The sequence below is a fragment of the Dunckerocampus dactyliophorus genome, chromosome 10 (assembly GCF_027744805.1).
Source record: "Dunckerocampus dactyliophorus isolate RoL2022-P2 chromosome 10, RoL_Ddac_1.1, whole genome shotgun sequence".
Classification (NCBI taxonomy): Eukaryota; Metazoa; Chordata; class Actinopteri; order Syngnathiformes; family Syngnathidae; genus Dunckerocampus; species Dunckerocampus dactyliophorus.
In genome coordinates, this window is record NC_072828.1 from 11,587,109 (window position 1) to 11,725,433 (window position 138,325).

Sequence of the window (138,325 nt, forward strand, 5' to 3'; positions counted from 1 at the left end):
ATTTTTTTTTTTTTACGAGCAAGCTTGTAAACAATGGCGACCCACTCTCTAAAGATATTAGTGTGGATGATAAGGTAGCAGCACTTTTCCAGCACTGGACAACATGAAAGGTTTGTTTTATGTGCTTGCCCTTTTCCAGACAGTTTCAATCAGCTCTTACCTACTTGGAATTGTGAGCTAAAGGGGTAACCTAATTGGGATGTGGATGTAAGTCCTGATTAACCTCCGTAGAGTACTCAGAGGTGAACTAATGGTGATCCCAAAACACAGAAAGTGTCTCAGTGCTCTTTGGCCAACACAGTTTCCGATCCACTTCCAGCAAAAGTATAGGAAACATGCCAGCATCAGAGGGAAACATGCTTCTCGTGTCCCGTTGGTGTTCCCCGTCTTTGGTGTTCCCGCCATCACACCTCAAAGCTTATCTCCCTGGACCGTCCAAATAACGGCTCGGCTGCTAAGTGCGTGTCGGAGTAGGCGCGTCTCAGGTGTGTCGAGCTGCATGTGGTTTTGATGGCTACTTCATAGGGAGGCGGCGGCCCCAGCCAGGGAGGAAGGTGAGGAGGAGGACTGAAACCTCCCGAGTCCATGGGGGGATAGTCAAACTCCTCGCTGCGAGCTCCGTGTCTTTGGCATTCCAGAGTTCTACAAGGGGAGAGAACAATGAAGGCATCACACTCAAATTGGTATTTTTAAAGGTGCACTAATATGCAAAAGTGACTTTTTAATGACGTTCTAACAGTAATATGTGTCCCTAGACCTTGTTTATGAGCACCAAACATGGGGAAAACTATCATCTCCGTCAGAGGCGCTAAAACGCTCGCTTTTGAACTTGCAGCTTTTCATGACGTTATGAAGGACAAACCTCCTGCCTCATGGACATGACAGCACCTCTTACCTGCCCCTAACTAGATAAGTCCGGCCCATGTATTGTGCCCACCACTTCATGGAGGACAGCTTTGCAATAAATAAAAAAAAAAGTAGGCTTCGCTACACAGCTTAAAATAAAGCTCTGTCAACTATCCGTCAGTCAACTACGGACATGGGAGCTGTAAGTTTGATGTTGTTTTTCTTTAGCAAATAGGCTAACCTAGCATAATGTTGCTGTTAAAATATGACTGGAGACAGGTGCAGACAAACACAACTCGTTAGCATTAAAGCTACAGACACACAAAAGTAGGATTTACTAGAAGCACTTAATATAATATGCTATAATAATATAGGATCTTTCATTGTTAGTATATGAGGTTAAACCATGATTCCAGTGAGGTGCATGGGATATTTTATTTCCGAGGAGTTTTAGTCCATGCAAACAAAGGCTTTTAGTCCAGAAAAGCTGCCTTTTCCTGAGTTTTAACCTTTCATGCCTTTTATGCCTTCACATTAGGTACTGTTACCGCCTTCATTGCTGTTTTGTTCTGCTAGATGGCGCACTAAAATACAGCTGGCTTTTACTTTGGCACACAATTCCCACATTCACAATTGCCTTAAATCAACTGAGATAGGCTGCAGCACCTATGTCATGGCCTTGAAGAGGACGAGAGGGCATTCAAGGGCGACACTAAGGAGTAACACTATCAGCCAATTTATACCGACTTGGAATTGTTCATGAATAAAGACAACTTTAAAAAAGCTATTGGTTCGTTGGTGACTATGCATGAAAATTAACCATGAATCGATTCATTGTATTTTTTGGAATGTTGTTATTAATGTTCTGAACTCCTCTTTCCATGCCAGGGATAGCAAAGTTCTTTGATAATATTGCTCAACGTCCCACAGCTGACGTCATGTTGTTCTACTTTAGTTGCCAGTGAATCAAGAGCACCTCTGCTGGTCTCAGCAGGTAGTGCACGACCATTTGGCCTCAATTGCTTCAAGACAGTTGCAGTTGAAGCTTCATGTCCTGGTGATAAGTAACCACTGGATGGACTAAAGCCTAAAGCCACTTCCTTCCTTTTTAGTCTTAGTATTGATGTAAAAATGACATTTAAAGCTTACAAATGAACATTGCTGTGATCTTTAATTCATCTGTCGTTAAAGAGTACGGAAACTTACCCCGGCAGAAAGACCGACTGGGACTCAGGGAAGCGACTACCGCTGTGCGCAAAGAGGGCATGGCTGCTGTAACCGGCGTACTCGTTGTAAGGATAGTGCGGACACTCGGGATCAAACTCTTGCTGGTTGTAGTTGGCCGTGCTCTTGCTGTTCATGGCCCAGAACAGCCCCAGGATGAGCATGACCACCCCCAGCACCACGCAGCACAGCGAGAAGGGCTGCAGGCGGCTATGGGACGAGGCCAGGAAGGCTGTGGAGCCCCCCGTCACGATGAGGAAGGCGCCGATGAAGATGGCTCCGTGGTGCAGGGAAGGCATCCTCCCGGTTCCGAGGTTGCCGCCGAGGCCTGGTAGATGGTGTCACTCGGGTCCGGCTGGGATGGAGCGCCCCATGTGTACGCAAGGTGATCACACATCCAAAAAATTAGAAATCCTCAAGTGGCACAAAAGACAACTCCTCACTCTTTCCATTCCCATAAGGTCTCTTCCTCCTATAAAGATGCTAAAAGCGACTTTTTTTTAGCTAAAAGAAGAAAAAATGACTTGTTTGAAGAGGATGTCATCTGCTGATGTGGACAAGCTGCGTGTTTATCATCACAGCAGATGGACCAGAAGACTGAAGAGCCCATTAAGAAATCTTTACTGGCGCCCCACCCTCTTCTGTCTAATGTGTCTGAAGGGTACCACTTTAGTGTGTGTGTGTGTGTGTGTGTGCGCGCGTGTGTGTCCACACAGGAAAATGATGACATGAAAACATGACTGGGTTAATGCGTGCGTGTGACATCAATTACAGAAATAAGACCATGTGTAACCATTCGAATAACATGATAATGGGCCTCGTCATGAAATGATAAACATTACATACATTGTCGGCCATACAGTACACAAAACTAGAACCGTTTTTCATTTGAATAGTGGTGAAAATTTGCAAATCATGCACCCGGACAGTGTTGCCTGTGCAATTTTTTTCTGACAAATATACCATAAGGTGCCGCTGCTATTGTCCAGCCATCCATCTTCTATGCTGCTTATCCTCATTAGGGTCGCGGGTATGCTGGAGCCTATCCCAGCTGACTTCGGGCGAGAGGCGGGGTACACCCTGGACTGGTCGCCAGCCAATCGCAGGGCACATATAGACAAACAACCATTCACACTCACATTCATACCTATGGACAATTTAGAGTCACCAATTAACCTAACATGCAAGTTTTTGGAATGTGGGAGGAAACCGGAGTACCCGGAGAAAATCCACACACGCACGGGGAGAACATGTAGAAGCCACACAGAGATTGGAGATTGAAATCTTCTCGATCTCCTGACTGTGTGGCCAACATGCTAACCACTAGGCCACCGTGCGGCCGCGCTGCCATTAAAAGTCCAAAATTTGAATCCCTGTAAATTGGATTGACTTGAAATTTTTCACACAGCTCCACAAAGAGCCGCTGTAACTTTAGGGTGTTTAGTCAAATTGCCACAAAATATGGCACACACCTTTAGGAGACTGACAAGCACATGTGTGTAAAATTTGAGCAAGATTGGTTGAAAAACATGGCCGCCATCAAGCAAAACTTATTCGCAGTGGCACATGCGGGACTCAGGATCAATTGTTCATAACTCAGTGACCAATTGCCTTATGATTATAAAATGTTGAGGATATCTTCATTACCTGTCGCATGCGTATGCGAATGTATGCAAATGTTATTTACAGTCATGACAAGGCACTTTACCCATTGCAAGAACCATGCTCCTCATACTAGTGGTGGAGCCAGAATGTTTTATTGGGGTGGCCTGACCCTGGGGTGGCAATAAATTGATACCTCAAATGTCTAGATGGCCAGGGGGGTGGCTAGGGTGGCTGTGGTCACCCCTGGCCACCACGTAGATCCACCACTGCCTCATACATTTAGAACACAAACTGAACCCCATATTAGCAAGCGCCAGAGACGTTCAGCGACGCTGGGAAGAAACTTCCAGCAGAACCAAGGCTCTGTGGGTGGCTGTCTGCCTCAACCAGTTGAGTTGAGATAGAGAAAAAAATGAGAACACCATGGTAGTTATTTTTTCACATAAATCATAACTTTACTTATGTTGCTTGTTTTCATTTTCAAATATATGCAAATGTCTTTTTTGTTATTATGTGCATTGCTAATGTGTTTATTTCTTAAGCAGCAGTGTGTCAATTAGTTTTAAAAAACATTGATTTTGGACACAGCTAAGGAAAGAGGCTGAATGGTGTGACAGATTTCCTGATTTTTGATTGGTCAAATCTAAGGAAGCCAGCAAAACAACAAGTCACCCCTCTCACAAGGTCCACCAATCAGAGTGACGTATTTTGCAGCTGCTCCCGCCTCTTCAGCTGTATCCCCCAATGGATGTCTACCTTAATGGTAACAACGAGTCCACCTATCCCTGCTCACCTATCAGGAGGAAGAGGTGATCGGCGGTCGCTTTTTGGCATTTTAAGTAACCCAATGCAGACCCTTCACGCTTGTCTGTGGAATTGTGACAACTCCGTGTGTTTGACGTTTGCTTCGTGTGTCAAATAGATAGTTATAGATTTATCCTTAAAATACAGATGGAGACGCTGCTCTATGTGGCCTCCGTGGCTCTGTTGTTGGCGTTTTGGATCAAAATGAAAGGTGTCGACTACGTGCTGATACACCAGCGTTGGATTTTTGTTTGTTTGTTCCTGTTGCCTCTCTCTGTGGTCTTTGACGTGTACTTCTACCTAAGAGCATGGATCATCTTCAAGATGTGCTCGGCGCCCAAAATGCACGAGCAGCGCGTACGGGACATCCAGCGACAGGTGGGTGCAAAGTAGAAAGTAGAGTAATAGTTATGCGCATGTGCAATAGGCGATATCCACTGTGTTGTGTATGTATATATGTCTTCTCGAGAGCTAGAAAATGTTGTCCTAATATCAAATGCATATAACGCTATTATAATAAAAGTGGTTGTGCTGTGGAGAGGACATCGTGGGCTTTGCAGTGATATGTTATTTGATTAGTAGTTTGGTAAGCGAGTCAATGTTAAGATTCTGTTTTGAAAACAACCGATTTTCCATTGTCCTCTGTGGTCATACTCGTACTTCTTTTTCATATAAAATTATGAAAATGATGGAGATGGTTAATGCAACAAATGTTTCAAGATACAAAAATTCACGTGTAGAAACGAAGACGAAGAACCTGCTTCTTGTAGTGTCATTCATAAAAGTGAAAATTACACAAAACTGTCATATCCAACTCATTCACTCAACTGTATGGCTTCGTTACTTTAGATGTATATTTTTCAGTTTTATCTCGCTTTTATATTTGCACTATAGCACAATCAGTATTCCTTTAGTTATGTTATATTGAGGGTACAGTGTTCTCTTATGCATATTTGCACTACCTGAGGCGTTCATTCAGTATTCTGCTGTGTTATATTTGCACTACCTGGGACATTCATTCAGTGTTGTTGGCGGCCTGTTAAGTATATTTGTACTATCTGGGGCATGTGTTCACTCAACAGTTATTTCTGTCCTGCTTTTTTGCACGTATATTGCATCTGGATGTAGGTTGTAGTCTTTTTATGATTTGATAGTTTAGACTTCCTTCTTGGATTCGTACATTTTTATTCTTAATCAGCTCGGCAATGGGAGTCATTTCAAAGACATTTTTTTGTTTCTCTGTCTGGTAAATAACTGTAGAATTGACATGAATAACACTTCTTGAATCTTCAACATAACAAGTAGTGTAAATACCACATAAAAAGTCCACATAAAAGTTTGCATCATAGTGTAAGGTGACACGGAATTAAATTTTAGATAGGACACAATGTGTTTGGGTATGCTGGTTGACCTCTATTTTGTTTGTATTTTGACAGTGTTTTGAAATAATGGAAAGTAATAAAATAATCTGTTCCAGGGTCAACCTGTTGCCATCACATAACCTTTACTAACTGTACCAATGTTTTGAGTAACATTTTAACATTCTTCATGTAATAAGTTACATTATTTACATTTCAGGTGCGTGAGTGGAGGAAGGAGGGCGGCAAGAGCTTCATGTGCACGGGTCGACCCGGCTGGCTCACTGTGTCTCTGCGAGTGGGCAAATACAAGAAAACACACAAGAACATCACTATCAATATGATGGACATTCTGGAGGTGGACACTAACAAGCAGGTGAGAAGAAGCAACGCTAGCACCTAGATGTTGATTACCTCTGCAACATAAAAAAGTTACTGTAGGTATATTTTCTACATACAGTTGTCCCTCCTTTATCACAGTTTAAGTTAATTTTTTTAAGTTAATTGGTAGACCCGACTACGATAATGGAATTTCCGCGAAGCTGAAGTCTATATTCCATCCATCCATCCATTTTCTATGCCGCTTCTCCGCATTAGGGTCGTGGGGGCATGCTGGAGCCTATCCCAGCTGACTTCGGGCAACAGGCGGGGTACACCCTGGACTAGTCGCCAGCCAATCGCAGGTTTTAACATTATTAGAGCCCTCTAGACATAAAATAACACCCATATAGTCACCTTTTATATTTGTATTACCCAATGTAGTCGATATAATCAGAGAATATAAGGCATATTAGACATAAATACGATAACAAAGACTCATACATTAGCAGTTCCTTGTTTTTTCCTGGACATCGTACTTCCTACAGTGGAATAAGTAAGCCATTTAAGATGTAAATAAAACTGCTTGCGTGTGTCACAGTTAATGTGTCCCTTAGGGAGGGTAGACCAGTAGACCGTGTTATTATTAGGATTATTATGTAGTTCTAATAGTATTATTATTATTATTGTGAGATAATTTAAAACTGCAGTCAATGCCTGTTCTGTCAAGCTGGTGCTTGTCTCACCAAATAATTACAGACACCTAGTGGCCAATGTAGAAGATTACACGGTTAGCATGCTTCCTCTGTAGTTAGTCCATTTATGTACTTGAAGGCCAAAAATAAGCGCAATTTGAATCACACTTTAAACCGTGTTATTATGAGCAATGAGGGATTGTGTTCAAGGACATCACGTAATTTAAGGTGAATTTACTTACGTTCAGTGTGTTTTCCTTTCTAGCATACTTAAATGTAGCAAATTGTACATCCGAATTAAGAGTTACAAAGTGAGTGACAACAATATCCACTTCATGTTTTTCTTTATCTTCTTGTTAATTTACACACGCATTATAAGTGTTATTTGTTCGAAGTGTCCCTGAATGTCTGCCACGAATAGACACACAAAAATGTCTCAAAACCTGTGCCTGGCAACGCACAGGAAGTCGGCCATTTTGGTTTGAAGCTGGCATTTTAGGGTCACTTAGAGGGTTTCCAGGGTTCCTTCAAAATCAAACTTGTTATCAAGTTTTTGTCCAATTGCTACCAAACTTGTACCACGTGTACTAGATAGAAGGGTAACGAATGGAATGATTTGAGTTTTCCTCAATGCATGTGAGCGGAGAGTGCCTTTTTAAAGTTTGTCGATCCAGTATGATCAAAAGTGTTGTTTTGTTTGCTTGTTAACTACATAACAATGTTGTGGAGTGGATATGAAAATGGGTGTCAGATTTATGTATGTCTGGGAAAACTGAGCAAACATATCTACATATTCAGTGTAGGCATGTTCGAGTACATCATAACCAAAATAATAATAGCAGACTACAGCAGTGTTGCATTTGTGCTGCTTAATATATGAAAAAATGGATGACATTTCAAAAGCAAAGTATACATTTACTGCCACCAACAGCATTGCATTCCTTACATGCATTCAGTTAAGAATAAACCTGGCCATGTGTATATGAAACCACGCATTTGTTGGTTTGGTTGTTGTTTAGGTGGTGAGAGTGGAGCCCTTGGCCAATATGGGTCAGGTGACTGCCCTCCTCAACTCCATTGGCTGGACCCTGCCAGTGCTCCCCGAGCTGGATGACCTGACCGTAGGTAAGTCATGGCGCACGTTATTTTCTCCGGAATCATCAACGGCAATGGGGGAGGCGGCGAGGGTCTGTGCTCCCATAAATCACTTGTTCCTGTTTGGACGTTCCTAATTCTGTTAGAGAAGGTCCACAGATAAAACTGGGCGGAAATGGACGCAGAGTTGGAGCCACCCGGGGATCGGGTTTCATAATGGATTTCCTGATGCCATAAACTGCGCATCAGCGGCCTAATGTTTTCCCATCAAGCCGCTGTGCGCTCATTTATCCTGACATGTGTGTGTATCCACAGCCTCTGTTGTTGTTGTGCAAGAAATGAAATCACGGCGCGCTTTCCCTTCTCTCCCCCTGTCTCAGGTGGTTTGGTGATGGGCACCGGCATCGAGTCGTCCTCTCATATTTATGGCCTCTTTCAGCACATCTGCGTGGCCTTTGAGCTGGTGTTGGCTGATGGCAGCTTTGTGCGCTGCACTGAGGTGAGCTGGAAGCAAACACCGTCCTTCCTTTCTTAGAAGGGGATGCAGAAAACGTGTCAAATTTTTTTTTTGACTGTGCCTTTTACATTCAAAAAGTAGCAGAGTGTCATTCTTGCAAAATACTGATTAGCAGCAAGAAAATGAATTACAAATGTAAATGTAAGGTAAAAATGTAATGTAAAATGTAAAGTAAATTCTATTTCTGCCTTATACTACACATATTAACTTTTAACTGTAACAGTCTTAACTACCCATGTATAGATAGTAACAATAATACAACTAAATAAATCTGGAATAAAGTAAAACAAGTAGACTCTTTGGAGACACCAGGCAGACTGCAGCTCAATGTTGCCTCCCAGTGGCCTTTTATAGGTATTGCAGGAATTAATAAGCACATTTTTGATTCATCGATTATCGAATCAATTGACAACTATTTTGGTATTTGATTAATGGTGTCTTGATTTAAAAATACTGAAATATCCTCTGATTTCAGCCTCTAAAAACGTGACTATAGTTTAATTTCCTTAGTCATCCATGAAAGCAGACCGATTATCTTTGTGTTTAAGGTAAAAAAAATAAAAAAAACTCACATGCAATACAATACATACAATCTGCCATATTTGCCCCTTTTTACTTTAAACATCACACCACATCAAATAACGAAATAGAATTTTACATTTTTTTTACTGAATAAGACACTCAGAATGTACATGAATAAAAGACCTGTAATATACAATATAAACTAGCAACAATAAAACATTGTATGTGAACATCCCTCCTTTTATACTTACCAGACAGTGCAGTGGGTAGGTTAAGTTGTGCGTCACGTATGTGTTGACTTGTGTTTGTGTGTGTTTGGCATTGTGCGTGAGGTAGTTGTCTGGATCGGTGCATGTGAAAAGCAACTAAAACCATCAAAAGGTTGTCTCAGATTGACTCTAACCTACTTGCAAGTCACGTTGCCAGCTTGTATGTTACAAGTTTATATTAAATACTTTGAAAGCATCTGGCAGGCCTCATTGAAATGCTTGGCGGGCCGGATGTGGACCCTGGGCCCTAGTTTTTTCACCCCTGGTCAAGGGCCTAACCGATTTTTTGATTAATCGAAACAACAAACTTTAGATTAATCGACTAAGAAAATAGTAGTTAGTTGCAGCCTAATATGTTCAACACAGCTTGTTTATCACATTGAATTTTACATTTCAAGTTCTGTGGTTATCATCACACTTTATATTTAACATCATGGGCAACCTGTGGTCGTGTCACCATAAAATACACTAACAAAAAGAAAAAAAGAACACACTTGTGTAGTTAATCCTTGAGATGTTGTGCCGAGATGTAAATATGTGGACAAGAGTATCGGGACATGTAGCTTTTCCTCCTGCAGGAAGTAAACATGAAAGACTTTCTTTGCTGCTATTATTGCTTCCACTATTCTAGGAAAATGTTCTACAAGATTTTGTAGTATTTTGTACATTCATGCAGCAGAGCATTTCTCAGGTCAGAGTTCAGTGCTCTAAACTCCCTCATCCATCCACAACATACAGTACATGCTGGCGTATCTAAATACTTTTGTTGTTCGTATAGTGTGCATTACTGAGTGTTTGATAATAACTCATTCATCTTGATGATGCATCATTATCATTGACCAACAGGAGGAGAACTCGGACCTCTTCCATGCTATCCCGTGGTCTTGCGGCACTCTAGGCTTCCTGGTGGCGGCTGAGATCAAAATCGTGCCGGCTAAACCTTGGGTCAAGCTGCACTATGAGCCGGTGCGAGGCCTGGAGAACATCTGCCGTCGCTTTTCCGAGGCATCCCAGAACAAAAAGAACACGTTTGTCGAGGGCATCCAGTACTCCCTCGACTCTGCCGTCATTATGACGGGAAGCATGAGCGAGCACGCCGAGCCAGATAAGGTACAAGTCGGCCAGGGCTTCACGTAATGTTCTGTCTCGTCACTCTGTTTTGACGTCAGATCAACAGAATCGGCCTGCATTTTAAACCGTGGTTCTTCAAACACGTGGAGGGCTACCTGACAGGTGGCGAGGCCGGAGTGGAGTACATCCCTCTGAGACAATACTACCACAGACACACACGCAGCATCTTTTGGGAGCTTCAGGTACAGAAACTGGACATATGTGCCAGACTTTAGCTAGTCATGGTCTTCTATGTTTGCACCCTCACCTCGTGTTTGTGACACGTGCAGCCCATCAGGCCATTAGCCATCCGTTGTCTTGCGTAGCAGTTAATGGTGTGTTTAATTATGCATGTGTGTTGGTCTGACACACTTCCATCTGCTGACTTTTTGCATGCTGTCTGTTGGTTTTGTAAGAGAGAGGTCTCACTCAGCTAAACTATGAGATGCTCTGAACTTGTCTTTTAGCAACCTAAATTCATGAATCGCACTTTAACCGCATTATTAGGAGCCACGAAGGGTTGCATTCAAAGACACCACGTAACTTAAGTTGAATTTACATTTCCGAGCATATTAAATGCAGCAAATTATACTTCTGCAGTAAGAGTTACGCGAGTGAGAGATAAGAATACCCACTTACTGTGTTTCTTTGTCTTTTTTTTTTATTTAGACCACACATACACACATAATAAAGGCGTTATGATTTTTTGAGTGCCAGTGAATGCACCTCACTGTCGTCTAGTGACAATTAGGAAGTGTCGTTCCCAGGACGAACTGACTACAGACGTGTTTGTGAGTTGGAGATACATACAGTATATGGTGTTGGAATTGTACTGCTGTTGATGTGTTCAGGTCAGAATAAAGTTATTAAAGAACCACAGACTCTGTGTGGGCACGCTATTGTGGTGGCGCCTGCCGCCATAAAAGAGAGATGTGGCTTGATGATGATGTGCATGCGTTAATGACGTTAAAAATTTTAACGTGAGTATATACTCTTGCACACTACAGGATATCATTCCCTTCGGCAACCACCCGGTGTTCCGCTGCCTCTTTGGGTGGATGGTTCCTCCGAAGATCTCCCTGTTGAAGCTAACGCAGGGAGAAACCATCAGACGCCTTTATGAGCAGCACCATGTGGTCCAGGACATGCTGGTACCCATGAGGCACCTTTGCTCTGCCATCATGCGCTTTCACCAGGACATTGAGGTAGGGCTCAGTCAAAAGAACTGACTGTTCAAAAACTACATGCGTGGCATTTTCTATGGTTTCAGGTTTACCCTCTTTGGCTGTGCCCGTTCCTCTTGCCACCTGGCAAAGGGATGGTCCACCCGAAAGGTCAAGACGAGGAGTTGTACGTAGATATTGGTGCATACGGCGAGCCTAAAGTCAAACACTTTGAGGCGACAGCGTCGACGAGGCAGCTGGAGAAGTTTGTTCGAGAAGTGCACGGGTATATTAGCCTCTTCGCTTAAGAAAAACAAAATGATCAAATTTACAGCTCCCACATCTGTAGCTGACTGACAGATAGTTGGCAGAGCTCCAGACTTAATTGTAAGATGTGTAGCAAAAGCCTGCTTCTTTTTAGTTTCATAAATTCAAATGCGAGGATGTAATTTGTCCTCAGATGGTGTTGCTTGATGTCTTATTGTACGACTGCAGGTTCCAGATGCTGTATGCAGACGTCTACATGGACCGGGATGAGTTTTGGGAGATGTTTGACGGCAAACTGTATCACAAACTGAGACAGGAGCTTGGCTGCAAGGAGGCCTTTCCGGAAGTTTATGACAAAATCTGTAAGGCTGCCAGACACTGATCCACAACCACACTTCCTGTCTCAGCAGCAGCAGTTGTATCATGTTTACACCAAGCAAACTGTTTTTGAAAAAATGTGTCTTAATGTTTCCTAATAGAAAACAAAGTTCTCTAATTGCTTGATAGTCTTTTTGATGATTTGTAGTACAGGTGTCCCTTTTTTTCGCAGCTTCACTCTATCACACTTTTTCAAAAATCTATGATTTCATAAATCATGCTGTTTGAATATGGCCTATTCATATGCCACTTAATCCTATTAGGGCATGCTGGAGCTTATCCCAGCTGACTTTGAGCGAGAGGCAGGGTACATACAACCTGGACTGGTCACCAGCCAATCGCAGGCTGGTTTTGACTGATTTTGACTTTATGATTGTAATATTATAACTTTTACCTAACCTAATTTTCCTAAAATTGCAACTTTATTCTTTCGACTCCTCTTTTTTCCCCAATTTTACAGTTTTTTTTTTTTTTTTTTTTTTACAATTTTTTGTGTGTGTGTGCCAATAAAAAAAACAGCCCCGTGCTGCCTTTTGGATACCTTTTGTATTAAACTCATGGCTGTCAAGTAACTTAAAAAATGTTACTTTTTTTTTTTTGCAAATATACACAAATGTTTGAAAAGATGGCCACTTTTAATAAAATGATGACTGCTTGTAATATTTATTACATTTGAAAACTGTAAGTTTTTAAATTTTAATTTGATGAAAAATGCAGCAGTAGCTGACCTCTAGGCGTGAAATGCAGGCCGTGCCCCCCCGTCGTGCTGGGGCAGGCCCACAGGCCGCCAGTACCCAACCAGCTTCAACAGAGGAGGCATTGGCCAGCAACCTCCCAAACACACATGCCTCCTACGTGGAAGTGTGTATGAAGTGTGTATGAGAACGTCTATGGGGCAGTTAAAACTGGGACAGCAGCCCAGGGATGTCCCATGGTTTATTTGACAGTGGGACTGACCCAGATGCCCCCCAGACTCCTTATGAAAGTCATTCAGTATTTAACATGGCATCTTCTTCCATAAGTAATAATAATTCATCAAATTTGTTTAGCGCGTTATAGGACACGCTTTACAAAGAAATACAAATAACCAAAAAACAGATGAGAAAACAGGGCCCCCCCCTGCCCTCAGTGTAGTCAGACTATGGTGCATTTAAAATTGAGTGGGGTGGCAGCCTTTTGAATGACAGAGGTGCTGGGTGCAGGGGCTGTTCCAAGGTGAAGTGGGTGACCCCTCCCCCATCCCTTGAGGTCCTCATGGTGTGTGAGAGGAGAAAGGCGCAGTGACGCTGCCTGGCCACCTCCACGCCTCACCGCCTCTGCAGGCAGAGCCCACTTGACTTGATCCCACCACCGCCATCGAAGGGCAGCCTGGGTTAGGAGCTAGGAGCCTCCATGCCACCAGAGTGAGCTCTGAGCCAAGGATCCAGGCCAGCCCGGAAACGCAGGCCAGCAAAGTCCCCTCCCCCGACCCCTCATCCACCACCACCAGGAGGAGGCCATCATCCCCAGCCCCCATCGCCCGCCCCCTGGGGGGTCGCCCCGACTGGGCCTCATAAGTGGAGACCTTTTCATCCTCTTACAGTTATTATACATACTGAAGTTCAGCACACAAAGTAGAATTAAAAATAAAAAGAACACCAGCTAGGAATGAAAATGTTCTTTTTGTTTTTGTATAAAACATCACAGTAAAAAGCTTAAAAACACTTGATAACAAAAATATATTGATTGCATAGATTCATTAGTGCAAGTATCAGAGTGCAAAGATTTTTTTCACAGTTGATTTCCAATAATTAAAGTGAAAAAAGAAGATCCCACATTTGCCTTTATCTGAGGCACAGTATCAAAACAACTGTCCTCAAAATGTCGGTGTGATACGGTGAATGGCATGTTTTGGAAATGTGTACAAGCTTACTCTGTCTGCTCAAGTGGTCCAGCAAAAGCCTACCGTAAACCAAGCGGAAAATCAACAAAAAATGCACCTCAACAATACGAAACCGATGTATTGCAAGCGTGTTCCCGACGTGACGTTACGTCCTCCTCCAGTCTCTGATCGTTTGATTTTCAGTGGCGAAAAACCCAAAAAAGGGTAAATAAGTCAACATTCGAGCACATGTTACATAGGAAATATGCCTTTCAATGTTGTTTTGCACAGAAAAAAAAATAAAATTAACCCATTTTGGTGTCACGAGCACTTTATGTCAGTTACAAAAACTGACATAATAAATGTAAAAGGTAAAACACATTTTGCTCTCAATGTTTAATAATAAGGTTGCTTTAAAAAAATTAAGACTATCTGAGACGACCTACACCTTGAGGGGGCCCCTTTACAAGGGTTATGTTTGGGGGCCCAGAGTTTGGTGCTACGTCCCTATACAGTGAGCTATGCATAATGAAGCTTGCTAACAAAAGTTTTCAACTGGTATCTCTGCCCAACATCTCTCCTCAGAAGAATGTTTCACACCATGGGGGAAGTGGTCACTGAGAGGGAGGGGGATGGCCTATCTATATGCAAAAACGGCCATTCACCAAAGGCCTCACCGCCGCAGAGGACACACCCACCACACACATACATATAGCAACTGTGCGCCGAAATATTTCGCGCGGAACAAACATTTTGCGTTCAAGGTGAAACGTCTTCAAGCACCAAGAGGCAGTACACTTGATTGGACTTTTAAAATCAGCGTTTAGTCCACGTGTTTGCAAGCTGCAGGGATAGACCAGCGAAGAAGAAACGCCGGAAGTTAGCAACACGCGGGTTTTGTGTGAGGACAAAATGTGTAAAGTTCAAATGCTGAGAGCGTTAATGGAGCAGCGACTAAATGCTGCCGTTGAAGAAATATTTGGACTGTTTGAAAGAACCATAGCAGAGTACGAGGAGGAACTTTCGAGGACAAAAAAGGAGAAAGATCGACAACAACAACTGCTGGACGCTCTTCTCAAAAATCAAGTTTTGCTTCCCAACCCAGGTTTGTTTACATCCTTCTACCTTATCGTGTAACTTTAAATGGTTAAACCGAATCAACAGGTTGCATTTAGTTGAGTAAATTATTATTATTACACAATAGCAATCTGGATGTGCATGGTCCGAAGTACACAACCCATGCCGTCTACGGAGGCTGATATCAGTCAATTCAGCTTTTTTAAAAAGTGAAATTTAAATGAAGATTTTGTAAATTATGCGATGCACCAGTTGTTAGAGTTGTAGTAAATGCACACTTTGCTATAAAATACAAACAAAGGCATTGGCTGTGTCTCAATTCGCGCACTTACACTTAGCATTCTGAAAAGCAAGGATTGTACAGTTAAAGAGGATTGGTAATTAGTCGCAAATGAATGGAACAGAGCGTAGTACGCTGTGGAGGAGAAAGTCCGCCATGATGGTTAGCACGAGAAGTGGGCGGGGCTAAGGCGGACAATCGTGCACGATGTATTCACTAGCTTTGAGCTGATTATAAAATAAAGTTATACGCTGTGCTACACTGATAAAACCAAGACAAGACATGAGAGACAAGAAAAAGAAGAAATCCATCCAATGTCTCCAATCAGAATCCAACCATCTATCCATTTTCTTTCCGCTTCTCCTCTTTAGGGTATGCTGGAGCCTATCCCAGCTGACTTTGGGCGACAGGCGGGGTACGCCAGCCAATCGCAGGGCACATATAGACAAACAACCATTCACCCTCACATTCATACCTATGGACAATTTAGAGTCGCCAATTAACCTAACATGCATGTTTTTGGAATGTGGGAGGAAACCCACGCATGCACGGGGAGAACATGCAAACTCCACACAAGTCCAGTCCTGTGTGTGTGTTTTACTGCTCCCCCTCTGTTGTGATGAAAAGCCGCATGGCGTGGGGGAGGAATGATCTGCTTGGTCTTTTGCTGGAGCATGGCAGTGATAGTAATCAGCCACTGAAACTGCTCTTTTGTCGGGAGATGATGCGGTGCATTGGATGGTTCTGGTTGGCCGTGATGGATAAATCATAATAATTGTAATTCATAAAATAATTAAATAATAATAAATACAAATAAATGTAAAACATTGTTTCATATTTTTCCTTTTATAGAGTCTTACTCAGGCATAACATGTTAATAATACATTTTATTCAGTATGTATATAATTAAACTAACAATATAACGAAATAATAAGTGTGTGCTGGACCACACATGGCATCATTCATTACCATTCCACTAATCCATTAATTAGCATTCCAGTTAATTGATAAAAAAAAAATCTGGTTATTTTTTCATGTCCATAAGGAACAACAGAAATTCGATTTAAAAAAATACTTATATGGATATATAACTGGAAGTACTGTGTTGACACAATGCAACATTTATTTCAGTAATGGCATTAAGACATTTGATAGACTATAACCTAAATCAGGGGTCACCAATGTTTTTTCTTGCGAGAGCTACTTTTAGAAAATGAAAATGGCCACGAGCTACTCATTTTTGTAGAAATGATTTTCATACCTTATTTCAACCCAAACAGATCAAATATGCTTGTTTTACCAAAACATTCACATAATGCTGGTATCCACAACTCACATTTTATGTTTCAGAATACTTTTCTTTCTAGTGTTCTCACATTATTAACTGAAAACCTGAATGAAAAGCAGGCTTGCGGGCGCCTCATGGTCGTGGGAGGCTACCTGGTGCCCACGGGCACTGTGTTGGTGACCCCTGACCTAAATCGTCATCATCACTGACTTGTGATAAATTCAACTAATCACCCGGAGAAACAAAGTAGCTTTAAAGGGTCACTGACATGAATTGTCATCTTTGCTTAAATATGTTCTATATTGTTTGTAATTATGTTATGTACGTTGTTCGTTTTTTAAAAGCGAATCATAAATTTGTAAAAAAAAATTATATTTTTGTCCGTGACGGGCGCCGTTATGGTCCGAACACCTTAGAAAATGGCCATTTCCCAAGTGACGTCGACAAATACGCAGCTCTCATATTTTTTCCGCTTCTGGAGGACCACTTTATTTTCATTTACAGAGACTGGAAAGTCAGACAACATAAGAACGAAAAACAATGTAACAGAAATGAAGTATTTACATCGTGACAAACCAGATGGTTTGGTAATAGATACGTCAGGGGAGGGTTACTATATGAGCATACTTATCTCAACCAACAGACAGAAACTAACACATGGAGAGGGAGTGTGTGTGTGTGTGTGTGTGTGCGTGCACAGTGTTTACAGGTACTTGTATATATGTGCAAATATTACAACACAAAAAAAGGATTTTGAGGAATAAATTCTGTGGAATTGAGATCAAGCATTTGTAGATGTCAATTTTTGAATAAACGTAGACCATGTTTTGTTGAAATGGGGTGTGCTGTGATCGATTGAAGCTGACATTTTTTCCATTGAAAGTTGATCTGTTAACAAGTTCTTCCAGTGTGTTATGGTCAGTTGGTTTCTTGTTTAGGAGGACGTTTTTATGACATTTTTATGACACATACCTGTCTTTGTTTTGGGGGAACTTGAAAAATGGCAAATCTTAATGGCTGAGCAGTGTGCTGAGGACATGTTTACAATGCAATGATTCTGGATTCTGCTCACCATCATGGCAGCCAAACCCGCGCAGGGAGTACTACGGAAGTGGATGGTGAGTTGGTGAACCTGGTTTAACGCTAGAGTCCTTGCTGAAAAGTATGGTGAATGCAACATCAATACCCGGATGTTCTTGGGCATTGAATCGATCGCAACTGGACTGATCAGGTTGTCTTTGAAGACATTTTCGCATCCACCACTCTCATCCGGGTAGGTTAAAAGCAGGGGCACCGCCAGGAATTCTGGACCCCATGAAAAAAATCACCTTACCCCTCCCCCGGCAGCTGTTGTCACATCTCTGGAACCTTAACCAACCCAACAAGAGCTTTACATACAGTAACTCCAACTCTGAAGGTTTGCAAATGTGTTGCTTCTTATTGTTCAAGACTAGCAGTGTAATATTTACTGCTAGTGAGTTGTACATGTGGGGCCGCACGGTGGTCTGGTGGTTAGCATGTTGGCCAACACAGTAACAGTCTGGAGATCTGGGTTTGATTCTCCCTTGGGCATTTCTGTGTGGAGTTTGCATGTTCTCCCCGTGCGTGCGTGTGTTTTCTCCAGGTACTCCGGTTTCCTCCCACATTCCAAAAACATGCATGTTAGGTTAATTGGAGACTCTAAATTGTCCATAGGAATGAATGTGAGTGTGAATGATTGTTTGTCTATATGTGCTGGCGACCAGTCCAGGGTGTACCCCACCTGTCGCCCGAAGTCAGCTGGGATAGGCTCCAGCATGCCCCCGCGACCCTAAAGAGGAGAAGCGGTATAGAAAATGGATGGATGGAGTTGTCCATATGCTGTAGTATGCAGTTCACTATTTGATGCAAGAGAACATAACAAATGTGCTAAAGCCCATCTTTTACAGTCTCACTGTAATTTGAATTGTAAATTTCCAAAATGTTTTTAACATTTATGAAAGACCTACATATACAGTACATTAACATTTAAATTTGCCAACAAGAAACGAAGGTTGAAATGGAAACATTATGTGGAAAATGTATTGGTTTGAATTTGTTGTCACAAAAATAATGTTTCTTTTTTGTAATTCCCACAGAAAAAATATTGTTTTAGGGCAACCAGGGCACCGTTTCTGTGTGATACTAAGTGACATGTCCTTGAACACAGTGATGCTCACCTTCTTCACTGGGACAGGGAGGGGTACAGTTATGGGGAGACAGGTCTGTTGCTGACTCGTTTGTTAAATCTGGTAAATGGGGGAGGGGCAACTGATTTAATAATACATGGTACAAATTTAGCTGTGCTGATTAAATGTCTGCTAAAAAAGGAGTGACATTTAGGCTAACACAACATGCTAACACTCTGCTAGCTTATTTGATTGTGGATATTAAGCTAACAGGTTCATTTCCACGACACACAGACTGGCTCGGCTACAAAAAAAAACGAGTCACATATTGACACCCTTTTCGCTTGCCTTTCTTCTCTCCTCTCCTCTTTCTCTCTTTCCTTTTTTCACTCCCAGACATTATTTTATTAGTAACAGGCAACATAGTTTCACTCTGCTCTGCCGCAAATGCAGACTGACAGGCAACACGCTGCAGCTACAGCGCAGTGAAGGTAGGGGGGGGTCAGTCAATATGGAAGATTACTTTTGGTCACTGTAGCTATTGAACTGTTACTGCCAAATACAAGAGATTAATTTAATCGTTTTCTGACGTATATTTAAAAAAAAAGCACAAGCAGACAGCAAAACACCTATTTACTGGGGTCCCTGTCAGTCAGGGGCCCTCGGAATTGTCCTAACTTTCCCCCCTTTATGGGGCCCCTTGCCTAAAAACTAGATAGGACTAGTGTGTGTGTATGATGTGAGTTCCAAGTATTTATCCTCTAAAGTAGAACTTGGTATCACATGGCATATCAACAGTTAACCCATTCTTGGTTGGGGGTTGTGTCCACACCGCCCTGTCCACACAGGAACGCTCCTGAGAATTTTTTTTTGTGGGCTGCTGAAAAAATTTGCATCCACACTGTTGTCGGATTATTAAATAATTGCATCCAGACGGGAACGGATCACTGAGTGAAAAGGATGTAATACACAAGGCACACCTACGTGTGGTGCTGTGAGCGGACGTGCTCTCCAAGGCTCATCTAGGTTTATGAGAAGTGGAATGACTTCATTATGGAGCATAAGACAACAAAATATCAGGAGAATGTCGACTGGAGTGATTCATGTCGGTCGGAATATTCAGATACTATGTTGGTTTGTCATCAAAGCTCACTTCTGGTCACATGATGGCGACGGGGTGGCGGTGGGTCGGTGACGTTTTCGTGTAGAAAGCTGACGCGAAAACGGCAAGCCAGTGTTTTCAGATTTTTTTTCTTTTATTTATTTATTATTTGCACATCATAAACAGCGTAAAAAAGGGAAACAACACAATTTATAAACATGTTAAATCTTTGTGCAGGAGAGGACGGAAGCCAAAAGAGGCTTTCCCACTCTGGAAGCTGTTTTAAAAAAATATCGTTTTAGGGCAACCAGAACGCCGTTTCTGTGTGGATGAGAGGCTGAAACGATAAACTACTTTGCTGTTTTGACCTGAACACGTTCAGGGTGGATAGCCCCTAAGACAGCCTGAATCGCCCAGTTGCGATTGATTTAATGTCGTGAGTGGCCTGTTTGTTCGAAATAGAGAAGCAAGAGAAAAACAATACTGCCGATTCCGATACTGATCATCCATGAGTGAAATCGTCTGATAACGATCACATGGATTAATTACACATTTTAAATTAATTTATGACGAGTACTGGTGGCCTGGGGTGCAAAGGGGAAAAGTCAGGACAATTCCAAGGTCTGCTGACTACCACGGGGCCCCAAAAGTATGTAATTACTAATAATCTCAAGGCATTCAATCGATCGCAATTGGACTGTTCAGGTTGTCTTAGAAGACATTTCGCCTCTCACCCGAGCAGGCTTCATCAGTTCATGCTCAAAGACGAGATGAGACACACACCAGTCAGACTAGATAGGACAGCTCTAGTGTGAGAGCTTGGTGCAAGATCCAGACTATTTCTCATCTAAAGGGGGAGGCAGGTCCAGACAGGAATGTTTGGCTCTTCAGTGATGTCAAGTGACGATCGTTAGGATACAATGGAGTGAGGCCTCTGCCCGCCAATGATGGTGGTTTGGCTGGTATCACCTTCATTAGCATCCCATACAGATATAATACAGGGCACCTGACTACCTTTTTTTTACTAGGAGCACAACGGACCCTAACTTAAAATTTTAGGAACGCAAGCAGAAAATTTAGGGGTAAACACCAAAATCTACTTACTGTAAATATTCACATTTCCTCTCTAAGTGGCCAATCGATCTGGGCATCCCTCACATCCCAAAGTTTTTACCTTTGTGTACGCCTTCAGACATCTGACCCGCAGCCATGTATCCCCTGCTCCTGCACACATAACCTTTTTTTTATCTTATCCTATCTTCAAATATTGAACATAATTAATTTGTTACTTAATTTTATGGTAATTCCAGGTCAAAAATGTGTATTTTGCATGGTCACATTTTGATCAAGTTTGACATGAGCACTGATAAATAGATAAGTATTCATCCTACTTATCTTTTATTGCAGTCTGATGTTGGCATCCTTCCGTTTGAATGGGTTGAATTTGAGCTGCACTTGTTTTGTCCACTCACGATGGCTATGGTTTAAATCGGCGTATTAATTTAATCCCAAATTGAAGGGAAAAGTTTATCAATCAAGATAAAGCAGTGTCCGAAATACAAAAATCCAGACAGCCAACGATATAGCCTCATTTTCAGGGGAGTCCCCACTCACAGTGACAGTTTTTCATCACTACGCCATGCAGGGATTGGAACACCAAACTAAATCTTCAAGATTAAACACTCTTAATGCACAAAATAATAATCAGACTTACGTACTTACTTGTTCATATGATGCACACAGAGCAATGAACATCTTCGTGCCCTGTCTCCTTTCCGCTCCGTTCTCCTCTCTCTGTGAGGCTTTAAGGCGCACTCGTAATTGTGTTAGGCGCTAATCGTTTTTCATTTTTATTCACGTACCCCCCTACCACAATTTGGCGTACCCCTGGGCGTACGGTATGCGTACCCCAACTTTGGGAACCTAGGCTGTAGATAGTTTGAGTAAGAACTGCAAACTAAAATGACCCATTTGTATTCTATGTTGTTTGCAGACATCCAGCAGGTGTCAGTGGACAGTCAAGAGGTTCCCTCTGAACAGCAGGAGTCAGAGCTGCCCCACATTAAAGAGGAAGAGGAAGAGGAGGAACAGTCAAGTGAGGCAAACGAAGGGGCGAAGCCTCTAACTCAACACATGACAGCAGAAGCTGATGGAGGTCATTGCGGAGATATCCAGTCAGAACCAGACAGCATCTTTGCTCCACTGTCAGACATGGGCGACATGATCTCAGACTCTTCTGAAACCGATGACAGTGACGACACCCACCAGCCTTTGGAGAGTAACAAGGACTCGAAAGGTGGTATGAGACTTCACACTAACAAGAGGGGAAGTCTGTATAGACGCGTGAGAATGCTCGCTGGAGAGAAACCTTTTGCTTGCTCAGTTTGTGCTAAAACCTTCTATTCAAAGGATCACCTGAAAAGACACATGATGATTCACGCAGGGGTGAACCAATTTTCCTGTTCAGTTTGTGGTAAACGATTCAGAGATCAAAAACCCATGATATTACACATGAGAACACACACCGGAGAGAAACCTTACGCTTGCTTTATTTGTGCGAGAAGGTTCTCTTCAAACGATTACTTGAAAAGACACATGATGATACACACAGGGGGTAATTCCTTTCCTTGTTCAATTTGTGCTAAAAGATTCAGACATAAATATGATATGATATCACACATGAGAGTACACACTGATGAGAAACCTTTTACTTGCTCCGTTTGCAGGAAGAGTTTTTCCAGCGAGTACTGTATGACCACACACATGAGAACACACACGGAGGGGAAGCAGTTTACCTGCTCGCTTTGCCCTAAAAGATTCACTAGTAAACATTATGTCATGATACACATGAGAACGCACACTGGGGAGAAACCGTTCAGTTGCAACGTGTGCAATAAAAGGTTCACTTATAAGTATCAGGTCAGCAAGCACAAGTGTGCAACAGTCATGGAAGCTGCAGGGACTTAAATACACTCAAACTGATGGTGCTAAATGTACATTCAAAACACAGCTTGTTTAAAAATATTTTAGACTTCATGTGGTGCTGTTATGTGGTTTTAGCCTCGAATTACTTGCAAACTTGTGTGCAAAATGAAGCCACTCTTGTATTATTTGTAAATGACTGCGCCCACCATTAATACAGTCACGTTAATGGAGGAAATCACATTGGATTGTCATTTGGTGTTTTTGTCAAAATTAAAGTTTCACATTTTTTCATTGGATTTGATTGATTTTGTTATCCCATTAAAAGTATGCATGATTAAAATGTCACGCAAAAGTGAGCTCTTGTCCCCCATACCAACCACACCGGAGAGAGAGTGTGGCCTGTTACAGACCTCTTAGGTACGTATTATATATTCAATATACTCAAGTTCGGCACACAAAGTAGAATAAATAAAAAGAATACCAGCTACTGTATGAATGAGAACGTTTTTATGAGAATGTTTTTATTTTTTTTTAGAAATGTAGTGCCTCTATGTTAAAGGTGCTTCAAAATGCCTGACAAAAATATGTACCCTCAAGGACCCTGGTGAGAGTGTAGAGTTGGGCCACAGTACCACGACCAGGACCAGAGATTCAACTAGTGTTAGTGGCGGATCCTCCTCTCCAGAACCCCTGAATAGACCTTACCAGGAAGACTGAGAAGTATGAATCCACAATAGCTGGACCACCACCACCCTGTCTGCCAATCCGAGGCACTGCCCCTGGTGCCACGTGATGCTGCAGAGTCGTGTCAACCAAGACGAGTCCACAGCGTCCAGGGCCTGAAGGAACTCAGGGCAGATCTCATCTGCTTCTGGGTCTGCTGGTGGAGTAGGAAGAAAATAGTAGGTACTGTAGGTGCCAACTCATACAGGGGCTGCCCATAGCTGCACTAACGCACATAGACACACACACACACGTTAGACCACAGGTAGCAAACGCATATAAAATGGCTAAAGATAACAATACATGTACAGGTATGTATGTGTCTTACGTTATTCAAGAGCTCTGGACAATTTGCACTAGCGCATCATTGACCTGTAAACACACACGACACAACACACACGTGAGCTACAAAGTTTATCCACTAGATGGCAGCAGTGCTACAAGAGATGACAACCACTTCCACGTATGACATGCTTGCTGTTGTAAATCAGTGCTTCCCAAACTTTTTACCCCTTTAGACTTTTGACCTGAAGCCATGTACCCCCTACTCCACTCTACACTTAAAAAACATAAACCTTTTTATCATAATTAACGTGAAATATTGAACATCATTAATTGGTTAAATCATTTTATTGTAAGTCCGGGTCAAAAATGTGTATTTTGCATGGTGAACATTTTGACAAAGTTTGACATGTAATCATCCTGCATATCCTTTATTCCAGTGTGATGCTGGCATCCTTCCTTTTGGTATGGTTTGGTATTGGTATGGCTATGGTTTAGCTCTGCACATTAATTTAATACCAAATTTAAAGGGAATGTTTAACAATCATGATAAAGCAGTGTCTGAAGTACAAAATACAGACAACCAATGATAAAGCCTCCTTTTCGGGGGACTCCCCACTCACAGTGATTGGTTTTCACAACACCAATATAAATTAAATCTTCAAGATTAAACACTCTTAATGCACAAAATAACAATCAAACTTCCTTATTTGTTCATGTAATAATGCACAAAGAGCAATGAACTTCATGCACCTTTCTGTTCCTTTCGCCTCTCGCCGTGAGACATTCAGGTGCACTCGTAATTGTGAGAGTTCAGAGCAAATTGTTTTTCATTTTTATTCACGTACCTCCATGACAACTAGTGCACCCCTGGGAGTACACATACCCCACTTTGGGAGCCTATGTTTTAAATAACAACTCATATCATATACAAGTCAGCTCAGACCAGGCTGCTCAGAACAACAATCCGAAGATAATTCTGTTTAAATTATTCGCAATAATAGTGTTCATTATTCAAATTCATAAAAAGCATTGTTTGCTATAGTTTATGCTCATTTGGAGTTTGTGCGTGTATGTGAAAAAGCCTCCAACCTTTCTCAAGTTACTTTACGGCCTGACTGGTGCTGGTTTTTCCTGTTATTTATATTAAATATAATACTGTTATTATATTAAATATTTATATTATATTATTTAAATTGTCTCCAACCATAAACATGGGAGCAAAACCAGCCAAAAGTTTGCTTTTTCAATTTTTTATAGAACAAGGAAGTTTGCCGTGCTCCAGAACTCCACTGATTGGTCAAAGGCTGCAATGACACATTCTCTAACGACAGTGATCCATCCGCCCTGATTGGCTGGGTGATAATCACCTGGTTCTCCAACTTCTTGGTAGGGGTGAGTAGTATTGCCCACTTGGCAATTTTGTTGCTAGATCTGGCGACATTCCAACCCCCTTGACGACATATTTTCTCAAAAGCGACTAGCGACCAATCTAGCGACTTTTTCTGACGTCGTTGGGGAGTTTTCTAATATGGGGAAAGCACTTATTGTTCTGCATTTTGTGTTCTCACTGAGCAGCAGCAGGTGTCATGTCTGCCCCGCCCAAAGGCAGTCACAAGCCATGATGTGGAGCTCGATGCAGCCAAAGTGCAAATGAATTGCTATTACATATATTCACCACAAGAGTGTGCTACTCATGAACCACATCTGTCATGCTAATGTGAGCCAGAGAATAAACGCAGCAGTTACCTGCTGTTGTTGCGCTAATTTTGAAAGGTTCTCAATTGCCAACGTGTGATGGGAGAACTTTGAGAGGCGCTGGCCGAGATATCTTATTTTGATGAAATTTGAAATGAGCAAGTAGTTATAAACATAGTTAAGGTGTTTTTACTCACTTTTTTGTCCTCTCCTATGAGATTATGTTTTTTTCCTACAGCATAGGCAAGTGATATACAAACTTCCTGTTTCCTGAGCGATGTGGTGCAGGGGCTTTAATGCACACAACGATCTAAAGCAGGACAAAAGTATTCCTTTTTAGGTCAGTTCAGGGGTGGGGGGTTCCATGCGGCCACGACATTAAACAATGGATACTGTGGTGAAAGTAAGTAACGAAATAGAGAAGACATTTAAAAATGAAAGAATTGATGAATATTGTGTCTTTTTATATTGAAAAGACTTATGACTCCATGTGACGGGAAGGTTTACTAATTAAAGTGACTACAATGGGAATGAGAGGCAGGTTCTATAATTGGTCCTTCTTCTTTCATACAGGAAATTCAAAGTTAAAGTTAAATTAGAACTGTCAGATGAATGTGTAATTGTGTTTACACAGGAGATTGTTTTTAGTCCATACTATTAGAAATTTGCCAGTGCGTGAGTGAGCACCCCACACATTTCAGCAAACATTTTCTAGGTTTTATCTTTTCAATGAACAATAGTCTTGAAACTTGAAATGAAACTTGCTATTCAAGTTTTACACTGACTACTCTAAAGTATATACAAGTCCATTTTAAGAGTACTGTCCCATGAGAGGTAACGTCCCGTGTACTAAGAAGCAGATTTAGCCGCCGAAGATCATGTTGCCCTCGACCACCACCCCACAGGTGGCTGGACTCACTCTAAGAGATGGGGTGAGGAGCACAGAGTAAAGTCGCTGCTCCTTTACATCAAGAGGAGCCAATTGAGGTAGTCCAGATGCCTCCTGGATGCCTCCCTTGTGAGGTGTTCCAGGAGTGCCCAGCCGGGAGGAAGCCCCAGGGTAGACCAAGGACGCGCTAGTGGGACTACGTCTGACAGCTGGCCTGGAAACACCTTGGTGTCCTCCCAGGTGGAACTGCAAGAGGTGGCTGGGGACCTGGAATACCCCAAATAAGCACAAGACACTGGACGGATGCTCCTACCATTGACTGTGACGAAATGTTTGCTGAACTGTGAGGTGTAGAGTCGCTTTTCTGACTGACAGTACAGCATGTGCTTTTTATAAAAATCACAATATCTAACAGTTGACTAATTTAGTTTGAAACACACTGGCAATCTTTATACAAACTGCAACAAAATATGACATTGTTCCAATGAGCAAAGGCTCTCAAAAATGCCAGAAATGATAACAATAACATTGCAATCAACACATTGTTGACCAGAACATAACAGATTAAGAAAGTGCTAACAGTGTTTTCAGTTAGTGTTTGCAGGCCTCTGAAGTCTGACTTCTTAGATTAAGTTCCAGTGAAAATCCGTGAATCGCCTCTGCAAAGTGTCTACACGTGAATTTACAGTCACGCCGACATCTGCCGTCCAAACTTGGTGCCCCACACAGAGTTTATTCCGATGAGGTGCCTGAAAAATGTTGCGATGTTGTGTCCAATGGCATGTCCTTGAAAAGATAAGACAAAGAATCTTAGCTTTGGATGAATTCAAGTGTGCACGCTGCCTCTTTTTGGTACGGTAAGTTGAAGACGTAAAAGGTAGAAAACGATGTAGCGAGGTCTGAAGCCTGCTTCCTGCGATTTCATTTGAAGCTTAAATGAAAAGAAATTATGAAAATGGCTTATAGCGAACCAGTTTCTCTAAATGTGTCTCGACGTGCGTCGTTTCAGATCATTTCATTCGGAAACACTCACTGGTAAGTCGGCAGTATTGACTTTCATATCATGTCATCCATCTATAGATGTAAACACACTACGACGTATGTGTGTATGTGTGTTTTTACAAACGGAAACTTATATTTGCATGAAGGCTCAGCCATCAGAGAGCTGAATGACTAAATAGGACCGAGAGTGAACTTCCTTGACCTTGGATGTCATTCAGCAGATGCTGTTGTGAACAGCGCTATGGCGAAATGTGCAGTGTTGGAACTGAGCAGCACTACTGTTGGTGCACCAAGGTCGGCAATAAGGGTTTTTTTCTGTGTTAAAAGTCGCACTGTGCTGCCTTTGGTTGCAATTTCCAGGCAAAATGTGACAGTTGGCCAATGCAAACAAATTGAAAACATTGCTTATTAACTTTGCACCAAGTTATTAATAAAATACTCACCAAATAATAAGCAGTTGTCAATGGATGCAGAGGAGCTGGTCTCGCATGTGCATGAGTTCTGGTGGAATTTCCCACAATGCAACAAACACTGTATGGTGATCAAATTCACAGTACTATACATGTTATCATTCTGTTAAAAAAAGACCACTAGAGGGTAATTTGTTCATATGAATAGCCAATTATCCATCCATCTTCTATGCCGCCTTCTATCCCAGCTGACTTTGGGCGAGAGGCGGGGTACACCCTGGACTGGTGGCCAGCCAATGGCAGGGCACATATAGACAAACAACCATTCACACTCACATTCATACCTATGGACAATTTAGAGTGTGAACAGTAAATTACTGTTTTTAAAAATAACAGTTACTGTAAATAATGTTGAAAGCCTGCTGTAAAGTGACAGCGATTCTTTCCAGTGCAGTTGTAGCATCCACGGCTGAATTACGATTAGACTCTTGTGCACTGATGATGCAGTCATCCTGCAGCCTTACAGCGATAAAGACAAACAATATAAATGCAAACTTGTGTTCAAAGGTGAAATCTTACTGTATATTATTTATCCATATTATGTAAGCAAATGTATATTTACACCCTCTTGTACTTTTAACCTAAATTGTATGTGTATCCACTCAAAACCCATGAAATATGCACTTTTAACCACTTAAATGAAAAACAATCTCCTTGAGTGTGCAATACCAAAAAATACTGTACTGTATGTTACATAACAAAGTGTTAAGTTGTTATGCAGTAAACATACATTGCAACAGTATAAATGTCCAAAAGATTGCTGCTTTATAACCTTAATTAACAATGAATCTGCACCATTTAAGGCTATATAGATATACAGAACGTGGGGCTTGACGGAACATTTACATGAAAGAGAACATCAACAGTATAGTAGACAACATAACGACCAATACTATATATGAACCTTTATGGTCCAACTACATCTTTGGGCCTTTTCTATGACGAAGTATTAGGGCCACGTTGAAAAAAAAAATCGGAGAAAGTCGTACATTTACGAGAAAAAAGTTGTACATTCACAAGAATAAAATCGCAAATTTACGAGCCTGTTTTGCTGCCACGTTATAAATAAAAGCTTGTCTGAAGCAAGAGGAAAGTTTCCTTCCTTTCTGAAAAGCGATGACGATGATGTAATATTACGACTTTATTCTTGTAATATTATGACTTTTTTTCCCCGTAAATTCATGACTTTATTCTCCTAAATTTCCAACTTTATTTTTGTAAATTTATGTTTTTGCAGCTTTATTTAGCACTTTTAAAAGGCAGGTGCAAAGTGGCACACGGCTGCACACAAATGGCTGCGGCCATTGTGACGAGGAGGAGGCATAGGTGCGATGACAGACGATGGAGAGACACAATTTTTGCTGTGCTGTCAACATATTTGGACTGTCAGAAACAAAAATAGTAGAGACTCGGGGTGTCACAAGATCTAAAAGATCACAAGATTTAAAATGTGACAAGAAAAAAAAAAGATCTCGTGGGCACTAGGCCTGGGATAATAATAAATGAATGAATGAATCAGAAAATACATGAAAATGAACGTGACAATTTGGCCGTCCTCAACATATCGCCATGTGCATGCGTGTCTGTTTTTGTCGTCTCTTGCCTCCAAACAGGCATGAAGAGAGTTCACTCTGTGCATTGGTTTCAGAACTTTGGCACATTTGTTTCAGAGAACAGCGGCATGAATGGAGTGAGCAACATATTGTCATGTATTTTAAATATTCTTTTCATTGTACTTTTCTTGAAAGTAATGTTAAAATCTCGTCTCGTCTTGTTCTTGTAAACCCAATCTTGTGTTTTGGCTCGTCTTGCGAGCAGGTCTTTCTTGTCAAAAATAGTTGACCTACATGCAGATTAGGTAACAATTAAACATGCAGTAGTCCTCGAACGATTCGATCTGGTTTTGTATGATGCAGGCAAAAACAAATGTGGCGGTTGCGGTTTTCCTGATATAAAACACAAGACAGAAGAAACAGCTTTGCAAGACAAGACAGTAATGTACAGTAAAATGTAGCTATTGGAACGTCTGTCTGGTGGGTTTTTTAGTCAATAAACAGTTCACAGCCTCTGTTTGTGGCTAATTAATTAGCACCAGAACCCAGCTAAAATTGGCCTCACTGCTGCAGATATTCTAATACAGTACCCAAACTCCAAACTCGTACAAAGAACCCTTTGGATTTTTTTGCGTTCCTCAACAAAATGTCACAATGACATTGATTATAATTTGAATGTTTGGCCCAAATTGTCATAAAGCTTCATAAACCTTTTAAATTGTATGGACAGGGAATCTTTTAGGTAACATTTGATTATTGTTAACTGTCATAAAAGTGGACAAAGAAGCGAACCGTTCTCCCGTTTAACACTATCTTGATGTTAACGATGAATGAAGTGGCCAAATATTCGTTCATGCATCTAATTTTTTTCCCCAGCCTTAACTGTCCCGAGTATCAACCGATAGCAACCATTTTTGGAATGTAAAATGTTTAAACATAAAACACACTTGCTCGTATGGCACCTGCTTAGCTAGAAGCGAGTGCGGCAGTCAACATCTTCTCAGTCAGTGCTCCTTCTTGTCAAGCAGGACAAACAGATGTCACAGAAGATGGAAATCAGAGTCCTTGATGCACAAAAGGCTGCTTCCTACTGGCTGGGAAGCTCAGCTCTTACGGGAATGGGAACTAAAAAACAGGAAGGAGAACAGTACAGTTCAGTGTCCAAAATTTGTGTGACATTTACGACATATTTTCCCAACGATTTGGGCAAATTTGTACGAACTTTGAGGTGTTCAAGGGTCGAGGTCCAAAGTGATGACGCTAATGAACAGCGAGGTTCCATTCTTCCAGGAACAGATGCTCGTGTTTACCTTTCTTGGAAGTTCCAGCCAACGGGTGGGCATGCTCATGAATGAACTTCCAAGATATGCACGTGTGTGTGTGTGTGTGTGTGTGTGTGTGTGAGTGTGTGTGTGTGCGTGAGTGTGTGTGTGTGTGTGTGTGTGTGTGTGTGTGTGTGTGTGTGTGTTCTCTTCTCATATTCCGGCCATGCTGTGGGAGGCTGACGGTGACCTAGATGTTCTGATTCACTAATGTGAGCATACTCAGCTCCCTCACTTTTTTTTGTTAATGTAGCCTTTTACTTCTTGTCTTTTATTAGAGGAAGACTTCGAGACGAGATCTTGACGGCACGCTGAGCTGCAGCGACGTGAGGCGTTTGAGGTTCAGCCCTCGCTAGGAGGTCAAAGGTAAGACATGGCCTTTAGTGTTGCGTCAGCTTGAATGAATGGACTCTCTTAATGGTTATTACAGTCATTGTTAACACGTGGGTCAGTGTCCTCTTGCTCATCTATGCTTGTTACCATGGAGACGAGGTGAAGCCCCCACATTACAGAATAGTTTCCGGCAGACATATTACGCTTCATCCCCATTCATGCATTATTTTTCTGTACCTTTAGACGCACAATGAACTGATGTTCATTTTACTGCAGATTATCAAAGATTCTTTCTTATAGTTTTTTTTCACAAATTTCAAATAAGACTTGAAGGTGCCACAATAGTGTACTGGAAGTGTATTGTTGCCTTGATGCTGCAATTTATACGCTTTAAACACGCTTGTGTGTGTCTGTCGCTTGAATGCTAATGAGCTGTGTTTGTCCCTGACAGAGTGTGTGTATCCAAGAAGAAGCGCTATTTTGCGCTTTTTCCGCTTTTTACATATACTGTAGATGTCCGCTTTCCGTGGGCGTTACGTTCTGGGACCACCAGCGAATGGCAAAAAAATGCGAGTAATTGTTATGGCCATAAAAATATTTTGACACACAACTCGCCCCACTCCCTCTCCAAAAACCCTCCTGCAAGCTTGACATTGACAACCTCCTCTGATTTCGCACCAACATATGCAATAAAAGTGACTGTTGTAATTACTCTATTGGATTCAGCCCCACAACCCTCCCCTTCGCTCTTCAGTTGCCACTGTTCACTTGCAACACAATTCAGGTTTAAGCTCTGAATATGCCTCTCACACCCTTATTGTGGTACTCACAACTCCCCAAGAATAAATAATAATGCAAGATGATCAATTGCTGCTGAAGAAAGTGCTTCCGTAGCGGACTTTTGTGTTTCAGCAGACAACTGTGGTGCGTTCAAGGACAGCCGAGCAAAGTGCGAAATCTCAGTGCTTGACAACAAAACATTACTGAAGCATAAAGACATAAACATGGAAAAACTGGGCTTCCCAACAGCGTACATGTATGTTGTACATTTTACCTGGATGTTCATCGTAACTCTGTACTTGCCCAGCATGATAGATGTTTGGTGATGCTAAACAGGCTCTAGGGACACATGTTACTGTTAGAACACCATTAAAAAGTCACTTTTGCTAACAGAGGACCTTTAAGAATTCTTGCCTTTGTGCTGCAAAGTTTCCAACTCGGCTGTTTTCTGAGTGTGTGGTTTGCGGGGGTAGCGAAATAGCCCTCGGTGGCCACACATGGGTCAAATTGTGATCCACAAAGTGTGGTCTTTTACGTGGCCGGGCTCCACAGTCATTCACAGTGGGTACTCTCTGGCTGCTGGTCGTCCCTCTCAATTGCAGTGACCCACTTGGCACCAGTACGAGGCCTCTGGCAGGATTCCTGCCCAGCTGAGGCTAGAAGGCGTCGTGGGGCGAATGCCAGCCATCACCACCAAACATTCCTGTCTGCTGCCTGGGGAGGGAAAAGGTGAAACAAAAGAGTCTTTTTGTGCTCAAGAGTGGAATCCTGTCTCGGAGTACAGGGAAGATTTTGGTTTGGTTTGTGGGTCATTTTGACAAAATCATAGATTTGATCAATTTTGAACACATTTCAGTGCATCTTTTGTACTGATCGGTGGGAATATCTTTGTCTGAAGCTTTGCTTCGACCAATTAGTGTTGTTTGGTACAATACACATTTTAGCGCATTGCCTTTATGAAGGCGATCATGTGTTTTTGCACTTGGTCCTTAAAAACAGTCGAGGGCATCTAGGGTATTCAAATTGTTCTGCTTTAGGAACAAAATGGGCCAAGATCCCACCAAGACCAGAAGGACTTCTCAGGATGAGCTAAATGTAAACATCTGTTGTGTAACTCGCCTAATCTTCCGTCTTTGCTCTGACAGCAGGGATTAAAAATGTCCCGGTTTCGGGTGTCAGGGTGTAAAGCAGGTGAGGAAGCCAAAAAAAAGGGTTGCTATGACACCTGATTTTACCTAATCTTCTCATAGATTGCTGCTTTCAGGAAAATGTCTTCTTGGAGAAATGCAGTGAGTGTCATGTTCCACATGACAGGTTGGACTTCAGTTATGGTTTTCCTTTGTTATTACATTGTTTCCTGTTTTGGTGCTCTTAATTTGGTTTTCTGTTTCCTGTTTCGGGATCATGTGCAGCAACTTTGCTTCTGCTGGTAAGGGCTGGCAGAAGCACCTGCTGGTTATTGATAATCAGGCTACTATTTAGTTTAGTTGGGACCGAGGACACTAGAATTGAATAGGACTACTGCAAATGAATGAACAGAGTGTAGTACGCCATGGAGCAGAAAGTCGGCCGTGGTGGTGAGCAAGATTGGTGGGCAGGGCTAGGCGGACAACAGTGTACATGTATTCACTAGCACTAAGCTGAGTATAAAATAAAGTCATACGCTGTGCGTACACGTTGATGAAATGGAATAATATTTCCTGGACACAATGAATATATATGTATATACTGTACTTTATATACGTAAATGTGTAAAAATCCATTATAGTGCAAAATTATGACCTACATGTAGAGCAGCAGTACGAAAGAAACTTTTTCCTTCTTTATTTGACTTTTTTTCCTTCCTTATAGTGTTACAAGCACTTAACAATCAACATACAAAATAATAATACTCTAATCATCATCACTGACTTGTCATGAATTCAACTGATCACCCAAAGAAAATAATTAGTTTTAAGCTATATTGTGTGGGAGTCTCATACTATATATACTTTAAGCCTTGTCCAATGTCCTGTTTATTTACAACAACCAGTGTTATAAATCTACAACATACCTGTCTCTTTTTTTGGAGGAACTGGAAATTTAACAAATTTGGTCTTTTGGAGCATTCATTAGAACAATTAATGGCTGAGCAGTGTTCCAAGGGCATGTTTACAATGCAATGTTCCTGGATTCTGCTCACCATCACATATGTTTTACTGATGTGTTGATGACTAGCTAGTGCTCTGCTAATGCTAGGTAATGCTAGCGCTGCTAGCTCTTCAGCCATGGTCACATTGACATAAGCCCCCAAATAGCTGTCCTCGCCCATGCCTACCATTAACTAGCAGCTCGTACCCAAATTTTAGCTCGCAAATCAAAGCAAAAAATCAGCCGAGAGACTTCCGTTAACGCATTGTTGACGTTAACGTTATTAGCATTACTAACTTTGGACTTGTGTAAATTGTCTTTACATGTTAGTTACTGTTGTGGTAAATGCACAGTCGACAGAGTAATGATATGGTGCCATGATACGAGAGATACATGATATCACATGATCGATATTTGGGTAGTCACCACAATGAATTATGAAAATTATTGAAAAAATACCTATTAAAAAAATCCTATATTGTAATCAGGAAGTTGCACACACAAGGCTCGGCTTGCTTATGATTGGCTGCATCTTAATTAAGGCTATTATGTTCCACTGTGTTTACATCCTCATCGGGTCTTCTGACAATTGGTGTTGCTTTCAGAGGACACTCGGCGTTGCTGAGGACTATTTTTGTACCGTTGCTATGGCGCGCCACGGTTGGCGCTGGTGCCAGCTTTCAGGCGTGGCGGGGTGCGTGACGAGCGGCGCGGCGGATCCACCTCGCAGTGACTCATATCCTGAGAGATTCGCTGGCCTACATCTTGGGCGTGCTGTGTGATGATTATGTTAGTTTGTCTCTGTTCTTGTCACAGTTGCCAAGCAGAGGAAAGCCTTTCCAGATTCAAGCTACGGGACCAGCCTGTGCTGAAGGGGACTTCCTGTGCAAGGTGGTTGGCTTCTGAGAGACTGAAGTTGTCAGGGGAGGGTGGGTGGCATTGTTGGTTGGAGCGGGTGCGGTGGTGCCCATGGAGCTGAGATTAAGTTTGGAGGAGGAGGAGGAAGTAGGTCATTGGGCCAGCAGGTCAGTGAAGCACAGATGACATCACAGTTACACAACCTCTGCTCTCCTGCTTACAAAACGCTCACTCTGCAGCTTCTGGTTCCGCTGATTGGTTGTAAATTGGTGCTGTTTTATGCACAATTCTATCTGTGAAAGTCATTCCGGTGTTGCTACCGCTATTGTAGACGAGAAGCGCAGCCTGGGGGAGGAGGGACCTGTTTGGGTCAGAAGTCCAAAGAGTCCCATGCAGGGAGTGGTAAAAGACTGCATATCCTGCTTTTCAGCCGTGATGACTACCTACTTGTTTGGTGACTATTAGTCATATGCAAGAGGTTAATCCGTTTGGTGTTAATCCAGTTGAAATTTTGTAATAATTTAAAGGTTCCATGTTATACTATTTTTCACCTATTTTGTACAGGTCTCAGAGTCCCACAAAAGTGTATTGAAAGTGTGTTGTCCAGTTTAAAAGTGTGTCAAGAGTGTCAAGAGATCTTGCTGCGAGATTAAAACGTGATGAGATTTCTAGTGTGGAAAAAAGCTGTCTGTGGCAGCCAGAAGCCAATTAGACTGTCAACTAACTATGAATAATAATACAGTAATATGGAAGTGGCAGTACGAGAGGCATTATTGGAACTGCACATGAGGTGCTTTATGCACACCTAGCAGTCCAACCTACGTCAGTTTTCCCAGCGTTAGCAAGTGATGTCTGGCTGTTTTTGACCAATGGAGTTGAACAGCTGCTGCCATCTTAATGTCCCAGCAGAAGCTGTAGAAATTCTCCATTTGATCAAAGTTACTTAAGACTTGTCAGATCAAAAGCACGTAGATGTTTGGACTTGTTTGCACCCTTAATCACCGACAGGTTGTACTTACCCTGATTACATTTGGCTGATCAGTGTTGATAATTTACCAACATGGTTGCTATATTTAGCGAGCAGGGGTGCACTTTCAAAGTGAAAGACAGGAAGTGTTTGTTGTGTCATGCATTTGGTAATGAACTCATTCAATCCCAGCCATTTCAACCCCTTCAGTACCGGCCATTTTAGATGATTTTGACTGATTTTTCAAGGCACACAATATATTGTGTCCTATGGCTATATCAACATGGAACCTACCAAAAGAAAGATTACACTCTCGTCTTTCATCTTTGACCTTTTTCCATTCTTTAGGAATCAGCAGTACAGTAGAACATAAGTAAGTTTCATGAAAATACCAGTTCCCACCAAAAAAAGGAAGGAAAAACATCTTTTGTGAAAAGATAAATTTCAAGCATAACTTTCACTTTGACGCAAATGTTTTGCTTTTGTGACCACAACATAAACAACACAAAAAAGGTTGTTTTACATCAAAATAACAATTTATTTACAAACATAACACCATGAACTATTTGCAATTTTCACATTTGGAACTAAACTGTGTGTATGCGTTAAAATGTCCCTACAATGCGTAACCTTCTGCACACTACACTCCTCCATGCTCTCTCACTTCCTCCTTGCTGTCGAGCATGTTCATACATGGAAAAGATCCATGCAGATGCACTTCTGCCACCTTGTGGCCCGTTTTTATGGCTTAAAACTGCATGAAACGTGACTTGCGTCATCACCTCTTTTTGCCTCTCGCACAAAAAAGTAAACGATATATAAACGATGTCTTTGGGAGTGAGCGTTCTGGTTTTAAAAAACCTATAAATACGTCTTTGGTATTGAGTGAGTTAAATACAAGCGGTCAACAAAGGTGAAGTATCCGCTGTGCAGGCAAGCAGGAGTTGATCTGCACCTTTGTGCCGCTGTGTAATGCGGGTCTGAAAGCTGCATAAACACCTCCACAATGCAACCCAACCCCTGAGCAAGGACAAATTCAAGAAGACAGAGCTTGGACACACTCCTCCATCGCCTAGCAACACCTCGCCTTGTGAAACCCGCATGGGTATCCAAGTATGGCGCAGGGACCATCTGTGGAACATGTCCTACTGCAGAAATAAACAAACCAAAAAAATAGAGAAAAATAGAGCAAAAAGGTGTAAATGTAACTAGAAAAGGCTAAAATGTTGATACTAAGAACTAATAATTTGTCTTTAAATATACAGTATGTATAATGTTTTTTAAAGTATAATTAATTTTTTTTTATAAATATCAAAGCATTGTTCAACCACAAGCAGGAACTATTAATGGTGATATCTTATTGACACGTCGGCATTTCATGAAATGCTGCAAACGTTAGAGAGCACGAATTGCCTGTGAAGAAATACATGTCACAAACGCCAATTCCACAACTTTACAGAGTGAATTTTGACATAATAACGAACATACTGTGTTATTATATTTTATTATTGTGACAGAATGACTTGTTTGGTCTCAAAAAATGATGATAATAATAACAATAATAATGAATTTGTGTGACAATAAACATATAAAAACACACCTTAATGTTAAAATCTCGTCTCGTCTCATTCTCACGGACCCAATCTTGTGCATCTTGTTGTCTCTTGTTGTGAGTTCGATGTCTTGTGACACCCCTAGTTTTAGTATCGCATTTTCTGGACTATAAATCCCACCTTTTTTCCTAGTTTGGCTGGTCCTGTGACTAACAGTCAGGTGCGACTTGTATATCAATATATAATTTAATGTTTGTAAATGTTAATTCATACTGATTGACATACCCTACCGTTAAGAAGGTGCTCTAGGCTTGTGACAATGGATTCGTCAATAGATTCAGTGATGTGGAATGAGATCGAGAGCTTGATGAACTTACTTACCGGCAACATGCTTCTTGGACTTCCTGGTTTGTTATGTTAATTACCTTTCAGGTAAGTTCTTTATGTGTACCTGAACTTTCAATGTGTTAACATACTGGACACGTATTCAGCCTGTTCTTCTGTGTTTCCAGATTAAATGCCTGTTCTTGGTCTTGAATTTTGTGAAATAAATTTCCAGTGCGACCTATATGTTTTTTTACTCTTCATGACGCATTTTTTGACTGATGCAATTTATAATCCGAAGCAATATATAGTCTGGATAAAACAGTAAGCACTATGTTATGTCCAACTAAGACTTGGTGCGGTGTTACCCCAGGACATGGTGGCAGTTTGGTTCAATAGTCTTTAATAAACAAGAGACAACATACCAAAATGACATAGAAAGCCAGGCGGTAGAGCTAAAGCAAACATAAAACTCACCCTGGGAGGTGGAAACAGGAAAACAGCTAACGTAGATGCAACGGAATCTACAGTATCTAACACACAGGTAACTATAGTCCAAGGTAAACAAAAACAAAATCTTTCTAAATAGAACCTTACTTATAAATCAGAGACAGGTGCGCTCCCTCAAACCAAAGATAATGCATTCACTCATAACAGAAAACAGATGTAAATACATAAAAGCAGCGAACAGGAAATAACAGAAAGAGAGAGATAACCCAACCAAATGTCCAAACTGTCATGGCCAACATGACACCCAATTAACACGTCCTCTTGTGTGTCTGTAGCTGTCTTGCTAATGAGCTGTGTTTGTCCACACCTGTCTTCAACAGAGTATATAGGAATGTTATAAAATTTTGAAATACGTCAAATCAGGTCTGTGATTAATTCTGTCTGATAAAACATGAACTTTAAATTGATACCTCATTCACTTTTCTACACCAAGTATTAAAGAAGTTAGAGCAGATTTCATAGCGGTAAATAGTGCCTTTGGTTCCCATTGCTTTAACATCGAGTCAAGACAAAAGCTGTGACCGACCCACCACCCATATATAATAACTTAGGCTGTGAAATTCGTGATAAAAGTCAACAGAGTAGCCATTTACATTTTTTTGATCATCAAAAAGTCCAGGGACGAAAATACAGCACGCTGTATTCGTTTCCACGCCGAACTACAAATTGCATAAACACAGTAATTCCGGGGCAAAATTTGTATATTTCGCATCATCAGATTTATATCATATTTATATAAGTAAATTTCTATCCTACATATCTTTTATCTTGTCCTGCAGCGTCGATCCATGAGTTTGAAAGGCTTTAAGTTGGACTTCACTTTTGAAGCAGTCGTATGATTCTATGTGGTTCAAGAAATAATCTAAAATAATAATGAAAATACATCCCAATATCCTATGAAAGAGCTGCGTTTTCAGGGATGTCCCTGCTCTCCTAAACGAGCGGGTATGGACCGTCACTGAGATACAGGGATTGTAACATTCCTAGAGTTTGTGTCTCCAAGAACACTTTATCCACTTTTTACATATACACTGTAACTCTGCACTTGTCCAATGTAATAGATGCTTTATATCACATACAACAACATGACATTTAGTAGTGGGACGTAAACATTAACAACACTAGCATAGCTATATGAGCTACAGTGCTAACATTACACTCACATTTTAACAGCAACATCATGCTAGGTTAGCCTGTTGACTGAAGAAAAACAGCTCCCACATCTGCAGCTGACTGGCGGATACTTGGCAGAGCTCCAGGCTGCATTTTAAGATTTGTAGTGAATCCTGATTTTTTATTTTTTACACAGCTGCCCTCCGTTTGAGTGCCGCTAGTTGCAAAGGTTGCACTAACAAGTGAGGGAGATGGTCGATTTTTCTCGTGTTTGGTGTTCAACAGGCTATACTGATCCACATTACTGCTAGAACATCAATAAAAAGTCACTTTTGCATTATAGAGGACCTTTTAAGACACGATCAAACTAATTTTGAAGCGTGACGACAAGGGGATTTTCGAGCTCCCACACAGATACTGACAGTACGTGGTTCACAAAATAAGCGGGTCAGATATTTTGGCTACAGACACAGCGGGCTTCTGCTTTTTAATTGGTCAGTCTATTGAGGCCGGCTCACCTGCACAAATGAATACGTTTTCAGAGCAATTTCAGTCCAAAAAAGTTGAAAAAGTGAGTTTTATGATGAGTGCAGTTTTACACCAAAGTACAATCCCAATAATGTTAAAAAAGGAATGCTTCCAAAATGTTTGTATTATCATAGGCAGAATGTGTCATGCGGTTCTTGCTTTGGCTGTAGTTTGATTACACGGGTGGATCTAATGTGAAGCACTGATGACATTGTTTCGGGTTGGGACGTGTCTAATGACGTGCAAATGTTTCTTTAATCCGGTAGATTCCGATGTTGCTGCCATGTGTGAGGTTCCCACGCCAATTCTCAACACTCTAAACCATCCACTTCCACCCCACCTTTATCCGTTCTTCTTTTCCTTGTCATCCTCTCACCGGGCCAGCTGGACTGTCCGTAAGGTAAGACGACATATAGTCACGAAATTTATCCTCTGTTTTTTCCTCTCTCTGTCTCTTTTTCTTTCTCAAAGGTTCGATCACAAATGTCTTCCTCACGCTGGAAAGAGCCCTACCTGCCATGGTAACCCTCACCAGGATCAAAATGACCTCAAGCGTTCATCAGTGAGTCAAACTGTGGGCGTTTCTAAATATGCCTTTCCTTAAATGATGGCCTCTGCTTTAATAGAAATCATGGAGAAATCATGCAGAACCCACATGGCGTCTGTAAAGCTGAAATTTACTGTGGAGTTTAAAAAGTAAGAGCTGGAGCAAAAGCTGCTGAACCTGAAAGCATCACAGTTCGGAAATCTATTTAAAGTTTGTTTGTTTACAAATGTATCCATCCATCCGTTTTCTATGCTGCTTGTCCTTACTGTGGTCGCGGGGGTATGCTGGAGCCTATCCCAGCTGACTTATTGGCAAAAGGCGGGGTACACCCTGGTTGCCAGCCAATCGCACTTTCCAAAATTAAATTTATTATAATTATATTCAATTTTTTTATTTAGTGCCATTACTTGTGGGGAAATATGTAAAAGCATATAGTGTTATCAAATGTTATTATTCAAATACATTTACAAATAATAGCCTTGCCTCTAATAGATAGATGCCTGCAGTTATGTAAATATTCCACTATATGAGGAAACACAGTGCCTGTGAATATTCTCATTCATCAGGCCATCGTATTCTGTCCCACGTAGGACTATCTTGTCCAACTAGAGATGTCCTACCTAGACGTTGAGCATGGTTTGATGAAGCCTGCTCGGATGAGAGGCGAAGCTTCTGTTAAGACAACCTGAACAGTCCAGCTGCAATTGATTCAATGCCCTGAGAAGAGGAAATACAGTACAGTAATCCCTCGCCAATTCACATTAGAATTTTGTGGCTTTACTCTATCATGATTTTAAAAAATATATGAATTAATAAATCATGCTGTTTCGTGGTTGAATATAGCCTATTATTAGTAAAAAAAATATATGCATATTTAAGCACATTTGACCTATTTTTGCCTAGATTAAGCGTTTTCAAGCATTCAGAAGACACATTCAAAGATGCTGTGATGATATGTAGTATTCTACACTGGTGACGCGGTGTCAGCAATGTTACCCTAATGTTAACCTCCTTAACATCCAACAATGCAAAATGTAAATTCTTGCAATTTTTCAATTTGTCTTAACATTTTTGTCAGGCGTGTATATATTACACTCGTGAGGAGGTTCAAAGTACAGTTTCAAAATGCAAAAAGAAGAAATTGGAGTGAGCCAAAAACATTTTTGAATAAGCAATTTATTACAAACAACAATTAAACTGAAATAGGCCGTTCATCAGTTTACCAAAAGTTTAAGACCATAGGTCAAAAAACCCTGAAACCCTTCTCATATAGAAATACAATTTTCAAAAAAGGAGTCAGTAACGAGTAGCTGTGCCATTCTTGTTAATCACCTTAAAAGTTGGTTTGGGCATACTTGATGCCAGTGTTTCCAGGAGGCTGGAGGGAATAAGATGGCTTCACGGAAGGCATCCACTGTCTGGAACTGATGTCCACTTTTGTAAACTTCCCTTCCCATCCATCCCCAAATGTTCTCAATTGGAATTAGATCAGGGCAACACGCAGGATGGTCTAAAAGAGTGAGGTTATTCCTCTGAAAGAAGGTCTTTGTCAGGTGGGCATTGTGAACTGCAGCGTTGTCAGGTTGAAAAACCTACTAATTACCACACAGATAAGGGACCAGATAAGGCACAACCTGAAGCTCCATTGTTCCATTGAAGGAAAAAGCCCCCCAGATCATGACGGCGCCCCCTCCACTGTGCCATGTGGAAAACGTTAGGCTCTCCTTGTCATGCCAGTATCGTTGGAAGCCGTCAGGACCGTCAGGGTAAAATTTTTCTCATTAGAGAATAAAACTTTCCTCCACCTTTCAGTGTCCCATGTTTGGTGCTTTCATACAAATTCCAAACAGGCAATTTTGTGGCATTGAAAAAGACAAGGACTTTGAAGACGTGTTTTGTCCTTAAAAACCTTATCTCGCAGATGCCGTCTGATGGCTATTGGACTGCACTCTGCACCAGGAACAACTTTCATTTGGACTGAAGTTCATCCCGTGTCTTGACGGACAGCTAATCGAATCCTCCGGCTTATGGCTGGTGACATTTTTTGGATCTACCACTTTTGTGTTCCATAACCCTTTTAAGAAGATTAAAATTACTGTCTTACTGCGTCCAACCTCAGCATCAATGGCACGCTGCAAGACGCCTTGCTTATGCATCTCAACAATCCAATCGTGTTCAAGGAGAGAAAGCTTTTTTGCCTTTGCCATCAAGACATCATGACAGTGTGAATACCTGACAGAAAATGACATTGAATCCACATTTATGCCAAGATTTTGGCTTTTAAAGGCTGTGGTCTCAAACTTTTGATCAGCTGATGAGCTCAAAACTCAAAATGTTTTTTGTCTCACTCTCATTTACTTCTTTCTGCATTTTGAAGCTTTACTTAGCACTTCGAACTGTCACAGTTGGGTGGGCTGGATCCCCAGGATACAGAGACATTAGACTGGAGTGAATGCTCAGATGATCTTTTATTCACAACACTAGGCAGGCAAAAAATAGAAGGAGTACTCAACAAGCAGGAGCAAAAAACAATCACCAGCAAAAGATGACAAAACGACGGAGTAGCAATGCCAGCCTCCGAGGAAGGAAAGGCGGGTGACTGGAAACCGTATGCAGCACAAAACGGGGACAAGCCCATGGCGGAGCTAACTAGGCAGTTGTGGGCATACTTGATCCAGGGGAGGAGGAACATGGACCAAGAAGCTGGTTGTTGGTGGCAAACGCACCGGATAGCTGCCTCTAGGTCTTGATTGGCCCGCTTCCTCTGGCCATGAGTTTGAGGGTGGTATCCGGATGATAAGCTCCTGGCAGCTACCAAGGCCTTGCAGAATGACTTCCAGACGACTGATGAAAACTGTGGTCCCCGGTCCGAGACGATGTCAAAGGGTATCCCATGCAGCCAGAAGATGTGGAGAACTAAAAGCTTGACTGTCTCCATAGCGGAGTTTAGGGTTAGGCAAGGTGATGAAGTGAGCCATCTTAGAAAAACGGTCCACAATCGTGAGAATGACGAAGTAGTTCTTTGAGAAGGGCAGCCCCGTCACAAAATCCAAAGCAATGTGAGACCATGGACAAGGAGGTACAGGGAGGGAACGAAGGAGGCCCGAGGGTGCTTGGTGGCTAGACTTGTCTCATGCACAATCAGGACAAGCTGCCACAAACTACTTGGAGTCTGCCCTGACCATCGGCCACCAGAAGCGCTGGGAAACATGGTGCGGTTGAGCTCGGGATGGCAACCATCTCGAGCTATAGGCCCAGCAGAGTACATCAGAACGGAAATCAGGGACCACATAGAGGCGGCCTAGAGTACAGTTCTCGGGGGGTGGTGTCCTCAAGAGACTTTGATACCCTCTCTTCCACCTCCCACTGGAGGGCGCCTACAACCAGTGCAGGATGGATGATGGTGTCCACTTTGGGGACTGCAGGAGTGGGGGAGTTAATGCTACAGAGCTGTTCTGGGCACCAGGTTGGTAAGTTATGGAGAAGTTGAACCTGGTACTCCAGATTATTATGGTCTGTAAAAACAACAAACGGGTGAACAAAGCCCTCCAGCCAGTGTCTCCACTCCCAAAGCGCCATAACGGGCGCCAAAAGTTCCCTGTTACTGATGTCATACTTGCGTTCGGCGGGGGTAAGGTGTCATGAAAAAAAAAAGCACAGGGACGGAGCATAAGGTCAGCGAGGGATCATTGGGAGAGAATGGCCCCCACACCTAAGTCAGATGAGTCAAATAAACTGGCATGACGGGGTCAGAATGGGCAAGTACAGGTAAGGAGATTTAAGTTTATTGAAAGCCGAGTCCACCTGTGTATTCCACGTGAACTGAAACTTAGGGGATGTTAGCTTAGTCAGAGGTTCTGAGGCTCCTCTAAAGATACGGATAAAGCGTCTGTAAAAATTTACAAAGCCTAGAAACCTCTGAAGGTGCTGTTTTGTTGTCGGAGTGGGCCAATCCATAGCCTGGATCTTGGCTGGATCCGCTCTGAGCTACCCTTTCTCCACGATAAAGCCAAGAAAAGCGACAGAAGGGGGAATAGAAAACACTTTTCAGCCTTAACAAATAGGCGGTTCTCAAGCAGCCTTTGCAACGCCAGTCGGAAATTGACCTTATGCTCTTCTAGGGAAGAGGAAAATATGAGGATGCCGTTGAGGTAAACAAACATGAAACGTCTCAGCATGTCACATAGGACATCGTTAATGAGGTTTTGGAACATTAGTGAGGCCAAACTACTCACCAAATATTGTGTGGCCTAATGGAGTGTTAAAGGGTGCGACGTCAAACTCCCCTGGGGTAATGGACCGACCAAGCTGATTACATATCTGGTTCCAATTTGTGGTCAGGGTCGACAGAGAGATCTCTCAACGCCTCCTCATGGTCACTGACACTTCTACCGCGAGCGGAGAGAGAGTGTCTGACTGGGACTCTGCGGGGTCCATCGTTGGGTGGTAGTTGGGTGAGCTGGATCCCCAGGATGCAGACACAGTAGATTGAAGTGGATGCTCAGATGATCTTCTATTCACAACACCAGGCAGGCAAAAAACAGAAGGTGCGCTCAACGAGCAGGAACAAAAAAACAATCACGGGCAAAAGATGAAAAAACGATAGCCAGGAGAACAATACAAGCGAGGATGGCACCATGAGGCAAAGGGCAAAATAAGAACGTAATTTAATACTTAACGAGACAGGCTTGGGCTTAGTAGCAGTAGACACTGGAAGATCTCAGGAGGAACACAAGTATGAACTTGCGCCTCACACTAGTGGACACTCGATATAAGTAGTGGAGATACTGACGATCAGGTGTAGTGTGGTGCCGCCCAAGACCGGAAACTCATAGATCTACAAAAAGGGAAACAGGTAGATACAATAGCACAAAATGTCAATTCTTGCAATTTTTCAACTGGTCTTAAAATTTGGATCAGGAGCGTATCAAGTATATACAAAACAATATCAACACTTTAACAATATGAACACAACAAAAATGACACACATTATATTTGTGAAAATATACATAGAAGAGAACTGAAAAGTAGCAGTCTCATCTTGCTAATATCAATCAGATACTGATACTACGCTCGGTATCGATAGTGTTGCAATTTGGATCGAGCCTGCCACATCTACTACAGTACTTACAGTACCTCTAATTACCTTTACAATGGTATTGATACTTCTATTCCTTGCAGTAGACGACAGAGCTTCTTGAGTGCAAACATGGAATCTGTAAAGCTTTGAAAACCTTTAATTTTGGCATCGTTACACAAATTGCATTTTTTTGTCTTTGTCCTGCAGGGATGACAGCAACATTTTTGGGTTAATGGACGAAGATGACAAGGACAAAGCAAAACGGTGAGGAATGTGTTTATTTTGTTAGGCGGTTGCTTTTTTTAATCTGGATCAGTCTTTTCATGGCGTGCCAATGTTTGTGTCTTGCAGTGTGTCCCGCAACAAGTCAGAGAAGAAGCGCAGAGATCACTTCAACGTGCTCATCAAGGAGCTGGGCACCATGTTGCCAGGCAACGCCCGCAAGATGGACAAGACCACTATTTTGCAGAAGAGCATCAACTTCCTACAAAAGCACAAGGGTAAAAAAAAAAAAAGGCAGCCGAGGTGTTGCTGCTTACAACTCATCTTTTACATCTTCTCCATCATCAGAAGTCGCCGCCCAGTCCGAGTCGATGGAGATCAGACAGGATTGGAAACCTGCGTTTCTGAGCAATGAGGAGTTCACCCAGCTGATGTTGGAGGTGAGCTGCTTAGAGATGTCTTTAAAGCTGTGACTAAAGTGGAAATTGATCATCTTCTGTCAGGCCTTAGACGGATTCTTCTTGGCCATCACAACAGATGGGAACATCATCTACGCCTCTGAGAGCGTCACGTCGCTTCTGGAGCACCTTCCTGTGAGTCCCTTTAGAAATACAAGTTTTCATCAGTGGTGGCGGCAGCATTAAATATTTACACGTGATGTGTTTCAGTCGGATCTTGTGGATCAGAACCTGTTGAACTTCCTGCCCAGAGGGGAGCACTCAGATGTCTACAAGATGCTGTCCTCTCATGTCACGGAGGGGGAGACACTGACGCCTGAGTATCTGAAGAGTAAGTCCTTGTCCATACCGTTACGCATACCATATGTGTGCCAGGTCTCCTCATATAAATATAATATTCAGTTGGTGACAAATATTCAAATATATTATATACAGTGGTGTGAAAAAGTGTTTCTGATGACTTATTTTTTGCATGATTTTCACACTTGCACTTTTCAGATTATCAAACAAATCTAAATATTAGTCAATGACAACATAACTTAACACAAACTGCAGTTTTTAAATTAAAGTTTTTATTATGAATTATTATTATTAATTATTATTTTATGATACATATATATATATTCCTAATTTTTCTTCCACCAATTGTAGCAAAAAACCAGCTAGAGTTCTGTTGCCACATGCTCAGAGGGACGATGGACCCCAAAGAGCCACCTGTGTATGAATATGTCAAGTTCATTGGAAACTTCAAGTCCCTCAACAATGGTAAGTAGAGATTCCACCTTCAAGCCATAATTATGTAAGTTACTGCTTGGAGTTTTAACTAGAAACATATTGTTTTTATCCTATTTTTAACCTCTCAGTGCCTAAATGCACCCACATTGGAGTCACAAAGATGGTCATTCAGCAATCGATCCACTCGGCCTTTGAGGAGCAAGTGTGTCTCGTGGCCACCGTGAGGCTCACCAAACCCAAATTCATTAAGGTGAGCATCATGAGCAACACCCTTGACTATTTCAGTAAAATATGTTGCAATTAGTACGAAACTCCCACTGTGTACTTTTTACTCAAGAACAAATAAGTACAGTATTTGATACTATTGATTATCTAAGCTACCTTGCATGCTTGCTCCACAGGAGATGTGCACTGTAGAGGAGCCCAGTGACGAATTTACCTCCAGACATAGTTTAGAATGGAAGTTCCTTTTCTTGGACGACAGGTACACTTGTATAATTCAATGTGCTACAATAGACGTATTAACAATTGTGCTTTAAAATAAAAATACTCGTAACTATTTGTGGCGTTCAGAGCTCCGCCCATTATTGGCTACCTGCCTTTTGAAGTGCTGGGCACGTCTGGCTATGACTACTACCATGTGGACGACCTGGACACGCTGGCCAAATGTCACGAACACCGTGAGCACCACGCCTTCGTTAAAAAAACGGAGTAGATGATGCTTGAGTTTATCCCCTCCTTTATGTTATTGTGTGTCTGCAGTGTTGCAATACGGCAAAGGAAAGTCCTGCTATTACCGATTCCTCACCAAAGGGCAGCAGTGGATTTGGCTCCAGACGCACTACTACATCACCTACCACCAGTGGAACTCCCGACCTGAGTTTATTGTCTGCACTCACACTGTGGTCAGGTACAGGAACCAAATGTGTTAACAACAAAAATGCTGCCATTTTGTGGTGTTAATTAAAAAATACATCAGGTGGTTGCCTACAGCCACAGTTGTTAATGTCAGTGTTTTTTACTCAAGCAGTTATTTTCTCTTTTAGATCATGCACTGGGTGGCTATAGGAGACTCAATGGCTAATTGGATAGAGGTGTTACTTGGAGTGTTTATTCATTAGTATTAATATTAGTATTAGCATTAGTATTAGTATTAGTGGAAACTCAAAAAGGTAAAATAATGTAAATAGAAATAATCAAGCTGTCATAAAAACTTTATTAACTGTACAGGCAATGAACAAAGTGCCATACTAGTGTAGGAAGAAGTGATTCACTGTTAGTATGAAAACATAAAACAATGTTAAAAATCTTAACTTTTAGTCAAGTCTTAAATGCGCCATTCACATTGTCATTATTTGGTCTTTTGTACCTGTCATACAAGTGTAAAAAGAAGTTATCCACATGGAGGACTTAGCTGTGGCTATCTTGGATTGGAATGGTGTGTTTGTCTCAGCTACAGTGAAGTGAGAACAGAACAGCGGCGAGAGCGGGGACTGGAAGCGTCGCCAACTGAGGTGACGCCAGACAAGGTGAGCGCCAGCAAAGAGGTAGAGCCTTATGTGATGTCACAAAGCGAGGTGACGAGCGCTTTCTTCCGCACGCCCTTGCAGTTGCAGGACTCCAGCTTAGAGTCGCAACCCAACGTGTCCAGCCTCAAGGAGGCGCTGGACCGATTCACCTGCAGCCGGACGCCATCGGCATCGTCTCGGAGTTCACGTAAATCCTCTCACACGGCAGTGTCAGACCCCTGCAGGCGCGACTCTCGCACGCAAGGTGAGGTGAGCACACCAGGGCGCCAGTCTGGGTCCAACGTGGGCGTCACATCGCAAAGAAGATCATCAGTTGGCAGTCAGGTGGGTAATACTGAGAGGGGAACATAGTTGGAACATACTAGAAGTGTCAAAAATCCTGTCCCCTTTATCAAGTCTCATTAAGTTTTAACTACAGTAGAGTACTGGGGGATCACATCCAGCCATACACAGTAAATCCCCGTCTATTCCATCGGCATTCATTGGCCTGCATATTTTTGGATTCCCTTTCTCTGTTTAAAATTGTAAATAATTAGTATTTTTTGGCAACTTAAATATGACGGCACTATCTGCAGGGGAAAAACTTCAGCTATGAATCCTGCAAAAGGCCCTGTTTACAAGGTATGAGCCGGATACTCGTCTAAAACGAATATCCGTCGTTACGGATAATGCATTTTTGCAGAGTGCGAGCATGAAACGAGTACAGCTCGTCATTATCTGTAATCGTGATGAAGGAAAATCCCCATTGGGTAACTACTTATGTATTCACTCTTCATGCTCTTTGATTGGCCAGTCAAATGCAGCGACCACCCCTCCCTAGACAGACTGCAGCCAATTTGTTTTGTTATGTACGTGGTGCATTTGACAAGACAGAGCTGTAAATGGCTTGTGTTGCATCATTGCGGGGTTTTTTTTCTGGCTTCTAATTTGGCTGGTGATATAAAGTCAGTTGGAAAACTTTGCTCTTAGTACTGAACTCGGCGCTTTTGGGAAAACTATAGTGAACAAGGCTGACAGATTATTTCCCTGTTTGCCATCACTGGATGTTTGCATAAATAACCAACTTTGCACAGATCATTAAAAAATAATTATATAATAAAGTCTTACAGACCACTTACACACATACACAGTACACATACAGCTGAATAAGAAACAAGAAATATAGCAACTTCTGATGAATCGCTACGCCCACTTCTGGTTTATGCCCTGCCTGCTCCAAGTAAAGATACAGATCATTTAGGTGGGTGAACAGATACAGATACAGATACAGATACAGATACAGATACAGATACAGATACAGATACAGATACAGATACAGATACAGATACAGATACAGATCATTTAGATGGCTGAACAGATACAGATACAGATACAGATACAGATACAGATACAGATACAGATACAGATCATTTAGATGGGTGAACAAATACAGATACAGATACAGATACAGATACGGATCATTTAGATGGCTGAACAGATACAGATACAGATACAGATACAGATACAGATACAGATACAGATACAGATACAGATACAGATCATTTAGATGGCTGAACAGATACAGATACAGATACAGATACAGATACAGATACAGATACAGATACAGATACAGATACAGATACAGATACAGATCATTTAGATGGCTGAACAGATACAGATACAGATACAGATACAGATACAGATACAGATACAGATACAGATACAGATCCTTTAGATGGCTGAACAGATACAGATACAGATACAGATACAGATACAGATACAGATACAGATCATTTAGATGGGTGAACAGATACAGATACAGATACAGATACAAATAATTTAGATGGGTGAACAGATACAGATACAGATACAGATACAGATACAGATACAGATACAGATACAGATACAGATACAGATACAGATACAGATACAGATACAGATAATTTAGATGGGTGAACAGATACAGATACAGATACAGATACAGATACAGATACAGATACAGATACAGATCCTTTAGATGGCTGAACAGATACAGATACAGATACAGATACAGATACAGATACAGATACAGATACAGATACAGATCATTTAGATGGGTGAACAGATACAGATACAGATACAGATACAAATAATTTAGATGGGTGAACAGATACAGATACAGATACAGATACAGATACAGATACAGATACAGATAATTTAGATGGGTGAACAGATACAGATACAGATACAGATACAGATACAGATAGTGGTGTACTCGCCCATCCCTACTATCTACCAGTTTAATTCATTCAACACTTTCCTGCAGGAAGATGCTTTGACAAGACGTGATGTGTAACAATAAGTACAATACTGTTTGCCTGCAATTGTTTATTAATGTGACAATTTTAAATTAATTTAAAATCTCATAACAGTGAGAGGGGTCTGTGTAGGCTCTCAGTCGTACAGGAGTTGTCCATCGAGGAAAAGGCTTCTTGAGACGTCATCTGTACTTCTGTGAAGAATGTGTCGGACGTTTCGCTCCTCATCCGAAGAGCTTTGTCAGCGAACTAATAAGTGCTGGTAGCCTAGGCCTTAAATACAGTAAGAGTGGGCGGAATTGGTGTGCCAACACCCTCTTCCTATTGGTTCGTTACACTAAGCCTGGGCGGAGTAGTGGTATAATCCTATCCTGTTATTAACACCTCCGATAAAAGGGAAGTGTCGCTCCCTGAATAGGGTATGAACGACTCTGATACTGGCTTGTTAGCATCTATTGTTCTGGCTCGGCCCTGCCTTCACCTCATTTGCAAGACTAAGAGCTGTGGGTTTTGGTCTCAGTAACCTGCTGAACACAGGGTCCAAATTGAACCTCAAACCACCATTCCGATTCAATGATGGGTTCTGTTGTTTGACAAAAATAGCTTCCTTTACTCCTCTTTCAAACCATCTGTTTTCTTTGGCCAAAATCTTGACCTTGCTGTCCTGAAAAGAGTGATTGGTAGCTTTAAGGTGTAGATGTACTGCTGATTGAGGACCACTAGAATTGTCCCTGCGATGTTGATAAAGCCTTTTTTGGAGCATTTGCTTAGTTTCCCCAATGTAGTGCTCTTTGCATTCCTCATCTTTACAGTGGATGGAATAGACCACATTGCTCTGTTTCTGGTTTGGAGCCTCCTAAAGACAAGGCTCCAAACCAGAAACAGAGCTCTCCTAAAGACAAGGCTCCAAACCAGAAACAGAGCAATGTGGTCTATTCCATCCACTGTAAAGATGAGGAATGCAAAGAGCACTACATTGGGGAAACTAAGCAAATGCTCCAAAAAAGGCTTTATCAACATCGCAGGGACAATTCTAGTGGTCCTCAATCAGCAGTACATCTACACCTTAAAGCTACCAATCACTCTTTTCAGGACAGCAAGGTCAAGATTTTGGCCAAAGAAAACAGATGGTTTGAAAGAGGAGTAAAGGAAGCTATTTTTGTCAAACAACAGAACCCATCATTGAATCGGAATGGTGGTTTGAGGTTTAATTTGGACCCTGTGTTCAGCAGGTTACTGAGACCAAAACCCACAGCTCTTAGTCTTGCAAATGAGGTGAAGGCAGGGCCGAGCCAGAACAATAGATGCTAACAAGCCAGTATCAGAGTCGTTCATACCCTATTCAGGGAGCGACACTTCCCTTTTATCGGAGGTGTTAATAACAGGATAGGATTATACCACTACTCCGCCCAGGCTTAGTGTAACGAACCAATAGGAGGAGGGTGTTGGCACACCAATTCCGCCCACTCTTACTGTATTTAAGGCCTAGGCTACCAGCACTTATTAGTTCGCTGACGAAGCTCTTCGGATGAGGAGCGAAACGTCCGACACATTCTTCACAGAAGTACAGATGACGTCTCAAGAAGCCTTTTCCTCGATAACAGTGAGAGGTATATTGTAAGCTTTAGCACACAGGAGTCAAACACACAGGAGTCGGCACATTGTTTCATGTGCCTGAAAATAATGTATGTCAAAAAGACACTTACACTCGGCTCAAAAGGTGACCAAATGTAGTGCGATCCCCTTGGCTGAAAGGGATCAGTGTGTTCTCAAAGAAGCAGCTTCCTTCGTAGTGCTGCCCAAATTATTCTTGCTCCCAGGTCCATCAGGTTCTCTTTAAATGGTGACGCCATATCCGAATGAGTTACACAGCGAAAGAGTGGTGCTTTCATAGCCGATTTTAAGCTGAAACTCTGGACATACGTAACCTCGTTGAGAGCATGAGTTACCATTGGCGAGCTCGACGTGTTAAAAGAGAGCCACCTTTGTAGTACAGGCAAGCCTGGCTTTTGACTCTACAGACCTCGCTAACCCACTAAACTAGCTCCGCAGTACACCCCTGAAAACGAGTGTGATGCCCGTGCTTTTTAAGAGTATCAAAATGGGCATTTTTAGGGTTTTTATGGGTGCGTCCATTATTTGTGTTTTTCACGCTGGTGTTATTCATGTTGATCAGCTCGTCTCTTCTTCATGGGATAATTGATGTTTATTTTCTGTGGTTATCTCCTTCAGTCAATTAGCTCCCAAAACACAGCACAGACGTCATCAATGGTTTCACAGCAACAACAACAGCAAGTAAGACATTTGGCTTGTCCCAGGTATTCTTTATAACTGTAGCTGTAGTTTGCAGTGGGCTAATCGAAATATCAGAAACAGCTCTAAGGTCAAACCACACTAACAAACAAATGAATGGCTGTCAAAACTGAGCATCTGACATCAGGTTTTTTCTTCATTTGTCCTCCAGTTCGCCGGCCAGCTAGAAGCCATGCAGCAAATGAAGAAGGAGCTGGAGCAGCGCACCCAGATGATTGAGGCCAACATCCAGCAGCAGCTCCACGAGCTGTGGGGGATCCAGCAGGAGCTGCAGAGGGTGCAAGAGCAGGGTTTGCAAGTAGGGGGTGTTCAGGACTCTTAGGGAGTTTTTATGCATATTATTAACTGAGCGCATTATTTGGTCCACACTAGACCACACTAAAGCGACAATCTTCTTTCCAATTTTTATGTCTGGACTACAAGTGTTTAAATATTTAATATTTTATTACTTAAAATATAAATATTTTTAGAAAAGGTCTGTAGACACACTTTATTCATAACTGTCCAGGGGAAATATATTACATGTATGTATTGTACATAAATGTACATACAGTGCATCTTATATATATACTGTATATCTTAAAAATACAGTTTTTCATTGGCAAGTGATGTTATTTTTCCACAAGAAAATACTTATTATATATACACATATAAGAATATATACTGTAAATAGAATTTTGTGGGTAAGAAAACTAAAAAAAACCTCAATGTGGATATTTTGAGTTTTTCATTGAACAGCGGTGTTGTGTTGTGTTGTGTTGTGTTCTTGTTAAGAGACTTGAAAGATAATCTCTTCTTGGAAAAGAGATTTTACTGTTGACATTTTTTTTATACATTTTTTGTATACTTTTTTTGTAGAATTCATTTTGATTTTTGAATGCATTTTAGTTAAATATTTGTATTCTAATTACTTTTTTTTGTCACTTAAAATTTTATTGAACATTTTTCATGAAATACAACAACACTATGAAGACACAAAGTGCCAACATGTAGTTCTTTTCATAGCAGCACATCAGTAGTTCCATTTTTGTTGCTGATTAGATGCAGATATTGTCCATCTCGTCCATCCTTGAATTGGGCCTCCTGCAGCCATAGGCGATGTGTCAGCCTTTCCGTTATGTAGATTTCCTCCACCATCGCAGTCCAATGATCCTATGTAGGGGCGTCTTCCTTTCCCAATTTCCTCACTATGGCTTTTTTTTTGCCAAATATCTGTCTTTCACGCTTAACTTATATAGATTTCCTAAATATGTAATCATGCAGGACATAGGGATCTTGTATCCAAGTATTTCCATTAGCACACCATTCAACGTGATCTAAAATTGTACAGTAAATGCTGTGTGTTCCAGATGCTGGTGCAGAAAGGAGCTCTAGGACTTAACATGAGCATGGTGCACATGGCCTCGGGGACTGTGCAGCAGGGTCCTGCGCTCGGCATGCAGGGCCAGGTGGTCTCTGCAGGGCCTTTGCAGACCACCATCCAACAACAGCAACATGCTGTCCAACCCCAACAGAGCACAGCACTGGTACAGGTCTGACACACTCAACGAGCTGTCATGTGCAGATCTGCCAACGTGTTCGCATTTTGAGAAAATACACTTGTACGCAGCCTCCACAGAATACGCTGGCGGCTTCTCTTTACAACACTGTGGTGATCCCGCAGCAAAACCCGACAAACGTTGTGCAGATTGCGCCCAACGCAGGGACAAACACCCCCGCTGTGTTCACACCGGACGCCCAAATTAGGTTTGCATATTCTTCCTTTTTGGGCTATTGTCAACATCTAAGGTCAACTACGACAGAGGATAACGATAGATAATCATATTTTCCCTCCTTCATTCACCCCACCTCGTACAAGGTTTCCTGCTGCTCGACAGCTGCTCACCAAGTTGGTCACGGGACAAATGGCATGTGGCGCCGTCATGGTCCCTTCCACCATGTTCATGGGACAAGTGGTGACGGCGTTCGCTCCCCAGCCAGGACAGACACCAACCATCAGCATTTCCCAGCAGCCGCCGCCACCACAGCAGCCTCAGGAGCAGGTACAAATGAAGAGAAGTCCTTTTTTAACCTCTGTTGCAATCTCACGTTCCACTTTTTTCTCTTTTTTTCTAAAGGCACGTGTTGTCACTGTTCAATTGAACAAGTGCATCTACTAATTTGTGACTTTTTTTCTTAGTATCTGAAACACAAAAGCAAAAAAAAAAACAAGTCACAACAAGAACTGAAGTTTTTTTTTCTTGGCTAGTGACCATTTATTTTTCAAACAGTAGAAAAGCAGGTTTTTAAAATAAATAAATAAAATGTTGTATCGTTTCAATAAGTTGTAATCAATCGATAATAAAAGCAATTTAAAAAATATATAAATCCCTCCATCGATCCATTTTCTTCTGCTTGTCCGGGTCCGGGTCGCCGGGCAAGCAGCCTCAGTAGAGAAGCCCAGAATTTCCGGTCCTCCTCCAGTTCCACTGTGAGGACACCAAGGCGTTCCCAGGCCAGCTGTGAGACATAATCCCCCTAGCGCAGGGGTGTCAAACCCGTGCCATGGAGGGCCGAGACACTGCAGGTTTTCTTTCCAGCCAGTCACTAAAGCAGGTGATGTTAATGATCAACACCTTCAGTTTGAGGGAAGGAGCTCATCAATTAAATCACCTGCTGAAGAAACTGGTTGGAGAGAAAATCTGCAGCGTCTCGGCCCTCCATGGCACGAGCTTGACACATGTGCCCTAGCGTGTCTTAGGTCTGCCCCGGGGCGTTCTCCCGGCCGGATGACTGAGTTCCTCACCCTGTCTCTTAGGGTGAGTCCAGCCACCCTACGGAGGAAACTCATTTCAGCCGCTTGTATCTCGTTCTTTCTCGTTCTTTCGGTCACACCCCAAAGCTCATGACCATAGGTGAGGGTGGAAACATAGATCGACCAGTAAATTGAGAGTTTTGCCTTCCGGCTCAGCTCTCTCTTCACCACGGCGGTCCGGTATAGCGGCTGCATTACCGCAGACGCTGCGCCGATCGGCCTGTCGACCTCATGCTCCAACCTTCCCTCACTCGTGAATAAGACCACGAGATACTTGAACTCCTCCACCTGGGACAGGACCTCATTCCCAACCAGATATACAAATATATAAATAAATGTACAATTAACAGTTAGTACTGTGCTTCAACCAATCAATCAATCAAAATATTTGAGGACAGACATAGCATGACAAAAAACATTAATAATCAGAAAATATTATTTTTTTACAAATATTTTTTTTTAAGTAATTTAAATGTCCATTCTTATTTTTAAGATTATTATTCACAAATTATTTTGGAAAAAAATATCTGTGATTGTCTTTAAAAAAAATCCATGTGGTGATGTTAAAGTAAACAAATTCAAATGTCTCCCCTGTTGCTCAAGGCTCCGCGGATGCTCCATGGAAGCCATCCCACACAGCTCATCCTGCCGGCGGCGTTCACCGCCACGACCAACAACAACACGTCCATCAAGCAGCATCAACAACACATAACACAACACCAACAACAGCAACAGCCGTCCCACAGGAGGGACACTTTGCCCAATCAGTCTGTGTCGCAGCTGCAGTAGCCGCTTACAGCCACCAGGGGGCAGGCTGGAAAGTTTTCTTGACTCGAGAGGCTACGAAGGCGATCTCGTGCGACAGGAAGAGGATTGCAGCGAGGCAACACTGCCACGCCCCCTTTTAAGTTTGCGTGTTTACTTTCACTGCATCACTTTATGCAAAAAACAGCCTCAGTATCTTGAAGAATACTATATAATGAGACCTAAACTATTTTTATGGTCCAGATTTACTGTACATAATGTATAATGTAAATATATATTGAAGAAAATATATTATTTTATATGAGATGATTACGCTCTTTTTCTAGTATTGGAAGATTATAAAAAGATGTTTGGTTTTCACTAGATTGCCGATATGTAGTCTGAAAGATAAATAAAATAAAAGCATTTCCACATATTTATGCTCAACTCATACTCTGGTTCTCCATTATGCTTCAAAATAAGATCTCAAATAAACTCTCAAATATTGTATGAAGGTTGTTTTTTGTGAACTCCACTTCACTTTTTCAGTTCTTTTCTGTGCCAAAATTAAATAGATATTGAATGAATACATAAAATGTGAAATGATAAATTGGCCATTAATTGTGAAATATAATCGGAAATGTTGAAATACACTTGACATAAATGCTGTACTGTACTTCATTCATGAAATAAAAACATATGTTTAAGGTTTCATTTTTTCCAAGTCCTTTGGGTTTTGGTCAAATAAATTCTCAAATTCTCAAAAATAATGTATCAGTGTTGTTCTTTGTAAACTCCAGTTCACTTTTTTAGTTAGTTTTCTGTGCAAAAATTAAATAGATATTGAATGAATACATAAAATTTAAAATAATAAATCGCCCATTGTGTAATATAATCGGAAATATTGAAATACCCGTCACATAAACGCTGCATTGTACATCATTCATGAAATAAAAGCATAGGTTTAATGTTTCATTTTTATTCCAAGTCCTTTAGATTTTGGTCAAACAAGCCAGCTTTAACTCAGCGTAGACTCCAACGCAGCGTCGTCACTACTGCCCCCTACCGTTCATATGTGGTAAATATCCATGCGGACAACTGCACACAAATGCTGATTTTGCACATTTTAATCCTGGTAAAGCAAGACAAGCATGTACAGTCATGTAAAAATGTTTACTTATTTGTTTATTGGCCTTTCAATAAAAGACCTGAAGTCATTTCAAGTTATTCAATAAGTAAGTGAGTTTATTTTGCAATAAAATCTGTCTGTTTTTAAATGTCAATGTAAATGATTAGGTTGACAAAGCACAAGAAAACATTTTTTATTGAGCATTTCCACTTAAAGGCATTCAATCTGGTCAATCATTAGTTATTGCAAACAGAGCTGTGAACCTTTCCCAGCTGAGCGCACACAGTAAAACATTTAGAAAAATATTTCCTCATGACCTCTCACCCTCCAATCTCTGAAACTCTTTGGGCTTAAAAACAATGGGAAATGACACTAAATAAATAGATCATTTTAAATTAAAACTGGAGTGAAGTGAGCGCTATGTACAGTATCAGCAAACAGTAACAGAAATAAAGGAAACAGGTTCAATCGTACATCGACAGGAAAGCATGAATTAAAAGATCACCAAAGAAGCTACTGTTGAGTAACACGTTTAAAATGAAGAGAAAAAAGGCTGTGAGGAAAGGACTGTGCCTCTAACATGTGGGTCCAAGCGTTTAGTAACCAAAAAAACAACATGTACCTGTGTGGTTGCATCTCCATTTCCCATGATGCTTTGAGCTCCAAGAGGTAGCAGAAAGGAAGGACGATACTTTCTGTTCTGTCTCCACAGCAGTTGGCAATCTCTCTACAGCAACTAACATACACTTGAACACGTATGTACACGCTAAAGAGTCTTTTCAGGATGCCGTCTCTCACAGTCCAGCGTCTGGTTTGATGAAGAGGGCGGAGAAGGCGAAGGCCAGGAACACGATCCCTCCGATGATTGTGACTATGTCAGGAAAAGACAATAAGATAGATTCTGTTCATTTTTATGCTGTATCGTCCATCCGTGTGTGTGTGTGTGTGAATGTGGTTAGAGAGAAAGGAAAAACACATCTACTTACATGTGTTTAGTTATTGACTGTTAGCAGTGATACATAAATATGTTCACTCATTATAAATGAATGATAATGAATTAATCGCTTAATCTCTGTCTACTGTATATGTCATTAATTCAATAAAAAAAACGTCATTTCTGGTTGAACATCAGCTATTTTTAAAAATGTATTTGTATCAATTTAATTAAAATCAACGCATTTCTGGTTTAATGTAGACTTTAAAAAATGAAGTCAATCCCTGGTTCAGTAGGCTACTTAAATTAATTTACAATGAATACATTTCTGGTTATTTTTTAATTAATTTAATTAAATGAATTAGTCTATTTTTACATTTATCAACTCAATTAGAATGCTTTAATACGAGTTTTGGTTTGCTGTATGTGTCTTAATGTATATTTTAACTTAATTTATATCTAATTCAATACAACAGTCGTTTCTGATTTAAAGCTTTTAGAAAATGTAATTACAATAATCTGATTCAAGATGACGATTTTTTTAAATTCATTAATTTTAAATTAATTTTTTTTAATTAATTAATATTTTAAATTCATTTCTATCTAATTTAATTAATAAAAAAGAAATAGCCATCCATCCATTCCCTATATTGCTTTTCCTCATTAGGGTCACCGGTAAGCTGGAACCTTTAAAGCAACGGTTCCTTATTATTTTCTGTCATGCCCGCACCGGGGAACAAATATAGACTTTTTTTAATCTGTTCTTTTAAACCACTAATGATAACATATGATAGCCAGAGGGGGTGTTCTTATATTTTTTGGTTTAAACATTTTTTTATTTTGAGCCAGTGGCAAACAGTTCCTTTATATTTTACATAGGCTAGTTTTTGTTAATTTATTAACTGCATCAACATTTGTTCATTTTTGGTTATTATTGGCTATTTTAAAAATACATTTCATAAAATTAACTTCTAGTTTAATGAAGCTATTTTCTATTAAGTACATTAAAATAAAAACACCATATCTTTAAAAATAATTGTATTTAATTTCTGGTTCATAAACTGTTTTTTTAATTACAATTCATCTGTCATGACTTTGGTCCATTGTTGTAAAGGTGGCTTCCATTAACATACTGTATATTAACAGAGGGAGGACATCTGAAACGCCAAGAGTGACTCTCTTTCTCGAGTATCTCAGAGGACCCCCGTTTGTTCTCTTGTGGTGGTCTCACCTGTCCTGACAGAGATCTTCTGTGCAATCATCCTCCCTCCAATCACAGCCAGGCCTGTACACAAGCAATGACCCAGCGTGCCTCCTACAGCCACTCCGAACGGATCCTGGTTTGGATTTGTAAAATCAAAAAATCAAAAAGCTTTAAAAACGAAAAACAAAATAATGAAACACTGTGTCATGTGACGTACCTCTCGGGCAGCCAGGATGATGGTGGTCAGCTGTGAGCGATCCCCCCACTCTGCGAGGAAAGTGAGGGTGAGCGCCTGGATGAAGATAGGTGAGATGACGCTGTGCCACTTGGACGACGGGGGCGAGGTGGCGCCGGTCCCCGCCTCCACGTCTGGAGCCCCGTTGACCAGCTTGGAGCGCTGCAGCTGAGAGGACAACACGAGACAATTTAAAGGACTATCGGTGAAAGCATGTCTCATCGCTAGGTATGTCTCCATCCGACCTCCAGGTTCAGAATCGGCTGCCGAGCCTCTGTATTTTCAAGATCGCATATCGGCCTCCGCCACGAGATTGGGCCGATACGGTTGCCGTATCACGTTCTTATATGTGGGCCACACTCCGACATGGTAGGTCCGGTAATGCACCTAAGCGCTGGTTGCCACTCAACTCCCGCCACCCGCAAGAAGAAAAAAAAGGCAACACTACCATGCAGACATGTCCGTGGTGTACCGTGATGAAGTTAGTTTCACCTTGGATGTCGGATATTTCGGCTCCGTAGCTACAGTGGTAGTTTCCCCTCACTGTGCCCGGACTGCTGTGCCATTGTGCGGGAAGCTTACTCGCTGTGACGGAGCTACGTGGTGGCCGTAGCCACCCTTGGTCACTCTCCGGCCACCCCACTGACATTTCAGGTATCAACTTATTGCCACCCCTATGTGGGTCATGGTCTCACCTTGGCCACCCCAATAACCGCTGCTTGTTTACACTAGGGACCGTCAAGAAATTACTATTGCGCTGAAGAGAATATGTGGAAAAAAAGTCATATATTCTAAATCACACCACAAATTGATCTACAACCATGTCAGATGATTAGTCCTACCCTTAAAAGTATTTTGCACAGCCATTTTTTCCAATTTGATCTTTTATTGGATTAGGGACCTGACTCACAGAGGTTTGTTCCAAAAGCCAAACAATATTGTTGGTCATGCTGTGTAATAAAGTAAATTCAGCAATACTTTGGTTGCATTATTTGTAATGCTTTGAAGAGCAATTCACAAATTCATGTTTGGAACAAAAGCTTACTAGAAAAAAGAAAAAGATCTGCACCGGATTGTATCGCATCGGCAAGAATATTAAAAAAAATCGGATTGGATCAGAAGCCAAAAATGTGGATGAAGACATCCCTACTCATCGCCTTCATGTGTTTTGTCACCTACCTCTTCGTCCTTCTTCTTGATCTCTGCCTGCACCTCCTCCAGCTCCTCCTGGCCCTCATCGGGACTCATCCGGAGCCCCTCCCTCAGCATGCGTATGCCGAAGATGGCGAAAAGGGCGGTGGACACGTAGTAGGTGTAGATCCTGGGGATGATGGTGGTGGCGTACCCAAACAGTACTGGAGCGGACAAGGACAAGGGGAAGGGAAGTTTTCAAAGGCCACAGTTTGACAGTTTAACTATTTTAAATTTCATTCAGGTCAGCGAGCATCAGAGGATTAGTTCTTGGTGTTCTGCTTCATCAAAGTGTTCTAAATGACTACATTTTACACATGTATGATAGTGAAGCATGTCAAACGTTACTTAACAGTCGCTAGAAATTCATGATACTAATGTGATTATCTTATCTTAGCTAACACTGTCTGTACATTGATGATGGTTTTATGGGGCCACAGTTTGACCCTGGAACAGACTCTCTACTTTCATGACTTTCCATTGGGTCTTAGAGGTAGGGTTGGGCATTGTTTAAATTTGATTGATTTGGTTTAAATGAGTGCGCTAACCAGAGTTCTTTTTGGATTAAATGTCTGAACTTCTCCATGAATTGTTTAATGATACGAACTGTACTATGACTTTCTTACAGGGCTATTTTCAACCAGTATATAAATATCCAACCATTCAACTTGACAATAAATGTAAATAAATAATACATTTTTACAGGAGTACACTTTCACAAAAGATGTTTACTTTTGAAAAGTTGCTAACTTTGTTTGCTGCCTCAATGTTGGTCTAAGCCATTTTTATGATACCCTTATTTTGTTAACACAAGTAAACATGATATAGCCCAAAGCACTCTTATTTTGAAGGTCGGATGTATGTTGTGTGAGTTGAGCAGGTCCCTTAACTGATGCTAACAGAGACGAACTGAGCAAATGAAAAAACTTGCCTCGCCATAGCTCTCGTCCTTTATTTACACCAAACTTCCACATCTGCTAGCATCCTGAAACTCTCGGTTACGTTGGCCTGAGACAGACGTCATTTATTGTTTGATTTTGCCAATTCGGATTGCTCTGATGAAGTCCGACGTAGCACATCAAAGATGAGGAACTATTTCTTTATTATTTCCACACCATAAATGTGTGAACATTAATCATGTTGATCGTGCACCCTCCTTTGCATGATATCATTGCTTTTTTTATGAAGACAAACTTTTCAGATGCTTCTTCTTTGCTGCTGCTTGCAGACTTCTAATATGTCCTCAGTGGTCCGTTGCTTGCTTTTCTTTGGACAATTTATATAAAAAAAATAAGACAGTTCTTTGATGCATATGTCATAAATAGCAACATTTGTTTGTCTTACCACAGACTTTATTAGTGTGAAATAGAGGCGTAGCTTGAGGTGGAGTGGCACACTTCTACTAAAGACGAGATGTTTAAACCACAAATTGCGTGAATTTGGGCGCATACCACTTTTTACAACTGAATATTTTTGCCTGTGTGCACATTTTGGGTTTCTGGCGTACAGAGACTTTTAGTCTGAGAATTCCACGCACATTTTTACAAATGGCACCGCAGGCCCGCTATATCTTTCCTATATACCACTCACCAGACAGGCAGGTCATGAGCCCCAGGGCCAGCATGGCACCTGCCAGCACGGTGAGCCGGTTGTACCGCATGGCCATGATGGCAGCGATGAAGAAAGTCTTATCTCCCAACTCTGACACAATGATGACGGAGATGGAGGCCACAAAGGCATGGATAAACCCCAGGTTTGCTTTGCTGGAGTCATCTTCTCTCACCACCGGGACCGCAAGGTTAGAACTGGAGGTCTTCTGTAAGTACAGAAGGCAATATTATCTTTGATTGTTTTATATTGGACGTCATTCGATGGTGTACCCAAAGTTATGGCCAGTGAGTGTGTTAGCATGTACAACAGGGCTATTCAACTGGCGGCGTGTGGGCCAAGTCCAACCTGGGAATGACCAGACCAGCCTGCAAGTTCATTTCAAAACTTTGGAGTGATTTTGTAGGAGATTTCTAAAAACACCAGAGCACTGTCATATATAGAACATAATTGACATTTGTTTTTTTGTTGCGGTGTGTTCTAGAAGATTTTTGCAGTTGGTCCTTAAAAACAACTGAGCGCTCCTGACAGAGGTCCTTAACAACAGCACAGTCCTCCTGAGACATAGGGGATCTTTTACTCATGGTTTTTGCAGTAAATCCTTAAAACAGCAGTGTGCTCCTGACATATAGAGGATCTTTGACTGTTTTTGGAGTAGGTTCTAAAAAAACATCAAGGCACTCTTGATATATACAGTCCTTAGACCACCCTTGTTTCTTGTTCATTTTAATGCCTGGTAGAACTAAAAGTACATTTGTTTGGCCAAACATAATGACAACAATAATAGCTCTTAAGAGTTTAGCTTAAGAGCTGATATCTAGCCATATCCATAGCTTTCTGGACAATAAACAAAATCACTCAAGTTCTTAAATCAATAGCCATGGCATTGTACTGCCAAAAATTTCAACTCTTGTGAGCTATTTTTGTCGCCATCGTTATACGGGTATTTGTCAAAACAAATACACCTTTAGTTGTACCAGGCATTAAAATGAACAAGAAAATGTAGATACAAGAGTGGTCTAATATTTTTTCCCATGACTAGATGAATAGCCCCGATGACGACCCTTTTCTTCAATGAAATGTTAGTTTTGTTATGAACATGAATGAATGGAAAAAGTAACTTTACATGCTTGGCTAGCAAGCCGAATGTGGTGACGCGTCTCAGGTAGCGTGTAGCGGCTAGCTTGAATGCTAAAACAGGAAGCGTGGATGAAAAACAGATTCGCCCTGATAATTAAGCGGTTAATGGGTGATCGTAAGACAGTCACACATACCAAAATCGTGGCCTGCTCTTGCACAGGCTTTTGCTCCTCCGGAATAGCAGTAACTCCGACCGACAACACGAAGGAGACGGCGAGCAGAAGAAAGAGGCTCGTTACGTTTCTACCAGCAAGCCTTCCCCCTACAGTGAGAGGCATGATTATGGTTAGCTTCTTAGCCGCCTATGGAGCACTTTCCCATCCAGCGAATCACTTCAGGCCACCGGCAGCAGCAATAAAAGCTAGCTTCATGTTCACAGTCGTTTATTTAAGAACTACCACACACACAAACATACAACACGCCACGAAATGACGGAAAAAGAGAATGAACTCCAGAGGAAGTCGCAGTGGGTACTGACAACCGTTCTGATTGGGCAGAATGACTTTGATGTGTCAGTTAAAACCTCACCGATTGGACGGGACTGATGCCAATAACAAATATAATTCCAAACATGTGGAGGGTGAAGAGGATCAAAGTTTTTCGGTTGTTAGGTAAGTTCTGAAATACACATTCAAGTGAAACTTCATTAGGCACACACGCACATTATCTGAGGAAATAACCCCGAAACCAAGAGTATGTATATTAATACATGTATCATACACTGCCCATATTTATTTACGATAAACCTCTTAAATTGCACAGTTTGTAAAAACCTCACCATATCCATACTATATTTACTACCATATAATATACTATATTAAACTTTACTAACTTTTTAAGCCGTCAATGTTTTCTTTTTGCTCATATGTAGCTTTCACATACTGTATTTAAAAAGGTACAGTATACAAGTGTGTGTGAATTTTAGGATACTTTTTAAGACATGTCACGGGATTAAAACAGTATATTGATTTATCTATATCAGGGGTGTCCAAACCCAGGCCACTCTCCGGCCACCCCACTCGCCATCTATAGATGGCCTTCAGGTATCAACTTATTGCCACCCCTATGTGAGTAATGGTCTCACCTTGGCCAACCCAATGAAAAATTTCTGGCTTCGCCACTGGTTTGTCCCCTTCCTGATTTATTATTTTTTGCATGTTTGTCACACTTAAATGTTTCAGATCATCAAACAAATTGAAATAGTCAATGACAACACAACTGAACGCAAAATGCAGTTTTTAAATGAAACTTTTTATTAAGGGAGGAAAAAAAATCCAAACCTACATGGCCCTGTGTGAAAAAGTGATTGGCCCCCTGTTAACATAACTTAATTGAGATTAATTGAGATCTATCAGTCTGGAAAACGTTTACAAAGCCATTTCTAAGTCTTTGGGACTACAGAGAACCACAGTGAGAGCCATTATTCACAAATGGCGAAAACAGTGGTGAACCTTCCCAGCAGTGGCCGGCCAACCAAAATTACGACTCATCCAAGAGGTCACAAAAGACCCCACAACAACATCCAAAGAACTGCAGTCCTCACTTGCCTCAGTTAAGGTCAGTGCTGGAAGGCAGAGTTCCAAGACCAAAACCACTGCCAAACAAAAAGAACATTAAGGTTTGTCTCAATTTAGCCAGAAAACATACCGGTATTGATGATCCCAAAGACCTTTGGAAAATACTCTGTGGTCTGACGAGACAAAAGTTGAACTTTTTGGAAGGTGTGTGTCCCATTACATCTGGCATAAAAGTAACACCGCATTTCAGAACAAGAACATCATACCAGCAGTAAAATATGGTGGTGGTAGTGTGATGGTCTGGGGCTGGTTTGCTGCTTCAGAACCTGGAAGACATCCTGTGATAAATGGAACCATGAATTCTGCTGTCTACCAAAAAATCCTGAAGGAGAATGTCCGGTCATCTGTTCGTGACCTCAAGCCGAAACAAACTTGGATTCTTCAGCAGGACAATGATCCAAAACCCTCCATTGTGGCTGAATTACAACAAAATTCCTCCACAGCCCAGTAAGAGACTCATTGCAAGTTATTGCATATGCTTGATTGCAGTGGTTGCTGCTAAGGGTGGCCCAACCAGTTATTAGGTTTAGGGGCCAATCGCTTTTTCCACACAGGGCCATGTAAGTTTGGATTTCTTTCCCTCCCTTAATAATAAAAAGTAAATAATAAAAAGTTGCATTTAAAAACTGCATTTTGTGTTGTGTTGTGATTGACTAATATTTCAATTTGCTTGATGATCTGAAACATTTAAGTGTGACAAAAAAAAAAAGAAATCAGGAAGCACTCTTCCACACCACTGTATATAGTAACTATAAATTGCAGGTATGTTTGTTATGTTTTTCTGATGATAATTAGTGATAATGACAGTAGAAAAAAATGTTTGAAAGGGGAAAAAAAGCAGTCATATCCCTCTTCACAGAATAATTCAATGATGCAGGACCCACTTTGACAGTTTACTCACTTAAAAAAATGGATCCAATCCAAAGTAGGTTGAGATATGCAAAGCTGTAAAATAAATACATATACATATATATATATATATATACATATATATACGTTTTTTTTTTTTTCGCTCTCCACGGTTACACAGAGGCTGACATAACATAACAGTAAAATGGGCATATTTAACACATAGTTGCAAATGGTAATTAATCATGATTAATTAATTTGAAAACTGATTATGTGATTAAAATTTTCAATCATTTGTCAGCCCCAATATATATATATATATAAATGTAATTGATAAAAACCTCCAACAGTTTTTGAAGAACAGAACACATCATTTTACTTAACACTTTACATCACAAAAGGTATAAAAGCTTTTCTCTGCCTAGGGTAGGACTCATATTTACTGACGTAGAGCTCATGACAAAGCTGGGCGGCCAGCGCCTGGTTGAAGAGCACGTACAGGACCACGAGCCACCAAGTGAGAGACTGCCCTCCCAAAACTAAACACAGGGAGACGTAGATGAGCAACTCTGCTAAGTAATGAGGGCATGACACCAGTTCAAAGCAGCCCCCCTTTGGCAGCCTGTGAGCCAGAGTCTCCACCTTTCCTGCAGCATAAAAGACAAGAAAGACACATTAACTATTATTCAGCAATATGCTTACCCAGTTTTAGTAATACCCAGCCTTCAAGCACATAATTTGGGGAGGAACTGTGTGTGTGTTTTTTTTTAAGATGTAAACATAACAAAACGATGTGAAGGTGTTGGCCTTTTACATATTTTAGGCCTCCAGCAACTTGACTCCATGTTAGTGGTGTCCAGTGTCTGCAGATTGCTGACATTCCACTCATCTATAAATCACCATTGGCAATGGAACCAGTGACAACGTGCAAGATAGTTAAACACATGCAGATAGTCAATAGTATAATTGGGGTCATGTTTGACATGAATAATCTACACGTTCTGGCCACCTGCACAATCTAATGAGACCCCATACAAAAATTCCCCTTAACAAGGGTAATAATACACAGGTTTGATTGAGAGTGTCAATTTAAAAATTTGTTTATTATTGTTTGTACTTTAAAGACTCATTAACTCAGAATGCTTTTTCTTTAGCTTTTGACATAAAGCGATGAACAAGAGGAATAACACAGGAAGTAACCATAAAGTAAGACTCCAGAACCAATACTTTTGACAAATATCATTACTGAAGTGAAGACTGACTGGTGTTGTTTTCATGTCTTACCAGCAACAGCAGTTAACTTTGTTTTACACTTAAGCGACAGTTAAAATGTTGCCTGTACAGTTGATAAAGGTCTTACAATGGCAACAGTGTGACCCTGGAACAGATTATTTCTATTTCTATTATTTCCATTTAGAAAAAATACAAACTGGAGGCAGACTAGCATCTTGGAATCCATGAGCCTTTTTATATTTACATGAGAGAGGCAATCATCTCGGGATGATCTGTTATTGGATCTCGTTAGATTGTTGAGGTGTACCTAATGTTGTGGAGCCACAAGCCGCTCACCTGACTTTCCTGTGCGGAGTCCAGCCAGAAGGACCATGGACTGATGTTGCAGCACAGAAGCCAGAATAAAAAGCACAATTCCTGCAAAGTGAAACCACTCCAGCTGGGATAAGAGAGTTCCATTCCCTTAAAAACAACATCCTACATGAACATCTTGCAGTGCAAAGAGCAGGACATTAATTGCAGAGGGTCCTAACCTTTCTTTAGGCGGTCCGAGCAGAGCACAGTCACCCCCAGCAGGAAGTAGTAGCCCAGTCCGAAGATGTACTGCGCCACATGGATGACACCATCAGAGAAGATGCTGACATAGAGACACTCCAGAAGCCTCCTGAGAGAATGCAACCACAGCAGCAGCTGCACCAGGACTGTGCAAAGATGAGGAGCTATGCAAAATGGCAAGAGACAAGAACACTCATTATTTTTGTCCAGAGACAAAGTGCAATAAGACCCTACATAAACACAACAAATTACAAGCACTGGGATATGTTGAAATTTTATATACACCTTGTCAGTACACTAATATTACCCTCAGTTCATTACACCTAATACAATTGTATTCTGAATACAACTTATCTGTTTAATGTGTATTATGGTGGTGTACCTGGCATTGAGGTTGTGTGGACATACCATTTACCTTCATTTCCTAAGACCTTTGATCCAGATAGGACATTTATTAAGCTCGTGAGCCATTGTGGACATAACTGTTGCCGTAAAGTGATGTTCAGGCTGAATGCCAACAGAAGACCACCATTCCAAACAAGGGAAGTGGCGTAAAAGTGCCAGAACCACCTAGGAAAAAGCATGGCACTACATTAGCATATGCGTACATTTTACGATAATGTACTGTTTTGCGGATGTTCACCTCTTTGGGACGTCAAACACACACAACCAGTCGTCGCGTCTTAGATTCTGTTTAGTCTTTCCGTATCGAATCAGATCCTGGAACAACACGTAAACACGACACGTTTCGTATTTTTGGGGCAAACGTTTTAAGATTACGTGAGTTCCAAGTGCCACAAAGAACGAAAAAGACAAAACTAACCACACAAAATCAATGAGGCGGAAACTAACATAACTCCAAGTCATTTTTCATCTGTGGTGTGGTGTGCAACCCTGAATAGATTCGGTCGAGAACAGATGCGAATAAATGGTTCCGGTGTAAAGTAAGTGGGGGAAGTATAGTTTAAGGCAGGGGTCACCAAGGTTTTTTCTTGCGAGAGCTACTTTTAGAAAATGAAAATGACCACGAGCTACTCATTTTTGTAGAAATGATTTTCATACCTTATTTCAACCCAAACAGATCAAATGTGCTTGTTTTACCAAAACATTCACATAATGCTGGTATCCACAACTCACATTTTATGTTTCAGAATACTTTTCTTTCTAGTGTTCTCACATTATTAACTGAAAACCTGAATGAAAAGCAGGCTTGCGGCACCTCATGAATGGAATCACAGGAGTGCCAAAATTAAAAGGCAATACTTGTGGAAATACAATGAGAATCAATAATAAAAAATATACAAATGTGGAAATACAAAGAGAATCAATCATAAAAAAATATACAAATGTAGTCATAATTTTTTTTTTACTATTTTGTCTTTGTTTTTTCTGTATTGTCTTTGTTTTTTCCAATTTGCCTTTGTTTTTCCTGTTTTGTATTTGTCTTTTCCACTTGCGTTTTGTCATTGCATTTTGTCATTGCATTTGGTAATACCAAAGGCTGTGGGCGGGTCATTCTGCCAGGATGATGACTACTCCATACGTGATTACACAATTTCTTCTTGCAGTGGCTATGTCGTTAAGGAAACTCGGAAGCCCGGAAAAATTGTCACGGACAGAAAGTAGACGCACATACATGTTTATCAAAAGTAAACGGGGAAATTTAAATATGGTGGACTTGGACGAATTGAGAAGGGGGGTGTTCAACGAGAATTATGAGCAATTTCTCGGTTGGTGGAAAATGTCATGGAAAGTTTTGATTAAAAAAAAGTCTTTAAGTTTAAAGTCTTTAAAGGCTATATCGGAATGCAGATATGGATGAAGCTGTGTGGCGCAATCTGTAAGAGGTAAATGCCTTATTTTATGTTATTTAAATTTCCCCGTTTACTTTTGAATGAGTCATTCTTCTGCATTTGCATGGTATTATTATTTTACTTTATTTAAATTTCCCCCGTTTACTTTTGAAAGGGGCGGGTCATTCTTCTGCATTTGCATGGTATTATCAAATGCAATGACAAAATGCAAGTTGAGAAGACAAATACAAAACAGGAAAAACAAAAACAATACAGTAAAAAATACGACTACATTTGAATAGTTTTTTTAAATTATTGATTCTCTTTTTATTTCCGCACGTATTCCCTTTTAATTTTGGCACTCCTGTGATTCTATACTCATGTGGTCGTGGGGGGCTACCTGGTGCCTGTTGGCACCAAGTTGGTGACCCCTGGTTTAAGGTAATGGAAGGTTAAAAGTGTTTGCGAGCGATGTTAATTTATTTCATCGGTGACAATTCGCAGGCGACGTTTTGATTGGTGGGGATTTACAAAAGTGTACTGTAAAATAATACAACTATCCCACTTATTCTCGTTTATTGCAGACTAGCACTACTATTGGCTCATTCATATCCTTTAACTTTGCGCCCCCAAAACCATTGTGTGTCCATATATATATATATATATATATATATATATATATATATACAATATATATATATATATATACAATATATATACTATATATATATATATATATATATATATATATATATGAAGAACACAAAAAGCACAGATATTTGCGAAAATTAACATAGAAGAGAACTGAAATGTGATTATGAACTAGTGAAATATTGATCTCATTACTGTACACAAGTATTGATCCGATACCGATACTAGCCTGGTATTGATAATATTGATATTTAGATTAGTCCGCCTCCTCTAGTACAAAGGTCCCAGGTCAAAACAAATGTTAAGGAAATGTAATTGTACACATGTTTGTGGGTCATGTTTGTTTATTTCAACAATGATAATACTTATCAAAAGGTAGAGTTTTAATTTGTAAGGGTTTACAAAAGTGTACTGCAGGGGGCAGTAGTGGAACCTCTGGCGTGCCAAAAACACGCGTATGTCAGATTTAATGCAAAGGCCTTCATACTTCATCATGTCACCATGCTTCCTTTCTGCTGAGTTTGCCTACTCACTGTCACAAAAATGTGTCAACTTGTAAAACCACTGCATGTTTGTGTAAAAAAAAGTCAGCAAGGCCTTTGAGATTATGGATTCCAGGATGCCTCCTAGCGCCAGCATCCTGTCTGTCATTCTGAGGAAGTGTGGACTGCTTCCTGTTTCCTGCTTCCCGGTATGTCCTCGTCTCTCTGACTGTGCCAAGAGCTGGAGTCTGGACCCTCACTCATTGGACACTGGGGGTGGGGGCATTACTGCAAATTTTATATAATGTTCCGATGCCAGGTATATACAGGCCCAGTATTGTAGATACCGATACTGACACCAATGCTTTTTACTTGAAATTTTACAAGATCCTTTAATGAATTTAGAAAAATGTGATTTTGCCTTTAATTTGTTGATCAAGATTATAATCAGAATAGAAACAAAAGACACAGATTTTAGGCACCCCAAATTATCAAAAGTAAAAATGTAACACTATATAAATACAACAATATAAGACCATGTAAATTATTCCCTTTTATTGCATACAAATTGTTGAAGCAAAATAAAGGCAATAGTGCAAAATAAATGCACAAAAGCAAAAACTACTACTGGCTCTCATTGAAAATTCTTTGGTTATCGCAGTAGCCTGTCAACCAGGCTAAAGGCTAGACCGTGACTCTAATTTGATCTGTTCTCCAGTTGATCAGCTTTCATTATCGTTCATTACTGGTAAGTACCTATACACTTTACAATTTAAAATATGCTTAAAAAGTGTGAGAGGCACATTGTAGGGTTAAAAAAAATAAGCATTTTAAGGACTTTTTTTTTGGGTGTTCATTTATGTCTCAGAATTTTATTTTATCCCTAAGAATACTGGGGATCTACTGTAGATGTGTTGGCTTTAACTCAAAAACATGCATTAATCATACAAAATAACATGTGAAAAAAGTCACCTTACAGCTGCAAAGTTGATAGTTTGGTTGGAGTTTGCACTTGCGGGCCCGTATGTTTCCCACCTGAGATCAACTTCATCCTTTAACTAAAGCTCATTAATCAGGTTTTATGATAGTTCCTCTGAGCTGAATGTCAGTTAATGAGTCAGAAGAGTGCAGTCCAGTGTTGGTCAAGCCACCAGGCAGCAAATGGAGGTGTACCCTCACACTAAGATGCTCCTCCCCTTGCAAGCTGTCCAGCTCTGATGCTCCTCTCTGCCCTCAGAACCTCAGATCTGAATCCATGGAGACCTGCTTCACACGCAACTGAGCGCTGTCCGCTGGCGTTCAACATCGCCAAAATTAAAAGAAAAGTGGAATAGATGGATCTGTGTTGAGTGTGCGGGACTGTTCTTACCGTAATCAATTTTTTTAAATTAATCTTTAATGTTTCTGTCTGTGGAATAATGGCTCAGGTGGTTTTTGTGGTTCCGCTGCTTGTTTTTGGTCTGGAACTTGTTGCTGGTAAGGGATGATTTTTACTCATCTGTCTTTGCATCTTTGCACTTGCTCGTATTGTGCCATTTTTTGGCAAAGTGATTTATTGTACTTGACAAAACTCAATCACATTTGAAGCCATTGTTAAAAAACATTTGTTGTGCAGCTGTTACAGTAAGGTTCTTTTGTTTTTTTGTACAACTTGTTTTTTTCCATTCAACATCTGACCAAGTGGGAGGAGGGAACAGGGGAGGGAATCAGCCTGTATCCTCCGAAACAGGAACCCCACCTATGCCGCGCTATTGAGCTTGACCCGGCCCATATTTTCCCCGCTTCCTGTTTTGACACAACCGCCGCCATTTTGCTGCCGTACTGGGGACATTTGAAGGCAGCCAGTCACACAAAAACATGGCGCTAAAAACCATCAGTTGAGACTTCTCCATCTTAGCGAGACATTTTTGAACGATTGTATGCATCCAACTTTGGGGAAGGCCCTTTTCTGCAGGCTTTGTTGAGCTTGCAGTGGAAGAAGCCCATCAAACACTTTTGGGATGACCCTGAACGGCAAAATCAATCACCTCTGACCTCACTATATATTCACTGCATTGCTTATGTACTTTCTAGTATTTGCACCATTCCAGCAAACCCATGTTGAAGTTTCCCAACTGGCTGTCTAAATGGACAACTTGAGGCAAAACCTCCATTGTCGTACTGTAGTTGAGGCTAGTGGTGTCCAAAGTGTGGGCTGGGGGCCATGTGTGGCCCGTTGCTCATGCCTTCTATTGGCTTGTGGAATATTCTAGAAATAACAGCATACAGCCTTAGCATATCTTGACCTACCGTAAACGCAATAATTGGAATGAGGCGGTTATTTCCGAAAACAATAAAAACTCATTAAATTCAACAAGTTCATTTTTGTAACTATATTAATGATATGGAGTTCATGAGAAAGCAGAAGGGAAAACATAGTTGTGTTTGACCACATTGTCGTTTATAAGTATATTGCACAACACAGCAGCAACAGAACCAATGTTGTATTAGCGGTAAAGAGCAACCTGCTCAGCCAGCATTAATAACACTGATAAGTTCATTGTAAATACAGCTCCTTTTAAAGTGCATGCAGAGGTAGATAAGTCTGCTGAATGCTGACCACTCATGATACTTCAAATGCTGCTTTCTTGCCATCTCGTAGAAAAAAATACAACAGGAGGTTGCCTCCAGTCACAGCTGTTGATGTCCGGCGCTAGTTAAAGACCCCAGCAGTAATTAGTTTTTGTAGATGTGTTTGGTGTGTTTCATGAGCAAACTGTTAACAATCCTTTGAGTCTTGACAGTAATCTTCTAACATGTTCTTCCTCCAAAGCCACCGAACTGCGCTTCATGCCCGACCCGCCGACGCTGAACATCCACGGCATCCACAGGATGAACAAATCCGACAACCTGGAGCTCACATGCAGGCAAGTACGCCGTTTGGCAACTGACGCCCCCTGCAGCAAAGGTCAACCTCTAAATGTTTCTCCACTGTGACAGAGGTCGCCAGTACCTGAGGTGGTCCACCCCTCCTACCAGCGCTCGCTTATCCACCAGCGACTGCAGCGGGTCAGGACTCTTCTGCACCATGCTGCGGATTTCCAACGCCACCGTCAACGAGACGGGGCAGTATCAGTGCTCCTACCGGGACCTGAAAGTGGAAAATGGCAAGACTTCAATGGCCGTTTATGTGTTTGTTCACGGTATGGATGCAAGAGGAGCTGAGGACTTGCCTTAGTGAACGATGAATGCATACAATAGACTACAGCATGCACTTTCCCTTGATTTCAGACCACAAATCGCCATTTGTTCCCTCGGAGAAGGAGTACGAGGTGGTGGTCATCCGTGAAGGCGAGCGAGTGGTCATCCCGTGTCGAGGATCTCTGGAGAATCTTGATGTGACGCTTCATACTGTAAGAAACTTATTTCACAATGTAAGGAACTTGTTTCTTTTGTCCTTTAGATGAAAGTGGTGCTAAAATCCACACATGTTGTACAATCAGGAGTTTGATGTTTGATTTTAAAAGCTAAAATGTAAGTGTTTTTTAATGCCAAGGAAAAAACACAAAATTAGGCGACAGAGGCTTTTCATGATGGTCACATACTGTACATACTCATGCATAATAACAGAAAAAAATCAAATATTAGTAATCATAATTTTTGAAAATACTTTTTTGTTTTTATTTTTTGAGTAAGTAATTATGGGAGTTATTATTTTAAGCGAATAATTAATTTCTATTTTTTGTAAAACACACGATTGGGAGATAGTGTACTGGTCTTATATAATAATGATAATTTATAGAAATACTGTATATAATAGTAACAATCCTAGTACAATAATATTTTTCTAATATTATAAGCAAGTAATACATTTTTCAAATTTTAAGCCAATCATGACATTTACTTGTTTTTGTTTAAAAAAAATTACAAAGTTTAAACATTTCCCAACATATTGCTTTTCAGTGAAAAGCAATATGTTGGGAAATGTTTAAAAAATTATATTATAATATTAATAAAATGAAATAATTAGAATTTGAATAACTATAAATTAAACTGTACATTAAAAATGACTTAATATTACATTATATTAAACCTGATGTTTGTGAGAAAAGGTTGTGTTAACATGTTAAGTTTCCACATCCTACTCTGCACTTACATCATTCTGTCGACACAATGACTTGCTGTGAGTACAGGAAGAAAAGCATTGGGCAATGAGATTTGAGTTGTAGGGAAGGAAAACTATTTGGACACTAAATATAAGGCCTTGGATGCAAAATATGCTGTTATTTATATGATCTCGTCTTGTCTGTCTCTCTCCAAAACTCTGCAACTCCCTTGTCTGTCAGAAGTATCCAGACAAAGAATTTCATCCGGATGGGAAAGACACCCTGTGGGATGCCAGGACCGGTTTCACTATTCCTAGTCACCTAATCAGCTACGCCGGTGTGGTGTCCTGCCAGACTCACATTGGAAACGAGACCTTTAGGTCCCCCCTCTACATCGTTGCGGTTGTCGGTGAGTGAGTTGGGGGTAAAAACAAAAGCAAGTGTCTGACTAAAGTGTTTGGAGAACAATGCCTCTGCCTCCCCCTCCCTTTTCCGCAGGATATAAGATCTACGACCTCACCCTGACCCCCACTCGCGTCAGGCTGTGTGTTGGCGAGCAGCTGATGCTGAGTTGTACTGCGCACACTGAACTCAACGTTGGTATCGCATTCAACTGGACGCACACTGCTCTGGCCTTTGACAGTACAACCGACACCCACACTCAACTGGTAGCCTATCTATCTATCTATCAATCAATCTATCAATCAATCAATCAATCAATCTATCTATCTATCTATCTATCTATCTATCTATCTATCTATCTATCTATCTATCTATCTATCTATCTATCTATCTGTCTGTCTGTCTGTCTGTCTGTCTGTCTGTCTGTCAGGTGTGTCTCCCATAGCATGCATGCATTGTAAAAGTTATGCCACAGTTGACCTAAATTAACTGCATTGATATTTAACCTAAATTATATTTTTAATGCTAAAGTAGTATTAATAGTAATCAATGTATCAATTTATAAATGTATGAATTTATATACTGTCTTACAAAATTAGACATCTTTAAAATCATATATCTCACATATTTATCACTTATCATATATATTTCACATCATATATATTTTATATTTTATATATTTTTACTCTAATCATATCATATTTTATTTATTCAGAAGTATTTCTGAGCAGAAAAATGTGTTTGCATCTGATGAAGATACAAAATATTAACTAATTATTTGCCAAAATAAATATTAACAATATAAAGTAATGATTTTTAGTTTTCGCAATAATCCCATAAATTCCCATAAAACTTTTTAGGCTTCTTTTTTATGACTAATGGTCTAATAAATCCTTTTAAGTACTGCACCTGGGATTGGAGTGGATAAAATGTTGGGACACCCCTGATGTAGATTAATGGATACACTCCATACATCATCTATAAAATTGCGTCCTGTATGTGCTTTTCCCCAAGACCGCAGAGAACGTTTCAGGGTCTGCCCACACAATAGCACACAAGAAGAAGCTGTGGAACTCGCTGGAGCTGTCCAACACACTCATCGTGGACAATGTGACGGTGGAGCACTCTGGCAAATACACATGCGCTGCCTCCAGTGGACAGATGGAGATAAGCACCTCGGCCTTCCTTGTAGTTTACGGTATGTGGGTGTGTTACAGGTTTTCTCCATTGGCTTGGCTCGTTTTTTGAAACAGAAATTACATTCTCAAAACTCTGACATCATTTGGTCAAACTGTCTTACAGTTCAGCACAACGCCATAGCTGACATAGCAAAAACTCCTATCTCTCCCAAAACTGTTTACTCGCTAATTCCTTTCCTACATAAATAGTCAGTGCCACCAAAATGCAAAGAGCCTTCTCAATAACTTTGGCTCATTTCCTGAAACAGGCCGGACTTTCTCAACAGTCTTGCTTCTTTTATCTTGGATGGTTCAGCACGACACCACGGTTCACCTGCAAAACTCCGATCTCTCCCAAGACACTTCACTCATGTGTCAAAACTAAATTTCTTTCCCATATTAATGGTCAGTGCCCCCAAAATGCATCGTCTTTTTGGCATTGAGTAAGCACTGCAAGTCAAAATGTTTGGATGCTGAAATATCCCTCATGTCCACTTCTCGGTCTTAACCCAGTCCTTCATGGACGCTTGTTACCGTACTCTTTTTTTCGTCTAGCTAATATAATACCATTGTGTATAAAACTGGAAAAAAAATTGGATTTCAGACTGAATGGAAACAATAGCATCCGAAGTTTGACATAACACATTGCACTGATACTGCCAAGGAAATTATACTACTTTTTGTTCACAAACTAAATAAAATAACTTCCATACATCAGAGTAAGAAGAAAATGGGTTTAGCATAAGATACTGTAATATAAACGCATAAACAAAGAACTAGAAAAATGACATGTCGCCTACAGTACTGTATGTAAAGCTGGAGTTTCACAACTGACACTTGTTGCCTGGTTGCTGTCCACACCCTCCCTTCCTGGCCACCATCCTCGCCTTCCTGGGCATCCTCACACTGCTGTCTGTCTGGTCACACATTCTCATCCACATCACAGCACAAGTTGGAGTTTCACCTGACTAATATAAAAATAATCAATAAATACAAAATGTATTAATTTATTCAATGCTACATGAGATCCATATATGCTATCCATGGTATCACAGTATACTACAGACTAAAGTAGAGAATTGAACAGACTATTGTGCATGTGGTAACTTATACAATGAAATGATGCTGACATGTTTTGGAGAGAACAATCTCATTAGACCTGAGAATCGACAACCAGATTAGATCAACAAGATCTATTCAACTGGAAATTGTGCTAAATGTAAGCTAACTGTGCTAACTGTAGGCTACCTGTACTTAGCAAAGCTGTACTTAGACATTGTGACACTTAGATATTCTGTTGTGAACAACTCCCAAGTTGTTTGGAGGTTTGTCCAACTTATTTTGAGAATGTAATTTCTGTTTCAGGAGATAAGCCAAACCAATGGAGAAAAACTATAAAAACAGAACAACCCTCTCGAAAAGCTGTCTGTCTTTGTGACGGTTCCTGTTTGTTTGTTTGTTTGTTTCTTTATTAACAGAGAAGCCTTTCGTCGACATGAAAGAGCCGTGGACGAAGGTCTGGGAGGTGAATGTGGGGGATCAGTCTTCCACAGTCATACCTGTCAAATACTCAGCATACCCTGAGCCCAGCTTTAAATGGTAATCTTTGTCTCCACTTTATACTTGGTTTGAAACTTTACTAAAAAAATCACTTAAAATACAGACCCTCACATTTCACTGAGCATTTTATTATATTTTGTCAAGGGACATTAATATAGAATGAAATGAATGAAGGGCTATAGTTTAGAGTAGTCAGTGTACAGCTTGTACAGCAGTATAGATTTACTTTCCATGGAAAATGAGTCAACACACAGCCTAAATTTTGAGTTGCAAGATGATGGTGTCTTGCCAACAGTCAAGCATGGTGCATGAGTGCTCCCAGCACTGGGGAACTACGATTCATTGTGGAGAAACATGAATTCCAACAATCTGAAGACGAGAATGATCACCTCCATGGCAGTTTTCCAAAATGCTAAGGATATGATAAGGATCCCATACACACCTCCACGATGACAAGTGCCATGTTGAGGAAGCTGAAGGTGATGGAGTGGTCACGTATGTTTTCTTCAGACCAGAACCCAATTGAGCGCAAGAGATGTCATCATGGAGGAGTGAAAGAGGATTCAAGTATTCGATGCCCAAGAGGATTAAGGCAGTGCTAGATAATAATGGTGGTCACACTAAATAGTCACACTTTGGACACAATTTCACACACGAATCACTTGTGTTATTTAGACAACAATGGACATGTTTTGACTCATTTTCAGGTTCTATTAAATCACTATGTGTACAAGGTGTACACTGTCTACTCTAAAGTACCCGTATATTCATTGCCATAGTATTGAAATTGCTTGCTGAATTTTGAAGTTTGTACTCACTTTTCAGAGATGCTGTGCATAATCCTAACAAATTGGAGGATGCTTAGTGACCTTTTAGTGCATGTAACATCTAAGGACCTCGGGACTTCCTTAAAGTTGATCCTTGCTGATCGTTACTCCATGCTGGGTATGTTATATGTGTTTATCCTCTTGTCTTTCCAGGTTAAAAAATAGCCTCCCGCTGAAGGATGACTACAGGATCAAGCAGAAAAGTGATGCCCTCATCTTCCGTGGAGTCACAGAAACGGACGCGGGAAACTACACCATGGTCCTGACCAACAAGATCACCAAAGAGGAACACAGGAGATCTTTCCAGCTTCTGGTCAATGGCATGTAATCTCCTCTTAAATCGCTTTTCACATCGTGGACAGTGGCGATCATTCTGATTCCTTCTTCAGTTCCTCCTCATATCATTGAGAAGGAGGTGGCAGTGGACACGGATGTGTACCTGTATGCAAGCAGCCCCACGCTCAGGTGCACCGCTCGGGGCTTCCCCACACCAACGCACATCCAGTGGCAGTGGATGTCCAAAGACGACTGTCCTGAGGCCTTCGTGTGAGTCACGATTGCTCATTGTCAACAGGTTGTTTGTTCGGGAGAGGCTGTTGTTGCTGTTGACAAAACGAGGGAAGAGACAATGAGGGACACCGGTTGCGGATATGACGCCACACTGAGTCTGGTTTTAGGATATCAAGTTTATTTACTGACTTGGAACACTCATAGTTTGCTGTGAGTTATCAGATACAAATGGTTACACAACAGCCTCCTCAGGTATTCAGTCCGTCTGCTTTGACCCAAGAAACTCCTTATCTTCTGTCTGCACATCCCACAACTTCCTTTTGTCAGTCTTGCACTGCGTTTCCTGTTGTTCCCCATCTTATTCTTTTTTCTGTTGAGTCTCATGTGCTCAATTTAGCGAAACTACCCTTTAAAAAAAGTGAGCATTGCCATTATGCGAACATGTACTGTATACATGCAACCACACACACATACATTCAAGGGCAAACATTCTTCAAAACAGTACTCATATTTTGTTTTACAACAATCAACAAACAAAAACAAACACCCGCATAAGGACACATAATCAGGAAACGACAGAGAAAAAATTAAGTAAAGAGAAAATAAAATAAATACAATTTTTACTAATAATCATGAATTCATTTTCTATCCCGCTGTCCTCACAAGGGTCACGGGGGTATGCGGGAGCCTATCCCAGCTGACTTTTGGGCGAGAGGCAAGGTAGACCCTGGACTGGTCGCCAGTCAATGGCAGGGCACATTTAGACAAACAACCATTCACACTCACATTCATACCTATGGACAATTTAGAGTCACCACTGAACCTAACATGCATGTTTTTGGAATGTGGGAGGAAGCCGGAGTACCCGGAGAAAACCCACGCATGCAAACATTCAAACTCCGCACAGAGATTTGAACCCAGATCTTCCAAATCTCCTGACTGTGTGGCCAACATGCTAACCACTAGGCCACCGTGCAGCCTAATAATAATATTAATATCAATACAGATTCATACGTATATTAAAGTACCATTTTTGAAAATTGTAATATTGTTCAATGAGCATTGGCATTGTACATACATGTACACATGCAACCATACATACGTACATTTAAACATTCTTCAAAACAGTGCTCATATAAAAAAATATATATATTTTTAAAAAGTATTATTTATTATTAGATTTTTCTTTTATTATTTGTTATTGTTATTATATCCATTATGTAATAACAATAAAAATACATAAACTAAACTACCCAGTTTACCACAAAAAAGAGGAAATGAAATGAAAGTGAAAGTTCATCACTGAAAGTTGTCGCCCATATTTGGGCTTTGTCACTTTCGCTGTGAGAGATTGTTTTGATTGTTTTTAATTTAGTTAGCAGGATTACGCGACATGAGTCAAGGAAGACACCTTTAAATCTTAGTGAGGATCTGGATAAAATTTCATTTCACTGGTACAGTCCACTTGCATTCGGCCCGCCAGATCCAGCAGAAGCAGCTGGTGTTGAAAATAATGCTGTGTGTAATTTGTAAAGAGCATTAGTGCTACCTAGAGGACTGGAGTGGAACAGTATCACCTGTCATGCTATGGTGTATCGAAGTCGGACAGACATGTTTGTCATTGTTTGGCCTTGGCGGAGGTCTGTGCAGTAGTTGTGTTTGTTTGCACAAATATTGTAGTTTTTCCACCTGCTTCAACATGCTTTTTGTGGATTAGACCTGGGCTGTCGAAGGCTGAGATCCCATTACTGCACTGTAAAGCTTGGCAGGACATCAACAACGGCACTGCACACAACCCTGTGGAGCGGATCTCCACTGACGTAGATCACGGCCAGAAGGTAAACTTTTCAAAAACAAAAGCGCTGGACAGCACTAATCTCATTTTTATGATTTTTAACAGAAAATTGTGAGCTCTTTGAAGGTCCAGAAAGCTGAGGTCCAAGCTCTCTACCGATGCACAGCGACCAACAAAGTTGGAGAGGATTCACGCATCATTTTTTTCCATGTGACTCGTAAGCACGCTGATTTTATCCCTCGTGCTCTTGTGGAAATCCCAATGTAATATTTACGTTGTGCACTCCCAGGGGGGCTTGAGCTCAGCGTGTCCCCGTCCAACAACCCTTTGGAAGAGGACCGCGTGGTCCTACGCTGTAAGGCGGACAGGCTGGTGTACAGAAACCTGGCTTGGTTCCGCGTTGCCAACGAGTCCGAGTCGGAGCGGGCGCTGTCGGTGCAGCCGTGCCGCTCGGTGGCGCTGCAGCGTGCACCCCTGTCGCACGGCGTACTGTCTAGCGAGCACGGCGCCAACCTGACCTTGGAGCTGCTGCTGCCTAATGCCTCCCGCCAGGATGAGGGCCTGTACGCCTGCCAGGTGGAAAACATCAAGACCAGGGAGAGAACCTGCCTGCTGCGACATTTGTCTCTCAGAGGTGGAATATTTATTGTTATAATCATTTCAATTTACATTCACTTACATTATTTTGCTTATTTTCAGTAATATAGCTCAGATTTCAGTGAACATATTACATAAGATAAGCCAAGCAGTCTAAAACGGGGTGTCCAAAGTGTGGGCCGGGGGCCATTTTTTGTCCGCTGCTCATTTTTTATTGGCCCTTGGCATATACTGAAATAAATGAATTCATTATGATCAAGATACATTATTACATATGACATTAATTTGCTGCTGTTAACTAGAACTGTTTGTACAGCGTAAGACAAATACTGCCACATGCAATGGAAGTTGTGGAAAAAGTGACATTTATTTTAAACATTTTGTTTCCAATAAATTCATATAAATTCATGACTAATAGTCAACTAAGATAGCATGTTCTCCTACTATCAACATAGTAGACAGAAGTATTATAGTATTGCTTGTTTACACAAGCCAAAATATCTAATAAACGAATTGTGTTATACAAAAGTAGCGCCTAAACCTTTATTTATATCATTTCTATTTCTTGAGTCTAGGTCTTGAGGCTCCAAGGATCCTCAATAACTTAACAGACCAAAGAGTCAATGTGAGCGCCACCGTTATGCTCCTGTGTGATGCCACCGGGACCCCAGACCCGATGGTGGTGTGGACCAAAAACAACCACACAGTGGTGGAGGGCTCTGGTAGGACATACAGTGCCAAGTGCATTCAGATCCTTCTGCTGTTTTGCAGCTTTAGACATCTTAACATATTTCAGGTGTGATCCTGAGCCGCCGGAGTCACGTGCTGACCATCCAGCGCGTGAAGGAGGAGGACGCCGGCTTGTACAGCTGCTCTGCTTGTAACAGCCGTGGATGTGACAGCTCGCAAGCTTTCTTGACCACTGAAGGTGAGTATGGAGATGAAAAAGAGATGGAAAATTCCCTAGAGAGCCCTTACCACCAAGAAATATATGTAGTTTGTGTGGTATGGCATGTCATTTCCATTTGACGCAGTCACACTAAAATCCACTGCATGCCCTCCAATGTCACCTCCATTCTTGCTAGGTTATTTGGTAGGGTGGGCTAACAAAGAACACATACAATTTTCGTGTGGATCCAGATAAAAGTGCAGGAATAGAACATCCTGTTGTAATGCGCAGGACTAATAATCTTTTTTCTATCTCCAGCATTCCAAAATTTGATTGTCTCTTTGCTGATATAAAAGAATGTACAGTATCTCACAAAAGTGAGTATACCTGTAAAATTTCAGCAAGCATTTTTACTTTATACATTATATCATCTCAGGAAGGTATATCCTAAAAATGAAACTTGGATATACTTTAGATGTGCAGTAGTCTGAAGTATATCCAAGTTTAATATCTATAGCATTGCCCCTGGAGAAGATATGGCATCATAAAATGGTTGCTGAAATGTGAGGGACGTACTGTATTCACTTTTGTCAGATGCTGATAGTGAAAGAATCTCTGTGTGTTTATATTTGGCCTCAAGGCCTCACATCACTTTACAACACATTCCATTTTTGTTTTATATCAAAGATTTTAAAACAACTTCCTCATGACAGGAAGCTGGCGGCGTTTGTGCACACCCCGCAGGAGTTTCTAAAGCCAAGACAATGGAAGAACTGGAGGGGAGTTAGTGGTGTGTGGGGGGGGCGGGGTGGGGGTGGGGTGGCGTGCTTCTGCTTTCCTGTCCAACAGGACCACCAGAACACAAACATAAAAAAAAGCAGGGCCGGCGGGAGCCTACGTGACCCTGTCCAATGTGGACCCAGTTGGAGCGGGATCAGAAACGAAAGAACTGTTGGCCATTTGTTGTGACTACATCAAGACTTTATCTCTTTTTTCTGCACTCTTTTCAATACTTTCGAACGATTGTGGTTCTTTTTTCAGGTGCAGAGGAAAAGACCAACGTGGAGCTGATCGTTCCAATCGGCTCGGTGGTCATCGCCATGTTTTTCTGGCTGCTGATTGTGTTTGTCATCCGCGGCAGAAAAAGGGTAAGAACTTCATCGTCTGTCCTCCTTCTGCCACGCTATTCCGTTCTTTTTCTCCATGCGGCCGCACACGTGGAGCTCACAATGAATCCAACTACAACACACGCACAAAGACTATGACTGATTGGAAGTGACTGCTCTGGCTTTCATTGGCTCGTCTCTTTTGTCTCCAAGAACAACGGGGTCACTTTCTGCTCCCATAAGTCACGTACACCCACTGTACCCAATGTATTCCTTTTATTCCCTGTTGAACGGTTACACTGCTGCACTGTAATGAAGAGTAAGGAGGGCGGGAGTATCCAAATGACCATCTAACCAAATGTCTCGTGTTTCAGCCAAACGGTGGCGATTTGAAGACTGGCTACTTGTCCATGATCCTGGACTCGGAGGACGTGCCCATGGACGAGCAGTGTGAGAGGCTCACGTATGACGCCAACAAATGGGAGTTCCCGCGGGATAGGCTGAAGCTCGGTAAAGCTCTTGGACATTGATTTGGAAACACCCCAAAGTGGGATTGTAGCGCCCCCCCACCAACAAACCTTTACAAAGTGCAGCACAGTGCAATACTGCTATACTGAAATACATAAAATCTATACATATACATAATATATATTTCATATACTGTATATAATAATAAAAAACTATGAATATATATATATATATATATATATATATATATAGATATATACTGTAAAACTAATAAAATACAACAAAAAATAAAAACAATTTAACAATAAAGAATTACAAATATTTGAAATAAGAATGAATTAATCAAAATGAGAAAATAATTCATTAGAATAATTATATTGAAATAAAGTATAATCTTCAATAATAATGTTGAAAGTATTTGTGAATTATCTTTTCATGACCTATTTTAATTGTTTAATGACATTTATTCATTTATTTTATTTACCTACCTTTTAGTGAGTTAACAGTACTGTGTTTGGATTAATGTAGTGGACATTTATTTCATGTTATGTGGAGGGTTTTTTCTTCCACAAAAATAAATATAAAGCCAATTAAAGCAGATAACTAAAATATGAATGAATTCATATGGTATTAAATGTAATCATGTATTAAATTGTCCATTAATGAATCACATTGTGAAATAGCATCTTAAAATGTTATGTTATTTATTTCATAGGATTTATATTTTTCTCAACCTTTCTGTTTATTTTATTTACTTATTGCTTATTTATTTAACAATTATTACATGATGTGTGGATTGTTTATAATGACAAAATGAACAAATCAATAGATAATTGAAATACTACTACTTATTGCAGTCGTCATCCATTTGACTGGAATGCTTTCAGGTACAACCATGTAAGCTCCAACTGCAATATTTCTGACTTCCCAGCAATCTTGACTGCAACATAAGTCAAAACAATAAATGACAAATATTCTTTGCCAAAGGTGAACCTCTGGGCCGAGGGGCGTTCGGCCAGGTTATGGAAGCTGCTGCCTTCGGTATCGAGAAAGCCGCCACCTGTACCACTGTGGCAGTCAAGATGCTTAAAGGTGAGGTATCACATCTTCTCCACCAGTATCTCTACATACATCGTACATGAACATGTTGCTCTCTAATTGTGTGTCAGAGGGAGCCACATCCAGCGAGTACCGAGCCTTGATGTCAGAACTGAAAATTCTCATCCACATCGGGCATCATCTCAATGTGGTGAACCTGCTGGGAGCCTGCACTAAACCTGGCGGTACGCCACGGCACACACTGCCTTCAAACATCATGCCATCTATATACCTCCAAAGTACCTGCTATGTGACTGTTCTCTCCCCAGGCCCTCTCATGGTGATTGTAGAGTACTGCAAACATGGAAACCTCTCCAGCTACCTGAAGAGCAAGCGTGGGGAATACAGTCCATACAAGGTGCAAAGAGTTGAACTAACGCAAGATAGCGTAGAAGATATTCATTCCTGTGGCCTACAGAGAAAGAGGATGGACAGTCAGAGGTGGACATCTGCAGAGGAAGATGTAACCAACGGCGATCTCGGTCTGGGGAAGATCGCCCAGCTGGACATCTGCACGGGAACAGCTGTCTGCTCCAGAAGTGAAGCTTCAGGCAGCACTGTGAATCCTCAGGACGGTATGGGAGACTAGTTCTTTTTCTTGCATGTTTCTCTGTCCTAAAATACTGTGTGTGGCTTTCAGAGAGCTCAGATGATGACCACCTGACCATGGAGGACCTGATCTGCTACAGCTTCCAGGTGGCCAAAGGCATGGAGTTCCTCTCCTCTCGCAAGGTGAAATATGTGAACTTATATGCGCCTGCACATGGATTTTGTCCAAGCTAATGACCTTCTCTGTCTTCAGTGCATCCACAGAGACCTGGCAGCCAGAAACATCCTGCTTTCAGAAAACAATGTGGTGAAGATCTGTGACTTTGGCCTGGCGAGGGATGTCTACAAAGACCCCGACTATGTCCGTAAGGGAGATGTGAGTTCCTCGTTTGATGGCTCCTGTTTGTAAGTTGAACAAATGAAGCTGGATTCTTCATGGTTCTCTTGTTGTAGGCACGTCTACCTTTGAAGTGGATGGCTCCTGAGACCATCTTTGACAGAGTCTACACCACACAAAGCGACGTGTGGTCCTTTGGGGTTCTTCTCTGGGAGATCTTCTCCTTGGGTAAACATGCTGATTTCTAGCTTACATGACACAACGTACAGTTGAGCCTTAAAGGCCAAACCAGTCCCTTCTTGGACAGTGATCAGCATCCAATTTGATGGAATTTTGAACAATTTCCTCATAGAAAACTGCAGAAATACAAATAATCTCTTCCGGGGTCAAACTCTGGCCATTGTAAAAAGTTTATAAACTGTTCGGGCAATGTTTTAAGTAAAAGTTTAACATTTTTAAATGTCATACAAGTGTAAAAAGAAGTGAGCTTCTGTCAACAATTGTATATATACATGCATCAGGAGGATTACTGTGCCTGTGAGGCGAATCTCTTCACATTACAACAAAACACAGTGGTGTGCGTTACGCTCTTCTTTCATGATTGCTGTTGCCCTACTTTTGTTGCTGTAGCCGTATTGAACAGAGCATCCAGGACAGTAGAAGTTTTATTTCTGGTTCTATGGCTGTCATCACAGTTTTCCAACATTACTTGTATCCATCTGTCGTGCCATCAAGTACAAAAAAGCCAAAGAAAAAACAAGAAACACTTACAGGGTTAATACGTCTCTACTTTAGAGGGATGTTTCTGATAGTCCTGCAGTAAAGCTTCTGTCCTGTCTCCAGGAGCGTCTCCTTATCCTGGGGTCTGCATCGACGAGTCCTTCTGCAGAAGGCTTAAAGAAGGAACCAGGATGAGGCCTCCAGAGTACGCCACCTCAGAGATGTGAGTGATGAGTAGCTCACAGGATTCAAATCAAACACTACCCATTCATTGTCTTATAAACCACTTGTGTTGATAGATACCAGACCATGCTGGACTGCTGGCTGGATCGTCCCACAGACAGGCCCACCTTTGCCGAACTGGTGGAACATCTGGGAAACCTGCTGCAGGCCAGTGCTCATCAGGTGGGCTTCAAACGGAACACTGATCCATTGTTATTTTTTTTTTAAGTCGTAATACAGTATTACAAAAATAAAGTCGGAATGTGATGAGAATAACATATAATTATGAGGAAAAAATGTCCTGTGAGAATAAAGTCGTGCAGTTACAATAATAATAAGCAAAATCACAAGCAAAAAGTTGTAACAATATTAGAAGGAATTCTAAAAGTTACGAGAATAACATAAAAGTACGAGACAAAAGTCGTTATATTACAAGAATAACAATAAGAAATAAAAGGAGAATAAAGTCAGAAATGACCAGAAAAATGTCTTAAAACGAGGAGACAAAAATTACAGACTGAAGGACAACAAGGAAATAATTGAACAGAGGACTAAAATGCAGGTTAAAACATCACAGCAGATACAGTACATACAGTATATGCTCCTCTTGGCTGGATAGCGTGGTTGCTAGTTTATGGACAGCTTCCAGCATTGAAACATAAGGTGTTGTCCACCTGCAGGATGGGAAGGACTACATCCCTCTGACTGCAGGAAGTGATGAGGCGTCCACTCCAGTCACCTCCGACCCCAGAAGACCTCAAAGTGGAGAGACACTGGACGGTCAGCTTCACTACAACAACGCTCTGACTTTGGGGTCAGCACATTCTATGCCACATGTTCAATTCCTCAGAGGCCGTCCACTGATGTAACGTACTGCATATATGCTGTCTGTGCAGGCACAGCGACCGGTGCCGACTCAGCGTTAAGACCTTTGACGACATCCGCTTGGAGCACAGCAGTGTCATGGTGAGGGAGATTACTCATTGCTAGCAGCACATTTTTTAAATGATTTATTGTTCCAAGAATAAAGTACAATTACGAGAGAATTAGGGTGGAAAGTTAGAGAAAAAAAGTTGGAGAACTGCGATAAAACTTATGGGAAGTCAAAAGCCTCGTCAAAACAAAAATGACAGTCAAAGATCTTCTTTATGACAAGGGTGCGCCAATGTTTTAAGGAATTTACTGCAAAAAGGTAAGTCAAAGATCCTCCATATGATAGGAGCACTCTGCTGTTTTTAAAGACCTGCAGCAAAAACACCAGTCTAAGATCCTCTGTATCTCTATATCAGCAATTCTCAACTGGTGGGTCATGACCCAAAAGAGTTTTTGCCTGGGAAAAAAAGAAATAATGTAACGACCCAATGTCTGTGACTGATGGGACTGAAAAGGACAAGATTGTGGGTACTAGCGGCCGAAATTTGTTTTCTCTGTAGTGTGGCTGGGCTCTATAACACTTCACCTATAACACAAAGCTGAGATGCAATTTTCGAAGCGGCCCTTGAATCCTTCCATTTTGCAGTATGTGGCCTCTGATGGGAGAATGTATACACCCCTGACCTACAGCAACCACACTACTCAAACAACCTCTATGTGGCAGGAGCGCTCTGCTGTTTTTAGGAATTTACCGCCTCTCGCCCAAAGTCAGCTGGGATAGGCTCCAGCATACCCCTGCGACCCTAGTGAGGACAAGCGGCATAGAAAATGGATGGATGGAAAAATGCTAGTCAAAGAGCCTCTATATAACAGGAGCTCTCTCTGTTTTTAAAGACCCACTGTTCCCACTGTAAAGCAAAAGCCGTAGTCAAAGATCAAATATGACAGGAGTGATCTGCTGTTTTCAAAGACAGGACTTATTGCAAAAAACATGAGTTAAAGATCCTTTATGACAGGAGCGACTTACTGCAAATCTCTATATGTTAGTCACGAAAGTCATTTTCTTCCCCCAGGAGGGTCACATGGACTGTTCTCCAGAGGATGTAAAAGGTTTAAGTGCACAGCAGATAAACACGCCCAATTTGAGGTGAGCACCACCATGATATTTAGCGGCAAGATGCTATTGTTTGTAATCTTTGCGACCGATTCCCCCTGTCAGTCAGCTGCTGCGCTGCAAGAGCAAAGAGTCGCTGGCGTCCGAGTCGTCCAATCAGACGAGCGGCTACCAGTCGGGCTACCACTCGGACGACGCCGACACGCCCGTCTACGCCAACGAGGAGGCCATCATGAAGCACAACATGCTGAAGAAGCCTCCTCCTCCTCCTCCCGCTGACAAGTTCAACGCTGACATCCGCTACAGCACGCCGCCGGTGTGACCCTTGACCCCCTCCCCCCAACCTCACTGTACAGTATCATGTGGTAGGAACAATGAGTAGAGCTGCGTTGTTGACATCTTTTGACGTCACACGTGAAACTTGTAAACGCTATCGTGTTTACACAGCCGGCTGAAGGGAGGACACGCCCACGTCCTGAGCCACGGTCCACGTACTTCCTGTATGACAGGAAACGCATTTTTAGAGACGTGCGTCAGCTTTCTTTCTCCTTCTCTTCTCGTATGGAGGTAGTTCTCTCTATTTAAAGTGTGTACAGTTGCTTATTCATAATGATATGCAATATGACCAATAAATGGACTAGTTTTATACAACATACCTCACTTGTGTTTGGTGAATACTTTTCGCTTTTTGGCAATTTAGCAGCAATATGCTAAGAATGAGCATTGAGGTGGCTGCTTTGTTGTTTACGAAAGCATTGGTGATCCATCTTGAGCGGGCGATGAGTGATGATGCATGAGAGCACTAAGTGTGTTTTGTCTGCAGTCAGCAAAAACAAACTAATTATAGCAAGTCGTTAACAGGCTTCCACATGTACAGTACTAATTGCTACCACAATGGAGTATTATTGAAGCAAAACAACACAAATTTACCAAAAACGTAGGAATGTTAGAATTAAAAAGTCATGATTGGGGAAACAAATCATGAAGTTAGAAGAATAATGTCAAATTACAATTACAAAAAGACATAATTTTATGAGAATTAACAAAATTGTTAAGAAAATGACAAAAAAAAGTAATATTATGAGAATAAAGTAATAGGTTTGCGAGAAATAAGTCTTAACGTTACGGGGATTAAGTCCAAACGTCCCCAAAAAAGTAATATGACAAGAATAAAGTAGTAATATTTTAAAAAACAAGTGATAATGTGCCCTGCGATTGGCTGGCGACCAGTCCAGGGTGTACCCCGCCTGTTGCCCGAAGTCAGCTGGGATAGGCTCCAGCACACCCCCGTGACTCTAATGAGCAGAAGCGGCATAAAAATAGATGGATGGAAGTCATAATGTGACAAACATAAATGTGTGATGTCACAAAAATAATGTTTGAAAATGAAGAAAAAAAGTAATATTACAAAAACAAAGTTGCAGGGTTGTCAGAAAAAGTAATAATTTTATGGGAATTAAATTAAAAACGTCCCACAAAAAAGGATTAACACAATAATAAAGTATTATATTATGACAAACAAGTTGTAATAATTCTTCTTACTCCTTTTGGACGTGTGGAATTGCGAATTGAACTATGTGATGTATTCCATTGTAACTTGTATGCATGTTCAAATAACATTAAACCATTACCATTACCATAAAGTTGCGATAGTAAAATTGTAAAATTAAAAGAAAAAAATCATAATATTAGATAGGGCTGTCTTCGACTAAGGATTTTCATAGTGGGATCTGATTTGTTAGACTTTATACTCTGGTTCTCCGGAGCTCCATGACAGTGCCGGGGCTGCTCGAAGAATGTGTCCGCCTACAATGCACCTTGCCCGGCCAAGGCAGGTGAAACGCGAACGTCACAAAGTGTGCTCAGCAGCAGCCGTGGCCACCCCCCATGTAGGCTGAAAGTACAATCTTGATCACATGGCATTTTTACATGATTCGACGGCAGGTTGATAGTCGAATCAGACTCCTGCGAATCGAATCATCGAATAGTCGACTATTCTAAGACACTCCTAATATTACAAGGAAAAAGTTGCATCGCTGAGAAAAGTCATACATTTACAAGACTAAATGTCATGATAATAAAGCTGTAAAATTACAAGAAAACATAGTTGTGAAAACAAGTAAAACAATTACAAGATAAAGATTTGATAACATTATGAGAATAAACTCATAAGATTACAAGAAAAAAGTTGCACCCCTAATCCTCATACTGTACTACATTTTTTACTCTACACAAAAAAGGCAAAATTAGGGTCTGTAATTTTAAATAATATGTTTTGTGGCGTTAGAGGACACAGCCACAAGAAAGATATAAAGTCTCACTACCTCCTTTATTGCGGTCCGAACAGTAACAGTGCCCTCTGCAGCATAAAAAATGCAATCACTTACAGTAAATTACTAATTATTTGATACATGGACAGGCAATCCTTTTGTCGAGAAATGTGTTCAGATGCATTGTTTAAAATGTTTTTTTTAAATTAAATAACTCCTAATATAAAATATATAAAAACAATAATGTTACAAGGGTCGGTATGAGGCGTCGGTGGTGCAGTATCTCACTACATCCAGCAGATAGTGCAGTCGTTCAACAATGAAAAGTTGATTGAATTGATTCGCTTGCAAAATAAATTGTATCCGTAAACTTGTGTCATAGTGTAGTTTTTGGTGCCATTTAAATATAAATAATAATAATTTATGTAGAAGAGCTTTTATACAAACTGAAAGGCATTTTACAATAGAGCATGCAATGCAATCAATACAATATAGGGGAGACTGGGGACAGTTGCAACACTTTTTACATTACTCTCAATTACTCAGAGATTATTTAGACTAGGCACACCAAATCTTTCCATAGTAAACCTACATCTGTCTGCTAAATAGCCATACCATTTAAAGATGGCTACATATAACATATCAATCACAATATTTATTTGAATAAAAAAATTCGAACGTTGCAACTGACCCCAAACCTGGGGACGGTTGCAACACCGATCAGGGACGGTTGCAACATATCAAAAAACGGTAAACTTCATCAAAATTGTATGCTTTTTGTTTAAATAACCACAGTATACAATAATAAAGTATTTAATAAGTTTAGTTTTGTGTAAAACATAGGCCTACTTTGAGTCAATGTGCAAATGTTACAGAAGCTATAAAAACTCAATATTTCATTTTGGGACAAAAAGAATAGAATAACATTTATATATTAAAAACATTTATTAAACATGTGAACAAACAGTGAACAGTTTTAGTGAACAAAATTCACATTGTTTTAAAACTCCAGTGAATATAAAGTTTGATTTTTAAGTTTTGTTAAAGACACACGAATGCTTAAAAAATAAAACTGCAACACTCGCCTCTTCCCCAACAAATCAGCTGTCTTGTGAACTATTCCAGCAGCTTCTCAACTATTCTGCAGAACCCAGAACATTTCTGCTAGCTCACAGAAAAAAAACAGACATCTTCTTCCTCTTCAGAGTTTGATTCATCTCTCTTCTTTTTTTTGGTTTTCTTTACACTTTTCTTTGTGGTTTGATGTTGTTGTATTCTTTTTTTTGCCTCACTCTGTTCAGATTTTGTATTATTTTGTTTATCATTAGCATTAATTTCTTATTATGATTCCCTATTCTGCCCATCATGAGCAGTAAAATATATTAATTGAGCCTAGTGTGGTCTATTTTGATATTAGCATGGGGACAGTTGCAACAGTTGCAACCGTCCCCATAATAAGGAAGGAGGCAGACAAAGGTGAGATGGAAGGTGAGATGGCACAGAGTTGGGTTAGAAAATAAACAAAATCAGAGACAAATGAAATTTCTCGGTGCAGTCGGCAGGCTCCCCAGCCAGCAGCTAACCCCGCTAATCCGCCACCTAATGCAACGTTCCGCATTCGACTTTACAAAACCCCAGGAGTGGGAGAGATGGAGCAGACGCTTTGAAAGATTTAGATTGGCCAGCAACCTGCATCTCAGCTCACAAGCTAACCAGGTACGCTAATTTACTGCATAGGCGATGAAGCGGAAGATATACTTCGTGGTCAAGCTTTAACCGAGATACAGAGGCAACGATATGACGACGTCAGAAAAATGTTTGAAGTATACTTTATGCCCAGGAAGAATGTCATCTACAAAAAGCAACATTCAACCAACGTGTGCAACAGACTAATGTGACAGTGGATTCATTCATCACTGCCTTGTACTCCCTGGCGGAAAATTGTAACTATGTAGCACCCCACGACAAATTGATAAGAGATTGCCTCGTGGTGGGACTCAGAGACACTAGTCTTGCAGAGCGCATGCAGCTGGACAAGGATCTGACACAGGAGAAAGCTGTCAATATGGCAAGGCAGTCAGAAGTCATTAGGAAACAGCAAGCTGACCTCAGGGGCAAGGCAAAAGCAGAAGTTGATGCTGTGACAGCTAAAGATAAGAAAAGAAAACAGTACACACCAAAGACATTGTTTCAACAAAAAAACACATCCATGAAAACAAAAATGGCAACAGACCGAAAATGCTACAAATGTGGAAAATCCCTGCTAAATGGGAAATTTCAGTGTCCAGCCAAAGATGTGATCTGCCACACTTGTGGAAAAAGGGACATTATAGTCAAGTGTGTAAAACGCCAAAAGCAGTGCATGTAATGGAAGCAAGTGCAAGGTGCAGCGAGGAACCTTTATTCCTTGGATCACTAGATGGTGCCATAGACCCCTGGTATGCTGATGTAACCATCAGAAACCACAAAGTCAGATTCAAGATCGACACGGGAGCAGACGTCTCAGCTTTTTCAGAGCGGACTTATCGCAAGATTTCTGATCGTAACTCCAAGCTTACAGGCCAACAGACCGTTGATTGGCCCAGGTGGCTCAGCGCTCCCTGTGATAGGCAAATACACAGCTTCACTGCGCGTAGGCGAGGAGGTGATTCAAGAACCAGTATATGTCACAAAAGGCCTACAGGTCGATCTGCTAAGTAGACCAGCAAGTGTGAAACTCAACCTTGTTTGTCAGGTGGACAGCATAGACAAGGGCGTGTTAGCGGAGTCAAACTGTGCAAAGGTCTAGGTATGCTAGAGCAGCCATACTCGATCAAGCTCAAGCCAGAAGCAGACCCTGACCCACTTGCAACACCAAGGCATGTTCCTATTCATCTTCACACAGAGCCGACAGAGTGGTGTTCTGGAATGGTCCAGGTGCCATTGAAAAACAGCTCTGTGAGAATCTGTGTTGACCTCACGCACCTCAACAAAGCAGTGTGCAGAGAGAAATACATCTTACCTTTGGTGGAACACACACTTGGATCTCTTGCAGGAGCGCAGGCCTTCAGCAAGTTGGGTGGCAACCGATGATTCTAGCAAATCCCTTTGTCACCAGTCAGCAAGGTACACAACGTTTATAACCCCGTTTGGACGTTTCCACTTTAACAGGCTACCATTTGGTATAGCCTCAGTGCCCAAACACTTCCAACGGCGGATGTCCATGACGCTCGACAAGCTACAGGGAGTGGTCTGTCACATGGACGATGTTCTTGTATGGGACAAGAACCAAGAGGAACACGACACCAGACTTCATGCAGTGCTACACAAGTTACAAGAAACCGGTGTCACACTTAATATGGACAAGTGTGAACTGAATAGGAACGAGGTCAAGTTTTTGGGACACATCCTGTCAGCAGAAGGTGTGCAGCCGGATTCGGATAAAATTAAAGCTGGTAAACCAGCTTGGAAAGTTCATCCCAGGGCTAGCAGAAAAGGACAAGCCACTGAGAGACCTTCTTACAAAAAAGAATCAGTGGATCTGGAAATGCGCACAACAGACAGCATTCGACCAACTCAAGGATGACCTCACCACGACCCCGACATTGAGTCTTTATGACCTCAACAAAGAGCTGAAGCTGTCGGCGAACGCGTTATCGTACGGACTCTGTGCTGTTCTCCTACAAAAACAGAGAGAAGAGTGGAGGCTGGTGGCGTATGCATCTCATTCGTTGACGGACACAGAACAACGGTATGCACAAGTGGAAAAAGAAGCACTGGCACTGACATGGGGATGTGAAAGATTCAGAGACTTCCCGACTGGGAAACATTTTTTACTTGAGACTGATCACAAGCCATTAGTTATCCTGTTAGGACAGCAAGCTTTAACAGAGTTACCACCAAGAATACAGAGATTTAGACTCAGGCTTATGCGGTACAGCTATGACATCTCACATACACCAGGCAAAGCACTACACACAGCAGACACACTCTCACATGCACCAGTACCCTCAAACTCAGATCTACAGTAGACAAAGACTTCATGAAAGAGACTAGCATCTATGTTGAGGAGCTCGTAAGCAATATGCCAGCAAGAGACAGGTAGATGACACAGTTGAGTGAGCAACTAAAAGAGGATGTTGTTTGTTCAAGTCATGTCATATTGCGTGAGTGGCCAGATTATGGTAGACTTTCAGGTACAGTAAAAGCATACTGGTCAGAGAGAGCAATGTTAACCGTGCATGATGGTTTGCTACTAAAAGGTTCCAGACTTGTTATTTCCACAGCAATGCGCAACTCTGTCTTGGCAGCCCTTCATGAGGGACATCAAGGGATGAGGAAATGTAGAGCGAGCAAGAGAAGCTAAATCTCAACTAAATGAGATGGTAAAAAAATTGCACAACATGCATTAAAGAACGAGCCAACCCACTTGAGCCACTGTTACCCAGAGAGACCGTGGCAAAAGCTAGCGGCAGATGTATTTACGCTAGACAATTCTAACTACTTACTAGTAGTAGACTACTACTCCAAATTTGTGGAGATTGCCAAATTAACGCCCACACGGTCAGAAGATGTGATTGTACACCTAAAATCAATTTTTTGTAGGCACGACATCCCTGAATTATTCTATACAGATAATTGGCCACAATTTGTAGGTCAGCACTTCGCTGATTTTTCCAAAACATATGGATTTCAACACATTACTAGCAGCCTAAGATTTTCCCAGAGCAATGGCGAGGCAGAGCGTCACGTTCAAACTGTGAAATGCTTGCTAAAGAAAGCTAGTGACCCATGTCTTGCTTTGTTATCCTACAGAGCTACTCCATTGACTAATGGTTACAGCCCTGCCCCGTTGCATATGGGGCAAAGGCTTCAAACTCCGGTACCTCAACACCCTTCTCTATTTCGCCCTGAGTTACCTAACGGCGCTATTGTGGTACAGGAAGATAGGGTCAGGAAGTTTAAGGACACACTAACTAATTCAACAGGAGACATTGCGTAAGAGATCTACGTAAACTCAGTCCAGGACAGTAGTGTGGATTGTCGACACTAAGACTGAAGGAACTGTAGCATCAGCTCATACCACACCACGATCTTATCTGGTGAACAATCCTAAAGGTACTATAAGGAGAAACAGGCATCATCTTGTTCCACTGCCAGAAAGGAACGTTGAGAGAAATATTTCCTGCCCTTCATCTTCACCAGAGGGGTTCTCTCTTCAACCACTGGAACGTCTGGATACTCCAGAGCAGTCAAAAAACAGCCCTAAACCAGTTCCCACGAAAACCAGGTTCAGTAGAGTGGTGGTAAAACCCAAGAGACTGGACTTGTAAATAAACAAAAAAAAAAGTTATATTTTCCTTGTAAGAAGAGGAGAGAATTGTGTGAAATGTGTAGTTTATGGTGGGTAATGCGAAGTTAAACAGGTGTAAGAATTACTTGGGATTGTGCCAGTTTCCTGTGTTTTTTAAAAAAGGGACGATGTGCTGTACCCTTATTTTGAAGACCGGATGTTACTGGAATGGGAACCAGTTGGTCGTGGGAGTGTGACGTGTGGAGTAATAAAGACAACTTGCATGTGTAGAATATCTTACTGTCTGTTTGAGACCACATATTAAAAATACAACACGTGTCACGCACTTCCACAAGTACACTCAGCATTTTGAGTGCATAAGTGAGTAAACACTGAGAAGTATGATAAACTGGGAGGAGAGGGACTAACTCAAATTGGTCCAGTTCATAGTTAGAAAGGGGTAAGTGTGCAACAACAGTAATAACTAAGTGTAGGCTACATAATATACATATTTAAGTGTGACAGAGGCAGGCGCGGATTTAGGCACCCACGTTTTGAGGCACCCACGATTTTTTTTGCCACAATAAAAGCTACATCTAAAGACATGCATCTGAATTATGGGCGCGTGGCGGACGCATATGCCAGAATGCAACCGAGACGCATGCTATTCCTGAACCCACTGTCAGGCTGATAATTTACATTGGACATAGAACGTGTGCTGTATATGGCTATTCAGGTGGAAGTGCAAAATAAAGGTTCTGGCATCATGACTATAAGGAAAACTGTTGACTATTCTCAATGAAAATTAACCAGAAAAGCGATCCCCAGTGACATAAAATTATACTCAAATCAAATCCTCGGAAATTTACAGCTGCTTTAAATTGGAAAATATTTCAGGAAATTGAGTTAAAATGGGTTTCTCCTAGTACCGGTAATTTTATAAATAGAATGTTTTGGTTTAAACGATATATTCCAAGGATAAAAATAGCAACAAACTCTTGAAATTAAGGACATAAAATTGGCCTCAGATAACACCAGATTGCAGGAAATGAGGTCTAATTTTAAAAATTTTTCCGGGAGACGGCCCCCAGACCCCCGCTCCATTTCCAGCGCATTGGCCACACCCCCCCTTTTCAAAAAAGCTAGATCTGCCCTGAGAGGTATTCCATTTGAGACGCAGCGTAGCTAGACATGCTAACAAGCAACAACAATGAAGGACAGTGAGCATATCCTGTATTTATTTCTTAACCACAGTAAGGAGACTTGTTTTATTCTAGAGGAGACCGAGGCCCGCAAAGTAGACATTGTGGAGCGTAATAGAGCATACATAGGATAAGATAACTGTAGCATCTCTGCCTATTTTGCTGTAGTTTGGAGCCGTATATACTACAAAAGTTACAATAATATTTTGTCCTTCAGGGTAACAACATAAAGTGGACTCTTCAAATACAGTAGTTAGGGCACCATTTATTGGAAAGGTATGCCTCAAAAAACATACAAACTTACCATAGCATAAAATAACCATAGAACCAGAAATGCAACTCCAAAGGGTCTGGTGGCTCAGTTGTTATGGACTTTGTTGTAAAGGTTCAACTCTGCAAAATGTACCCCTAGGGAAAATGACTACACCTTTTCCAGGACTGCAAAAGTCCAGGTGTGTTACCTAGTTGTAAAAATCAAGTGTCACGACGCCAAAAGCCCCTCAGTGACATCCCCTTAAGAAGGTTTAGAACGGTAAGACAGAAGATTGTCTTGCAAAAAAAATATCTCTTTCCTCATTCCACTCACCTGTCGGATCACATCACTGACAAATCTACACTCACACACATTGACACACACACACCTCCAGTTGACAGAGGTCTTGTTAAGCCGTCAGAACGAGGCATGCCACTCGGAGATGACAAATAGGCATAGTGGAGCTGCCTCTGTCGGCGTCAGCTCACAAATCAGCACCTAATCCAGGAAAGTGATCTGTCTATCAACACTAGATAGTCATGGGGCGGGGGCGAATGTTTTTGTCCTTTTTGGGCTTTTTGTGTTTACGAACTTACACGCACAGACAGATTTGATCGATATACTTGTTGCAGGCAGCTTTATCTCATCTTGTCATGCTAGTACAAGCCTGTCAATCAGTCAAGCTCTGCTAATAGTTTCCTGTGCTATTACTGCACTAAAAGTGCGTGTGAATCTCTCCCAGCTAAAATAAACACACAGCTGTGGTGATGAATCCAACAACAACGCAGCACGACGAGTACAGTTAATTGGAGTTGTTTGGTTTATCTCAGTTTCCCAAAAAGCCCCGAGGCTGAGGTACAGCGGGGAGGATATTTGGGAGTCCTGCTGGAGCCACGCATCCACTCCTGGACCCACAGACTGTGTGGGACAGGGGTGTCCAAACGTTTTCCAACAAGGAAAAATAAAAAGGGCCATTCTGATATTCTTCACATTTGTATTTATAAAAAACAATCCGGTGTAGGTCAAGATATGCTAAGAACAGTTGTCCTCTGTCAAACTACATGGCTTCACTTTATCACGGTGTTTCAAAAATATTTATAAATCATGCAGTTTTGTGGTTTAACATGGCCTCTTATTGGTAATGGTAATGGTTTAATTTTATTTGAACATGCATACAAGTTACACCAGCACCAGCATACCAGCACAAAAACACAACACATGCTGGTCATGCTGGTAGCTGGTCTATGCTGGTTTTTCCAGCAGGGCAAAGGGAGTAGGAAGAAACAAATCTTATTTAATCCTACTCCCCGTCCGTTTCACATCAACTGCAATACATTTATTCACTTGTGTTTCATATGTGGTCTCTTTACTTCAACCCAAGCTGCTTGAGCCGACATCAGACCCTCTTCTCTTCTCTCTTTGGCATTGTTGCTGTTGCAAAGCAACACCGTGTGCTGGTTAGCCTGTTAGCTTGCCTTACAACAGCCGTGTTTAATATTCGTTGTTACAGTGAGCTTGTGTCTCTCACCAGTCCGAGTTGAGGCCAGAGATGTCTCTTCTGTTTTGTGAGCACGTAGTGTGATCAAGAACACTCCAAAATATTTAAAAACTCCAGTTTCATAAACAGCCGCCGTTCAAAGGCATGGCTAGCCAGTTAGCTTGCCTTGTAATGGCTGTCACCCCCACTCCCTGCACACTTAAAAAACAAGCCACACAATGAGACATCTTTGTTGTAATATACTATGATTATATATATATATATATATATATAAAAATAGTGTCTTATTTTTTCCCAACTGCACAGATAGGCTACTAATTTAAAACTGAGAGGGTTTTGGAAGTCTAAGATATCTCCTGGGAGGTTTGTCTTCTGTTTGGTGAATTTATTTCTTTAAGTGGTGACACGCTGTGGTAAGATGTGGTGAACTGATCTTTATACTCTTTTGCTGTGCAACAACAGAACTAATCAGTATAATGCAACTAGTGTTACACGTATGTCACATGCCACAAACTTGGTTGGACACAAAAAAAACGCTGACAAGCAGGGTGGTGTCAATAATAGTCTTTTAATGTCTTTGTACAGCAGGCCACAGCGGCCAAACGAAAAAATGTATCACAAAAATCTATGGTGCAGGACTAACAGAGCATCAAAAATGGCACCACAAAAGATGGGGACAAGAAAATAAATACTTCAGAACTCTAAATTGGAATGCTGACTGGGAGAAGCTACCCAACTGGCAGGAAGGCAATCACGCATGAGAGCATATCTACCGTGACAATTAATGATGAGGCAGGCAGGAATGAGTCTGGGATGATGAAGACATGTGGCGTTCATCCATGAAGAGCAATCAAACGACGCCTTCCTGCTGCCACAGGTGTGACTATAAAGGAGTAACACTAATATGAAACACCTGTGGCTTGTCAGGTAGTTCCACCCATCATGGTAGTCCAGGGTCTAAAATAAGAAAACAATGAGTAAGGGGGGAGAAACCAAACCAAAACAAACCAAGAGAAACCAATAAGGTGCTCACCTGCAGCACCAGAGACGCGTCACTGCAGAGCGTGATAGTATTCCCCCCCTCCCAATTAACTGGAACCCCCTGAATGATTACCTGGCTTATCTGGGAATTGTTGATAAGTCAGAGAGAAGGGAGGCGTCGAGAATAAGAACGAGACACCCAAGACCGTTCCTCGGGGCTGTATCCCTCTCAGTCGATAAGGTACTGCACACCCCTGCCCCGCTTCCTGGCATCCACAATAGATTTGACCGTAAATGCAGGCTGGTCGTCCACAAGCCGAGGAGGAGGAGGCACCGGTGGAGGGCTAAGCTCACAGTAGGAGACGGTCTTCAGGAGGGACACGTGAAACACCTGGTACTTCTTGAGCGACTGCAGAAGCTTCAGTCTGGCTGATACGGGGTTAACTACACGAATGACCTCAGAGGGGCCAATGAATCTGGGGGCCATCTTCTTGGATTCGGCAGCCAACAAGAAGACAACCAAACTGTCTGGCCGTGCTTGTATTTGGGAGCGGGCTTGCAATTCTGCCCCTTGGGAGGGCAATAGGGGAGGCTGAAAGCCGTGGCCGACGTCTTTCTACAGCAGGCCACAGCGGCAAAGATGAAAAATGTACAACAAAAATCTATGGCGCAAGACTAACAGACAAAAATGGCACCACGAAAGATGGGGAACTATAGAAGTTATATTGCACATTATGAGTATTATTGCATATTATTGTAAGTGATGCTGAACATTAGGTGATATTGCGTAGTCAACGTAGTCCCGATCACTCTCTCTGCTGCTGTCACCACCCGTTGCAGTTCCTTCCTGTCCTGTGTAGTAGTAAACCAGGAGGCTCTCAATGGTGGAATGGCAGACGTTTGTGAGCAGCTGTTGGGGATGTTGAGCCTGAGCACAGCTTCCTGAGGAAGTACAGCCTTTGTTGGGCCCTCCCCACCTGATGTGTGATGTGGGTGGACCATGCGCAGCCTGTTGAGATGTGGACCCCCAGGAACCTGAAGCTCTCCACCCTCTCTACCTACTCTCCGTAGATGTAGAGGGTGGGGTGCTCTGTTCGTGTTGTTCTTCTGAAGTCCGTGACCATCTCCTTGGTCTTCTCGGTGTTGAGCTTCAGGTTGTTGCGACACCGTTCCCGCAGATGCTGGACCTCCTCTCCGTAGGCTGATTCATCATTGTCGCTGATCAGATGGTGGTGTCGTCCGTGAACTTGACGATGGTGTTGGTAGGGTGAACAGGAGAACTGTCATGGGTGAGGAGAGAGTAGAGGAGGGGGCTGAGGACCCACCCCTGTGGAGTACCGGTGATCAGGATTAGGATGGAGGAGATGTGGTCCTTAAACCTGAAGTTTTGGGGTCTGTTGCTGAGGAAGTCCAGCATCCAGGAGCACAGTGAGCTGCTGAGCCCAAGGCTGCTCAACTTTGTCACCAATCCGTAGGGAAGAATAGTGTTAAAGGCAGAGCTAAAATTCACAAAGAACATACTCACATAGTTGTTACCTGTGTGCAGAGATGTGATGGTGACGTCTTCTGTTGACCTGGTTGCTCAGTATGCAAACTGGTGTGGATCAAGGTCAGCACGGATGGCCGCCTTAATATGGGATGCTGTGAGTCTTTCGAAGGTTGGCGTGATTAAAGTCTCCTGCTGCGATCATCAGTCAGGATGCATCGATAGCTGCTTGCTTATGGCATGTTGTAGTGTTTCCATGGCAGGCTTAGCATTAGCTTGCGGTGGTACATAGACTGCAGCTATGATGACCGATGTGAGCTCTCTCGGTAGATAGAAGGGTCTACACTGTACTATCATGTATTCTATGACAGCAGTGAATGTGTTTAACTGTGGTATTAGTGCACCAGCTTTATGCTTTTAACGTAATGTTCAGATTATAAGAAACAGTGAAATATTGTTGGCCCTAGATAAGTAGTTTAAGTCTTACTAGGATTTTTGTTGTTTAAGCAGTCCATGAGTGTAAAATGTGTATCTTTGAGCTCTTCAGTGGGCGGAGAGGGATCAGTGAGGCGGATCGCAGCTCTCACGAAAACCACATCCATCACACAGCAGTGACATCCTCAACTACTTCACCATCTTTGACTCACCACAACAGACCAGAACAATCAGTCCTCTGTATTGTTGTTTGTGGCAGCCAGTGGGCGGAGCCGGCCTGTCCATCACTGTGGCCTCAGACTGGATGTAGCCATGATGGGTGTCCCCTGTCACCTTGCGGCCATGGAATATACACTTAAGTCCTTTTCAAACACACGTTCAGCTCTATAATCAACACTTATTGTCTTGTATGTATAATTAATTCTACGGAGACCAATCTTTGGTTCTTTTTAAGGCATAAAAAATGTTTCATGCACATGAATAATGGAATACAATAAAGCCAGTGGACACATTAGGAACACCTGCACCATGTAAAAAACAATACAAGAGCTCTATTACACATATCACGCATCATCAGGGCCGCATACAGAAAAATTGAAGGGCGCCACTTTTATATCGTTCACATTTTAATGAATTAAACACGCTAATATCACGTGCGCGGGTTTCCTCCAGGTAGTCGGGTTTCCTCCCACATTCCAAAAACATGCATGTTAGGTTAATTGGTGACTCTAAATTGTCCATAGGTATGAATGTGAGTGTGAATGATTGTTTGTCTATATAGGTCAAGGTGTGCTAAGCTATTATATGTAATGTAAAGGAAAGTACATTTATTCTTTGCTGTCTAATTTCCTTCTTCGTGTACCACGTTAGAATGACACTAAAAACGACCTTTGACCTTTATTCCAGCTACTAAATCACCCTTTTGAAGACTTTAACATACTCAAAAACGTGTACACATCATGACAGGAGACATGAAAACCATCAAAGACTAATACTGTAAGACGCCCAGGTAGGCAGCTATTTGTTTGCCGATGCAATTTTTGGACCATTTACCGTTTTTCTTTGTTTTCTGTGTTATGTTCTAATGCGGGCCGAGTGCTTTGGACAGCCCTGGCTTTATGGCTATCCTATCCTATGAAACATAATACAACTGGAATTGTACTGGATGAGCACTGAACTATGAAGAACATATTTGTCATTCCAGAGGTCTTAAATGGTCCCCGGGGGAGTGAGTATATATGTATATATGGCCTCTCATATGCGGAAATGCAGCGTTATTGATGCTGTGTATGCAAAACTTGAAAATATGACTTTCCAAAGCTAATAAATAGACACACAAGAGTGGAGTGTTGCTCCTTTTGTATTTGATCAGAGGTTTCCCATGGTGCTTTTCACCTGTCACAACACTTTGTTAATGCAAGAGGGAATCATTAAAATGGGTCAACATTGTTTAAATATGTGCAGCTGCTGTCAGGACGTGAAGTGGATGCGACATACGCAATGAGAGTGTGTGCATATGTTTATATTACACAATTAGCCATTATGTGTGCGGCAAAGCAGGAAACGCTGCCTCACTGTTATTGTGAGTCAGATAAGGCCTAAATGGCTATCCATTCACAAATCTCAAATGGGGTCACGCAGCTGCTGGACGGCCAGCAAAGGGTCATGACAACACGGCATGGTTGACATGACTTAAAGTCATTAAAAAATCATCAAAACTAAACGGCAAAGAACGATACGGCGCTAATTGGAAACAAGCAAAAGATGAAGCGTTATTTATGAAATTGAAAACTTAAATCTAAAATCATAAGCAAATTGGCAAAATGTTGCTATGTAGCTCTCTTTGATCACATGGTCATTTATTAATAAGGATATTACACAACACAGCAGCAACAGAACCAATGCTTTAATAGCAGTAACTGCCCAGCCAACATTAATAGCGCTGATGAGTTCATGGCAAACAACAGTACACAAGTGTAACACGCATGAATCAATTTGACAGGAACACACTCATGAGACTCCAAACGCCGCTACTGCCACCGTGTGGATAAGATTAAAAAAATGATTAAAAGAAAATTATGTCAGGAGTTTGCCCACAGCCACTGGTGTTAATGCCATTTTTAATCCCCCGCAAATGAGAGAGGTTATTGGCTTTTGTAGTCCATGCACCCGCTTACTATTGGTGATTTTTAATGACATAAAATCAAACATAAAAATCCTAAAAAGGCCACAAGACAGGATAATATGGCTTATTACAATGACGGCATACCAAAAGATAGTGTTAAGGGACATAAATATCTAAATATTAGAAAAGTAAGTACTTTGAAGACCAACAATATTGCAAGGAAATTACCGTATTTTCCGGACTATAAGTCGTTCCGGAGTATAAGTCGCGCCAGCCAAAAATGCACAATGAAGAGGAAAAAAAACATACAGTATATAAGTCGCACTGGACTATAAGTCGCAGTTTTGGGGGAAATTTATTTGATAAAATCAGAGACCAAGAACAGATCAGATTTGCAAAATGTTTGATACAATGGCTTTCATTAGATAAGTGCTGGTGTTCCTAATGTTGTGGCAAGTGGTTGTATGTCACTGGTGTATGTGTGTGAATAATTGATTTATGTGTGTTGTTGTACTGGTCAAGTGCAGCTGGACAGGAAGGCAGGAACCTCTTAGATTGTCGCCGCTCACACAGGACGCTCGCATCATTCCACCCCAGCCTGTTTGGACCTCAAAGGGTTCTTGAGTGGGTGAGGGACAGCAACAAACACTAGGTCAAAGGTCAAGTGATAATAATATCATTGTTGTAACAGTGCCAGTGAGTGTAAAGACGACAACGCATCCTCTGTGTTTTGACACACGTGGTGTGATAGTGTTATTATTACTGAACCATTTGAATGTTAATTCCAGTGTATGTCCTATTTGTCAAATACTTTAATTATGACCCCATTCAAATTCCCTCCTAATAACCTTCATCAAAGTGGGATTTGCATCCTGTCTGGAGTGGAGCCCTATTGGATTAGAAATTGACTGGGAAGACTGAGGAATTTTGGTCTTGCTGATGTTGATTTGAGGTGAACTTTTAATATTTGTAGGTTTAACTTGAAGGCTGAAGGCAGGACTGCCCTGAGGACACTTGCTGTTGTTTTAGGGCCTCTTATTTTAACTTGTTTGAATGTGGTATCAACCTGTCTATCTACTTTGTTTCCGGTCCCAGAGGTCCCACAATAGTGTATTGGAGGTTTGTTGTCTAAAATCCTGTCTTGATGCTGGAATTTAGACAGTTAAAAGTTCAACACTAGCAAAGTAAGCTAACAGTACAGCTACATTTGACAGTAACATCATGCTAGGTAAGACTGTTCACTGAAGAAAAACAAAATGATCAAACTTGCAGCTCTCACTTCTGCAGCTGACCGACACATAGTTGGCAGAGCTCCAGGCTTTATATTAACACATGTGGCAAAGCCTGTTTTGTTGAGCATACAAGTGAAGGAGATGAGGATTTTTTGCACATTAGGTCTTCATAAAAACGGTCTAGGGACACATACTACTGTTAGAATATCATTAAAAAGCCCTTCGAACAACTGTAACAATTAAAAAATAGTCTGCATTATCCAAACCAGGCTGTAAATACTTGTTAAATCTATAAAAAGCTGTAACATAAGTCAGCTTTTGAGCTGCATGTCATGTGTGTATTCCAGTTTATTGTTTACATTGTAAAGTTCATCAATACTAAGTGAGAAATTAATAATATTGTACAAATATATGTAGAAGATTTGATACAAGAAAATGACCAGGTTGAAGAGGACCTTGAACGTCTCAGCAATGCATTCTTGTTCATTTGTTTAGCCAGGTGTCAATGTGCAGTTACAGCCAATAAAAGACAAGTTAATAATTATTAGCCAAGCTGTTAGTGTACAGTCAGTTTCCGCGACACACTGAGAGCATGACGTGGAGCTCTACGCATTGAAAGTGCAAATGAATCAACATGTGCTAGCCGCAATGCCGCGGGGGTGGAGCTCGCACTGTTTTACACAGCAACATCTAAAACGCGAATGTTTCTTAATCTTCAGTAAGCCTGGGTAAAAGAGGAGGGTGTGTTTATTGTATTTATATTTTATTGATAGTCTATTGCTACTCTTTATATTTATATTTATAAAATGAATTGGATTATCTTACAATTCTTCGGGTAAATGTCAGTAATCGATAAGCCTGCTGTATTGCGATATTTATTGTGAAGCACAGTTGAGATTACATATATTCACCAGAAGAGTGTGCTACTCATGAACCACACTGAGTCATGTTAAAGTCAGCCATAGAATAAACACAACATAATCTGTTATTTGTTGTTCAGTTCAAAAAGCTCTCCATAGCCAACGTGGGATGGGAGAACTTTGAGAGGTGCTGGCCAAAATACAAGATTAAAGCTGTTTTATTTTGATGAAATTGTGAAATGGCCAATTTTAAATTAAAAAAACAAGTATCAAGTTTATTTGTAGTTCTAAAAGTAATTAAGGTGTCTTTACTCACATTTTTGTCTCTCCTACTAGGTTATGCTTTTTTCCTACAGCGTTTTACAAAGGCTTATGCAAATGACATGCACATTAGATGATGATGTCATCTAACAACTTGTAAGACAGCCAATAGCTATTTATCTTACTAAAAAGTTGGCAACAGTGCCAGAAGCAGGAGTTGAGAGATCAACACGAAGCGTTGGAAACATTTTGTGCAGTTAATAAGTTTTATCGTTAAGCTAAGTAAGGATATGGGAGTTTGTGGACCTACCTGAACAACGTAAGTGAGTTGGGTGCGCAACATTAATCTCATTTGTAGTGTAGCAGCAGTAGCACCACATACAGTCACTGTGTTAGCTGATTAGCTTTTGATTCCCTTGATGGAAGGGCAAAGTGCGTCTGTGGGAGAAGGCATTTCTAACTAGCTTCTAAGTGAGTAAGAACAATGTAAGTACAAATGTAAACATTTGAAGGTAAGACAGGACGTGCATGAAGGTTTAATTCTTTTGGTAGTGTACCTCGGACATTGCTGCACTTGCTGCTACACTGAGGTGCTCTGGACTTGTCATCAACGAGAGGTCTCCCTCTGCACGTGGACCCAACGAGGATGTCCGCCATTGCCCCAGCTAGGTGCTTGACAGAGGATCGGAACTAAATGAGCCTCTGGAGGAACTGTGTTTCCTTGTGGGTTATAAAAAACCTCCAACAGCGCGCCAACATATGGTACCACAAAAACTTTAAAACCCCGGGGTATTTTTATTTTATTTTATGGCATCTGAACTGTCTAATAAATGTTAAATGTTGCGCGGCGTGCGCAGGAAAACAGTTTGTAATGGATCCCAAGATGCAGAAGACAAAAGAGGTTGTAGGACAGGCTTTAATAGTCTCTGTTACCGGTCAGAACAAAAAACAACGGTGCAATAAGAAAACTCAAAAGGGCACCGCGACAAAAAGAGAGAAACTGTACCAGGCTGGAAGGAGCTACGGGACATGTAGCAGGACTGCTCAGGAGAAGGATTTGGAAGCGTGGTGTAGCCTAGTGATCCGGAGGAATAGCTGAGTGCCGGAAACAGCAACAGGTGAGTATAAGTAGGTTAGTTAATGATGAGCAGCTGCAGCACATCCCGCAGCTCCGCCCCAGGCAGGAGGGACCAGGGTCTGAATGCAAAACATCAGCCTGAGTAAATGCACCAAAACAGTGACAGTCAACAATGACCCAAACATACCAGTATAGTCACAGCAAGGTGTGACAGTATTCCCCCCCTCCGTCAATGGACGCCCCCTGGCGGACTACCGGGCTTGTTAGGGAACCTGCGATAGAAGTCAGAAATAAGTGTTTTGTCAAGAATGAGCGACCGGGAAATCCATGACCGATCCTCTGGACCGTAACCCTCCCAGTCGATCAGAAACTGCACCCCCCTGCCCCGCCTCCTGGCATCCAGGATGGTCTTCACTGAGTAAGCCGGATGGCCCTCTATCTGTTGCGCGGGAGGAGGGGGCGCAGGCGGGGGATTCAAGGCGGAGGACGCCACCGGCTTAAGGCGGGAGACGTGAAACACTGGGTGGCACTTGAGGGATGCTGGCAGTTTAAGGCGTGCTGTGACGGGGTTGATCATCCGCTCCACTTCGTAGGGCCCGATGAATCTTGGGGCCAGTTTCTTTGACTCCCCCCCCAGGGTGATCTCCTGGGCAGATAGCCAAACCCTCTGACCGGACTTGTAGTTTGGGGCTGGTTTACGACGGCGGTTAGCCAGTCTTTGGTTGCGTCTGGCGGTGCGTAGTAGTGCGTCCCTAGTGTTGCGCCAGACGCGGTGGGCGCGGCGGAGGAACGCTGCCACTGAGGGGGTTGTACAGCCCGCCTCCTGGGATGGAAAAAGTGGGGGTTGATAGCCGTGGACAACATGGAAAGGGGAAAGGCCTGTGGAGGAACAGACGAGTGTATTATGTGCATATTCGACCCATGGAAGGTAGCTGGACCAGGAAGACGGGCGCTGGTGACACACGCACCTCAGTGCCGCCCCCAAATCTTGGTTGGCCCGTTCCGACTGTCCATTCGACTGGGGGTGATGGCCGGATGATAAACTGGCTGTGGCGCCCAGCGACTTGCAGAAGGCTTTCCAGGTAGCTGACGAGAATTGTGGGCCTCTATCGGAGACCACGTCCTGGGGGATCCCGTGAAGGCGAACCACGTGTTGGACCAACAACTTGGCGGTCTCCAATGAGGAGGGAAGCTTACGGAGGGGGATAAAGTGCGTCCATTTGGAAAACCTGTCCACTATCGTCAGAATGACTGTAAATCCTCTGGAAGAAGGTAAGCCCGTGACGAAGTCTACTGCAACATGAGTCCATGGTCGAGAGGGAATGGGGAGGGGTTGGAGCAATCCCGCAGGGGCCTGATGAGAGGGCTTGCTCCTGGCACAACTGGTACAGGCCGCAACGAAGCTTCGTGTGTCCGCTTGAAAGGTCGGCCACCAGAAACGCTGGGCCAGAAGGAAGGCCGTCCGCTTGGCTCCCGGATGACAGGCAATCTTGGAGGCGTGGGCCCACATCAGCACCTCGGAACGAAGCGCCGCCGGCACAAACAGTCGGTTGGGAGGGCAACCTGCTGGGGGAGGGGAACCCTTGCAAGCCTCTGCGACGCGTCTTTCTACCTCCCATCGGAGGGCCCCCAGGATCCGGGACTGGGGGAGGATGGTCTCCGGAGAGGAGTCCTCTACGGCGGGCGCAAACATCCTCGATAGTGCATCGGGCTTCCCGTTGCGTGACCCTGGGCGAAAGGTGATGCAGAAGTTGAATCTGGTTAAGAAGAGTGCCCACCGTGCCTGTCGGGGGTTCAAGCGGTGGGCAGCGCGGATGTAGGCCAGGTTCTGGTGGTCCGTGTAGATGGTGAATGGCTGCGTAGCGCCCTCCAGCCAATGTCTCCATTCCTGAAGGGCTAGTATCACCGCCAGGAGCTCCCGGTTGCCGATGTCATAGTTCCTTTCTGCTGGGGACAGGCGTCGGGAGAAGAAGGCGCAGGGGTGCAGTTTCTGATCAATGCTGGAGTACTGGGAGAGCACGGCCCCTACCCCTGAGTCGGACGCATCTACCTCAACAAAAAAAGGGATAGAAGGATTAGGATGTATCAACACCGGAGCAGAAGTAAACGCTGCCTTAAGATGTTTGAAGGCCCGGTCCGCCTCCAGCGACCACACAAAGGGTAGCTTGGAGGATGTAAGCTTATTCAGAGGTTCTGCTACCTTACTAAAGTTCCGTATAAAACGGCGGTAAAAATTAGCAAACCCCAGGAACCTCTGCAACAGCTTCCTTGATATAGGAGTGGGCCACTCGACCACTGCCTGGATCTTGGCAGGATCAGGTTTAAGTTGACCCTTCTCCACAATAAATCCCAGAAAAGATACTGAGGATGCATGGAACGTACACTTCTGGGGCTTAACAAATAACTGGTTCTCCAGGAGTCTTTGAAGGACCATTCGCACCTGCTGAATGTGTAAGGACATGGAAGGGGAAAAAATTAAGATGTCGTCCAAGTAAACGAATACAAAACGGCCAATAAAGTCCCGCAAAATGTCGTTAATAAGGCACTGGAAGACGGCCGGGGCATTGGTAAGCCCAAACGGCATCACCAAATACTCAAAATGCCCGAGTGGTGTATTAAAGGCCGTCTTCCATTCATCCCCCTCTCTCACGCGCACCAAATGATAGGCGTTGCGCAGATCTAATTTTGTGAAAATTACGGCGTCATGCAGTGAAGTAAAAGCAGAATTGAGAAGGGGAAGGGGGTACTTATTCCTAACTGTGATCTTATTGAGGGCGCGGAAGTCAATGCATGGCCGCAACGAACCGTCTTTCTTTTTAACAAAAAAAAATCCGGCCGCGAGACGGGAGGAAGAAGGGCGGATATGGCCAGCGGCCAGGGCGGTGGAAATGTACTCCTCCAGGGCTCGGTGTTCGGGTTGAGAGATATTGTACAACCGGGACGAAGGTAGTGGTGAACCAGGTAATAAGTCTATGGTACAGTCATATGGGCGGTGAGGTGGAAGTGTCATGGCTCGGTCAATAGAAAAGACATCGCTAATGGAGTGATACTCCCTAGGAACCAAGGACAGGTCAGGAGGGGTAACAGGTAGAGACTTAACCGGAGGAGCGGGAGAAGATGCGGTGCGAAGGCAGTGACTATGGCAGAATGTACTCCAATTCGAAATCATTAATGTTTTCCAGTCTATGCCGGGACCATGCTGGCGAAGCCATGGTAGCCCGAGTACAAGCGGTGCTGAGCGCGAAGGCATGAGAAAGAAATTAATAACCTCGCGATGGTTACCCGAAAGAAGCAACGATAGGGTGCGGGTTTGATGGGTGATATTAGCCAGGAGACGTCCATCGAGCGAACGGACATTCTTGTGATTCATAAGCTCTATAGTGGGAATATTCCAAGTCTTTACAAAATCACAGTCAATAAAATTCTCGTCCGCTCCTGAGTCAATAAACGCACTAACCGGGCATGCTCCCCCTGACCATGATAGCATACCTTCCACCTGAAGTCGACCCACCATAGCCGAAGGAGCAGCAGACGCTGGTGACACCGATGGCAACTGTTGAGGAATGTCCCCGGTGGAAGAGGAGCGCTGTCTGGCGGGTCGAACCGGGCAGCGGGAGATGAGGTGTGCTGCGCTCCCGCAATACAGGCACAGCCGCAGACGTAGCCGTCGACTCCTCTCAGCTGAAGAAAGGCGACTGCCTCCCAGCTGCATGGGTCCAGCGACATCCTCTGGTGGCAATCCACAACTGGAGGAGGGGGGAAGGAGCGGTGCAGGGAGGCCCCCTGGAGGTGGAAGAGGGAGCTGACGTGTCGATTCGGAAGGCTCCGCCTTCCGCTGAGCGCTGCGTTCCCGTAAACGGTTGTCCAGGCGAATGGACAGCATGATGAGCTCCTCCAACGTCTGGGTCTCGTCCCGGGAGGCCAGCTCATCCTGTAGGCGCGAGCTGAGGCTTGCCCGGTACGCGCTTCTTAGTGCCTTGTCATTCCAGCCGCTTTCTGCCGCCAAAATGCGGAAGGAGATGGAGTGATCCGCCACTGACGAGGAGCCTTGACGTATCCCGAGAAGGCGGCTTCCTGCTTCTCGTTCTCTCAACGGGTGATCGAAGACACTCCGAAGTTCAGTGACGAAGAGAGGCATACTGGAACACACTTCCGGCTTGGAGTCGCACACCGCCATTGCCCATCTGGCCGCCCGGCCGGAGAGTAAGCTGAGCATGTACGCCACCCTGGCTGCATCTGTTGTGTAGGTGTGCGGCTGCTGTGAAAAGACCAGGGAGCACTGGTGAATGAAGAGCTGGCACTGTCCAAAATCCCCTTCATAGCGCATAGGATGGGGAATGCTGGGCTCCCGTGATGAATAAGTGGCCGGTACGGCGATGTCCGTGCCTCCGGCGGTGAGCGGCGTGTGGTCGGCAGAGACGGCGGGAGGTGCACCTGCCAGCTGGGCGTGCAGCTCCCGGACGAGTGTGGTTAGCTCGTTAAGGGTTTGCTCGTGGTGGCTGATACGCTGGCCATGAGCTCGGAGCGCCATTCTCACCCCTTCATCCTCCGCGGGATCCATAGTATTGACTCAGCTATTCTGTTGCGCGGCGTGCGCAGGAAAACAGTTTGTAATGGATCCCAAGATGCAGAAGACAAAAGAGGTTGTAGGACAGGCTTTAATAGTCTCTGTTACCGGTCAGAACAAAAAACAACGGTGCAATAAGAAAACTCAAAAGGGCACCGCGACAAAAAGAGAGAAACTGTACCAGGCTGGAAGGAGCTACGGGACATGTAGCAGGACTGCTCAGGAGAAGGATTTGGAAGCGTGGTGTAGCCTAGTGATCCGGAGGAATAGCTGAGTGCCGGAAACAGCAACAGGTGAGTATAAGTAGGTTAGTTAATGATGAGCAGCTGCAGCACATCCCGCAGCTCCGCCCCAGGCAGGAGGGACCAGGGTCTGAATGCAAAACATCAGCCTGAGTAAATGCACCAAAACAGTGACAGTCAACAATGACCCAAACATACCAGTATAGTCACAGCAAGGTGTGACATTAAATTTGCATATAGAGTTGTCTTAAACTGTTTAATGTGTCTGTCTATCTATCTATCTATCTATCTATCTATCTATCTATCTATCTATCTATCTATCTGAACATAATTGAACATTTTAATGACATAACCCTAGTGTGTGCATGGGAGTTAATGCCCATGGTAATAGTTCACAGCTATTTATCCAGCTGGCCTGGCCTCTCTGCACCCTAGTCAGCCATATGCCTGTGGTGGTAAGTGCATGTAGATCCTAGTGTTATATTTTAGCAACTCTCACCAATTCAACTCCCATGCAATATTGTCCATCAGGTATCACAGTGTGTATCACAACTGAATTGAGTCAGTGGGCTACACTTGGGGGCTCGTCCGGGATGGCATGTACTGTTTTGTGTATCTGTGGGCTTATTAAAAAGGGAATTTAAGGCTAAATGAGTGAGACATATAGCCCATGTACAGGTATTTGGTGTTTTGCTGCATGTCATTTTCATGTGATTTAATATGTTTGAACAGGAGATGCTCCGATTGATCCGCCACCGATTTCCGTGAAAAATCACATGATCGGCATATGCCAATAAATGTCTTTCAACGCCCATCACAAAAGAGGTTCACAAAAGCCGATCACCCGTGGCTAGTACAATTGCAGTCTGCAGCGATCCATGCGTGCAGTGTAGTGTCTTGCCCGAGCGAGCGTCTTGGGCAGCGAGCTCCTCCCACTTTCACAATGCGCCGTCGTGCCAAACAAAAACAATCATGTCTGCCATGTAACTTAAATACCAACACATGCCATGCAAATTATGTTGTGGGGGTAGCACTTTAAAAAGCTTTAATTTAATACAGCATTTTAAGAACAAACACTTGAAGGAGTATGGTGAGGTTTCAAGGCTCATGGAATGATCATCAGTCGGCATCAAACGGCACAGCTATGTGAACACTTGCCCCGATGTGCGCGAAGCTAATAATGGAAAATAATTGAATTCATCGGACGAGATGACCAGCCTTTCTCAGCAGTGGAAGACACCAGTGCTCTCTCACTTACCTAGAAGAGCCTCCTTAAAGAAGACCAGTGATATATGTTCACTTGACAAAGTAAGTCAAATGTTTTTGTCTAAATTATGGTGATTTTATGGTCCCCTTTTTCATATGGTATGGCCAATAGAACTTATAAATAAATTGAAAATGTATAATTAATTAATGTCTACGGTATCGGCCAATTTCAGTCCTGGATGATCGGTATCACGATCAGCAGCATAAAACCCTGATTGGAGCATCCTTAGTTTGAACCTGTTGTGATGGAGTCAGAACAGATTATCAAGTGGTGTGAAGACAAAGGTATTGATGTAAGCTATGCTATTGTGCCCAGTGATGTTTTTCCTGAATGTACTGATGAGGCCATTTACAAAGTACCTAACAGAGCTAAAGTATTTGGACAGTGTAAAATAAGAGGACATTGCCTAGAACGCAACAAGCAGCTAGTCTAGTTGAAAGCACAAATGACATGACTACTGCCAGCATACCTGAACAGCTAATGGCTGAAGATGATGTAGGACTTTGGGTAGTTAATGTCAATGACACCCGACATGTTTACCTACCTGTTGAAGAGAAAGCTTCCAGTAGGGATGAGCGAGTACACCACTATTTATATCTGTGTCTGTTCACCCATCTAAATGATCTGTGCCAGTATCTGTACTTGGAATGGGCGGGGCATAAAGCGGAAGTGGACATGGTTTAACCAGAAATGGGTGGGGTTCGGTACATTATTTCAGGTATGGAATCGACATGGATTGAGCAAAAGTTGCTATTTTTATTGTTTATTATTCTGCTATATCTGTACTGTGAATGTGTGTAAGTGATCTGAAAGACTATTATTTAATTATTTTTTAATGATCTGTGTGAAGTTGGTGATTCATGCAAATCAGAAGCAAGCAGACGAAGGAAAAAAAACACCAGCAGTGGCCGACGCAACACGAGCCGTTTACATCTCTGTCTTGTCAAATGCACCGCACACGTAACGAAACAAGTTTACCAAGTAATTTTAGATACGAGCCGAGCTGAGGAAAACCTAAAAAAAAACCCGGCCGGAGTGGAGGCAGTGACCAACGCAACACAAGCCGTTTTCAACTCTGTCTTGTCCAATGTGCTACGTACGTAATGAAACAAGGCATGGCTCTGTATAGAGAGGGGTGGTCGCTGTGTGAGACTGGCCAATCACAGAGCATGAAGAGTGAATACATAAGTAGTTACCCAATGAGGATTTTCCTTCATCACGACTACGGATAATGACAAGCTGTACGCGTTTCTTGCTCATACTCTGCAAAAATGCATTATCCGTAACGTATCCGACTCATAACTAGTTTCCAGACCAAGCTACTGTCATTCCTAGCAAAGGAAGGGAAGACAATATTTTAAATGAAAGGAATGCTTAGTCTTACTTCTGCGTCAACCACTGCTTCAGACCTGAACACAGAGCTTGTGAATGTCATCTCACTCGTTGAAAAATGTCAAGCTCCAGCTGGGGATAGGCCAGGCTATCGTAAACTGTGCTTTTCTCAGGTATGAAACCTACACCACAGCGAGAAGAGGAGTATGATGTCTGGGAAGAACAGACCAACCACATGCTGGATGAGTGCCGGTGTTCATACAACACCAAAAAACAGGTGAGTCGCTAATCCCCATGCCACTGCAAATGATCGTAAAGCTACAAACAGTACAGCTGATCTCATGGTGAACATCCGTAACACTTACCAGCAAGAAGGCGAGAAACTATCAGCATACTTACGGAGAGTCTACAAGGTATTGCATGCATACCATCGTAAAGGTGGAGTTGAGGTGGTTGACATGAACCCAGCAAGTTGCGAGAGGCGCTGTTATTAGGATGACTTACAAACTCAAGCCTCCTCCAAGTTTTACCAAGCTACTTCGTGAGGTAAGAGAAGAAGAGGTGGTGATTCTTGAAAAAGTGTAAACAGTGTTTGTTCTTCAGCTGCAGGAAGACGTGAAGGATGTACCACAGCCTCCGTCACACTCACCCAACCAGTGCCACCACCAGCATCTGCCACAGCAGAAATTACACTGCAACCCATAGCTCAGAATCCTTGCCAGAAATTGAACGAAAACTTGTATGTTCATGGAAAGGAGACGGCTCATGAAACTCTGCACCGTGTTGATGTAATCTGCTACTGACGTGGGGAAGATGGCCATTTCCAGTGCGAATGTCAAAATGTAGAAAATGTCAGAAAAGTATTATAAAAGTATAAAAGAAAATATGCGCCTCCTGAAAATCAAACAGCCGTCGGGAAACTTCCTAGGGGCTGCGTAAAGGAATAGCCTGATGCTCCACTAGGTTCCACAAAGTGTGACACGCTACGACAAGAGAAGGCTGCTTTGCCAGAGGGTCTAGTTGGACTTACTTCAATTGTCTCTGTACAAATTGAAGGCATTTATGCTAAAGCTTTAACTTGACAGTAGTTCTCAAGTTACCGTCTTGTATCGCTGCTTTTATGACAAGTATTTAAAGCACCTCTCATTGACTCCCATTGAGTGCCTGGAGATTTGGGGCCTCAGTAACATGTAGTACCCATATGAAGGGTACTTGTGCGTAAAGCTTGCGTTTATTGGCGATGTAGCTAGAGTAGCTGAGAACATTGAAACACACTGTGTGTCCCACACAAGAGTGCAGTTTCCGTTGTGGTTGGCACAAACACCTCCATAGTTAGGACATTGATCCATTCTTGTATAGCACACGGGAGAGACCACTTCTTGAATACCCTCACAGTTCACCATAAGAGATGCTGATGAAAAGTTTAAGAAACCCCTGACGTCATTGCTTAGACAAAGAAACGAACAGTCTGTATTGTGGCAGGAAAGTCAGGAAAAATGGAAAATGACATTAAAGAGGGAAGAGACCCAAAACCAGTCGCAGAGACAAAACAGACATACCACCAGTCTGAGCCATTTGGGTCCAGGTGAGACGAGAACCATGTAAGAGCTTTTGAGACTCTAAAAGAAACCTTACAGAGGCGCCTGTCCTTGCTATAGCCGACTCAAAGCTGACTTGTGTTTTACATGTTGATGCAAGCAGAGAAGGAGGAGTCCTTTATCAGGACCAGGGAGAGGGTTTACACCTTGTTGCTTTTGTCAGCAGAAGTCTTTCTCCCTCAGAAAAAAACTATCCAACAATTTTTGGCGATTAAATGGGCTGTCACAAGCAAGCTGCATGATGACCTCTGTTGGGTCAAGTTTGAGGTCCACACAGATAACATCCCATTGATGTATATCTTGACGACAGCAAAGTTGGACGCCACTGGTCATTGATTATTAGCAGAATTGTTAACTTGTGACTTCGGCCTGGATAACTGAGCATTGTCAGGGTGAGGATAAAACGATGCCTGCTACCGTAGTCCAAGCTGTCTGTCATATGTCAGACCACCTCGCTACCAACACTACAGAACTATTGACCTCATGGTTTCAACCAAGCATGTCGTGCCTAGAGCCTATTGTCACTTATCTTTTATGACCTCTCAAGGCCTCCCCAAAGTGACGCAAGCAGATATTTCACATTCTCAGCAGAACAACCCATGCATTGGAGAAGTGTGGAGGTCTGTCATTCAAAATAATTGTGGTCATGCAAATAAAGGAAGACATCCTGAGAAGTTGAAGATTGAGGTCTCTGTACTGTACAGATTGAGTAGGCCTCCAAACAGGCCCGTTTTCAAGCAACTGTTGCTCCCACAAGAGTTCAAAGTGACTATGCTTAAGTCCTTACATGACCAGTCGGGCCACCTGGGTTGTGACAAAACCTATGGGCTGGTACAAGAGAGATTTTATTGGCCTTAAATGAAGTCACAGATTGAAAGGTACTGTCAGAACTGTGCCAGGTGTATTCAGAGGAAGACGTTGCCCAAGAGAACTGCTGAGTTATCCCATCTTAACAGCAAGAGACCAATGAATTTGAACTGCATGGATTTTCTGACAATTGAGCCTGACTCCCTTGTGGACACTTGTGGTACTACACTCGACATGCTAAAGGTTTTGCTACAAAAGACAAAAAAGCATCAATTGTCGCCACGGTTCTGTGGGAACACTATTTTGTTCATTATGGCTTACCAAAGAGAGTGCACTCAGATCAAGGCAGAGATTTTGAAAGTCATCTTATTCATGAACTCTCAACTGGTTACTCCCCATATTTTCTAATTTTTGGACACATAGCTAGACTGCCAGTTGATCTCAAGTCATGGTACCTCCACCAAATCATACTTGAGATATGTCAAAAATTTTAAACGTGAACTTCAAGCTGCCTACCAGTGGGCTGAGAGTATGACAGCATCAAGAAGAAAAATGAAGGAAACAAGCTACGCTATGATCAGAGTGTTCCTTTCTGTCCATTAACCTCTGGTGACAGGGTCTTGATCAGTAATGTTGGCCCGCAAGGAAAACACAAACTTGCTGATTGCTGGAAAGATGCTCCTTACATTGTGAAGGCTCAACTGCCTGGGCTGCCTATGTTCAAGTTAAGACCAGAAAATGGACATGATCCTGAAAAAGTGCTGCACCGTAACCACAAACTGCCCATTGGACAGGACATGCAACTGCAACCTGGAGAGCCAGTAAACAACTTAAAGACAAAAAGACATCAAAACAAGTTGATGAGTCTAAGTGAGCTTTTGACTCAGAAGAGAATGAAATAAGTGCATGGTATGACTATCATCCAGCAAAAGTGTCTCAAGAAGTGGAACGACAGAACGATGAAATTGCTGACCCTGTCAGTCTGGTTTTGGACGGAGCTGTCTTCAAAAGTACATCTGACATGGAAATTGTTGAGCAAACCACTGCAGAAGAGGAACACTGATTCACAGTACAGAATCAGGAAGCTGAAAGGGCGGCTGAAGTTGAGCGAGACACTGAGACACAGACTATTGATGACATGACTGAGAAGGGAGACAGAATTCCCAAGAGCTCAGATGAGACGACACGGCCTCAGAGACCAAAAAGCAATTTTTACAACTGGATAAGTTAAATAATGTGTTATTACGTGTTTATGAAAACTTAACTGCTGTATTTGTGATTTGTTTGTATATGTCATGAGGGCATGACCATTTTTAGTGGGGGGACAGTATAGCACACTGCTTATTTCAGTTTGTTTATATTGTAAAGTTCATCAATACTAAGTGAGAAATGAATAATATTGTACTAAAGTAGAAAAGTCAATACAGAAAATTCCCAGGTTGAAGCAGACCTTGAGCGTCTCAGCAATGCGTTCTTGTGCATTTGTTTAGCCCATCCATCCATTTTCAATACCACTTCTCCTCATTAGGGGGGGCGAGGCATGCTGGAGCCTATCCCAGCTGACTTCGGTCGACAGGCGGGGTACACCCTGGACTTGTCGCCCGCCAATCGCAGGGCACATATAGACAAACAACCATTCACACTCACATTCATACCTATGGACAATTTAAAGTCGCCAATTAACCTAACATGCATGTTTTTGGAATGTGGGAGGAAACCGGAGTACCCGGAGAAAACCCACGCACGCACGGGGAGAACATGCAAACTCCACACAGAAATGCCCAACAGAGATTTGAACCCAGGTCTTCCCAATCTCCAGCCTCATTTGTTTAGTCAACTTAGTTAATAATTAGGGTCCTACAGGGTGGGCTCAAGACGAAAAAGGGAGAGTGACGAGATTGACGCCAGAAACGTGAGTTGAGAGATGACACAAAGCGTCCGCTGCAACATTGAGTAGCTCCGGACTTGTCGTCAACGAGAGGCCAACCTCTGCACATGGTCCAAACGAGCATGTCCACCATTGCTCAGCCAAGTGCTCAACAGAGGATCTGAACTAACTGGGTCTCTGGAGGAACAGTGAGTACACAAATTGTCCTTGTGGATTATGAAAGAGCTCCAACAGCGTGCCAACGTATAGTACCACAACTCAAACCTTAAAACCGTGGGGTATTTTTATTTTCTTTTACTGCATCTGACATGTCTAATAAATGTTAAAATTGTATGCAGAGTTGTCTTAAACAGTTTCATGTGTCGGTACATGTGAACATAATGGGCTATAAGATTTAGGTGAGGTTAGGTTATAAATGTGTGCATGGGAGTTAAAGCTCATCATAACAGTACACAGCTATTTATTTATCCAGCTGGCCTGGCCTCTCTGCACCCTAGTCAGCCATATGCCTGTGGTGGTAAGTGCATGTAGATCCTAGTGTTATATTTTAGCAGCACTCACCAATTCACCTTCCATGCAATATTGTCCATCAGGTATCACAGTGTGTATCACAACTGAATTGTGTGAGTGAGATACCAATGTTTGTGTGCTAAAATGATCAAGTGAGATGTTGAGGAATGAAAGGACAGTGGTAAAGCTTTCAGTGAAAGGTGCTGTCACTCTTTGGCACCAATCTACCCTTTTTTCAACCAAAAAATATATGAACACCACCACCGGCTAGCAAATGTTACCAATAGTTGTGAAAAATAAAGAGACTGAAGAAATACATTTCTGTATTTGTCACAATTCAAAGTTAAACTCTTTAAAGATTTTTGTTCGGCCTTTGTCCAAATACAATGACTAGCTTTCACCGCTTTCACTCACCACACACAGGAATTCTGGGCCCCATGAAAAAGGGGCCACATCTCTAGGATCTTAACTGACCCAAAAAGAGCTTTACATAACTCCAAATCTGGTGTGCAAATGTCTTTATTGTTCAGTACTACCAGTATAATATGTACTGCTAGTGAGTTGTCCATGCAGCAGTCTGCATATAGTATGCAGTTCACTATTTGATGCAAGAGAACATAACAAATGTGCTAAAGGCCATCTTTTACAGTCTCACTGTAATTTTAATTGTAAAATTCCAGAAACAAAACCTTACTTAAACATTCATTAACTTTTAAATCTGCCAACCAAAGAATAAAGTTGACGCTGAATAATTATGTGGAAAAATAATTTGTGTCTGAATTTCTGTCTTTTTGTAATTCCAAGGTTTCCCATAGGAAACATGAACCAAGAACATTGCAAAACTGTTAATTTAATGGCAAAGTTGCAGAGAGCACTGCCAACATTTCAATGACACTTTAAAAAAGTAAGTTGTGATAATCAATGATTGATGTAGCCCAGGAACATAATAGCCACTTGTAGCTCTGAACTAGCTAGATGCCACCAGCCAGGCATGTAAATAAAAATGCCAGAAAGTAGAATGATATTAAACCGTGAGCAATCATAGATAGGCTTAGCATGTGGCAAGCTGTCGTCAGTTGACTACATGTTTTACGGGCTATTGTTCATTGTCCCGATAACAAGAAACAAAGTGAAAGTCAACATATTACTTAAAATTGTATTTAAAAAACCCTCATTTTAGAGATGTGGCATCTTTTATTTTGTAGTGGCGCACCGCCACGATCAATTACATGTAGCAGAAACCCTGAATTCCCACAGACTCCCTGCAGTGGTACTAAGTGACATTTCATAGAAGACAGTGTTGCTCACCTTCTTCACACGGACAGGGAGGGGTAAAGTTATGGCTAGACAGAGTTGCTGCAGACTCATTTGTTGTTAAATCTGGTAAATGGGGGAGGGACAACTGATTTACTGTAATAATACATGTTAAACATTTACCTGCGCTGGTTAAATGTTGGGGGTGGACTAGTGGTTAGCACGTTGGCCAATACAGTAACAGCCTGGAGATCGGGAAGACCTGGGTTCGATTCTCCCCTGGGCATTTCTGTGTGGCAGCATTGTTTCACTCTGCTCTGCCACAACTGCCGACTGACAGGCAACATGCTGCTGCTAAAAAGCATGGTGAAGGCAGTAGTGGCCCAAACCTTTTCAAATAGCTATTGGGCGGTGGTCAACCAATATGGGTGTTTAGTTTTGGTCAGTGTGGATATATTATTTTGTTCAGTTACAGGGTAACAGGCTAAGCCTACGTTAGCGTGTGTGTTTGTTTTTTTTCAGCCACACACTGTTACATTGCTCCCAAATCCTCCTGTCTTTAAGCTGCTAGCATGAGGCCTTTGAAGCCTTGGCAGTGTGAATGGAAAATCCACTATATTTAACTTTCAAGCTTAATGTAATGACACAGTATAAAGACGAGCCAGACATGCCGCTGCTTGTCTACGGAACATCTGAATATGTCCACAGAGGATAAATTATAGTCACTGTGATGATAACTTGTTATCTCAAAAGGTCAAACTACAAGGGTCACGCTCCCCTGCTTCATTTAATTGCTTCCCCGGAGATGATGATTGTCTGTACGCAGACGGACGCATCTAACTGTGTTCGATTGGCATGAAATTGCCATTGACTATGAAGCGCTCCTATAGGGCACAGCCTCCTCCTTGTCTTTCCTGAGGTTGATGTCACGGCTGAGGAATCTTTCAGGGTAATCCAAGTCGGGTATTTTGCTGTAAGTGCAATAATGACAGCTTTGTGAGCATTGCTTTGCGTGCCTGTTGACAGCAGCCTTAACTCCTGGGCACATCAAAAGCAAGAACTCCATTAGTTTTGCAAAGTAGTTGAGGTCAAAGGTCACATTTGATGACATTGTTGACACCACCACTTTCACCACTTTACAGACTTTTATGGATTATACATGTAACCTAGAAAAAAAAATACCCATTTTGCGTGTTATCTGCGACAACGAAACATTTAGTCACGTAAAAAGCAAAGAAAAATATTAAATTTAATATAAAGTCATTTTAATTGAGATGTACGATCATGCTGGTTGAGTGGGTAAATAATTATTACAAGTACATTTTAGAATAGCTGTTTGATTGAATTATTGTTGAGTGTCTTAAATAAGTACATAATAGATATAACTGTTTAATCAATTAGTCTAATAACTTAGTGAATGATTATAAGTAGTTTATAGAAAGAATGCTTTCTTAAATAATTAGCGCAGTAGGTGAACATCTGTTTAAGTGTGCCAAAGGTTAAACAGAAATACTGTTGGTCACAGCTTCTACACACCAAGGTTACCAGGCAGAAACAGCCCACGATGTAGTCAAAACAGAAACATTGGCTGGAGCAAAGAATGTTTTGTTTATGTCAACAACAACACTAAGTGTTTTCGGGACAGCGAGGGAGCTAGCTATCATCTGCTGGCGTCCCGGAGAAAGTTATACTTGGAGAGACTGATGCCAATGGTTTGTGCAAACAAGTATAAAATTGACTACGGGACTATTTCATTTTCAGCCAGGGGATGGGTACAGCTGGATGAAATGGGGTCCAGGTACCTGTAGACCACATGTGTCAAACCCGTGCCCTGGAGGACCGAGACGCTGCAGGTTTTCTCTCCAACCAGTTTCTTCGGCAGGTGATTTAATTGATGAGCTTCTTCCCTCAAACTGAAGGTGTTCTTATTATGTCTGACTTATCTTTCAATTATTATGTCTGACTTATTTTTCAATTCTTATGTCTGACTTATTCTTCAATACATTTGGAAAAAATCTAATTTGGTGTGAGAGTCTTTCTTCCCTCTCAAAACTGGAGATTAAAGAGCAGGCAAGGGGGAGGTAAAATCGGCTTAATTCATTTTAAAAGTGGTCCTTTGACCTTTAGGAGGTTGTGGAGAATTTCATCACCAACATGGTATATTAACATAAATATTAACATTATAAATACAGTTCTTCACGTTTCGTATTTTTTTGTGTGTGATGACAACCATAGAACCTGAAATGGAGCTTATTCTGATTCAGGAAAGTGTTCTGCCTGCTACAATCCAGTCATAGCTCCATTTTCGTATGACCCAGTTTTGGTATGATTCAGTTTTAGTAAAAAAATTCTCACCAAAATTTTGCCTTGACTTTTGTACAGTACTGAATATAACACGCTAGTCCATTTGCCCAGTACTGCTTTGCATGACTTGTTGTAAATGTAGTTGTGTTTCCCAATGTTTCCACCATGATTTCTCATTTGAGACTCTTATTTTGGTATTTCCTTGTCCTGTTGTGCACGTTTGCCCGCGCCTTTACTTTGGTGAAGCTGTGTGCACACCTGTGGCTGATGAGTATCAAGGACTATTTACTTCAGCTGGTGGTGGATCATTTGTGTGAGTTATTCGGGACGTTTATGCATCCTGCTACATCTTCTGTATGAATTATTCCTTCTTTCACCCTTTGTTCACTTTTTCACTCAACTCCTGTGTCTGTGATTGTTTGTTTGTGCCTGCCTGTACTCCAATTAAAGATTTGTCAATATAACTATAATTATTTCATATTGTTTTCTGCCTGTAAAAATGTAATTGTTCTGTATAAATATATTTTTGTTAATGTGTTTGGGTGTCTGCAGTGGATTCATTGGATTTACACAGTTTCCTATGGAAAAAATTGCCTTGGTTTTCGCACGTGTTGGTTTTTGTTGAACCTTTTAGAAATAAACAAATTTACACATAGAGATTAATTTAGCCAAGAAGTCACTAACTACACAGAAAAGGCCACTAGACGCTCTGCTAAACACCTCCCTGTTCGTTGGTTATCTTCTTTTTGCGTTTGTATGACTGTTAATAATGTTAATAATGTTTTTAAAAACACTGGAACTAATTAATTCACTTATTCATTGTTTGAGTAGGCGGTGGTCTAGTGGTTAGCATATTGGCCACACAGTCAGGAGATTGGGAAGACCTGGTTTCGAATCTCAGTTGGGAATCTCTGTGTGGAGTTTGCATGTTCTCTCCGTGCATGCGTGGGTTTTCTCTCCGGGTACACCGGTTTCCTCCCACATTCCAAAAACATGTCCAGAGTGTACCCCGCCTCTCGCCCAAAGTCAGCTCCAGCATACCCCCGCGACCCTAATGAGGATAAGCGGCATATTTGATTATTTGAGTCAGTGGTTTTATTTTATTTTGGTTTTAGTTACTTTGGTTACTTTGGTTTTAGTTATTTTGGTTTTAGTTACACTTAATTTACACTCATATGAGTGTTGAAGTATTTCTTAAAACGTCATTGGTATAGTCTGGAACTCCTGTAATGAATTCAGTTATACATTATTCAGGTAAGTAGTTTTACTGTATAATTCTTTTTACATCATTTTTGAAACTAAATTAGGAGGAGGTTCTGCTGTATTTCAAAGGATTTTCTAGCAGGTAAGTATTAATGGTCCTGTTTTGATCATGGAATGACAGCCTTATTTATACAAGTGTACTACTTCAGGTGGAAATTTTCCAACTTGACGTTTTTACTGATGAGAACTAAAAAACAAAAAATTAAAAGAAACCTGAGAGGGGAGAGATTAGATTAGAAATAAAATAGGATAATTTCACAAGTTTTGCACTAAAGTAGACATTCCTGACATGTCGACCCCTCGTGATTCTTTCATTGGGCAGCATATGTGAAGAGGAGCGCAAACAGCTTGCACTGACTCCCACTGTGAAGCGCGTGACTGATTACGAGACACTTTACGCACGCATGACTGCTGTAAATGCACAAAACAACTCTCAGACACAGTCACGCCTCAGGCACCTGGTCAACATACAGTACACACATCATTAACAAGCCCATGAGGGGCCTCCTGTGCTGGACTGTCTTCGTTGCGTGACCCCTCACATTCTCACATTCTCCTTCACATGGTCATCATCGCTTTTGTCTTGTATTTTCACGATTGATAGACAGATAAATAGATAGATAAAAATACCTGTACAATTTAATCTTAACAAGAAAACGGTTCCATTAAGGATGAAAAATAAAATAGTAGTGTGAAAAAGTGTTTTGCATGTTTGTGAAACTTAAATGTTTCAGATCATCAAACAAATTTAAATATTAGTCAATGATAACACAACTGAACACAAAATGCAGTTTTTAAATGAAACTTTTCATTAAGTTAGAAAAAAAAATCTTTAAATGCTTTACAGAAAAGAAGGGTGAAATTCATGAACTCCTTCATTAAAAACATAAAATAAAACATAAAATCATTACATAAAATCCCATAAATCATTCCATAAAACAAACATAAAAAACAAATGTTCAGATAAAATACTTTCAGTTGTTGCACATCTTCTGGAAGACCGTTACAGATTTTGGCAGCATAATAGTTAAGTGTAGCTTCATTGTGTTTAGTCCTGACTCTGGGTACCGGCAGGAGACCACTCCCTAAGCTTTTCAGAGCCCGAAATGGTTTATGTGGCTTTAACATGTCAGACACGTACTTTGGCGCAAGACCATGAAGAGACTTGTACACAAGCAGAGCTGTTTTAAAGTCTAATCCCTGAACGACAGGAAGCAAGTGCACAAACCTAAGTACTGGACTAATATGGTCTTATTTCTTGGTTCCAGTCAGGACTTGAGCAGCAGCATTCTGGATGGGCTGCAGCTGTTTTACAGCTTGTTTAGAGAGCCCGGTGAGAAGGCCGTTACATATATATATGCACATATTCAAAAACGGTCACTATGTGTTTATGATATATAAACAGGCTATACATTCAATGATTGCTAATGTTAGTAGGTAAACTTTGTTAAATTGCTATCATTAGCTTACAATAAGCATAATTAATATGCATGCGTGTGTGTTATGTGGGGCATGGCTCGCAATTTCAGGGCAGTAAGTGCTTTTAGTTTTACTGTTTTTGTGTTCAGTTACAGTCCTCGTTTGGACGGTCGACCAGAATTTTGATTTGTTAGTGTTCCAAATTCATTTTACCCACAAGAAAATCAGAATGAATCAATTCCAGATGTCACACTTAAATGTTTGTGTACTCTACGTGCTTTTTTGGGTTTTTTTTTGCCCTGACACCACCCAACCAACTTCTGGAGGACCACTTTACTCTAATGTACAAAACTGAAAAGTCAGACAACGTAAAGAAAAAATAATCTAACAGAAAGTCATTATTTGTATAGCGATATACCAGGTGTTCTTAACATTGATCTTTGATAGTAGGGTTATTGTATGGACATACATAGAACAACCAACAGACAGACAAACATAGCAAGAGATAGAGTGTATGTGTGTGTGTGTGTGTGCTCTGTATTTATATGTGCTTGTATATACAAGTATGTGTAGGTAATACAATGCTAATGATGGTAGTAATAGCAGTAGTGAAGAGGAAGGAAAAAAAATAGTTGTAATTGAGGAATAAATGAGTAAATAAAATGAACTGAAAGGAAAAAAATACTGGAAATTGAGATCAGGTTTTTGTAGATTTAAATTTTTGAATAAATGCGGACCATGTTTTGTTGAAACCGGATGATGCTGACATTTTTTCTATTGGGAGTTGATCTATTAGCAAATATTTTCAATGTGTGAAGGTCAATGGTCAGTTGATTTCTTGTTTTCCAGTTTAGGAGGACTGTGTTTTCTTGGCAACAAGCTAGGGCTGTAAACAGTGTAGCTTTAGTGTGATGATTAAACACGATAAACAGGCACGACTGTACAGCGGTTAACTTTTTATTACACTTGCAAAACAGTTAAAAGTATTAAAAAGCGCCATGCATGAAGTCAACTTCTTTGCATTTCTGTAAAATATACCCTTCTGTCAAGCATTATCAAAGGATGAGTGTTTTATTTTCTGTATTATATAATTTTATTATACGCCGGCTAACATTTTACACTTGCATTATGTATTAAAATGTAAGATCAAGCGTTACTCTGTAAACACATTAGACTTAAGTATCGGAACCAATGACAATGTTAATGTGGAAGACGATAAGAAAAGACAAACATGTATATAAATTGTAGGATATTAAAAAAAATGTAATTGTTGAGATACCTAAATAAAAAAAACAACTAAATATCCTCCATTGAATAAACCTATCTCTGCAGTTTTGTGTGAAAGCAATGGACATGTGCTTGAGACAGGGGGTTGGGGTCGGGGGGGATTACTGGGCCCCCCACAGACAATGATTAGCGCACGAATGACTAAAGTCACGAAAGTCAGGCTGACTCCAGAAATCGTCTGAATGCAGTGTTTTTGTGTGCCTCGTAGCATCTTGCTGGTCCAGGGCAGATTGCCGGCTGGATCCTCTTTCCACACATTCCCACATACGCCCTTTTTCATGCAGTGATCCAATCAGTGCTTCCTTAATGAGAGAGTTCAATTCACTGGAGGAATGAAACTTTCCAATACAGTCAGCATAAGGTATAAAGTGGCTTGTGTTGCACCTCACTCACCCCCACAGAGGGACATGAAAGTGGACGGAACAATAATGGCATGTTTGGCAGACCTCTATTGTTGTCTGCCACATCCAAAGAAACTGGAGATGAACAAGAAACCAATACCTCTACGCACCTGTTTAATACTTGATGAGCAGAGACAGGTGATATCTTCTTGCCCACTGGAACCTTCCAGGCACTGGCTGACCCCGGTGGAGAGTTTTACGTCAAAGTTGTTAGCCTTAGTTGTTAGACTTAAATTATTTGTAACTGTCTTGCAAGTGTAAAATGTTAGCCGGCGGTTAATAAAATTATATAATACAGAAAATAAAACACTCATCCTTTGATAATGCATATTTTACAGAAATGCACAGAAGTTGACTTCATGCATGGTGCTTTTTAATACTTTTAACTGTTTTACAAGTGCAATAAAAAGTTAACCGCTGTACAGTCGTGCCCTGTTTATCGTGTTTTATTGGTTTCAGACTCGACCATGATTACTGAGTTTCCGCAAAGTAGGATTCAATATTAATAAATGGAATATTTTAGTAGTTAGAGCATAGATAACATTTTTACCATTATTAGAGCCCATGAATAATTAATAATAAGATAATTACACATCCCGGTAATTCCTCATTAGTTGTGTACATAAACTGAGTAATATGTCAGTGAAAATAGCTATGTAGCATTCACTATACATACACTTCATGTATTACGTGCAGTTAGCATTTACTATAAAACATTAGATATATTGTATGTGCATGGCTCAGATCAAGGGTACCCTTTGCTGTCTTCAACTTCACTTGAGTAGTATTTGAAATTGTTGTTGTAACAATGTGTACTATCCCTATCACTCTGACGTTTAGAGAGTGAGGAAGCTTACCAAACCATAAATTAAGCTTGTTCATGTTTTTATTTTGTGCTAGCACGGCTATGTTGTAAATAAGTGTTGGACATTGAAATGTTACATGTAAAGCATGTCTACTTTTGTTGTGAAATTAACAATATTTTCTCTGATAATTTTGTCATGATTTCTACTTAGAATTAAAGAATGATGTCTGAAATTGGTTTCTAATGTGTTTTATTCAAATACTCTGTGTAAAAAACAATAACTGTCGTGTAATCATTAGTGAAAAGTACATAACCTTCGTGTCCGCCTGCCGATGAAAATTTTGAAGAACATAATTCCATGGAAAAACAAACCCCATGATGATTACAATGGTATATATCCATCCATTTTTTATACCGCTTCTTCCTCATTAAGGGGCATGCTGGAGCCTATCCCAGCTGACTTCGGGTGACAGGCGCTGGACTGGTCGGCAGCCAATGGCAGGGCACATATAGACAAACAACCATTCACACTCACATTCATACCTATGGATAATTTAGAGCCACCAATGAACCTAACATGCATGTTTTTGGAATGTGGGAGGAAACCGGAGTACCCGGAAAAAACCCACACGCACACGGGGAGAACATGCAAACGCTACACAGAAATACCCAGGGGAGAATCGAACCCAGGTCTTCCCGATCTCCAAGCTGTTACTGTGTTGGCCAACGTGCTAACCACTAGACCACCGTGCGGGATATTCATGGAATAATAATTTCAACTCTGCAACTAAAGTGATTTTTTTGTGTATAAAAGAGTAAAATAAGATTATTTGAACAAAAGTCTAACACCGAGTGGACACCGAGTTATGTACATTACATTGAAGAAAGAGTGAACTTCGGAGGGTTGCTATGGGAAATGGAAGATGTCTCGAGCTCTGGCATGTTGGGTGTGTGTTTTGCAATGTTTGAAGTTTGTGTTGATAACATGACCAAGGTCTATCCACGAGTTTACAATTTTAAATGTAACACTTGGGTACCCTTGATCTGAGCCATGCACGTACATGAACAATTAAAAGGTGTATGCAAAAGCCAATGCAGCCGAAGTCAAGGCAACCTATTAAAAAGCTTTCAGCAACGGGCTCATTTTGTGATTAATCGTGAAATTGTAGACAATTGTAATTGGAATAATAAAAATGAAAGTTGCATTATCAGAGTGTGGCTGCCGCCATCCGTTCCCCACTTTTTTGCGACCGAATCACAAGAGCGAATCAGCTGACATATGTCATATGACATTATAAAGTGATGATTATGATGTGGTGACATGCGACCCACACTTCCTTCACGATCACCAAAATGGGCACCCCTTATGTAGCATATATGTCCATTCATACACTGTATTACTTAACATTGTTTTTACGTAAAAAAAAAAAACCCAAAACTTTCCAGGGTTCGGTGGCGTTTATGTTACCCTGGCGCTGCACCACGATCCATTACACGTAGTGGAAACACTAGTTAGCATCCAATTGGTCATTTCTAAGCTTAAAGGGTTTCAAAAGGAGTGGGGAAGAAGGACAAAGTAAGAAGCAAAAAACTTACCGCTTCCACACGGAACAGGAGGAGAACTTTTTTTGGCTGAATCCATGCAGAGTGAATAATCTAATCTAATGTCATGTCTCATCAATGTAACATTATTGAAGCCTACTGACCACAATACTACATATAACTTGTCTTTCGATATTTTTGGACTAATAAGTTAACATAGTCCACCACAAAACAGCGGCCGTTTATTATTGAGCGAGCGATGTTCAAACCGTGATGTACCGAGGGACGACTGTATAATAAACCATATAAAATTTTAAAACACTTGACCTTTGATGTTGCGTGACAGAGGGCCAGCTTTTTACAGAAATTTGGACATTCATACAAGTGTTGTGTCATACAAGTGTAAAAAGAAGTCAACCACTGTATATTACAACTTAAAAAAACAATACATATCACTGACAAGGAGTGATTGAGACCCTTGACATTAAAGTGAGTCATTTCTTCTGAATTAGTGTTGATTTAGCCATATTGTACTGAGCTGCCAGGACAAAGACGTGGTCACCACTTTCCTATGTCTCGATAACTTCCAGTTCTGCTTTAGTGGTTGTTGCGCTTATGTTATATTGTCTTATGTCACAATAAGTTCAAGTTCTTGTTCTATGGTTATCATCGCAATTTTTACCTCTTTGCCATCATTAGTAAACAACAAAAAAAAAACACTAGGAAAGTCAAGTAAAAAGGGAAACATACTCCTTTAAATGTTCAATGAGCTCAAGTAATCACATTTGACGTGATGATGGTTTGTTTGACTTTAGAGGCATATTTTCGATTCATATTTTGGTTGTTTGTATTCGCAGCATTCCATAATTGAGCTTGAACCTTTACAAGCAAACTTAGCTAAGCGGTAATGTCGGAATGTCTTTTCCGAGGCATTCCAGGAATTTCAACAAGCTGTCTCCTCATATTTGCTTTAACAGCACAACTGTCAACATACATTTTCTTCCACTTGGTAGGTGCTTGTTTTCAATGCGTGCAGGATTGTGATATCATATGGGCTGATAAAAGAGCTGTGCATAATTCCAAGCACTGGAATGGGCACCAGCTCCAAAAAATCAAGAAAAACACTCACAATAAAAACAACAATCAAATTAAATTAAAGCAGGAAATTAAAAAAAAAGTATTTCTTTTTTGTTTGTTGTGATGCCACCACCGAAGAAGTGTGATGATAACCATGGAACGGGAAATAGCATTTTGTGACATAAGAAAGGCTGGTTAGTACAATACGAGCAGCACTACAACTAATTCATGAAATATCAACTACATACACACATTTAACAAGCTAGATGGCGGCCATGCTTTTCATACATTATAGCAATCTAATTAATCTTATTTATTATGTATTGTGTAAAACTAAGACATGAATAAGATCAAATTAAAAGCACAAAATGAATGCCGACCCACCATCCACCAGTTCAAGTTCCAGCCAAGTTTTTCCAGAGAGATTATTACATCGCTGTTTGACGTGTGTGGTCAAAGGCAGTGCGCTAGCATGAATTAACTTGAGACAAATGTGCACATTAGCACTCAATAAGTCATCAAAACTTACCTTTATGCATTCCCACATAGTATCAGCATTTGACACCAAATATGAGGTGAAAGAAAAATGGTAAAAATACAGTAGCAGTCTACCTGTGTGGCATGAGATAAAGTTAGCACACGCACAATGGACATGCGTCAAGTGAAACGGATGTAACAGAGAGAATCCGGCCATTTTTCAAAATAAAACATTAAAAAAACTGAAATAATGGAAATAATTTTTTCTTTCTGTGCGGCCCGGGGGTTGGGGACCACTGCTGTAGAGTGCTTTGACGTTTGTGAGATTTCAAGTCACCCTAGGGTCAAACTTTGCGATTTAATACCAGCAACACAGTTAAGAGTAGTTGTCAGAAAAATAATAGCACAGGTAACACAGTAAGGGTGCATGTTATGACAAATTGTCACCCTTTTGTGTACAGGGGGTTTAAGAGTAGAGTTATATGTTACACTATTATTTTGTGTAGTGTTACCCCCCGATGTGAGGACATGGTGGCTGGTGCCATTAATAAAGTCTTTTATTATTAAGCAAAAGATAAGCTCACATGGAGCGGTGTAATATCATAACAAAGAAAAGGTAGGAGGAACAGCTTGGTCCAATCTATGATCCACCATGGGAGCTGGAAAAGGGAGAATAAATGGACGTAACAGGAAAAAGTGCTCACGGAGATACAAAGGGGGAGCATCGAGCACACAAGTAGCAAGGGTCCAAAACAATATAAGTCCAAGCAGAAACTGAATGGGCAACTAGCTGAAGCCCCAGCTCAACCTAAATACAGTAGAACCCTCATGAACCTAACAGCAAACAGGTGCACTGCTAGCTCCCTCAAACAAGCGTAACAGAAATGGAATCCGAAATAACAAAATGAAGCGCAGAACAGGACATAATGAGAGTAGAGTTCTCCCATGATTCTTGAATGCCTCACAGCAGTATTGTACACTTTAGTACTAACTTCATAACAACAATATTTTTTGTGCAGCAGGGTCAGGGCAGCCATCTGTTAAGGGTCCGTGTCCGCTTCAGGGACCGTGTCAATAACGCTGGGGGAAGCTCAGCGCACACTCCGACGGCCCCCCCGGTAACCACCTTTGAGATCAGCCAAACCACAGCAGAGGTAGCTCACAAGGGGTTGTGGGTTTCCTGAGCAGCTTGAGCACAGAATGGGAAGTGACCCATTAAGAAAGCCATATGTGGCCTTCCTCTCCCTCTGCAAATACTGTAGTTGCATCACGTACCATCACTGGGGTCATCCATACATTGACTTGAGTGCTGCTGGATCAATGCAGGACAGTGTGTGCGCGCAACAATAGCAGTCTTCATTGCAGTCTTGTGACTAAAAACAATGTGTCCGAAACTTAAACGTGATGGACTTCAAGCGTCACATGGTAGAAAAGTCAATGGAAGAGAACACAGACTCGGGTTTCCATCACATCATGTTTATTCCCCATGCTAGCTTTCTTCAACCGTTTCCTCCTTTCCTCGAAGACGTTTAACTGCTCCACTCACCTCAAACAGCGTCGGAAGGAGAATGACATCCCGGCCAAAATTTACGACAGCAGGTTAACCGCAGTGGAGTGGAACGGTTGAGCGGCTACACCGCATGCTGTCGCCGTCAAAACACACCGTATGTCTTCTGATATAACAGATAAACAGTTGAAAACAGTTGAGAACAGTTGAGCTTTCGCCGAACGCAGCTTGGTGCTAGCGTTAGAATTACATTTGGAGTCTGAATTGCTTATTTAATGGGAAAAAATGGAGATTGCACATCATTGCCTGGAATAATAAATGCTATTGTAGCTAACTGTCGCAGGACAAGGCTAGATGCTAGCATTTATCATTACATGTAAAATCTGAATAGACATACAATATTTTCATATGTGCTAATGTAGCTACTGTATCTTGACCTTGCTAACGTCCACATAAGCGGGACAGATTTGATCTACAGTCTAAATATTTACTCAGATATCCAAGTTATACACTCTTAATGTGTGCAAAGTATCCGTTTTGAACTTGCTAACTTCAACAGAAGAGCGCTAGATGCTAGTGTTACTATTTTACTTGGTCCGATTAGGCTTTATTGTGGTTTTGACATCTCGAGGAAAACACAATTGTTTTCATACATACGTTGCATATTTAGGCTGAAACCCAATTCTACCCCTTAACCGTCATCTTACCCCTTACCCCCAGGTTTTGCATGTTCACGAGAATCAAGTTGTGTCCCAATTCTCCTTAAATCGAGGGGTAGGTGCTAAGGTGTATACAGCCTTCTCAAACACCCACCGAGAAGACGGAAGCGCGGAGACCGAAAGAAGCATATAAATGTAAGTAATTACGCATAATTATTGATTTTCACAGTAACATCACTCATGTTTTGTTATATTTTCAATCATTTGCTAGCCCACGTAAATGTTCACCATGTTTTGAATTGTTGGTTGTCACGAGTTACGACCTGATATCTAACTTCACTGCTCCTGCATTTCAAAAATGATTTGACATTAGAGCACATTAGCGTGTTCATTGTAAATTGTATTTTAAAACCACTCGCTGGCGAGGGGAATCTACATTACTGAACTGTTCATAAAGTTTGTTATATTGTTATTTCTATTTCATAATGTATGCATATTTTATACATTTTCCGTTTTTATAAATGTTGTTACAGTGCTGTTTGTAAGCTGTTATTTATTAGTTGTTTTGCAATAAATGCCAACGTTTGTAAAAATATTTGCCTTTTATTTTAAAAAAGGTTTTCTGAGGTAGGCTATATAAAACTGAAATAATGTCGAAAGGTATGCATCTTACTTTATGGTAGGGAACCTTTATTATGAACAGTTCAATTACCTCATCTGCCTAGGTCACAGCCAGCAAGTGGTGAAGGGTGACGATGTAATGACAATCAAGTGGTGTCCCATTTCTTAGTGGCTTCTTTCCCTTGGCCTGAGAGGTTTTAAGGGGGTAAGATGAAGGGGAAGGGCTAAGGGGTAGAATTTGGATTCAGATTTACTCAGATATACAACCTGCTTTATCATAATATATGCTGATGTCGCTGTTTTGAACTTGCTAACTTTTACAGAAGAGGGCTAGATGCTAAAATTGCAGATGGAGTCTGAAGAGTTTATTTCTAGAGATGTATGATAATATCGGCATAAAAATGCAATTTAGGTCAATATTGGGATTTTTCCCAAAAATGAAAGCCGATAATAAACATAATGCTGTATATTCCTGTAGGCTTCCGTTTTTTTTCGGTGCGCAAACGATGACCTCATCAAATGAGTAAACAACCGTGGGTGGATCGTAGCAAACTAGCTAGCTCGCTCCTTCCAATCCATCCATCCATTTTTTATGCCGCTTATCCTCACTAGTAGAAATGTTACAATTCCCGGAAGTAAGCAACGGTAAAATCCGACACCTGGGGACATCTGTGAAAATTGTGCTTTTTCATATGATATCGGATGTATTTTCATGCGTATTGATGTTTGTTAGGTAGATTACGTCCTCCACATAGTGTTGGACCACATCGACTCATACGAAGGCTTCGAATCTTAAGTCCAACTTTAAGCCTTTCAAACTCATGGATCGGAGCTTTAGGACAAGTTAAAGTTATGTAAGACGTAAATTCACTTTAATATCGATCTACAGATGAAATTTCATTAAAAGATGGTGTAAAATATGTTAATTTTGGCCTGGAATTACTGTGTACATGCAATTTGTAGTGTGACTTGGAAAAGAGTGCGCAGCATACTTGAAAACTATGACACTTGATTTTATTCCCTGGACTTTTTGATGACCAAAAAAATGTAATGACTTTAAAACAAATGTCCCAGCCTAAGCCTAATTGCAAGTATGTCTTACAATGTTGTACAATGTTGTTTACAGCCACATTGAGAAGCTAATTTTTGTGCTGTATCCATTTGCTTCACAACAGATATGCGTTCATTCCACACAGGAGATATGTGAAGTTACACATATCCATTTCGGCTGATATCGGTAACGGAAATTGAGAGCTGGACAATATCGACATATCGGATATCGGCAAAAAAGCCCAAATTGTACTTGTCTGAGATAAAAATGCAAATTAAACGCTATTGAAGGTGGTTTGAACTTGCTAACTTTCACACAACAGGGATAGACGTGCACAGAGTCTTACAAGCTTATTTAAGAGTAAAATGCAACTTGGATTAAGATATAGAACATATTTATACAGCTACATAAATGCTAATGAAGCCATTTTGAATTTTTACTTTCACAGAACAGGGCTTGCACTAGCATTATATTTGGTGTCTGAATAGATTTTTTTGAAGTGTTGGCAAATTAAGGGGAAGAAAAAATATTTATATACTATATATACACCATAATTTATGGTGTATAAGCCGCTACTTTTTTGTCAAACTTTGAACCCTGTGACTTATACAGCAGTGCAGCTAAATTATGACCATGTTCTAATCTCGTGACATCTCCTGTACCTCAGCACTACTACTAATCTGTTAAACACGGTGCCTCTGGCGAGTCAGTGAGGAAACGGTTGCACTTTCTTTGGCAGGAGCCAAATCACGAGCTACAAGTGAAATCACGACGAGCTTGTCAACCCATCGGAAATCACACGAGGTCATTACTCAATATATCAGTCTGACTCACGGTGTCATCTTACAAAGAACGCTAAACTCATCACACAGTAACTTAACACTCAAAAGGTAGCCAAAAAATATGCAAGTACGTAGGGCTGGGTGATATGGACCAAAACTCATATCCCGATATATTTAGATTGAATATCGGTATACGATATTTATCCCGATATTTTTTCCGTAAAGTGTGTTTAGAGAAAATCAAAGCCAAATATGCCTGTCAAGTTGTTTTATTCAAATAAATACTTAACATGAGGATGTTTTTTGAAGTTTTAAAGCTTCATGCAATATGCACATAAAAAAAAAATATTATCTAAAAATAAAATGAAGTAGGCCATTCTCTTTTTGAAATAAATATAGAAAAACTCAAATATAATCTTTTTTTGTAAATCTTTAGCTATGCTCAAATCCTCAGCTAAGAACAAAAGCACAAAAGAACAAAATTTGAAGGAGTGCCCGATATAAGAGGAAATTTTAAAATGTCAGCAACTCAAAAATTCAACAGTAGTATTTTTAGGAGACACAAGCATGTCCTTATTTTGTGCCAGGAACACCAGCCTGTCAACTGCATCAGGCTTAGCAACAGTCTGACTGACTTCCTTGTACATTTGTGGTAGAGCTAAATAATTGTGACTGCAAAGCTTGCTGGACATCACGAGTCCATCGTTTTCAGCAGGTTTTTAAAAAGCCAGCGCACAGCTTCACACATTCCTCGTATTGGCGTTTGTGCCAAGTTTTAATTTGGTGAAAAATATTTTTTTTATGCTTTGAATTTAAAGTACCTCCACATTACTGAGCTGAAACCAAGTATTAGGGCCACATTCTGACTAATTCTTCCAGCGCAGATGCAGTCGCTTCGACTGAACAGCCTCCACCACTCCTCTCTCCTCTTGCATGCACGGAGGGGGGCGGTCCAGGAGCTCACACACAGTGCAGAGAGATGATGGAGATACAGCACAAATCCAGTCTATATCGATATGGATGATTTTGATATCATGCTTAAAATAAATATTGGTATATGAAAAATATTGATATATCACCTAGCCCTACAAGTACCAATACGAGTTAAAAATAAAAGACAGCTCAGCTTGGAATGAATCAGCTTTGAATGAAATGCTTTGCTGGGATGAAATGCACTATGGGAAGAAGTTAAAATAAGTTATTGTTTTTTGTTTTAA

General features: G+C 41.5%; 7 protein-coding genes across 18 annotated transcripts; 4 read left to right on the forward strand and 3 right to left on the reverse strand.

The window, feature by feature from the left end:
- Positions 1 to 404: 404 nt before the first annotated feature.
- Positions 405 to 2,369, reverse strand: si:dkeyp-51f12.2 (uncharacterized protein LOC100151460 homolog). The gene is made up of 2 exons (XM_054790129.1): positions 2,053 to 2,369; positions 405 to 642 (listed from the first exon to the last, which is right to left on the reverse strand). Exons 1-2 carry the CDS (start codon positions 2,367 to 2,369, stop codon positions 405 to 407), a joined length of 555 nt encoding a protein of 184 aa, XP_054646104.1.
- A 1,600-nt stretch (positions 2,370 to 3,969) lies between these two features.
- dhcr24 (24-dehydrocholesterol reductase) lies at positions 3,970 to 12,831 on the forward strand. Of its 2 annotated transcripts, XM_054789936.1 has the most exons (9): positions 4,014 to 4,857; positions 6,058 to 6,213; positions 7,870 to 7,975; positions 8,326 to 8,444; positions 10,100 to 10,363; positions 10,423 to 10,566; positions 11,371 to 11,568; positions 11,634 to 11,812; positions 12,022 to 12,831. In XM_054789936.1, exons 1-9 carry the CDS (start codon positions 4,627 to 4,629, stop codon positions 12,173 to 12,175), a joined length of 1,551 nt encoding a protein of 516 aa, XP_054645911.1. In that variant the 5' UTR covers positions 4,014 to 4,626; the 3' UTR covers positions 12,176 to 12,831. The 2 variants fall into 2 exon arrangements, with proteins under 2 accessions (XP_054645912.1, XP_054645911.1); XM_054789937.1 differs by lacking the exon at positions 11,634 to 11,812 and having other exon boundaries at positions 3,970 to 4,857.
- Positions 12,832 to 14,732: 1,901 nt separating this feature from the next.
- On the forward strand, positions 14,733 to 23,103 carry LOC129189011 (zinc finger protein 180-like). Its single transcript, XM_054790229.1, has 2 exons — positions 14,733 to 15,137; positions 21,920 to 23,103. The coding sequence occupies exons 1-2, from the start codon at positions 14,945 to 14,947 to the stop codon at positions 22,891 to 22,893; spliced, it is 1,167 nt and encodes a 388-aa protein (XP_054646204.1). The 5' UTR covers positions 14,733 to 14,944; the 3' UTR covers positions 22,894 to 23,103.
- Positions 23,104 to 25,227: 2,124 nt separating this feature from the next.
- Positions 25,228 to 57,235, forward strand: clocka (clock circadian regulator a). Of its 5 annotated transcripts, none has more exons than XM_054790683.1 (22): positions 25,228 to 25,251; positions 31,069 to 31,156; positions 40,153 to 40,286; positions 40,358 to 40,448; positions 45,721 to 45,777; positions 45,865 to 46,013; positions 46,084 to 46,175; positions 46,239 to 46,328; positions 46,404 to 46,524; positions 46,845 to 46,958; positions 47,057 to 47,178; positions 47,330 to 47,412; positions 47,502 to 47,608; positions 47,691 to 47,838; positions 48,382 to 48,457; positions 48,539 to 48,781; positions 52,966 to 53,028; positions 53,198 to 53,344; positions 54,396 to 54,578; positions 54,656 to 54,792; positions 54,905 to 55,088; positions 56,444 to 57,235. In XM_054790683.1, the coding sequence occupies exons 4-22, from the start codon at positions 40,405 to 40,407 to the stop codon at positions 56,627 to 56,629; spliced, it is 2,346 nt and encodes a 781-aa protein (XP_054646658.1). In that variant the 5' UTR covers positions 25,228 to 25,251; positions 31,069 to 31,156; positions 40,153 to 40,286; positions 40,358 to 40,404; the 3' UTR covers positions 56,630 to 57,235. The 5 variants fall into 5 exon arrangements, with proteins under 5 accessions (XP_054646658.1, XP_054646662.1, XP_054646663.1 ...); XM_054790687.1 differs by having other exon boundaries at positions 54,396 to 54,572; XM_054790686.1 differs by lacking the exon at positions 25,228 to 25,251 and adding an exon at positions 34,850 to 34,924.
- A 655-nt stretch (positions 57,236 to 57,890) lies between these two features.
- On the reverse strand, positions 57,891 to 64,460 carry tmem165 (transmembrane protein 165). Its single transcript, XM_054790921.1, has 6 exons — positions 64,160 to 64,460; positions 62,868 to 63,093; positions 61,266 to 61,441; positions 60,069 to 60,254; positions 59,879 to 59,984; positions 57,891 to 58,584 (listed from the first exon to the last, which is right to left on the reverse strand). Exons 1-6 carry the CDS (start codon positions 64,301 to 64,303, stop codon positions 58,508 to 58,510), a joined length of 915 nt encoding a protein of 304 aa, XP_054646896.1. The 5' UTR covers positions 64,304 to 64,460; the 3' UTR covers positions 57,891 to 58,507.
- A 187-nt stretch (positions 64,461 to 64,647) lies between these two features.
- Positions 64,648 to 69,142, reverse strand: srd5a3 (steroid 5 alpha-reductase 3). 4 transcript variants are annotated; one of them, XR_008572785.1, is made up of 6 exons: positions 68,883 to 69,122; positions 68,655 to 68,809; positions 68,218 to 68,403; positions 68,021 to 68,146; positions 65,695 to 67,098; positions 64,648 to 65,412 (listed from the first exon to the last, which is right to left on the reverse strand). XR_008572785.1 is itself a non-coding variant. In XM_054790920.1 (6 exons), the coding sequence occupies exons 3-6, from the start codon at positions 68,658 to 68,660 to the stop codon at positions 66,839 to 66,841; spliced, it is 585 nt and encodes a 194-aa protein (XP_054646895.1). In that variant the 5' UTR covers positions 68,661 to 68,809; positions 68,883 to 68,959; positions 69,063 to 69,142; the 3' UTR covers positions 64,648 to 66,838. The 4 variants fall into 4 exon arrangements, 3 of the variants coding, with proteins under 3 accessions (XP_054646895.1, XP_054646894.1, XP_054646893.1); XM_054790920.1 differs by having other exon boundaries at positions 64,648 to 67,098; positions 68,648 to 68,809; positions 68,883 to 68,959; positions 69,063 to 69,142; XM_054790919.1 differs by having other exon boundaries at positions 64,648 to 67,098; positions 68,021 to 68,101.
- Positions 69,143 to 72,417: 3,275 nt separating this feature from the next.
- kdr (kinase insert domain receptor (a type III receptor tyrosine kinase)) lies at positions 72,418 to 90,141 on the forward strand. 4 transcript variants are annotated; one of them, XM_054790709.1, is made up of 30 exons: positions 72,418 to 72,641; positions 73,978 to 74,071; positions 74,145 to 74,347; positions 74,436 to 74,578; positions 75,491 to 75,659; positions 75,749 to 75,918; positions 76,667 to 76,850; positions 78,309 to 78,429; positions 79,371 to 79,537; positions 79,607 to 79,763; positions 81,445 to 81,565; positions 81,628 to 81,739; positions 81,812 to 82,156; positions 82,695 to 82,841; positions 82,916 to 83,047; positions 84,050 to 84,156; positions 84,489 to 84,624; positions 85,570 to 85,674; positions 85,752 to 85,865; positions 85,950 to 86,038; positions 86,099 to 86,255; positions 86,321 to 86,412; positions 86,483 to 86,605; positions 86,683 to 86,794; positions 87,410 to 87,509; positions 87,586 to 87,691; positions 88,189 to 88,322; positions 88,405 to 88,474; positions 89,455 to 89,528; positions 89,601 to 90,141. In XM_054790709.1, exons 1-30 carry the CDS (start codon positions 72,584 to 72,586, stop codon positions 89,815 to 89,817), a joined length of 4,059 nt encoding a protein of 1,352 aa, XP_054646684.1. In that variant the 5' UTR covers positions 72,418 to 72,583; the 3' UTR covers positions 89,818 to 90,141. The 4 variants fall into 4 exon arrangements, with proteins under 4 accessions (XP_054646684.1, XP_054646685.1, XP_054646686.1 ...); XM_054790710.1 differs by having other exon boundaries at positions 75,494 to 75,659; XM_054790711.1 differs by having other exon boundaries at positions 74,436 to 74,557.
- The last annotated feature ends 48,184 nt before the right edge of the window (positions 90,142 to 138,325 follow it).

Bases quoted from the DNA above. Each gene is read 5' to 3' on its own strand.
- si:dkeyp-51f12.2 (XM_054790129.1), bottom strand. From the start codon at position 2,369: ATGCCTTCCCTGCACCACGGAGCCATCTTCATCGGCGCCTTCCTCATC. The intron at 643-2,052 runs GTAAGTTTCCGT...CTCCCCTTGTAG, and splicing joins CAGTCGGTCTTTCTGCCGGG to AACTCTGGAATGCCAAAGAC.
- dhcr24 (XM_054789936.1), top strand. From the start codon at position 4,627: ATGGAGACGCTGCTCTATGTGGCCTCCGTGGCTCTGTTGTTGGCGTTT. The intron at 10,364-10,422 runs GTACAAGTCGGC...TTTTGACGTCAG, and splicing joins AGCACGCCGAGCCAGATAAG to ATCAACAGAATCGGCCTGCA. The intron at 11,569-11,633 runs GTAGGGCTCAGT...CTATGGTTTCAG, and splicing joins GCTTTCACCAGGACATTGAG to GTTTACCCTCTTTGGCTGTG.
- LOC129189011 (XM_054790229.1), top strand. From the start codon at position 14,945: ATGTGTAAAGTTCAAATGCTGAGAGCGTTAATGGAGCAGCGACTAAAT. The intron at 15,138-21,919 runs GTTTGTTTACAT...TGTTGTTTGCAG, and splicing joins AGTTTTGCTTCCCAACCCAG to ACATCCAGCAGGTGTCAGTG.
- clocka (XM_054790683.1), top strand. From the start codon at position 40,405: ATGGTAACCCTCACCAGGATCAAAATGACCTCAAGCGTTCATCA. The intron at 46,959-47,056 runs GTAAGTAGAGAT...TTAACCTCTCAG, and splicing joins CTTCAAGTCCCTCAACAATG to TGCCTAAATGCACCCACATT. The intron at 47,609-47,690 runs GTGAGCACCACG...GTGTGTCTGCAG, and splicing joins GGCCAAATGTCACGAACACC to TGTTGCAATACGGCAAAGGA.
- tmem165 (XM_054790921.1), bottom strand. From the start codon at position 64,303: ATGCCTCTCACTGTAGGGGGAAGGCTTGCTGGTAGAAACGTAACGAGC. The intron at 60,255-61,265 runs GTAGGTGACAAA...TTGTCCTCTCAG, and splicing joins TCAAGAAGAAGGACGAAGAG to CTGCAGCGCTCCAAGCTGGT. The intron at 59,985-60,068 runs GTACGTCACATG...AATCCAAACCAG, and splicing joins TCATCCTGGCTGCCCGAGAG to GATCCGTTCGGAGTGGCTGT.
- srd5a3 (XM_054790918.1), bottom strand. From the start codon at position 69,106: ATGACTTGGAGTTATGTTAGTTTCCGCCTCATTGATTTTGTGTGGTTA. The intron at 68,404-68,654 runs GTAAATGGTATG...CATTTTGCATAG, and splicing joins AAAGGTCTTAGGAAATGAAG to CTCCTCATCTTTGCACAGTC. The intron at 68,147-68,217 runs GTTAGGACCCTC...GTTGTTTTTAAG, and splicing joins CTCGGACCGCCTAAAGAAAG to GGAATGGAACTCTCTTATCC.
- kdr (XM_054790709.1), top strand. From the start codon at position 72,584: ATGGCTCAGGTGGTTTTTGTGGTTCCGCTGCTTGTTTTTGGTCTGGAA. The intron at 81,566-81,627 runs GTAAACTTTTCA...GATTTTTAACAG, and splicing joins ACGTAGATCACGGCCAGAAG to AAAATTGTGAGCTCTTTGAA. The intron at 84,625-85,569 runs GTAAAGCTCTTG...TCTTTGCCAAAG, and splicing joins GCGGGATAGGCTGAAGCTCG to GTGAACCTCTGGGCCGAGGG.